Source organism: Juglans microcarpa x Juglans regia, chromosome 5D, assembly GCF_004785595.1.
Source record: "Juglans microcarpa x Juglans regia isolate MS1-56 chromosome 5D, Jm3101_v1.0, whole genome shotgun sequence".
NCBI lineage: Eukaryota > Viridiplantae > Streptophyta > Magnoliopsida > Fagales > Juglandaceae > Juglans > Juglans microcarpa x Juglans regia.
This window is the reverse complement of record NC_054602.1, coordinates 1,990,965-2,123,112: the sequence shown is the minus strand read 5'-3', so window position 1 is coordinate 2,123,112 and position 132,148 is coordinate 1,990,965. Positions and strand designations below refer to the sequence as shown.

General features: G+C 35.6%; 17 protein-coding genes, 1 long non-coding RNA gene and 1 other non-coding gene across 29 annotated transcripts; 10 read left to right on the top strand and 9 right to left on the bottom strand.

The window, feature by feature from the left end:
- The first annotated feature begins 4,822 nt into the window (after positions 1-4,822).
- Positions 4,823-9,185, top strand: LOC121265581 (myosin-binding protein 7-like). 2 transcript variants are annotated; one of them, XR_005940699.1, is made up of 5 exons: positions 4,823-5,293; positions 5,594-7,167; positions 7,926-7,972; positions 8,598-8,838; positions 8,914-9,185. XR_005940699.1 is itself a non-coding variant. In XM_041169257.1 (4 exons), exons 2-4 carry the CDS (start codon positions 5,815-5,817, stop codon positions 8,698-8,700), a joined length of 1,503 nt encoding a protein of 500 aa, XP_041025191.1. In that variant the 5' UTR covers positions 4,823-5,293; positions 5,594-5,814; the 3' UTR covers positions 8,701-9,185. The 2 variants fall into 2 exon arrangements, 1 of the variants encoding a protein (XP_041025191.1); XM_041169257.1 differs by having other exon boundaries at positions 8,598-9,185.
- Positions 9,186-14,457: 5,272 nt separating this feature from the next.
- LOC121264747 (protein MKS1-like) lies at positions 14,458-14,919 on the bottom strand. Its single transcript, XM_041168050.1, has one exon. It carries the CDS (start codon positions 14,917-14,919, stop codon positions 14,458-14,460), a length of 462 nt encoding a protein of 153 aa, XP_041023984.1.
- A 3,194-nt stretch (positions 14,920-18,113) lies between these two features.
- On the top strand, positions 18,114-24,181 carry LOC121266434 (calcium-dependent protein kinase 20-like). Its single transcript, XM_041170248.1, is given in 8 exon segments — positions 18,114-19,749; positions 20,352-20,495; positions 20,596-20,748; positions 21,628-21,743; positions 22,270-22,437; positions 23,497-23,721; positions 23,813-23,858; positions 23,861-24,181. Coding segments are annotated over 8 exon segments (1,908 nt in total). The 5' UTR covers positions 18,114-18,740; the 3' UTR covers positions 23,908-24,181.
- Positions 24,182-24,838: 657 nt separating this feature from the next.
- LOC121264746 (probable LRR receptor-like serine/threonine-protein kinase At4g36180) lies at positions 24,839-26,074 on the top strand. The gene has a single exon (XM_041168049.1). It carries the CDS (start codon positions 24,839-24,841, stop codon positions 26,072-26,074), a length of 1,236 nt encoding a protein of 411 aa, XP_041023983.1.
- A 7,846-nt stretch (positions 26,075-33,920) lies between these two features.
- LOC121266036 (ABC transporter G family member 22) lies at positions 33,921-41,561 on the top strand. Its single transcript, XM_041169730.1, is given in 12 exon segments — positions 33,921-33,993; positions 34,715-35,065; positions 36,981-37,054; positions 37,640-37,872; positions 38,304-38,459; positions 38,597-38,780; positions 38,896-39,204; positions 39,860-40,127; positions 40,130-40,146; positions 40,291-40,575; positions 40,658-40,765; positions 41,043-41,561. Coding segments are annotated over 11 exon segments (2,199 nt in total). The 5' UTR covers positions 33,921-33,993; positions 34,715-34,722; the 3' UTR covers positions 41,265-41,561.
- A 294-nt stretch (positions 41,562-41,855) lies between these two features.
- Positions 41,856-45,848, bottom strand: LOC121265602 (prolycopene isomerase, chloroplastic). The gene is given in 14 exon segments (XM_041169283.1): positions 41,856-42,270; positions 42,506-42,614; positions 42,708-42,818; positions 43,134-43,247; positions 43,379-43,504; positions 43,506-43,514; positions 43,639-43,787; positions 43,927-44,005; positions 44,115-44,267; positions 44,535-44,591; positions 44,712-44,794; positions 45,153-45,252; positions 45,377-45,583; positions 45,792-45,848. Coding segments are annotated over 14 exon segments (1,428 nt in total). The 3' UTR covers positions 41,856-42,196.
- A 1,893-nt stretch (positions 45,849-47,741) lies between these two features.
- Positions 47,742-47,813, bottom strand: TRNAC-GCA. Its single transcript has one exon. It is a non-coding gene; the product is annotated as a tRNA-Cys (tRNA).
- Positions 47,814-56,985: 9,172 nt separating this feature from the next.
- On the top strand, positions 56,986-57,751 carry LOC121264429. The gene is made up of 2 exons (XR_005940496.1): positions 56,986-57,062; positions 57,468-57,751. It is a non-coding gene; the product is annotated as an uncharacterized LOC121264429 (long non-coding RNA).
- Positions 57,752-61,625: 3,874 nt separating this feature from the next.
- LOC121264745 lies at positions 61,626-64,738 on the top strand. The gene is made up of 3 exons (XM_041168048.1): positions 61,626-61,762; positions 64,244-64,349; positions 64,439-64,738. Exons 1-3 carry the CDS (start codon positions 61,626-61,628, stop codon positions 64,736-64,738), a joined length of 543 nt encoding a protein of 180 aa, XP_041023982.1.
- A 3,673-nt stretch (positions 64,739-68,411) lies between these two features.
- On the top strand, positions 68,412-72,995 carry LOC121265216 (E3 ubiquitin-protein ligase RHF2A-like). The gene is made up of 9 exons (XM_041168751.1): positions 68,412-68,671; positions 69,584-69,721; positions 69,860-69,906; positions 70,899-70,961; positions 71,052-71,160; positions 71,269-71,648; positions 71,807-71,914; positions 72,025-72,392; positions 72,697-72,995. Exons 1-8 carry the CDS (start codon positions 68,666-68,668, stop codon positions 72,335-72,337), a joined length of 1,164 nt encoding a protein of 387 aa, XP_041024685.1. The 5' UTR covers positions 68,412-68,665; the 3' UTR covers positions 72,338-72,392; positions 72,697-72,995.
- A 2,209-nt stretch (positions 72,996-75,204) lies between these two features.
- On the top strand, positions 75,205-78,723 carry LOC121265204 (fasciclin-like arabinogalactan protein 17). Its single transcript, XM_041168725.1, has 3 exons — positions 75,205-76,702; positions 78,189-78,327; positions 78,426-78,723. The coding sequence occupies exons 1-2, from the start codon at positions 75,379-75,381 to the stop codon at positions 78,257-78,259; spliced, it is 1,395 nt and encodes a 464-aa protein (XP_041024659.1). The 5' UTR covers positions 75,205-75,378; the 3' UTR covers positions 78,260-78,327; positions 78,426-78,723.
- A 5,250-nt stretch (positions 78,724-83,973) lies between these two features.
- Positions 83,974-88,071, bottom strand: LOC121265248 (protein WVD2-like 4). Of its 5 annotated transcripts, none has more exons than XM_041168800.1 (9): positions 87,475-88,071; positions 86,559-86,832; positions 86,125-86,445; positions 85,968-86,032; positions 85,786-85,863; positions 85,553-85,646; positions 85,407-85,478; positions 85,172-85,279; positions 83,974-84,696 (listed from the first exon to the last, which is right to left on the bottom strand). In XM_041168800.1, exons 2-9 carry the CDS (start codon positions 86,793-86,795, stop codon positions 84,142-84,144), a joined length of 1,530 nt encoding a protein of 509 aa, XP_041024734.1. In that variant the 5' UTR covers positions 86,796-86,832; positions 87,475-88,071; the 3' UTR covers positions 83,974-84,141. The 5 variants fall into 5 exon arrangements, with proteins under 5 accessions (XP_041024734.1, XP_041024731.1, XP_041024732.1 ...); XM_041168797.1 differs by having other exon boundaries at positions 87,753-88,071; XM_041168798.1 differs by having other exon boundaries at positions 87,857-88,071.
- Positions 88,072-91,605: 3,534 nt separating this feature from the next.
- Positions 91,606-95,814, bottom strand: LOC121266143 (calcium-dependent protein kinase 26-like). Of its 2 annotated transcripts, none has more exons than XM_041169878.1 (7): positions 94,462-95,814; positions 93,930-94,073; positions 93,647-93,799; positions 92,962-93,077; positions 92,669-92,836; positions 92,329-92,550; positions 91,606-91,815 (listed from the first exon to the last, which is right to left on the bottom strand). In XM_041169878.1, exons 1-7 carry the CDS (start codon positions 95,417-95,419, stop codon positions 91,693-91,695), a joined length of 1,884 nt encoding a protein of 627 aa, XP_041025812.1. In that variant the 5' UTR covers positions 95,420-95,814; the 3' UTR covers positions 91,606-91,692. The 2 variants fall into 2 exon arrangements, 1 of the variants encoding a protein (XP_041025812.1); XR_005940749.1 differs by having other exon boundaries at positions 91,777-92,155; positions 92,214-92,550.
- A 1,623-nt stretch (positions 95,815-97,437) lies between these two features.
- LOC121266203 (fra a 1-associated protein-like) lies at positions 97,438-100,589 on the bottom strand. Its single transcript, XM_041169963.1, has 2 exons — positions 100,352-100,589; positions 97,438-97,953 (listed from the first exon to the last, which is right to left on the bottom strand). The coding sequence occupies exons 1-2, from the start codon at positions 100,537-100,539 to the stop codon at positions 97,578-97,580; spliced, it is 564 nt and encodes a 187-aa protein (XP_041025897.1). The 5' UTR covers positions 100,540-100,589; the 3' UTR covers positions 97,438-97,577.
- Positions 100,590-102,357: 1,768 nt separating this feature from the next.
- On the top strand, positions 102,358-105,782 carry LOC121265964 (putative pentatricopeptide repeat-containing protein At5g06400, mitochondrial). The gene has a single exon (XM_041169643.1). It carries the CDS (start codon positions 102,460-102,462, stop codon positions 105,613-105,615), a length of 3,156 nt encoding a protein of 1,051 aa, XP_041025577.1. The 5' UTR covers positions 102,358-102,459; the 3' UTR covers positions 105,616-105,782.
- Positions 105,783-106,186: 404 nt separating this feature from the next.
- LOC121265965 (iron-sulfur cluster co-chaperone protein HscB homolog) lies at positions 106,187-109,739 on the bottom strand. Of its 2 annotated transcripts, none has more exons than XM_041169645.1 (6): positions 109,310-109,739; positions 108,912-109,008; positions 108,733-108,822; positions 107,636-107,701; positions 106,716-106,784; positions 106,187-106,604 (listed from the first exon to the last, which is right to left on the bottom strand). In XM_041169645.1, the coding sequence occupies exons 1-6, from the start codon at positions 109,669-109,671 to the stop codon at positions 106,587-106,589; spliced, it is 702 nt and encodes a 233-aa protein (XP_041025579.1). In that variant the 5' UTR covers positions 109,672-109,739; the 3' UTR covers positions 106,187-106,586. The 2 variants fall into 2 exon arrangements, with proteins under 2 accessions (XP_041025579.1, XP_041025578.1); XM_041169644.1 differs by having other exon boundaries at positions 106,187-106,390.
- A 483-nt stretch (positions 109,740-110,222) lies between these two features.
- Positions 110,223-115,994, bottom strand: LOC121266288. The gene is made up of 11 exons (XM_041170069.1): positions 115,617-115,994; positions 114,705-114,900; positions 114,450-114,577; positions 114,015-114,123; positions 113,837-113,876; positions 112,971-113,060; positions 112,749-112,848; positions 112,496-112,635; positions 111,955-112,057; positions 110,979-111,628; positions 110,223-110,683 (listed from the first exon to the last, which is right to left on the bottom strand). The coding sequence occupies exons 2-11, from the start codon at positions 114,841-114,843 to the stop codon at positions 110,407-110,409; spliced, it is 1,776 nt and encodes a 591-aa protein (XP_041026003.1). The 5' UTR covers positions 114,844-114,900; positions 115,617-115,994; the 3' UTR covers positions 110,223-110,406.
- A 328-nt stretch (positions 115,995-116,322) lies between these two features.
- LOC121266289 (dihydroneopterin aldolase 2-like) lies at positions 116,323-120,409 on the top strand. Of its 3 annotated transcripts, XR_005940773.1 has the most exons (5): positions 116,327-116,492; positions 117,394-117,598; positions 117,945-118,178; positions 118,985-119,185; positions 119,392-120,409. XR_005940773.1 is itself a non-coding variant. In XM_041170071.1 (4 exons), the coding sequence occupies exons 2-3, from the start codon at positions 117,402-117,404 to the stop codon at positions 118,156-118,158; spliced, it is 411 nt and encodes a 136-aa protein (XP_041026005.1). In that variant the 5' UTR covers positions 116,327-116,492; positions 117,394-117,401; the 3' UTR covers positions 118,159-118,178; positions 119,392-120,409. The 3 variants fall into 3 exon arrangements, 2 of the variants coding, with proteins under 2 accessions (XP_041026004.1, XP_041026005.1); XM_041170071.1 differs by lacking the exon at positions 118,985-119,185; XM_041170070.1 differs by lacking the exons at positions 118,985-119,185; positions 119,392-120,409 and having other exon boundaries at positions 116,323-116,492; positions 117,945-118,374.
- Positions 120,333-130,933, bottom strand: LOC121266287 (ubiquitin carboxyl-terminal hydrolase 8-like). 2 transcript variants are annotated; one of them, XM_041170068.1, is made up of 13 exons: positions 130,492-130,922; positions 129,822-130,025; positions 128,910-129,051; positions 127,046-127,105; positions 126,779-126,874; positions 125,405-125,758; positions 125,145-125,285; positions 124,877-125,047; positions 123,888-124,145; positions 123,128-123,282; positions 121,684-122,217; positions 121,172-121,445; positions 120,333-120,821 (listed from the first exon to the last, which is right to left on the bottom strand). In XM_041170068.1, the coding sequence occupies exons 1-13, from the start codon at positions 130,797-130,799 to the stop codon at positions 120,705-120,707; spliced, it is 2,814 nt and encodes a 937-aa protein (XP_041026002.1). In that variant the 5' UTR covers positions 130,800-130,922; the 3' UTR covers positions 120,333-120,704. The 2 variants fall into 2 exon arrangements, 1 of the variants encoding a protein (XP_041026002.1); XR_005940772.1 differs by lacking the exon at positions 120,333-120,821 and having other exon boundaries at positions 121,334-121,502; positions 121,580-122,217; positions 130,492-130,933.
- Positions 130,934-132,148: the final 1,215 nt, after the last annotated feature.

Here is a 132,148-nt window from a genome sequence, read left to right as displayed (position 1 = left end):
CTAATGCTTTGGACCCCATGGCTGAAATATCCAATGTTCATAGAAAATTTAGGTGACCAGAAAGATAAGATATCGACCTTTCTTTTATAAGTCACGTGTAAGTGCATGACAATGACAATGACACTGACACTGAATTTAGCTGGAAAGTTGGATGGAGATCTCTTAATTAGAGTGCATTATACATAATTTTTGAAATCCAAGCATTTGGTTAATTTTCTATATGAGGCAGCTTGAATATTCCCGTTGAATAAGCGTTTTTATAGACTTTTCGATCGAGTGGTGTTTCTGTCGTTCGAGCAAAATTTCAATCCATGAGTTCTCTCAACACCTGCTCGACAGGCAGTTCGAATGAGATGCAAATCTTAACGTTTGTTTGAGCACCACTCGACACTTCACTCAAATGAATGTTCTATTTTTTATAGAGGTATAAAAAACTGGTGAACCGGTAAATTAGATCGAACCGAACCGGCGGGTTTGGTCCAATACGGTACCGGTTTTATTTTTCTCAAAACTGGTCAAAATCAGTCCGGTTCCGATTTTCCTTTTTCTAACATTGGACCAAATTGATTCATATATATTAACTTTTTATATAATTTTGTATTATATAATAAATTGCTAGCTAATATAATATTAAATTTTAAAATCCTATATAAATAACTATATATTATCACTATAATCTATTATATTAGTAGTTATACTAATACTAATACTATATCACTATATATTATATATTATAATATATCACTATAGTCTATAATATAATTACAATATATATTATAATATACTATAATATATTATCACTATATTATTATATACTATAATGAGATTTATTATTCATAAGCACCACAAACTATACACCACAATTTCTTTTATTTTTTTATTTTATTTTATTTGGTTTTATTCTTCTTAAAATAATTGAATTTTTCTACTCATCATCCATATACTACACATTTAGTAAGAGAAAAAAATTAAAAACAAAAAACAAAAATGGTGGTGTATGAGACTTATGAATAGAACTTGTTTACTATAATATATATACTATATAATATACCCAAAAAAGGGGACTGAAATTGATAAAATCGAAAGTACCAATTTGGGGATGTAATCGTGTGGTATCGATTCTTCAAATCTAAAAAATAATATATACTGGGGTTCGGTTCTAAAATATGTCTAAAACTGGACATAACCGAACCAATCACACTCCTAATTTTTTAACTCCGTGTCATTTAAGTATAAATACAAATTGTTTCAATTGTATTTGATACTTTTGGCATTTGAGGCAGCTGTACACTTATAGTAGAGAGAGAAAAGCGTCCTCTTGTAAGAATCTCAAAGTTTATTGGGTGTATTAGGGCTTTAGGATTGAGGACTTTGTGATTGGTCTCTTGTACTCCACTTTTGTTGATAGTGAATTCATTGAGATCGACCTCGCCAATGGATATAGGCTCACATTGAGCTGAACCACTTAAATTTTTGTATTCCTTGTGTGATTGTCATATTTTTCTTTTGTTTGCTTCCACTATTATACTTCAAATTAGCCTTTGATAATCAGTTTATCCCAACAAACTGGTATCAGAGTGCCAGGTTTTGTGCGAGATCTTGAGGGATAGCTATGACAAAGTTTGAAGTGGAGAAATTTAACGGTCAGAATAGTTTCAATTTATGGCGCATCAAGATGAAGTCTTTGTTGCGACAATAAAGGTTGTCTAAGGTATTGGATGTGAAGGTGTCTGATAATTCTCCTATAGCGTCAATAGAAGAATAAGAGGAGGCACACAAGCAATAAGGTAAAACGACTTCGAACTGACAATGGTATAAAATTTTGCAGAGGTGAGTTTGATGAATTCTACAAAGATGAAGGTATTGTCAAACACTGCACAGTTAACACATACTCTACATCAAAATAGGGTAGCTGAACGGATGAATATAACTCTTTCAGAGAGAGCCTGCAATATGCTTTTGAATGTTAGCATGTCTAAAGGTTACGAATTTATAAATTGGATGATTGCCGATAATGGTTACGGATTTATAAGTGTTAGATTCTCAAATATAATTTAACATAGTACATTGTATTTACGATATAGTTATAAAATTTTATAATATAATATACCCGTTAGTTTAAAACTTTATTATAAACGGTCAAAGGTGCTAATGATCTACATGTTCGGGAGTAATACTAAATACAAGTTTTAAATAGATAATTTTTATAGGTCATTTGTAAAAAAGTGGGTGATATTAAAAAATAATAATTTTTTTATACACTTTTTAAAAGTTGGGTATATTTTTTTATAAAAACTTTTACTGAATTTACTTATTTAAAACTTGTACGAGTAATTTCTATTCCCGATATGGGATCCATGAAAAGTAGGTTGATATTGTCATCTTACCCAAATTGTAGGCTTGTGGCCCAACAAAATTCCGAATTGGTATAAAATGGTTATCCTAATCTGCCAAGCTCCATTGTGTGTACTCTTCTGCAAGCATGGTGGGCTCTGGGCATGCACTCTAGACTGGGCCTTAAACTATCCCTTTCTTACACTTGGAGTCGTTTCTTCACCTTGCAAAGACTGCTTGCCTTATCAACCCTAATCTTGGTAATAAAAGTGGATTCTGATATTTTGACGAGTTTTATTTTTTATTTTTATTGAATTATAATCATCTCTCCAACCGAATGTTTTGATAACCTTTATTCCAATCATCTCCGATTACCAATACTCACACTAAAAGTCATGAAAAATGGGACCAATCATGTCCATCAATCAAATGCATAATGATAGCTATGTCAACCACTTTTATTTTTTCGTTGTAGGGTCGACATCATATGTTTTATTTTCTTCTAATTTGTACGGTTTATAGATCCCAAAAATTCGACTTTCATTATTGGATAATCCAAACACTTCACATGTTTGCTAATTAATACTCATATAAGTCAAAATAACTGCACGAAATTTATGCCCTCTAAATTTATACAATTTAACTATAATAATTACATAAAATTTGTCTTTTGCATTTGTTTTTAATTAATAGCCTATAAAGTGATTGAGTAATGCTACGTGCCATTGTGCTATCGTTGAATGTGTAAACGTCGTACAGTTATTTTAAAAAAAGTAAGATTTATTATTAAAAAATTAATTTCTTTTTTATATAAATTCCGTATATATTTACCTTTTTTAAAATAATTATATAGTACTTACGTACTCACGTTTGCAAGTATTATTTCTCAAAGTAATTAAATGATAAAGTGGTACTGAACAATGATTAAATTTTCAACATCTTTCTTCCCTTTTTCCTCTCCCATTATTCCTTTACCCTGTCTTGACTAGAAGTACATGAAGTAACAGAGCACGTGCGACCAATAAATAAAGGAGGACCAATTCTCAAAGAAGTCTCCTAATCAGATAACAATCCCCCTACGAAAGAGGTTAGGTGGGGTTGGGGGAGGGAGGGAGGGATTTGATGGTAATTTAGGACCATGAAGTATCTAGAAGGCCTATAATTGCATTGAACCAAAAAAGGGTTTGTTCTTTTTGCATTATAACTATATGATAATTTAATATTCTAATGCATCATTTCAATAATTTTGAAGTGTAAATGTGGTGAAATGCATGATGGTTAAGAGTATGAATCTAAATTCATGGAAAGAATGCTAGGGGTGACCAGTGAAGTGAGCTCCAAAGAATGAGCTGGTTATGAGAAAAAAATCTTGAGAGCAGAGCTAAGCAATTATTGCAACTTGTTGGATTTTAGGGGCACAATCCTACTTTTATTAGTCATGACAGCACTGTTCTTATGTAAGTAGTGCCGGATAGGATTATAGCCATGAAGATACAGATTATTTAATATTTGAGTAAATCTTCATAACTTCCTCGCACTCCGTATTCTATATATATATTTTTTTAATTTTTATTAATTTTTTCTTTTATCAAATATTTATTATATGAATAATGAATAGAAAATTTGAAATAATTTAAAAAGAATAAACTCAAAAAATATGAAGTGTGGAGTGTGGTAGAGGTTGTGTAACAAAACTCTTAATATTTTAAGTTCTATTGGTAAATTACAGCCCATACATTTTGCCACTTAAACCATTTCCAGCAGTTAAGCTCGTTTTTTTAAGATATAAATTGAGATTAAAGTTAAAAAATTAAATAAAAAATTATAATAATAAAATAAAAAAGTTTCAAAATTTTAGATTTTAATCTTAAAAGTAAATCAGACTAAATGTTTTCAATTTCTACAAGATTTTTAAACAAGAAAATAAGAAAAATATTTACAATTATTAATTATGATTTAAGTTAGAGATATTTTTATAAAATAATTTGATGAAGTGCCAAATTGCAACCTGCAGAAGGAAAAAGAAAAGGTCAAAAAGTGAATTTAAAAAGTTTGCCTCGTTTGGTTATAATGGGAGTTGTTTTATTAAAAATTAAATAAAATATTATTATAATATAATTTTTTTATTTTAAAATTTTAAAAAATTAAATTATTTATTATATTTTATATAAAAATTTAAAAAAATTATAATGATTAAGTCACCAAAATTTGGGTAAAAATCCTACAGTTGCAGGAATAGCAGAACTGGACAAATCACCCATATGCATGGTGCTATTTAATACAATATTATAATAGCAGAGAGTACCAAATTAGAGAAGAGCAAAAGTGGTCAAAAATATAAATTAGGTGGAATAAATCTATTGGTGTAGGGACCAATTGCCTCGGTTCCTTATCTATCTGTTCACAACAAAAACTCCAAAAAAGCAAAAACAAAAGCCAGAAGGGAAAAAGAAAAAGTAAAAACACGCTGTTATTTGTTGTAGGCTCCGACGATTTTTCATCCACCAGATCATTATTACACACATCACAACCGTCAATCGCTCTCTCTCCCTCCTTCCCTCCTTCTCTGACTCCTCCCTTCTCCCCTCCCCTGCATATCGAGAAGATCACGAAAAGCGAGAAATAACATAGCGAATAAAACAAAACAAATCCAATTAAGGCAACAAGAAAAAAAAAAAAAAAATCTAGGGTTCCAAATTCTCTCTCCTCTTCGAATTTCTTTCCCTCCTCCAAACATCTTTCCTTCTCGGTGTTTTCCCTCTTGTTTTCTTTTGTTTCCTAAGAAAGCGGGGGAAAATCTCTCCAGGCGTTTGTTTGTTTGTTTGGCTGTTTTGCTGGTACGTCTTCACCGGATCCATTATGTAAGAAAGATATTTTCCCGGTAAAAACAATTCACCCTCCATTTTCAGCTCTTGACGACGACGAATTCCTCTGCTTTGGTTCTTCAAGCCGTTTAAAGGTATTCCCCTTCTGCATTTCTTTCTGCCGGCCTCTGTTGGTTTAATTCGGAAACTTGTTAGCGGAAAGTGGCTTTCTATGGAATGCTTGTATTTTCGTATTTTTTTTGTTTTCCCTGCGACTTAGGTGAAATTTATCTTGCCTCGTCGATTACTTTCGTGAAATAAGACGTTTTTTAATTCCTTGAATACAGGTATACTTTCCCGTGTAAATCCTCAAATATTTTTGGTTAAAGGAAGCAGAGCCTTTGGAAGTCTTCAATCGTTAGGCTTTCATATTTTTGTGTTCTTTCTTTTTTCAGGAGTATTGCATGTGAGTTTGATGGTCGAGAGGAACAAAAGCGGGCGGTTGGGGTGAAGAAGAGGAGGAATAGCTACGGAGGATTTATATTCGATAGGGAGGATTTGAGACCTCAAAAATAAGATTTTTTTCTATCTTTTAGTTTCTTGATATATTGTAATATTCCGATCGATTGTTGCGATTTTATTTGGAATTTATTTGAGGTTGAATGCGAATTGGTTTATGGATTTGGAAGCATCTTCTTCGAGAGATTTGGTCAAATGCTGTAATTGTGGGTGTAGCTGCTCGTTGATCAGTAGTTCTTCACGGGATTGGCTTCGGTCTGTAAAGCGAAAGCGTGATGAGTTTGAGGATGGTGACAGATTCTCCATTCCAGGCTTCGATTTCTTTTCAAATGCACGGGTTCAAATTGAGAACGAATGTGCTCTGCTCCGTGAGATGGTTAGTAGCCAACAAGAAACAATTCAGGATTTGCATACGGAATTGGAGGAAGAGAGGAATGCGTCCTCATCAGCTGCAAATGAGGCAATGTCAATGATATTGAGGTTGCAAAGGGAGAAGGCAGAGATCCAAATGGAGGCCCGACAATTCAAGCGTTTTGCTGAGGAGAAAATGGCACATGACCTGCAGGAGCTTGTGGCAATGGAAGATTTGTTGTATAAGAGAGAGCAGGCCATTCAGTCGTTTACTTGTGAAGTGCAGGCTTATAAGCATAGGCTGATGAGTTATGGGCTCACGGAGGATGAGGTGGAGAGGGAGAGGGGTGGGCATAGCCATAATCCAAGCATGGTGGAGTTTGATGCCCAAATTGAACTCCCCATGTATGAATACCCACCTTTGAAATGCAACCTAAACGAGACCCAAGCTCCTTTGGAGGAAGATAATGATGTTGAAGATGTCGACAAATATGCATTTGGTGAGACCCCTCGCGCTAAAGACCAGTTGAAGAATTTGGAAAATAGAATCTACCAGATGGAGAGAAGTCCCAGCAACAGTCGGCTGGATGGGGATTCCTCTGGTTCGAAGAGCATTCTAGAAAAGGTGGTAGTTGGTTACTCTCCTAGGCTGTCAAGACACTCCAGGAAATTTTCCAATGATTTTTCGGCAGAATATCTAAGGCCCATTAGCAGTTTCAATAAATCAGAGGATGTCTCACAGATAGAGGATTGCTCTAATTTGAGAAAGTTAGATAATGCATCTGAAATTGCAGATGACAACATGAGTGACAGAGTTTATACCATTGACTCTATCCATAATGGAGCACCAAATAATGGTTTTACTGATCCCAAAGCTGGAGTTGAGTTTTCTGAAGATTATGTAACCACTCCAATGTCCTTGAATCCGGCTGATTGTGCTGATCCTGATATTAAGAAGCTCTACATGAGGCTTCAGGCACTTGAGGCAGACAGAGAATCAATGAGGCAGGCAATTATTTCTATGCGTACCGACAAAGCTCAAGTGGTACTACTGAAAGAAATAGCTCAACATTTGTGCAAGGAAATGTCACCAGAAAGACGAATGACTGCGAAGAAGCCATCTCTTCTTGGAAGCTTTTCATTCTTATCAGTTTTTAAGGTAATTCCGGATACTTTTTGCCTTTGGTGTTGACCAATGAGAGTATACATTTTTTACAATAATTTCCAGCGTCTTTAACTCTTGTCTCTTTGGTTTCTCCACGCATCATTATTTTTGTGATGTTTTATTAATATTTTTCAGTTCTATATTTATGAGTAGTTTAATCATTCTGCAATCCACAATTGAACTAGATCTTGAAGTATGAAAGTCATTACCATGTGGGGGAGCTTATGACTCTTTTTCTTTAAAAGCCTGTATATTTTGGTGACTGCTTATATTTAATTCTCTTTTCTTTCTTTATCCGTCTTCACCTGTTTTTGTTTCTCTCAACTGTTTTGCCATTGTTATTATACTTACGATAAAACCTCTTAACTATTCCTTTTGTCCCAGTGAATACCATAGCTACTCTGAATTTCTGTTGAACTATATTTGCAATCGTGACAATATGGCTCTTGTTTATTCTGTTCTTCTTATTCCTTGCTGTTCATTCAGCCAATCACTTTAGGTGGTATTATCATCGATAGTTGGTAGGATTTTATTTGGTAAAGCTGAATTACCTTATCATTTTCTACGAGCTTTTCTGAACAAGCCTATCGTACCCCCCACAACTTGAAGACCTTTTTTGCTTTAGATTTGTATCTGAAACTTGTCAGAATGGCTTTGCTGTTTTATAGTTGGAAGCACGATAGCATTCTACATCATGTCTTTTATAGCTTTTGCACTTATATTTTGTTATAATTTTCTTGTATTGTGTTCAGTGGATCGTGTCATTCGTTTTCTGGAAAAAGAGATCTCGTCGAAGCAAGTGAGTACTTTTTTTTAATGGATGATGATGCTTGCTATATATGTTGCTCTAAATTACATTTTCTATTCAATTATATGAAAATTTAGCTGCAAACCCCCACTATAAGTTGAGGTATATGTTACATGATAGCCCTTAAAATAAATTCAGGGGAAAATTTAAACTAAAAGTAAATAAAAAAAAAAACCCCGAGAAGGGAGAAAACAATTCTTTGTGGTAAAAGATCACTGTCTATTTAGAGGTTAACAATTTGGTGATTATCCTGGGAAAAACATATTTTTTCACCCATGGGCACGAGCTATGGAAGGAGAAACGATCAAAGCTTTAAGGACAAGGAACGCTAGTTGGAGGAACTTAGATCTATCTTCTTCAACACATTATTCTTATGGGCATTAGTTATTGATTTTAATGGGCATAATGTTCATGATCTCCTTGTATCCTGTTGTTTCTCTTGTAAACATCTTGTGTACTTGGACAATGCATGTACTTCGAATATTAATAAAATCTTACCTATAAAAAAAGACTTTTTTTTAACTGGAGAACTTTACCTCTTGGCTGTGGCATTTAAAGTCTGGATTCATAAAAGTGGTTTGATCTCTTATTTTTCTCATTTATAATGTAATTGCAGGTACATGGGTAGGCTGTCAAGCAGCAGTGTAGGATTGCTAATGCTCTTGGACAAGGCCCCCCGTGTAAGGCCATGGAGATGTCTTACAAGCACGCAAGTATAAAATCACGTTCCTCAACTTTTGAATCCAATGGGTGTCTATCCTTATGTTTGTGATGCATTTGATCGTGACTACTATGCTTAGATTTTGCATTCTTTTTCTCTGGATTCTTGGTTGCTGCGAGATTGGTTGAATTATGAGGTATTCTTTTGTTACATTTCTTGTGATTGGCTGTATTTTACTGGTTGAATGGTGAAACATAGATTTTTGGTGTAGGCGTGCTTGCTCAAGTATAGTTGGAATTAAGCTCTAAGACTGTCATTTGGCAGCCCCCTCCTGTATATTGCATCCTCCCGTATGATTTACCATCCAAGATATGCGGTGTATTCTTTTAGCATTCAAGCACGTTATTTTGCGTTGAGGCATATTACATTGTAAGGCTATTTTTTTTATCTGATTTGTTGAGACTTCTTCTACAGAAGATATGATGTAGATATGTTAGATTTCTTATTTTTTTCACGAAAGAGAAAAAGAAGAGGGAGTTGTCTGATAGCTGCATTTGATGTATTTCTCGTCTGGTTTCGTGCGCTTTCCTTCTCTGTCCTGCCAAAACAATGAGATAGTGAGGAAGTTTCGTCTTGAAGGACCAGTACAATTCTTTCTGACTAAGCCGAAAATTCTCAAAAGCATCCGCTTTTTTTCGTGTCCACCAAACTATTTGCTGCTGCTTCTCCTTTTTATGTTTTGGCAATGGCTCAAAAGGACGCCTACCGTGTAATGACTGAGATGGCTGACCTTTCCCCTCATCCACGAAATTAGATCTCGTGGATGATGGGGGACCGGTTTCTTATTTTCAATGGGTGAAACTTACCGTCTTGTCCTACTTAAAAGCTACGCATTATGACCTTATAAAATGAACAGAAAAGTCAGAATAAAGTGGAAAAAATGAGTATACGCTAAAAGTTTGATAGGCCGATCAATAAAACGTAGGATTCTTCATGATTTGCAAACGGCACTCCTTAACCTCGCATCCAGCATTTGAACTGTTCTATAGTCTTTTGTAAGATGTTCTGACATTTTCCATGGGGAAAAAACAAGAAAAAGGTCCAAACAAACAAATTGGCATAACTTTGCTCCCGTTGATTCGATGGATTATTATTCAGCAACTACTTCACCAGAACATGGATAGACCCCCTATTAAACTGCAATCATGGTCTATTAGTTTTGTGGTATCCTTTCTAGTTTCTGCTGCAAGTTCGGAGGAAGAGGAAGAGGAAGAGGAAGAGGCCGAGGCCGGCCAGGAGCAGTAAGCACAAGCAAATATAATTTATATAGTTTGTCTTAAAATCAAATCAGTCACTGTGCTTAATCGATGCCTCCGCGCGTCCATATTCTTATAGTACTAAACTAATTATTGGGAGCGATCCTGATCAATAAGTGTTCCACAGCTTTAAAACAGCCGAATCAGAGCCCTTATAAATTTCTTATATCTTGAACTGCCCTTGATGTATCCAGCTTATAAGAACGTCGTTTACTGCTAGAAGTCCAACAAGTTTTTTTCTTCGTTTTCAGTTTATTTCATCGTGAAATTCGACCACTTCAACCCGTAGTTCAATCAGAAACCTTGACCCCCCCTCTTCTAACATCTTAGATCCTAAATTCAAAAGATTATTCACCCAACCATAAGCCCACCACAGGCTTCCGAGATGTCTTGCATCATACCGTTTGTTATATATCATGGTTTATACGTTGCAGGAGAAATTTGTTGAATGTTTTGGACTTAATTTCTTGAAGAGGCCAAACACGTACAAAGCATGGCACCGGTATCTGGAACAAGAGAACGGGTGAATTTATATGAACAGTTTTAAGAGTACTGCTGTCGAAAGACTCGAAACTTCTTTCCCTGGAACTATAAGCAGAGGAGGAAAAAAGGCACAGCAGAAGAAAAATTTATTTTGGGATTCAATAACATATAATATATTCCAAGGTGGGTGCTTTCAAGCTAGATCTCTGCTCCAAGAGCTATATTCAACCCAACTGAGGTATGTTCCGTTACAAAACTGGAAACCCACCAAAATCAATTCGGTAAGTAGTGCTAAATAATTGTAACCGCCATCCAATAATTACAATGATTAATTTTATTAACGTCCATTCAATCTGTAAAACAATCTTGAGCGGGTGACGCAGTATTTTGGTACAGTAGACTGGTCCAAACAAACAATTAAGATCCGAGATCGAGGATAAACTCAATGCACCGGTTTAGAACTCTCAAGCAGGAAAATTTTGAAAAGAAAAATTAGTAATGATCAGAGAGAGAACCCAGATTGAGATTTTTGTAATTCCCATGCCTATATATATATCGTCCTATTACTGGATCACGTGTCTTGTTGAAAAAATAACAGATGGGATTGATTGTGGAAAAGAAATAATCTTGTTTATCTTTTAATTAATGTGAAGTATTGTATAGTTTTTTCGCTTCATGTACCATGCACCAAAATCATACAGGAGGCAGCTGAGACGAAAACAGCAACATGCAGTACTAGGTACTGCTTTGATTCCCAGTAAGCCGTTGCACTGTACTCAAAAATTCCTCTGGCCTAACGTGAATAACCTTGGGAGGTTGCAAATATATTATAACCGGTGAAGTAGTTCGACTTGGAGGTGGCTTCTTGATGATCTTTGTGGAACTTTTGCTGACTGCAAGAAGTGCAGGCGCCCCGGGACCCTGCAACTGCGTTTTTGTTTTGGAGCTCATATCATGAAGATTCTGACCAAATGAATAAGCACAAGTCTTTTTGTTTCTGAGGGGCTGATTGAGCTTGAATTGCAGGGATTATGTACGGATTTTTGGCTTTTCATCTAACCCATGCAAGAACCCCAGATGTATTTATACTGGGGAAATAGGAAGTGAATAAGAGTGGAGTTTGGTTATAGAAAAGGAAAAAGTCGATGTATCTTGGTCAGCTCTGAATTAGTCTTGGTTTTTAATGATTGATGATCTGGTAGCGTTTGCCGGCTGTTTGTCTCCAAAAGAATTTTCTTAACCAATAGTTGAACAATTACACAAAAGTAGGTACGTAGTTAGCTAGTAAGACAAAATCAGTCAAAAGTTTAAAGTACCTGTTACGTGGAGGAAAAGAACTTACTCCATGGTGTGCTTTCAAACCACCAAACTCCACACACACACACACACAAACAAACAAACAAATATATATATTAAGAAAAATGATTTCAACACAATATTTTTTATAACACTTTATACAAATATATTTTAAATTAAAGGTATTTTTATAAAACATCTTATAAAAATAACATCATTTTATCAAAATATACTCATTTTATAATATTATTGTATAATATATTGTGTGTATATTATTATTTATATATTAATTACAGGCAGATTTATTTTATTTTCTGCTTTTCTTTCTTCCATAATATATGTCAATTATAGAGGAAACAATAGAAATACTAACTAAAACACTCGATAATTATGAAAAAAAGGGTGGTTCTTATTACAGGTTATCATACGATAGAGACAATTATTTTTTTAAAAAAAATCTGCAAAAAATCCGATGGTATCCAAACTTATTTCCATTTTGCATGTTCTCGTTGGGGAGCTAACTGCAGTGCCAAATCTTTTTTTTTTTTTTTTTTCTTGCTGCATTTGGCGCTAGATGAGGAAATCATTTCCGTTTTTACTGTAAGGTGAACAGTATAAAATAATGGTGGGATCTATTCTTTTACAACTTTTTATAAATATATCTAAGCTCATCTTAACATCCAAACACATTTTAAACTCATCTTAAGTGAACCCCACCAAACTCATTTAACAATCTCAACTCACTACTATTCATAAAAAACTCAACTCATCTCAACATCCAAACACAACCTAAATTTGAATTAATGGACAGATTAGCGAGGTAAAATCTATCATGCCTGCGGGAGGTTACTGCTTAGACTAATGTTAGGTATAAGTTTTAAATAAATAAATTTTGTATAAATCACTTATATAAAAAAGTAGGTTTTATTAATAAATAATATATTTTTTAAAGTGTCATCTATTTTTTTACAAATGTTTGTGTGAGGTATTTGGGATTTACATAAATTATTTATCTATGATTAAGAGTAAAACTATACGAAACCTCATGTCAGTTGTAAAGGAAGAAAAAGGCTAGCTTTTCCGAATTTTTCTTGAATTTTAAAGAGATAGACACAAAATAAGTCTTTATAATAATTATTATTGCTTGTGAGAATTTTTTTAATAATATAAATAATTAATAAATATTTTAAACATATTTTTATATGTTCTCTCTCTTTCATTTGGTATCATCAGCATGGATAATTAAGAAGATGAGAGAACTAAGCCTATAATTAAACCAAGTAACTAAAATAATACCTATGAGATTAGACATGGGGTTGGGGTATTAACGTCTGGTTTGGATACATAAAATTATTTTATCTTATTATTATAATTTTTTAAATTTTTTATATAAAATATAATAAATAATTTAATATTTTTAAATTATAAAATAAAAATAATATTAATAATATTTTATTTAACTTTTAATAAAATATCTCTTCTCAACTTATTTGTTTAAAAATAGTTTTGATTAATACGACGTAGGATCAGATGGGTTGACGAGGTTCTAGGTGGCAAAAATACTACTTGTTGACTGGGTCGACTACTCTGCATGCAAATCGAGATTCAGGAGGCGGACATGCAGCGGTCGTCTCCGGTACTGTTGTTGTTCTAATTAGCTTTCGTGAATCATGTGGCCGACTGGCAGTACAGAAGCTAGAAGAGTGGGCGTAGCTAGATAGCTAGCCTCCTTGATCTTGTATTACTCATCGATGACTAATTTGGCAGAAAATTAAGCGCTTAATTAATTTTCACGTCTACGGACAAAAGTAATATTACTGCTTCGCAAACCTCGATCCTCTGATCAGCATCCATGCTGGCTAGGATCTCCAGTATGTGTATGTATGTATGTGTATATATATATATATATATATATATATAATTGCAGTTTATCATGTTATGCGTTCTCCCGACATTCCCTTTGGCGCTTGAATTATTCTTAACTGCAAACCTCCGGCCTACACCATCCCTGATCAGCTTCCGCAACCCTAGCTAAAGACCATGCAAGCCGGCCGTTAAGTAATCGTCGTCGACGGAGATGCCCGGGAAACGGAGATCGAAATCTTACTGCATGATGTCACATCGAGTACTGGTTTTGAACTAACGACCTTCCTTTGACTGATTTTAGCCTCACCAATTGGCTTGGTCTCCCCTTCTGCCTGTACCAGAGCCTTGGCGTCGACGGCCGGCGAAAATCACCCGAAAATGGTGAGCCTTGACCCGTTTAGATCCGCTTCGGTTGCTCTTAATTGCCTTCCTCTTTATTCTTTTTCTTTTTTCCCTCGGCCTCTTTGACTCTTTATTAGATTAATTAAGTAGCTGATTAAGTCTATAATATGCTATAAATGGCTCCGACTTGGATTCAGATCGCCTTTGCACAGTCTATATATATAACTCAAAAGGTTTTAAAAAATAAACTGCCAGGGAACAGGAGAGACACGTTGCTGCAAAGCAGAAGATGCACCAAATACTTACACATGATATATATACACACACACACACACACACATATGAGCGCGCGCGAGTGTGTAATATTCCTATATATGAATTTTGTGATTCCAATAAAACTTATATATCAAGCCTTGCATTTCGAGAATTAGGCTAAAAGAAATTACAAGAAATATGGTCTCTAACGTACTGAACAATGTCGCTAATCTAACTTTCTCTCAAAGTCACTCAACTTAGAGATCATCCAAGTTGACCGGCCAGAAAGCTTCAGAATATGCAGCAAAGTTGGAAAAAGTTGCAGATATTCCAAGAAATGGATCAACGCCATAGTACTCTACCCCACTGTTATACTGCTTCTGCTTGCTGCCATCACTCGAGATAATTCCCATGCCCATGGTTTCATCAGCCGGTCTTACACAAGAGGTGTAAGAGTAAGAAGCTGTATCATGAGAATCAGCAGCAGCAACAACAGTACTACTCGATGCTTGTTTCCCAGTAAGCCGTTGCACCATACCCATGAACTCCTCGGGTCTTACATGGATAACCTTGGGAGACTGTAAATACACTATAACAGGAGAACGGATTTTTCCAGTACCAGTACTTGGAATTGGCTTCTTTATCTTTGTGGAACTTTTGCTCACTGTAAGAGGTGCAGGCCTTGAACCCTGTAACTGCTTTCTTGTTTGGGAGCTCATACTATATCTGATTAAATATTATCACCTTAAATGAATAATTAAACTGGCAATTTAACGAGCAAAAGTTGAGTACTATATATATTGAGCACAGCTCTTTTCTTTCTGCAGTGTGATACGATTGAGTTGTACAAGCTAGTATAGAAATTTCGGTTTTGGTTTCTTATAGAAAGTAGAAACCCCGTGTATTTATATTGGAAGTAGCGTGGCAAGAGGGGCTGAGTTGGTGATTTGGGTGAGAAAAAGGCAGGAAAAATATAGAATGAAAAGAAAAGGCCAAACATGATCATGATCTGGTCTGCTTAGAATTAGTCTATCTAGCTTTTAATAATGATTATTTCTTTTCTGAGCAGGTCTTGCATGCCGGCTGTTTGTCTAGAAATAACTTTCTGTTTCCCTAAGTACGTTTGCAGTTGATCATCAGGTAAATCTTAAGTTGGATAGCAAGGAAAAGTCAGTCAACCAATTAAGAGAAAGACGAAGTCAGCCAAAGTCAAGATGATTCCAACATGGGACCAAGTTTTCTCCTCGAGTAGGTACGTTTTCTTTCGTAATTAAAAGATCAATGCTATGTACAGTATCTAAATGAAGATTACATTATAACTCTAGTTAATTTTATTTTTAATTTTTTTTAAAATTATAATAATATTCTTATCAAAATAATATTTTTTTTTTATTTAATAAAGAGCTTGCATATGCAGTCCCTATTTGAAAACTGTAAATAGAATTTTTTGAATTAAAAACTAATAGGCAGATAATATGATTGAGGCTTATTTGGATAGGTAAACGATTTCATCTTATTATTATAATTTTTTTAAATTTTTATATAAAATATAATAAATAATTTAATTTTTTCAAATTTCAAAATAATATTAAAAACTAATATTCTAATAATATTTTATTCATCTTATTTCACTATCCAAACAAGTCCAAAAAAACAAACTATAGCCTACATAGGATCAACAAAATTCGTATTGCCGGTGCGAAAAAAATTAGTTCATATTGATTACCCAAGAAAAAGAATTAATAAGCTTCATGTAACAGAGTCAAAATTCTTAAAATTATTATTCAAATTTTAAAGTCTAAATTAATAAGAAATATATGTAGACTATATCTTATAATATTTATTGAATATCTAATATTATTTAAAAAGTATAAAACTTCAGTTTTGAAGTTCACAAGCTCTATGGGCATTGGGCATATTCGACAGTATCATAAGCAAGGCCAATCAACTTATAAGGACTATAATCGCAGACAAGCGGTGGTTTTAAAAGATCAGAAAAAAGAGAATCATGTTTTAAGAAAGAAAAATTTTAAATATAAGTTTCACACTTCTGTATACCTTTTAAAAATATGTGATTTTATCTTTTTATCATCATATGAAATATAAAATATAAGGATAAAAAAATAAAATCGCATGTTTTTATATGGTGTGCAGAGTATAGAGTTTCTGTATAGCACGACTCTTTAAAAAAATAATTTTTTTTTACTTTGCAAGATAAATACTGGTAATTAAAAAGCAGACAGATACATGAGGTTCATATAACATGCTTGAAAGCATGTTAATATACAAGTTACGTAAGGGGGTCTTACCGCTATGAAAAGGTAAAATGCAGGGGGGAATGGTGGAGAAGGGTATGCTTCCTAAGAGGAAACTGCCCATTGAGCTAGACTATGAGCGCATAGATTATGGAGTCAATCAATTTTTTCTGCTGACCATGTATCAAAAGATGGTAAGATGTAGTGTATATCTCGAGCAATAGATTGCATTTCCCAGTCTATGGCTGGAGAGTCTTTTCGGATTGCATGAATTGCTTGCTTCCAATCTCCTTCTATGCGGATCTTTCTTAGGTTACGATTTCTGGCTTCTTGAATCCCCAATAGTGCTGCCATTATCTCCACAACATTTGGGTTTTTGTTAAGGATAAAACTGGTAAGTGCAAAAAGAAGTGTACCTGTTCCTGTTCTGCAGATGCTAGCAATCGTTGTGCCATTTTCCCTGACTGTTATGTCAAATTACAGTATGTATTGATCTTCAGGACGGTGGAAATGTACAACTTCCACTTCTTTAAAAAAATAAGTTAGTTTAATAGTGTTTTGACTTTCTACTTGATCGATAAAACTAATTAAATTCCTCTTGGTATCGGGTTTATGATATTCCACGAATACCAAAGACAGTGAACACAATAATACCATTGTTAGATTTCTTAAAATAATACGACATTATTCTATCCAGAATAATATAAAAGAAAATCGTTTAACACTGCCATGAAAATTCACATGTTTCTTGACTGGGAGCAGTCCTAGAGGTTCTCAAAGAATCTGGCATTTGGCCCTTCTTTATGTTTTAATTTGGAGTCAAATGGCAGGCAGGACAAATCCGGCATATACGATAGAATAGTACTGGGTCTTCTTTAGCTGTACGTGTGCTTTTCATAATTGAAAGGTTCTTCAGCGTATTTAAAAACTAAATTAATTACAAGTTTTTATAATTTATTTTGAAACTCCACTATTTTAAATAGAGGGTAGTTATTAAAAAAATTAATCTCAAATGGAAAACTAAATACAAGCTATGGCCCATGAAAGAATGATATTAGAATTTTTAAGGAGGATACGAGAAATTGTCAATTTAATAACTAAATTAAATATATCAGGGCCTTACCAAAAGCTTTTACAAGTTCTAATTTTTTTTTTTTCCTTAAAAAAAAGGATCGATTAAAACAAGCGAAATAGTTGTTTCTATTCTCTCTCTCTTTTTTTTTTTTTTATTTTTTCTCCAGAAAACACAGAATAATATATGAAAATCATTTTATTGGATGAAGGTATATAAATGAAACAGGAAATATGGTAAAATATGAATTAATGGTTGATGTAAATGACCATATTACCCGTGATTAAGTTGTGTTTTGGTAATGAGATATTCTTAAATATTTTGTGAATAATAATGAAAACATAATGATATAATATTAAATTATAGTAAATAGTAATAAAAAATATTGAATAGTAGGATAAAAAAATAATTGTAAAAAATAATAATAAAATAATAAATAATAGTAAAATATTTTAAAAATTATTAAAAAAATTAGCATGCAATTATAATTAAATAATTATATATATATTTGGAAGTACTGTTACATGCATGCTTAATGCAATGTTTAATGTCACCCATGATACGCACTACGCACTCATCGTTATCCTTCGTTCATCGTTTGCTTTTTCCTTTTAGCGTCAACCTCTCCTCTCTCTCTGCTAAACAACCTGGACATGGCGTCCCCTCCATTTTTTGAATGAAGCAAATCCATTACGGAGCATCGGATCGTTTGATCAACGTCTTCTTCGTCGTCTTCTTCTTCTTCTCCACAACGACTATGCTCCCTGCTTTCAATCCCAATAGGTCCATTTCCTGCACTTGCTCGCTTTTTTCCTCCGTTTCCTTTCTCTCCTTGAACGTATTCTCCCATTCACGCATTTTCGTAATTTATGTTTTATAACAACACTTTTTGCATTATCCCGAGCTTATCTATCGGTTTCGTACCTTTTTTCGTTCCTTTTCCCGATCATGCTTTTGTAATCATTCTGAATGCTTGATTGGATTTTCTTAATTTTTGAGAATTTGGATCTAAGACAATTGCAATTAGGGTTTCCAAATGCACGGTTTTATAGCAAAAAAGATGCCTTTTTGGGGTTGTGAATTAGTTCGAGGTTTCTGATCTGATCACACGGCTGGAGCTTGAATGCATTTAGCGCTAACGAGGAAGATCGACTAGGATGTTGGGGAATCCAGAGAGGGATTTAATAAGGACTTGAGAGATTGGTATATTTTCATGGGGAACACATGCGTAGGTCCAAATCTTAGTTCTAATGGATTCTTGCAATCTGTTTCTGCTGCGGTCTGGCGAACTCGGCCCCCAGAGGATCGTCTTCCCCCACCCATTGCCGAAACCAGCGGCAAAAGTGCGTCAAGTGCTGGTCCCGATTCCTCTAAAGGCTCTCATGCTCCTGTAGGTCACGTTTCTCCTAAAGGTTCCGATGCTCCAACGCCAGTTCAGAGCACACCGCCTGAGATGGTGAAAATTGCCAATGAGCAAGCTAAACCACAAGAACCTGAAAAACTCGTTAAGCAAGAGGTACCGGAGAAACTCGTTAAGCAAGAGGTACCGGAGAAACCCGTAAAGCAGGAGGTAGCGGAGAAGCCTGTCAAGCAGGAGGTAGCGGAGAAACCCGTCAAGCAAGAGGTGAAAGAGGGGGGAAATAAGGCTGAGGATGGCGGGAAACCCAAGAAACCTACTCATGTGAAGCGGGCTTCGAGTGTAGGACTTCAAATGGAATCTGTGTTGGGGAGGAAGACGGAGAATCTAAAGGAGAAGTATACTTTAGGCCGAAAGCTCGGGCAAGGGCAGTTTGGGACGACGTTTCTGTGCTTAGAGAAAGGAACTAATAGAGAGTTTGCTTGCAAATCTATTGCAAAGAGGAAACTGACTACGGAGGAGGATGTGGAGGATGTTAGAAGGGAGATTCAGATAATGCACCACTTGGCTGGTCACCCCAATGTGATACAAATTGGGGGTGCCTATGAGGATGCTGTTGCAGTTCATGTTATCATGGAACTTTGTGCGGGTGGGGAGCTTTTTGATAGGATTATACAGAAGGGGCATTATACAGAAAGAAAAGCAGCTGAGCTTGCAAGGATAATAGCTGGTGTCGTGGAAGCCTGCCATTCTTTGGGTGTAATGCATCGGGACTTGAAGCCAGAGAATTTTCTCTTTGTCAACCAGGAAGAGGAGTCAGCACTTAAAACAATAGACTTTGGGCTTTCGGTGTTCTTTCGGCCAGGTACACATTTTTTTATTGGTTATATGTTGTTTATCTCTATCATTCAAGTAATCGGTCAAAAATATTCTTTTATTATGTTTATCTGATGTTGTACTTGTAAAAAAAAATGTTTGCCTGGCTTTGCATAATTATACTGTGAAGGTGGCAAGTAACTTATCAAAAAAGGTGTCAAGTAATTTAAGTCCTCATTTTGGCACGCAAATAGTTAACAACAAAAGTATAGGCTGCAAACCATCAACATCTAGTTAATGAATAGACCTAATGTGATTTTTTTTTTTTTTTTTTTGTTGGGGGGGGGGGGGGGGGGGGGGGGGGGGGGGGGGGGGGGACGGGGTGTGGAACATATGCACTTGTTTTATAAGGTTTCTATTTATGTTGCCCTCTTAGGTCAGCTGAGCCTGATAGGAAGTTTTGATATCGACCAATATGTTTGAAATTTACTCAATTTCATGAGTAGTTGACCTTTCCAAGCGTTTCTTTTCCTATGATAGCATGGGATGTCGCTGAATTTAAACTTGTTGACGTTCATTGCTTTCCTCTGCACGACTTTAGATTGAGTCCCTTTCTGTGTCTGAACTTGGGAGCATAATTCATCCGTTTAGGTGAAACTTTCACTGATGTGGTTGGAAGCCCTTATTACGTGGCCCCCGAAGTGTTGCGGAAGCATTATGGTCCAGAATGTGATGTTTGGAGTGCTGGGGTGATCATTTACATCTTATTAAGTGGTGTCCCTCCTTTCTGGGATGGTGAGAATATCATGGTTCATAGCTTTTCCATATTCTATGTGCATTTAGTATGCATAGATCAATTACATCTGATTTCATTGTATTCTATGCTATATATCAGAGACGGAGCAAGGAATTTTTGAGCAAGTCCTGAAAGGAGAGCTTGACTTTATATCAGAACCATGGCCTAGTATATCAGATAGTGCAAAGGATCTGGTTCAAAGAATGCTTATAAGAGATCCCAAGAAGCGGCTGAAAGCCCACGAAGTTCTTTGTGAGTATGCATAGCTTAATGACTTGGATCTTGTTATTATGTTGTAATCAAACTTTACTGACTTTACTATCAAGTTGTTTATTACTTTGTTAGAGATGCATAATCGGTAGTCCTTCATATTTAATGAAATGGTGCGGATATACTGCATGGTATTATTTTGGATGTCATTGGAGTTGTTTGGATATATTATGTTGTTTTTGTTCCAACATGAATGGTAGAAGCAAATGTCCATCTGTTTTTACCAATTTACCAAATTTATCCTTTCAGCTGAAAATAGAAAAACTACAACTTTAGGGGGGGGGGGGGGGGGGAATGGCATCATCGTGTTATCCTGGCTGGTAATATAGGATAGTCCAAGTCTTTGTATTGATTGACTATAATTTAGGGAAGGTTTATTTGTTCTGTTCACAAAGACATCATCACTTAAAGACCAAAAAGCAAACAAAAAATTGTAAAGAAAAATCACATGCTATCTGGCTCCCATCTTTGACCATGGCAGCAACAAGGGGTTCTGTGATTGGAAAGAAAAATATATAAACTGTAAAGAATCCGTCCTCTATATTAATCACATCCCATCTGGCTTGGATAACTCATGGTGGGAAGGTGGCTCATTACTCTCCTATTTCTAAAAGTTAGGAGCATAAAGGATAATCAAAAGGCCATCTAAGATATTCTAGGTATATTATTAGAAGATTTATGACTAGCATATTTGTCAAGCAACTAAATATTACAAAAGAATACCTTGGTCATTATGCTGCCAATCTCAGCATCAGTTATATAATGATTTAAACTCTTGACACCTGACACCAATTTGTTTTGTGTATTTCTTTTATCATAAGGCATAGTAGTCCACTAAGTAGTGCTTTTGTTCCTCTGCAGGCCACCCTTGGGTTCAGGTTGATGGTGTTGCACCTGATAAGCCTCTTGATCCTGCTGTACTAACTCGCTTGAAGCAATTCTCTGCCATGAATAAGTTAAAGAAAATGGCCATCAGAGTGAGTATTTTCATCCTTCGACTCTAAAATTTAGGGATGGCACATTGTTGTAAATGCAATTTTGGAACCTTATTTCATATAAACGCCCATAGTGTATTTATCTCATGATGCATATAGTACTAGTTTGGTTGCCTGGAAATGACCCATTGTGCAAAAGTGCAAAAATATATCTTTTGTTGAATATTTATACTTTTTTTAGTAGAAACGTCTTGGTTTTTATCTTTAGGTCTCGTTTGTTTTTACAGACAAGATGAGATGAGTTGAGATAAAAGTTTAAATATGAATAAATATTGTTAGAATATATATTTTTAATATTATTTTTATTTTGGAATTTGAAAAAATTGAATTATTTATTTTATTTTATGTGAAAATTTGAAAAAATTGTAATGATAAGATGAAAATGATTACGAAAACAAACGAGGCCTTAGTTGATTTATAAAAAGGAAAAGACTTTGTAAATATTTAAATGCTGTTTAAATATTATTGTGATCTCTCTAAGGTATGACTTGTGATCTCTATTTTGTAGGTCATTGCTGAAAGCCTCTCTGAAGAGGAAATTGCCGGTCTGAAGGAAATGTTCAACATGTTAGACACAGATAAAAGTGGGCAAATCACCCTTGAGGAACTAAAAACTGGTTTGCAAAGAGTGGGATGTGATCTCAAGGATTCTGAAATTAGTGGATTAATGCAAGCGGTAAGTGCTATTTAAGTGCACATTGAGAGTTTTATTTGTGCATGTAGCATATGGTCCCTAAAAATAAGGTTGACAGTTTGTGTCGAGTGAATGGATTGGTGTCGAGTTCAGTCAAGGTCTGGTCATATATGAGTAAACCCAACCCAGTCCAGATAACTGAACATATCAGGCATATTGACATGAACTAGACTCGCTCAACACAACGTGTTTGACATCCAGGGTGAACAGGCCCTACCTGACCTGATAAGTTTTTAGCTGTTTTAGTGGTAAATGGGTCATTTGGATCAATCTGCGGATTACGTACGTGCGTCAACACAATTATCAATCGGGTTAATTCAATTGTACTATTATTTTGTGTCAAGTCCATGTTAGGTTGGCAGGTGATGTCAAAGATTGCCGACCTTACTTAGTGTAAGCATCCCCTTCTCATCTTTTTAAAAAGATTCGTTTGAAGCGTAAGATGATATGAGAATTTTATAAATAGTAATAAAATAGTTTGTAATAGTAGTTAAATAGTTTTAATTGAGTATTTTTTAGATTTTGAAAAATAAGAGAAAAAATTGAATAAAAAATATTATAAAATTAAAATATTGTTATAATATAGTTTTATAATATTATTTTTGTTTGCGGATGTTAAAAGGTTGAATTGTTTTTTATTTATTATTTGAAAGTTTAGAAAAGTTGTAATGATTAATTTGAAAATTTTGTATTTGAATTATGTTTGGAAAGGAAATAGGATGAGATGAGATGAGAATTTTGGGTTGAAATCTATTTTCAAACAAGTTGTAATGATTAGTTTAAAAAAATTATAATGATTCTATTACTTCTGGGGTTGGAAAGTGTCATTGTCCTTACTCTGTTCGTGTTGAGTTCATCTAGCTGACAATGACCCAAATTAGGGTAACTTGTCCCGGGTGTGAAGAGCATGCACTAATCATTCATACATACAAATAAACAGACTTCTTTGTTTTTGCTTTGGGTCAATGAAGTTCTTAGCGATTTTAGTGTCTTAATTTCTATTTTGTTTGATCAAACCACCTTTTTCTTGCAAAATCTCAGGCAGATATCGACAATAGTGGTACCATAGACTATGGCGAGTTCATAGCAGCAATGCTCCATCTAAACAAGGTACAGAGAGAGGATCATTTGTACGCAGCCTTTTCATACTTTGACAAAGATGGGAGTGGATACATCACTCCAGATGAACTCCAACAGGCGTGTGACCGGTTTGGCTTGGAAGATGTTCACCTAGAAGATATAATACGTGAAGTTGACCAAGATAACGTAAATGACTTTCCCTACCAATTCTGTTCTAATTTATTCTCCCCAACCCTATTGTAATTATTATAAATTTTCTTTTTGGCATTTTTTACAGGATGGGCGCATTGATTATAACGAGTTTGTGGCTATGATGCAAGACACTGTTTTGGACAGAAGGGCCCACAAAGTAACATAAGTATATCTCTTTAAGATTAATACCTAATCCCAAATGACAAACCAACAAGAGTCGGTAGGTAATATTTTTCTTTAGCTAATATTTGATCTTTCTTAACAAAATTTGAAAGGCATACTGTTGTAAAGGTCAGCCAGGCTTCGGATCGAGTGGGGAGAGACTGATTCTTTTGCTCATTTTGTAGTGTTATACCTCTTTGCATTTACTCAGTTTTCTATTGAATAGTTGAAATTTATTAATTTATTTTACCTAACCTATTAAAAAAAAAAATTATGGGAACCCTGTTGGCAACCTGCAGATCTTGATCTTATTTTCTATTTCACCACCTTCTCTTTTCTGTTACTAATGGACTCCAGGGACCTAATTACAGGGTATCCAACATTTCTTTCGTTTTATAATTCATTACAGTAATATTCCTCTTTACCTTTTCAACACTGTTAGACTCGCCTGAAACCATGCATGGTTATGCTCTCCATTTGGCTCATGGCTTACGGCCTCAGCTCACAGCATCGGCGTGAATTAAGCTTGAAATGTCAAAAGTAGGAAAAGGATAACTAATTGACATTGATTTTCTTACAGTAATTGGCTGTTTCTTGCTCTTGTTTGTGTGTTTATATCCTTTTGATATTGATTTTAACGTTTCATGTGCCATGTATATATGTTCCTTCCATTTAAAAATTGACTAGAAAAATAAAGGTAGGTTGAATTGGTGGGGGAAAAAAAAAAAAAAAAACCAAAGCACCGTAGGCCATCTTTGATCGTTCCACTGGACTATAGAAATATTCCAATGCAAGTATTCCATGTTCTTGAAATGACTATGGGATTTATTTAACAAATATTTCCCCATTCAAAGGTTGTCTGCAGCTACTTCATGCATGCATGCCAAGGTTCAAGAATAATATAAAAGGACTCTGAGAAACCAATTTCATTCCAACAATCCCTCAACTCATGGCTAGATTACTTCAATATTCCTCCTTCTCCCTTTGTTTCCATGCTATAATTGTGGCCACAGTATTAGGTTCTATCCCAAAGCTTACTCTTTCATCAACCCTATACTCTGATATCCAAGTGCTACGCACCCTGAAGCGTTCTGTTGATCCCAGCTCTATCTCCCCAACATCTTACCTTACTACTTGGGACTTCATGGTGGATCCTTGTGATAGTACTGGTAAACAGTTTCTCGGAATAGTATGCAGTATTCCTCTAGACAATGCTAGCGCTCCTAGCAGAATTATAGCAATTGATCTAGATAGCGTTGGATATGATGGGTTTCTGTCGCCGTCTATCGGGAACTTAACCGAGCTCACCACCCTCAACCTAAACAAGAACAAGTTTCGTAGAACCATACCAGAATCGATCTCCAATCTTAAAAAGCTCACTCGGCTTTCACTGGCGGACAATTGCCTCACGGGCACCATTCCTACAGAAATCACTTTATTCAAGAATCTTGAATATCTAGACATTTCAGGAAACTTGCTCACTGGCTCAATTCCAACTAATATCACCAGATTACGAAGCTTGGCCTACTTAAGTTTTTCAAGCAACTCATTCACAGGCACAATTCCTGACCTCGCAGGGTTGTGGCAACTTGAAACTCTAGATCTTTCTTCCAATCAACTCTTTGGAAATCTGCCACATTTTCCTATGAGATTGAAAACACTGTTGCTAAATAGCAATATACTTTCAGGCCACATTTCTCGTGTTAAGATGCTCAACGACCTTAGACGACTAGATCTAAGTGACAACAAGTTTTCAGGTCACATAAGCAAGGACATTGTTTCATTACCTAGGTTGGTTCACCTTAATGTTTCAATGAACCGTTTCACCGCAATAGGGACGCGCAACTTTTCTAGGGAAGAGACACAACTACAAGTGCTTGACGCAGAAAAAAACAATCTCCATGGTCGTTTGCCTATAAATTTGACCACAATTCAGAATTTAGACACCATTAATCTAGCACATAATCAATTGGCTGGGCCATTACCAAGAGAATATGGAAAAAGATTAGAGAATTCATGGAGAGTCCTGTACTTGGATCACAACTTTCTATCAGGAAATGTTTCACAAGAGTTCATTGTTCACGCACCACGGATCGTAGGCAGCCTTTCCAAAAACTGCCTTAGGTGTCCAATGTCAACAACCTTATGCCGAGGAGGGCAAAGGTCAGCTTCAGAATGCATTTAGGTACAATAATGGTAGCGAAGTACGTAGGAGTACTCGTCAGATCGATCAAAATCGTATTGCAGATCAATCATGCGGGGGGAAGTTAGTAGAAAAGTTATCTTTCATGCATTTCCAAGAAATAAATATAAAAGGAAAATGCTAAAGGTAATCGAAATTCATGTGGCTGCCAGCATGTTAAATAAAACGGTGCGGATTGAGTGAAAGAGATGGTTAAATGGAACCCAGTGCACCGACGTATAGTGCCTACCGAAGTTCTCTTATTCACTTCGCTGTGCAAAGTCGAACTGAAACCCCAAACGATTTCTTTTCGCAGCTCCTCCATTGGACCCCCAAACGAGTGAAACCCCAGACGTTCTTTCCTCTTCTCTTCGCTAAAGGTAAATCAAACTGAAACTTGTTCTTCATAACTGTAACTAGGGACGTAAGGGCTTAATCTCTCTCATTTCTTCTCTCACTTATTTTCAGTCTGGTCGAAAACCGAGGAAATCAAACGCTTCAGAAACGTGCTAAGCTAAGTGTCACCACAGTGTGACTAATAGAATAAATTATGTTATAACCGTTGTCTATATAAGAGGACCTCTTGTACTGAAGGCGTGTGTAGAAAAAGATCAATATATGAAAGGAAAATCTTCTTTATGAACTTTTCTCAAACACTTCACAAACCATTCTATTTTCTACTTTAACAAACCTCAAATAAAATTTGTAACTCTGGGAAAAAAATAATGATTTAAGGGATATAGAAAATACACTTCAACTTCTATGAGAGTTTTATAAATTCCTTTCAGGAGAGAAGAAATCAAACACCAAGACCACATACCATAGGAAAATCAAGAAACAGAGAAATTTTCAAATATAATTTTTTGAAAAAGATTGAATAAGATACAGAAAGATTGTAATTGTATGTATATCAGAAGCCGTGTTGTTCTTCTTCGTGCAACTGAAGCAGTTGCTGGATTGGAAGAAAGCTGAAGCTGTGTCGTCCTTCTTCGTGCAATCCAAAACGTTTTCTTCATCAAAATCCTTTCAATTTTTTTTTTTTAATTTACCTTCCTATGTCAGCAAGGGTGCACAAGGTGTTTGTGAAATGGACTCCCTGTGACAGAATTGTAAATAAAATCTTTGTGAAAATAGAAACCACGTAAGAATCTTTCATAAATAATGAAGTTCTGGTCGATGACATGGCCGTTAGAAGTCTCTACGTACTTGTTAAAAAAAAAAAAGTCTCTACGTACGTGCGTACAATTAGACTGTTTGAATTTCAGGGAGGGAGCGGATCCATCTGACCCGGCCAGGTGGCACTACAGTACCGTTGGTTGCATAGGGTAGATAAGGCAGTTAAAATAATGTGGATAAGCCAAAGGAAAAGTGGGAAGTCATATCATGAGGCAGAGCGCGCAAGATCAGATGGAATCGATCATGAACTTGATTAAACTCTCGGTTAAAAGCCTATTATTCCATGCATGGAGATCATCTGGGGTTTAAAGCTTTTTTAACATGATCAATGCCCCACCAGATTCGATCAGGTACTGCAGGGTCGTCACAGATCAGGCCGTGCATGGATCTGAACATGTAAATTTATTAAATTATAAAGTGACAATACTACTATTTTTTATATATTAGTTAAATAATTGCATGAATATTTACTTTTCTACCTTAAATTGATATATATATATATAAGGTGAATTTTTTTGGTCTCTCCCCTGCATGCATTCAATAATTGACCTAGGATACTTTTTTTTTAATTTCCTCACGCATCGGCCAGCTGATCCCACAGCACATGACACTCGACCTACCACACATGCAATTTAATCTTTTCCATGCCAATATACAAATTACCTTTTTTTTCAACTTTCTAAAAACCCCATCACACTAGCTAACTTCTGAATCCATCTTTCATTTTCAAGTCTCTTGTCTGAGAAATTAAGATTTCCGCTTTGTCAATTTTCACGACCTCTGCATTATGAGGACCATATTTTGTTTTTTTCACTTTCCACGCATTGAATTGTAAACTGATCATTATCGATCACAGAGGCTGGTGATGACCAGACGACCCTTAATTAATTTCCTTGACTACTGATCTCCAGGTCATCACGTACACCTCGCATCACAGCTAGCTTGCGGACACCGCTAGCGCAGATCATGCATGTATTTTTCCTAGCTGTACGTGTATTTTGATTTTCTCTTAGCTAGCTAGGACAAGTCGATTTTTAAGTACTGAACGATCATGATCATCATATCTTCTGTCTCTGATCTCTTGTGTTATGCAAAATATAATTTGTGACCGCGCGATGCATGTGTCGTTGTATGAATTGATTATGATTTGCTTCGCATTCATTTCAACTTCCAACGTGATGATTCCCAACTTTACCATGCCGAAAGGCCAAAAGAGGAGAAAAAGATTTGCTTACCGTCCTATCAGATACGTGAACATAAAGATAAAATAAGATACACGTGGAAGAAGGACATGAGTGCAGTTGTATGCAGTGGATCTCCACGTGTCGAGTCGTGTGCGGTATTGAGTCGAAGCCACCACCAACTCCATCGATCGTATGTGGTGAGTTGTCTACAGCTAGCCGTGTCTGCAGTGTAAACGTGGCGAGGGAATGACGGCTAAGTCCAACTGCCTGTCTGTCTGACCGTCTCTCACTCCCACGTCCTTGTCACGAGGCTTTTTCTCCCAATGGCGGCACCGCCCCATTTAGATTAGTATGTGAGAATTGAGATAGATCTAGAGAGTGTGTATTTCTCTCATCTGGGCTATAGCTTGTATTTATTGCATTTATAAGCTTTGTATTTGTTTATTAAGAGCGAGACAACTTTTATTTCTTTTTTTCTGTAGAAAATGCATTATTTTCTTTAAAAATGTTATTTGTTTAAAACATCTAGATTCTATATAATTTCATTATACATGTCTAGAGTTAATTGGGATAATAATTTTGGAAGCTTTTAATATAAAAATTAAGAAAATCTATGATCGAGTAGTGTTTCATGTATTTATAATTTTATTTACAAGACTTATTTTATTAATTTTTTTTAAAATTAAAATTTTATGATTTTAAATATATTAATAAGAGAAATAAATTTTTTATAAATTTTTTTAAAATATATTTAATATTTTTATTATCGATTATCAAATGCTAGCTTGGAAAAAGAAAAAGAGAAACTTGGTAGGATTATTTTAGCAGAAAGATGGTCGCTGGATGGAGTTGATTTGCCACGTGCGTTGCGAGTGGTGGTGGAACGAGAGTGACCAACCAGCCACCAGCAACAGGAGCGACAGACGGCTAATAATCGTGGGTCAGGAGCCACCAAAACTCATGTCCTAATTTTGGTGACTACTTTGTCCATTCCCTCCATCGTCAAAGCATAAATCATGTCCCTACGCCTTTAGTCTTTAAACGATCAATGGCTCCACATGTTTGGAAACAGTACTATTTTATTTTTGTCACGATCTTCTTAATTTAAATCGAAATGTTTTTATACTAAAACATGAGTCATGATATTTATAAGGATATCTTATCTAAATTATTGAAATAAATACAAACCTAAACATTTTTTATAAAGAGAAATTCTATTTATAATTTTTAAATGGGAACTGCATATATAAATCCTTCATTAAATGAAAAAAGTACTATTTTGATAAATATATTATTATTTTTAAACCATTTTTAACATGATGAGGTCTCATATATATATGCAATTTTTCAAACTCTAATAAAAATATTTCTTATGAATTAAGGATTTAATATTCAAGCCAACATTAATTCATCATTAGGAAATTTCTAGATCCTTAATTATCGGCCTTTTGTGGTGCCATATTACAGCATTAAGCCCCAATAATTAGAGTAGTGTACGTGGGCAACATGAGAGGACTAGACACTACGCGCAATATTATTAATTAAGGATATCACTCAAGATCCTCCTGATTGAAAGGGATAGCACACAACCGAAATCTTCTCCTTATTCATAAGGTCAAATAGTCAAATGTATTATAGAGGCTTGATTATAGGAATCTGTCATAGCAGTATATTAGGAATGAGTTTCCTTAACGGCAGCTAAGGTTGCCTTGTATTCCTCTTGTAATTGTTTCTATAAAAACCAACTCTCTCTATTGTTTCTTAAACGTCTCATAGAAAATATAAAATATAATAGAAATAGTATTAATTGATGGAGAAGTTCGAGAGAGAAGTCCGGAGGAAGAGATACTTTAATTTGAAGGCCAGTAACGTTTTTCTATTCTCAATTGTTATTGAATATTATCGACGACATAAAATATGTTAAAAAAATCACGGTGCTCGATACTCTTGATCTGTCTATTATATATATACCCCTTGACCCTTTTAATTCAGAGAACTGTTTACTTTTTATTTTTATTTTTTTTTTAATTTTTCAATACTAGAACAGATATCGATCATCTAGATGTCTAATTTGTTTTCAGATAATCGGAGTATAAAACAGATCTAATTAGTTCCATAAGTTTATATAACTCGAAGAGGATCTCATGATCCATCTCTGATTTTAATTAGCAAGCAAAATCCGAAAACCATGTCATAGACTCACTCGTGCACCACCGAAAGCGAGCAACTTATTTTAATAGGATCTTGGCTCCTCCTATATAAATATATATATATATATATATATATATGCATTAATAATAAGTAGCTAGTAATCTGGCCTACAACCGTTATATATGATTATATGATCAATTAATTAAAGAAGAAATCTATTATATATTTTAGCTTATATCTATAGGAGCTAGCTAGCTAGCGGACTTCAAATTATAACCATTTGATTTATGTGTTTCATTATTTTCCAAGTAAGCATACTAATACGATGATGAAACCTGTCGGCCAACATTTGATTTATAATATCATTAATTGCACGATTAATTCACGAATGAATCAGGACAATATTATTTGATATTCTCAATCAAGTACTTATAACTAAAGAGTCTACATGATGCAATGTCATGGAGTCTAGTCTCCAATGATCGATCGATGTAGACGACACAAGTGCTTCAAAATGCATGTAATGGGAGCTCCACCACATCATCATGTGAGACGACAGATATAAGTGCATGCTTCAAATCATGAGGTAAGTTTCCACTCTATTTCCCCTCTAATTTTTCCATATTTCTTCCCCCTCCATCCTTACTTTGATCTCGCCAACTGGCAAGGACATGATCTTGCATATATGTTGAAGAATGCATGCCTTGTTTTCTGTCGGATACTGCATGCTAGTTTAAGCATTAAATTTAAGAGAAAATATATTTATAATCGTAATTGTGCAATTGCCACATAATCGCTTTGAAAAAAAATGAATAAAACATTATACCCACATGAAAAAAAAATTAATTTTTTGATAGTGAACCATACTATTTTTTAAAACGATTACACAACGTTTACGTACTTCACGATTGTATATATAATTACTCTAAATTTAATATTAGACTAAAATTATAGTATTTGTGAATATTCTAATGCGCGCACACACATGATTTGAATCTTATGAATTTATTAATCTTACCATTTAAGTGATGTATATGTTGTGCTTTACATTCCAGTTTGAAAATATAATAACTATATATATATATATATATATATATATCCCAGCTCAAGGACAGCTAGCTATTAGTTTTTAGCGTACGTACGTATAATATGAAAGCCAACATGAATGTTATTGGAGAAAGTAAATAAAAACATGATATTATAGAATAACAAGATAATAACATCGATCAGAACTACTTCAATTGATAGCGGAGAACAGATGGGGTAAATTATAAATTAAGGGGAAAATTAGTGTTAGTAAGATCAGTAATAGCTAGGAAATGAAGACAGATCACCTGGCAGGCCTGTATGAAAATATTTTACTAGCAGTATTTTGACTTTAATTTGAGAAAATATATATCATGATAATCATGCATGCAGAAAGATAAATGATTTATACAAATTTTAAATAGTAATTTACGCAAATTTTTATAAAAAATTGGAGTCTACTTTAAAAAAAATGTAAAAAAAAATTCTTTTTTAGTGGAATCTACATTTTTTATAAAAGATCTACCTAGAATTTATATATTTGAGACTTATATTTAGTATAACTCCACGCCGAAACTCATCTTGATAAGTAGAAATGCAGCTAGCTAGCTAGAGGTCGTTGAGCACTTGGCCGTTTGATAATTTTAAGGCCAATACGATTAAAAAATATAAACGTACGTATTGGTTTTAATTTTCTTAGTCCCTCCTATCTGATTTTTAGCATAACCAAAAACATCATATATTATCGAATCAAGGCTTAAGTAGGAGTAAGCTTGCATGATATGTTTAGTTCGGACTTCTAAACACCATAGATTAATATTTCATGTCGTTTGGGGGAAAACGACAACCCACTAGCGTTATGCGCCTTGTGCCTCGAATAGAATATTGCGCAGACACCTTTTGTCCCACATTGGAAAGTCATGAGAAACTTTTGTAGTTTATATACGATATGAAAAGCTAACAGCTCGGCCAAGATCTCCAAATGAAACCAAATCATCCAAACCTCTCATCTGCTGACCTTGGCCAATATTTTTCTGAATTTTGGTTTTTTTTTTTTTTTAAATCAAACTTGCATATATAACCTCAACGCGGTCTGTAAACCCTAGGTATCACTGAGATCAAATCGATAGATTATGTACGAATACAAAACTTATAAAAAAAATGAACATAGAATTAATAAATAAATTAGAAGAAGATAACGATCGGTGAAGACAACAGACAACAAATTAAGTAAGATATGCCGTGACGATATAAATGTAACTAGAGGCACGCATCATGATTTCTCTATCATCCTGAAAATATAATAGGAAAAATGACAAATGTACGTGTTCCAATTCGAAAAGGAAAAACATGCAGATGAGCTCGATCACAGGAAACTCCAAAAATTTTTGGTTCCCTGCTGGAAGGGTAACCTACGATCAAACCAGAGCCTCATGTTACAGCCACGCAGGCCTCGATCGGATGTGCATGGTAAACAAATAACAAATTCCATGGCTTGCGTTGCATTGGGCTACCTAGCTAGATTAAATCAAGAGTACTCGATAGGCACACCGATCAGCCAAGCAAATAAGAGATCATTAATTTCAAATTAAAAGCGTCTTATTTAAACTCCGTTTAGATGTTGAGTTGAGTTGATTTTTTTATAAATAGTAGTTAATTGAAATAGTGGAGTGAATTTTATAAAACTCACATCTTAAATATGTTTGAATGTTAAGATGATTTTAATTAGATGTATTTATAAGAAATTAAAAAAAATTATGAGTACCGCATGTAATGAGATATTGAGTTGAAAATGTTTATGAATTCTACATATAAAAATATTTTAAATTGATAAGAATTTAATTTAAAATTATATTGAACTCAATTCAAGCTCCAAATAGGACGTTAATCGACTCTGGAAGTTGGATTTAGTCGAGGCAATGGACGTGAAACGAAATTAAACCAAGAAAATTCCAATGCAACAGAATTACGAAAAAGTCCACACACGTGTACGTCTCATGTGGCCGGATGATCTTTATCTATACATCTTTTATTCTTTTTAATTATTAGCACTGCTCATGTTATGCTGGTAGTCCAGTTCTTATCACAATTAATTAATGGGATTACGTGCACATATATTTTGTATTTTGTTGAGAACTAGGTAGCTAGGAGGGTGTTTTGGTAACTACATAGCACTGGATGCACGACGACGTACGTCGACGGTGGTGTTGTTGGAGCCTATTTTATTTATATATATATATATATATATATATATATATATATATATATATATATATATACCTTTCATGAACAAACTGCTTGTTGTTGAGAATTGAGATATTCCTGATCGCCTACACTGGTTCTCCCTGATCCCTAGCTAGCTAGTTAGCTTTTCAGTCACCCAAGGTATGGATATATAATCCTCGGACCTCATTTAATTCTGTGCCTGCAACTGTATTATATCTTCTTGATATTGTAATGTCGTTCTCTTTCATATATATTGTTTATTTAGTGCTTCTACACTGGTATGTTGACGTACGTTCGGCCTCCTATATATATACACACACATATAGATAGATATATATATATCATGGTGGTAAGGCGTCTATGGTGAAAGATGACCTCTCTGTATATCTCTCTCTCTCTCTCTCTCTCCCCCATGCCGTCTCCACCATAATTATGTATAGTAGGGAGGTTCTGAAGAAGAGTTTAGGTTTCTCATGTCTTCTAACCTCTAGCGAGATTTTATTTATATTTCAAGCTAGCATTTGGTCTGGTTTCTTAAGACATCCATGACATTTTAGCTGCTTCTTGATTATCTGATCAGTTATAAAAGCTGATGATCCGGTCATTGGGAAATATATATCGCTAGTAAAGCCTAAACTATGTAATAAGGAAGACAACTCTCGGACACGGCCACGCGCATAATGTTACATTATTTAGACGTTTCAACATGAATTGGTTTGTATGGCAGCCTGGCATTGTTAGTCTTGTAAAATTTTATCCATAGATCAGTCATTGATGAAAAGGTAAATTAATCACGAGAAGCACTTCTACAAATCCATTTTAACTAGAACTACTTTTTGTTTTTGGGTGTTTGCTATATATTTCATAGCATACCATACAGTCGTGAGCATGGAGAAAACCAATTCATCCGTATTGGCAAGGGCAAAATCGGATCAATCAGTGGTGGAGACGGTTGCAGCGGCTGCGGATAGCGGCGGAACCCTGTCGAGAAAGTCTAGTAAGCGGATGGTGCCATCACCAGGGCGAAGTAGTGGTAGCGGCAGCAGCAAAAACCCATACATTAGAAAGTGTAGGAGTGCCCAAATGAGGATAGAATTGGATGAAGTGAGCAGTGGCGCCGCTCTCAGCCGAGCCTCCAGTGCCGGCTTGGGCTTCTCATTCTCCTTCACCGGATTCACAATGCCTCCTGATGAAGTAACCGACTCCAAGCCGTTAAGCGACGATGATGGTTGTAAGTCTCTCTCTGCATATATTTATTGACTACAGTACTATAGCTAGCCCGGTGCTCCTGAGGTCACCCTGATCGAGCATGTTGGTGCTCGCAAGCAGGCCGGCCACTTGGATTCCACAAAACCTTTGTTGGGAAATACTGTTTATACCACTTGGTTTTCGCGTGCATACGTGTTTGCATCCATGTTTTTTTATCTTTCATATATAACACGTTACATCAATACATAATCTTTAGGATTTGTTGGTGCAAAACTTTTTAAGTAACTTCAAACAACAGTGTGTATGATGCACTTGGTGAGAAAGAGGAAAGAGGGACCGGAGTATTTTGGTCTTGTTGAGCATATTGTTTAAAAAACCAAATAATTATTGTATTTTGGTTATTGAGAATACTTGATATTTTCAGAATACTTCACTATTATTTATTATTTTATTATTATTTTTTACCTACTTTTTACTACTATTTAATATTCTTTCATCAATTTTTTATTATTATTTTATTACTATTTATAAAATACCCAAAAATATCTCCCAATCCAAACTTAATCTAAATCTGCGTGCGTAGAAAAAATAAATAAAATGTACGTAATTAATGTTACAGTGCTACTGATCATGGTCGTAGACTCGTATGACTTATGTTGGTTTTCGAAAGGAAACGGAAACACAACTAATAAATACACACAAACTTCTGTGGGCAGCACACAAAACGGATCAGATTTTAGTAAATAAACAATGTTGATCATGGCAAAGGGTAGTGATGACAGTGCGCCTTGATAGCGTTGAGAACGGAGAAATGATTGATGTGAGAGAGAGCAAAAAAGTGAGGCAGGGGCAGTTTACCCACTTTTATTTGACGCCACTCAATAATGAACACAAAGTGTTAGTCTATGTCTGGTCTTTATATGAAAAGAGCGTGCAGTAGTACTACTGCTAGCTTGTACTACCACTTGGACATTGGGAGTTTGGTGCGAAGTTGCCCCTCTTCCCAAAGGAACCACTTTGGCTGCATTTGGTTCAACTCGGGAACTGAAGGGGGGGAAAAAAAAGAAAAAACCTGCTTCACTCATCCTTCGTGGGTTTTTTTTCCCAGCTTCTAGCTAATAACTATACTTACTTTTTTTTTTTTTTTCATTCAAAATTAAACATCATGAAGTGATTATAGGAACCTTTGAAGAGTGTTTAGTTTAAATTAAGTGGGTAGCTAGCTTGGTCCTGTTTTATTTATATTTTGGCTTTGATCTAGCTTTCAAGGATGCATTCGAGTGTCACTCATTAACATGTGTGTAGGGTCGATCCTTCACGTCACACTCCTAATCGGTGGAGACATCACCTTTTTTTTTTTTTTTTACAAATAAAGGTGAAGGGTATCTTTCCACTCTTAGTACCAGTTAATTATAGAGATAATTGGGTCCCATGTCTTAGAATTTGCAAGTCTCATAATTCTTCAGATGCGACATTGAAAAGGATCTCACTACTCACGTCTCTTTGATGTGGGATCGTAGCTAATTAAAATCACGGAGACTTTCTTTCCTTTCTCTTTTCCTTTTCATATTTATTTCTTAATGAATTTAGAGAACCTGTACGTACGTTATGCATGATGACTCCTATATTTATTTAGAATGAGTACTCAAGGTATATTGCTGACTTTATAATCAATATATTATTTTTGAATTAATAAATTAAATTAAATGTTAGTAGTGTTATGTGTAGCATATTTCTACTACCAGTACATAGGAATGATGGATTCTGCTGTTTTCTTATTAATTACAACATTTAATCATCACATGCAATCTGTTCGTAATGATCAGTACTACTTGGCATGAATGAAATGGAAGCGCTAGAGTTTTCACTTTTCAGGCACTGATTAACGTTTCGGCTTTGTGCTCATATCTATTAATATTAGTTATACCGTGTTGCAGCCGATCAGGATCTTGAAGCTGGCACGCGTAAGCCGAAGCTGCAAACAGAACCAACCTTGCCAATTTATCTCAAGGTAACAGTGCCGGACATGCATGTTCTCCTTTACCCTTCTTTACTGTGGCTGCTCCACGTATCGGTGTTCGAACCTTGTGTGCTTTCAATGTTCCATGGATTGATGCTATACTATCTCTTTGGACAGGCCATGATAAATGGGTATTGATCACACACATATACAAATATAGCATCAACGCTACCCATAGAACATGGCCAGCAATAGCAATATTATAGTATAGCATGGACAGGTTCAGTCTTGTACAGAGATTCATTCTATATGATATTTATGTACAAGACTTCCCCTTCTTTCCAGCAGTACTAACAGCTATTGGGTTTTAGAACCAGAGGAACTAGTTCATATTCCTAACTGGTTCTGAGTACTCCTGTATTGAGGCTTGGAAATCCGAGTCAGACCTTAAGCTTAAAATAAGAGAAACATTAAAGCACAGATCTGCTGAGGAAAGAAGTGTTTTGGACGATCTGACAAGTTTTGTGAGCACTGGTATCTAAAGAACAATCATGTTTTATATGTGTTTTTTAAGTATTAGGAAGATGTGTAATCAATTTGCTCACTGAGGATGAATTCTTATTTGGGAAATCGCAGTTCACAGATGTGACATACAAGGTAACTCTCAAACGAATGAGAACAACCCAACAGAAGGATATTCTGAATGGGATTACGGGTTCAGTGAACCCTGGGGAGCTTTTGGCATTGATGGGACCTTCAGGAAGTGGAAAGACAACACTGCTAAATCTGCTCGGTGGCAGGCTTAATCAGCCCACCGTTGGATCACTTACTTACAATGACCAACCTTATTCCAAGTTCCTAAAATGCAGGTCCGAATCTAAACTCAGTTCATGGCTAAATTCACTTGCTAAATATAGGCTTTGAGTATGCACTAGAATATTGATTTTAGTAATTAGATTCACTATTTCTGAACCGTTTTAAATTTTTAGGATAAGTAGTAATTTAATTTCCAGCTCTAGATTATTCAAAGAGACAAAGGAACAGTAACACATCACTAGTGCAGTTACAGTACCAAAGATGTCAGTATTGATCATCAAAACAGTCAATCGAGGGAAGGAGCAATTACAATGAAGGATTGATTTGGTTTCCCATCAAGAATTCACTTGATCTAAGACTTCTTATGAATCTTTACCCCAGATTTGCTAGTTTTACCTAAAGGCACACTAGAATAAACATGACCTGGGATTTAATTAGAATTAAAGCCCAAATAGACATCATAATAACGTGAAACATTTGACAGGATAGGATTTGTGACTCAAGACGACGTTCTGTTTCCTCACCTTACAGTGAAGGAAACATTGACATATGCAGCCCTCCTACGACTCCCAAAGACATTGACAAGAGAGCAAAAGGAAAAACGAGCAATAGATGTCATCAATGAGCTAGGCTTGGAAAGGTAATTTGCATACCTTTTTCCCCCACTGGCTTTGACTCAGGAATATATTTAAGAAGCATTCAGCATTGTTCTGCACCCCTGAAGTTAGTCATGTTCTTGAAAGCTAATGTAGGAAGAGAAATATAATGTGCATACAGGTGCCAAGACACTATCATTGGGGGCTCCTTTGTTCGGGGAGTGTCAGGTGGAGAGAGGAAAAGAGTTTGTATTGGAAATGAGATCATTATCAACCCGTCACTTCTGTTTCTTGATGAACCAACCTCTGGTTTGGATTCTACTACTGCTTTAAGGATTGTCCAGATGTTGCAAGACATTGCAGAGGTATTTTACACTATTTTTCCTATTGGCAAGTTACACAATATGTTTCTGTGACAATATAATCTACAGAAACTAAAGATGTATTGTATGTAATAACTTTTTTCCAAATTTATGGCAGGCCGGAAAAACAGTGGTAACGACGATCCATCAGCCATCAAGCAGACTGTTCCACAAATTTGACAAGTTAATCCTTCTTGGGAAAGGGAGCTTGCTCTACTTTGGAAAAGCATCAGAAGCAATGGTGTATTTCTCATCTATAGGATGCTCTCCTCTGATTGCCATGAATCCGGCAGAGTTCTTGATAGACCTTGCAAATGGGAACCTCCATGATGTCTCAGTACCATCAGAATTAGAGGACAAAGTGCAGATGGGGAATTCAGAGGCTGAAATACGGAACAGGAAACCATCTCCTGCTGTCGTGCAAGAGGTAAACAGTGTTAATTATATAAATCTCATTTGCTTTTTTTTTTTTTTCTATTGGTTGACATGGTTGTTACGTTGAAATGTATTTAAATTATGAGCAGGAATCATGATTCAGTAATTACAAAAAAATGGCACGATGCACCAAAACAACCTTTATAGAAATATCCAGACAGAGATCTAGAATTTACATGATAAGCATGTTTTACAATCTATTGTAACAATGTGCTTCCGTTTAGCCGAAAAGAGGCCCCGGTCCCATGACCTTGTATGTCATGATCATATAGCTCAACCTTCACTGTCATGACATGCTGAAAACATATGGCCGGTTTATAGATCAAATGACCAAATCACCTTCAGTCCAATGAACATTTGTGACAGAAGAGAGGGAAGAAAATTCCTAGTAGAACCCATTAAGTGGCAGCTGTGAATGATGCCTCCAACTAGCAAACTGTTTTCCCTTGTACATAATTCAGACCATATATTTTCCCATGAATAAAAGTTAAAGCAGCAAAAACTGGTGTTTAGAGTTCCTCATCTGGAAATCAAGGTCTTCATAATTGTGATTGTTATGTCCTAAGAGCAGGTGCCACCTTACCTGATTCCTTGGGAGCATAATAAAGGCTATGGCCCTTCTTAATGAATCTCTTATTTAAAAGCAGTATCTTGTGGAGGCGTATGAGACCCGAGTTGCAAAAAATGAAAAGAAGAAACTTCTGGTTCCTATACCCCTCGATGAACGAGTAAAATTGAAGGTCTCTTCCCCAAAGAGACAGTGGGGGGCAAGCTGGTGGGAACAATATTCCATATTGTGTTGGAGAGGATTCAAAGAACGGAGGCATGACTATTTCAGCTGGTTGAGAATCACTCAAGTTCTCTCTACTGCAATTATCTTGGGATTACTGTGGTGGCAGTCTGATACTGACAGCCCAAAGGCCTGCAAGAACAGGTAAGCCAATTTCTCATCAAGATTTCATATAAGTTAATTGACCTCCAATGGTACTGACAAATCGCACATAGCTTCTGCTGACTGCTATTGTGCCTGTGCGGAAATATACTATCCAGTAGCAAACTTAACCTACCTTTATTGCAGGCAGGACTGCTTTTCTTCATCGGTGTCTTCTGGGGATTCTTCCCTGTATTCACAGCAATCTTCACATTCCCGCAAGAAAGAGCCATGCTGAGTAAAGAAAGAGCAGCCGACATGTACAGACTAAGTGCATATTTTGTGGCTAGAACTACAAGCGACCTTCCACTTGACTTGTTACTACCAGTACTATTCCTTCTTGTCGTCTATTTTATGGCAGGCTTGAGAATGAGTGCTGGTCCCTTTTTCCTAAGCCTGCTTACAGTCTTCCTCTGCATTGTGGCGGCTCAGGTATACACCTCTTATAGTGGTGATTAAGATGACATCTTAACCAAAAATAGCATATGTAATTAAATATGACTGGTTGCAATAGGGATTTGGACTAGCTATAGGAGCTACATTCATGGACTTGAAGAGGGCAACTACTCTGGCCTCAGTAGCTGTCATGACCTTCATGCTAGCTGGTGGGTTCTTTGTGAAGGTAAACATGCGAACCCCTTTTCTTTTTTCTTTTTTTCGGGGGGTTGGGAGGTGGAAGCTCGGAAGTCAATATAAGTTTTCTTCAATTGAAGTTTATGAAGAAGGGGAAAAAAAGGTTGTAAAGATGTAAGTTGATGTATGCTGTGTGACATCAAAACAAAAGGAAGAGCTCTCACTGTATATATTACAGTTCAAGATTATCCACAAAAACTTATTTTCAAAAGCTGCCACATAAATCTAAATCCAAAACTAACAATAAAGTGTCTACAACGTTGCAGAAAGTTCCGATATTCATTTCTTGGATCCGCTATCTGTCTTTCAACTACCACACATACAGGCTGCTTCTGAAGGTGCAGTATGAACACATCACACCCACCATAAATGGGATGAGAATAGACGAGGGTATAGTGGAGGTCAGTGCCCTGGTAGCCATGGTTTTTGGTTACCGTCTTCTGGCATACCTTTCTTTGCGGAGGATGAAACTCCAATCTGGAGCTTAATAAGTTTGCGATCTGCAAAGGAGCATGGATCTGGTCCCTGGACAGCTAGCTGCACAAGGAGCTGAGTGTCAAGGTGAAAAGAAATGGCAGCGAATTGATCAATGTGTAAAAACCATTCCACATAAATGGCATCCAAGGAGAATGCTACATGTTCCTAAGTCAATTTCACTGTATGCAAAATCCTCTGAGATGTCACCGGAAAATCTCAAACTCATGCGGTCTTAATGTTAAAAACGACAAACAACGGTTCTATGTTACCACATCAAATATTTATGAAGAAAATCTACTTACAAATAAGCTTATCGTCGAAATCTTACCACCAGTTAGCATAAGTATTGATGCTTTAATTTTTTTTTTAATTGTAATGGGTCCAGTGTTAGTACACCTACTAGTAAAAAGCATAGCTAAAAATATAACTAGTGGATTGAAATATGAATTTTAACAAAGATTTCATGGAGAATCATTTTTACATATTTATTGCGCATTCAACTAATGTGATTGGTTGTGTCATTTTTTTTAATATAAAATAAATATTTTAGTCAATCATATCAGTAGAGTGAGCAAAAAATATGTAAAAATAACTGAATATAACAAAACGAATTTTAATTCGCAGACAGGCGGCAGATTAGAAGATACATAAACGTCATGTAGACAACTCTTAACAGTTTTCGTTTGCATAATTTCCGCTTAGCGAATAAAAAATTACAGAGCAATCCCGTGTGCTGACATTGATTAACTACCCAGTCTGCAAACTACATCGATTTCAATGATTGTTGGCCTCTCCAAAGGGGGTAAAAATGAAAAACAAAAAATATCAAGTATGTTCATGCCTCCACCCACTGTAGATCGTGCCACTAAAGAAGCAAACTATTTGATTTTGCAGTCGGGTGGTCATGCTGAATCACGAACTTTTCTCATATGGACCTGGTAGATCATGCCAACGTCCTTAACCAACCAAGAAGTCGAAGGAGGGCTGCATCTAATACTGGTGACTTCTTCTCCAGCCCTGCAAAAAATAAAAAACCAATTGAGAAATGAGAAGTGCTCATTTACGAAGATCTTGCTAAACTTTTGTCCAGAAAAAGTGTCATCCTGTTATTATCCAAGCCTCGTTTTCTAGAGTGAGCTCTTAACAAGTCAAAACTGTGAGCTTAAATACAAGTAGCTAAGCTGTTAAAAGATCAACCGAATCATTTCAACCCGTAACAAGCTACTTTATACTTAAAGAGGCCGTAGCTCACCAATATCAGCAGCTACTCGGTGTGCACACATTACTCCTGAAAAGGCTACTGCTATAACACCTTGTCCTGGAAAGCAGCTATCACCAACACAGTAAAGACTATCTACACCCTGTAGTTTCCATTATCGGATGAGCCAAGTAAATTCAGTATGCTTATAAAACTAGTTACTGATAGACCCACCATAGCATATAACTGAACTTACTGTGGTATTGAATGGCATTCCGAGTAATCCCTTGGGAGTGCCACGTGGCATTGGTCCATAGGTACCTTTATCACGAGCCAGGTACCGCCTGTGTGTCTTTGGTGTTCCTACCTACCATGAGTCAGGACCAGAGACACTTTCAATGGGCATCGTTTTGTCAAGAGCTCAAGAAGCAGAAATTCGCATACAGTGCTATTAAACTGGGACGTGGGGATATTGGAGGGGATCAGTTTCAATATGTTTTCATTACAGCACAGAGTTAGTAGTCAGGTAGGTTTAACAAACATTCAGCATTCTGAAAACCAAAGTTTGATTTCAAACTTCAAGTACATACAGCATTCTGCAACTACAGTTCGCTTTTACCATTTTGCACATTGTCAAAGCATATTTGCAATATTGTTCAGTAGTATGACCAAAGGCCTGTACCTCCATAAAAACGATAGATGATCTCAGCCCTGGAAATAGTTTCTTCTCTAATCTCCTGATTATTTCATCTGCTACAATATCCTTCTTTGCCTCATAGTCTTTTCTAGGAAGACCCTAGAAAGTAAAGCAGCTCCTTTGTTATTTGAAATATCATAGACATTTTTTGAATTCACCTAAAATCTCGGAAGGGCAAAGTTCCAAATGAGATGTAACCTTTCTATTTAATGTTGATAGATTATACTTACCTCCCAGTCCTCCATGGCAGAAGTAGTAAAAATATGAAGAATGTGACGTCCTTCTGGAGCCAATGATGAATCAAGGACAGTTGGAATGCTTAAAAATATACTTCCATATGGCTCCTCTAATTTTTTTCCAATCATTCTTTGTTGTTTTGGAAGAGGAGGGGGGAAGCAAAGACAAAAAGATGAAGTATTAATCAAATACCACTTCAGTATAGACCCAAAAAATTGCTGCGGAAATGAAGCTATGAAATAAAACAAAGTACCTCAAGCACAAAATGGTGGCAATCCGTATCTGGTGGCAGGGCCTCCGCTTTAACCCCCATGTGAATGGAAAGAAAAGATGGAGCCTTGACATAAACTTTCTGAAAATTCTCTTCTTCCTTAGGGAGGCGTTCTCCTTTTAAGAGATTTCCTGCACAAAAGCAAAGTTTGATAAAATTAAATTATGGCTCATGAGTAAGAGAATTAAACATACCATCACATAATAAAGCTAATAAAAAAAAAGATTGTCATCCAAATGAAAATTTCAAAAATTCCTCGCCAAAACTAACCAAAAGTATCCCATCTAGTGGCATTTGATATTATGGTTTTGGCAAAGTACTCCCTTCCATCTGATAGCCTAGCTCCCACCTAAAAAATGCAAAATAAGATCAAATAAGCAACAAAAACATCCTTTTGACCCAGAGAGTGAATCATGGATAATTTGTGTTAGTTATTTCAAGACTAATATCAGGCTCACAGCTTTTCCTTGCTTGAGTATAATGCTAGTCACATTTGCCTTGTAAAGTATTTCACTGCCCTGATCAATCAGGCCTTTTGCTAAGGACTTTGCAATCCCACCAACACCACCAACAGGGTAGTTAATACCACCAAAATGCCTGTCACAAAGAACCTGGGAGAAAAAATATATGGGGAAACAGCATTAAAAATAAGAGAAATACTTTATCTACAAAGGGATTACACAAAAAAAAATCTACAAACTGATGTGATTTGATGCAGTACTTCAGATTGTAAAGTTACTTTTATTGTAAAATAGATCAAATGGATCACATGAAACCACATCATTTTGTGGTTTATTTTTGTGTACTCTCTTTGTGTATGTAGCACTTCTCTAAAAATAAATATAGAAAGAACCCAAGAAGCAAATTGAACAGCTTACCATGCTAGCATTAATCATTGGTGTCTGCAAAGCGTTGACTGTGCTCACAATGAAACACTGCAGGAACAAAATAGGCAAAACTTTTTAAGTTGAGGTCCATGGGATGAACCATATGTCCAGACTATTCGATAACTATATAAAAATTCTAATAGAATCATGAAAGTTCCTTCAACCCACCTCTGCATCTATGAAAGACAACAACTGGGGATCTTTAATGTATTTTCGAGCTATGTCTCCAGCATTTTGAGGCAAATAATAGGCTGCAGGCGCCAACATTATTTAATTCCATAAACAAGAGACCTGAGTATTGGGTATAAACTTTTGACAAATTAAACTGAAATTTTCTTTCACATATTTATATGTTTTAGCAGTAAGTACAACTGTGAAGTAATCAAAACATCCACTTTTCCTTGCTTCAACTACTTTTCATGCCACAATCACATATGACTCCCAGTACATAACGCAAGTATATGAAAACTCAGCAATTGATCAAACTATTGCCCAAAACATATCCCAACCACCACTGGTGAAATAAACCAAAGCCTGGATTATCTCTGCAATTCTGACATTGATTTACAATTCACCGCTAAATAAATAAATCCAGGCAACAATTATTACCGAGTGTCAAGCATTCAATGGGCTTCTGGAAGAACTGTCCAAAAAGGTAGATTGGCTCCTCAAGTGACTTCAATTCCAAGGAGTTCAGAGCGTTGAAAATCTACTCATTATTTACACAAGTTCCTAATGTGAGTAGTGAATAATAAGTGGAGGCAAAAATAGCCAGCGGAAGTTGTAGTCATCTTAATTAAAAAACACATTCCGCTTTAAAATTTACGACAGACCTTCCAACATTCACCGTAGAACTTGAGGATCCCTTCCTTTTCATGGGGAAATCTATCAGTAAGTTCTGCAATGAATTCGCTATATTCTCTGTGCACTCGGACAGAAAGGTTATTGGGTAAATGGAAATGGACAGTAGTTGGATCAGGTATCACTTGCATCTCACATCCAACTGCTGCCAATGCTTGGGTTATCAGATTTAGATTGCCCTGCCCAGATTTGAGGAACACATCAAATACAAATTTCGCATTTCTACAAAATCACCCTACACCATTATAATTCTTCAGAACACAAGTTATGATATGAACCAAATTTTATCTCTATCACCATAAATAAGTACATGGATATTTATATTTAAATATCATCACACCAGCTGAGTGTAACGTGGGAAAGACACAAGGAATCCACGCAAAAAACTGACCTTGTCGCTGAAACCAAACATCACAGAGGACCCAACATCAAAAGTATACCCATCCCTCTGGTAATATCCGGAGCTACCGCCAGGAATGACATACTTCTCCAAAACCAGAACCCTAGCACCCTTCACCGCCAACTGCGTCGCCGCAACTAATCCTCCAATCCCAGACCCGATAACAATTGCATCATAAGAATTCTCCCTACCCAGCCCCCTCCACTTCCCTCTCTCTCTACCGATTCATCTACACTAAGCACCGATTTGGACCTCAATTCAAATTTCTGATTGCTCCAATTGACCTCGCAAGCCCCTGAAATCCCACTACTATGCTTGAAACTTTTGGTATTCGGGATTCTCAGGGCACCACCAGACAGATTTTTGCATCCTGAACTTGTAAGTCTGGAAGTGCCCAACTGTCTGGAGCTGTAAAACCCTGAACCCATGCTAAAGAGCTGGTGATCATTGAGAGCTCGAGTTTTAATAGAGAAGGCCTTGTGTTTTCTACTACGGGGTCCGATCCTACTTGATTGTGCGGCATAACACTCATAAAAAAGTTGACAACTGTTAAACCCAGAATTAGAGTCGCAGAGATTGCAACCAAAGAAACCAATAGGTTTTACTTTTTGAGAAACGAAGGAGTTGAATTTTTGTTTTGGGTTTGTGGGTCTTATAAAACCCAATTTTGTGGGACTATGGCGATTGAGAATAAGGGTATTGTGGTTGCCAGGTAAAGAAGAAGACATAAATTCAGGCACGGGAAGTGAGTGGGCGAGGGTCATTTTTCTGAGTTTTTCCTTTCGACGAAAGAGATTGAGGTTTTTAAGCTATTGCTGGTTCTATTATATCTGTATTAGGTAATGAAGAATGAGTGGGTTGTGATTCCACTCCATGATTCCCCCAATCCTAAATGAGACGAGACAAAAGGCAATTCTTTATTTATAGAGCGAAAATGGGACAAACTGTTATTCAAAGAATGTGGATACGTTGCATTTTGGATTTAGTTGGCCACTGGATTTATTTATGGGTGGGTTTTTGTGAGATTGTTAACTGGGGATGACTGATAATATTCCCTCAGCTCTGGAATGTTATAGTGGACAGTATCGGATACACAGAAACAGCCATGATTTTTATACATGTATTTTTCTTGTTTGGGCATTCTTCCTACTTTTTCTCGGTTGTGTATGGAAAGGATCGCATCTGAGCACCATGGAAGAAGAGGAGCTGTGGCTTTTTGGCCTTGGCGAGTGCAGAATAGAGATAAACTGCCTTTCAATTTTGAAGCTAGAACAATGCAACCCATATCCCACTTCAGTGTACCTACGAACGAGTAATAAGTCAAGACTTCCTTTGCCGGACAACAATTGCAAACAAAGTCGCATAATCACAAAATGCCGGCGTTTTAGTAGTATTGGCTTAGAGAGTTCAATTTTAAATATAATAAAATCAAAATCTCATCTCATTTCATCTTATATAATCATTACAATTTTTTTAAATTTCAACACAAAATATAATAAATAATTCAATTTTTTTAAATCTTAAAATAAAAATTATATTAAAAAATTATATTATAACAATATTTTATTTAACTTTTAACAAAACATCTGATTTGAACTATAACCAAACGTGACTTAAAGTTGTCCACTTTCTTTATAGTCTTATAGGCTTTTAATTATTTTTTTTAAATTATTCTATTTGTCATTTTTATACTATACACTTATTACAGGTGTATAATTTAACAATGATGAGTAAATTTTTTTTTTTTTTTTTTCCCCTTCTCCTATTTGCATCAGCGCATATTAGTTGAAATCTAGACATTTATAGTAATGGTCTATTTTGTGGGGGAGCAAAGTAGCCAACTAGCCCAATCTTGGACGACACCGTGAGAGATTCAAGAGATTCCGTTAATAAAAAAAATTGTGTTTTGTTCTGTAAAAAAAATTATATATCACTGAAGGGCCCAACCGGGTTCGAACCGGTGACCTCTTGATCTGCAGTCAAATGCTCTACCACTGAGCTATGGACCCAACTTCTTGTAATCTCGCATTAGTATTAAAATAAAGTAGCTTTAATCGGAATGGGGTCTTGAATTTAAGATGGAGCAACCAAGGCAAGCGAAAAAATAATAATAAGAATAATATTAGATATAGTCTCTATTTAGGAACTGTAATGTAAGTTTAGGCTATTTTAATTTTAAAATTTTTTAAAATTACAAAATTATTCTTTTTAAAATGATGTTTTCTCTCATTTAATAATATGTTTGTATATGTATTCTCTACTTAGAGACTGTAAATATAATTTTTCTAATAATAATAAGGAAAAGTGACAGGAGGAGAGAGAGCGAATAAATGTATAACTAGCCCAAATAAAGAAATAATAATTTTTTTTTGTAAGAAACAATAAAACATGCAAAAATTGAAAATGAAGTGTATGGTTGGCAACGCACCACAGTGCGAACCCTCACTATACGAGAAGGAGCGGAACGTATTGGTTCCAAGTTCATTCACAATAGTTGTTTGATTTTATTTTTTAAAATATATCACTAAATTTTTTTTTTTATTTTATATATTAACTTTTATAATATATCATATATCATCTTATCTATTTTTTCTTCATATCATTTAAATCATATTTGTTATTCGTTTTAAATATTTCATTTCTACCAATAAATTTGATTTATATATTTTTTTTATATTTGCAATATATCATTATATACAATGTAATATAATTTAATCCTATACACACAAAATAAAAATATATAAGTCAAATAAAAATTAAAATTAAAATATGAAAAAATTGGATAAATAATATTTCCAATATATATTTTAGAAAAAAATAAAATAGAGGTGTTTTAAATAATAAAAAAAATTATATTGAAATGTAAAAATAAAAGGAAATGAGGGAGTAAATAAAGTATAAATAATAAAAAAAATATTTGAAAAATGAATAGCACCCACTACATGTAACGTTTATTTACATAATCGGATGAAATTCATTTTATAAACAATTTTTTAAATAATTTATATTTTTTATATTATACATAAGCCAAAATGCTCTTAATGGTCTAATTGAATTGGAAAAATTTTATTCATCATTCTTACACTACATATCACTTATATATTTTTTTATTTTTTTATTAAATATGCGATGCATAGATAATTAATAGAATAAATTAATTAATTTAAAAATATAAAATTAAAAATAATAAAATCAATTAGTTTAAAAATATAAAATTAAAAATAATAAAAATAAATATGATGTATGACATGCGGAGATGAAGAACTGTAAAAATCACTGAATTCAATTGCATTGTATAACATACAGGTGCTCTAAACCAAGGCCCCATACGTGCCATCCCCATTCATCTTTCCCACGTGGCATTTAACCACCCTTGGTTGACAGTTTGACACGTGTGCATTCCCTTCGAACTGTAAAAGAGTTTTTTAAACCAATAAGCCTTATCCAGTTCCCACTTTTAAATCCAATCCCTTACACCTCACGTCACTCCTCCCTGTCTCCCTCTCTCTGTCTCTCTCTCATTTTATTTTTGGATCTCTTTCAGCCTCTCGCAAGTCTGTTCCAATGGCTCTCCGGATCGTGTACGGGGTGGTGTTCTTGTCCTTCTCTTGCACCTGCATCAAGATCCTCCACCTCATACTCCACCCAGTCTTCTACTTCACCTCCTGAATCCACCCCCCCCCCTCGGGCGGCGGTGCGGCTCCAAACATGTTGGAAGCTGAATTTTCCTGGAAAATTCCTCGGAAAGTCGGAATGGGTTAGTCGTCCTGTTTTTCTCTTCTTTTTATAAACGTATACGCGTGATGGGTTTGTATCTGTTCACTGGTTTTTCCAGTGTAGTCTTGTGTGTTCCTTTTTCTTAGATTTAATTTCTTTTCTTTTCTTTTCTTTTTCATTTCTACCAATGTTTATTGGTCTGGGGTGACAGGATATCATGGGAGTTTTGGTTTTTTGAGGATTTCATGGGAATTGATGTACTTTGTGGCCAACAATGTTGGCTCGTGAATTTGTATTTGATATAATGCTATAATTTACTTTGTTTTCGAGACCTGATTATTTACAATGTTGAATTTGCTTTATTTTTTCCCCCTTCTCCTTCTTCTTTGGAATTTGGACTGATTATATAGTCATTATAATCTGAACCAACTGTACTTTTAGCGGAAATTAATTCTAATACGAATATATTGCAATAAATTTCTTTTCTCTTTCCACACTAAAAAAATATTCTCATATGAAAAATATCGCTCACTTAATAAAAAAAATGATATACCATTTAGAATCTAAACAAAAGGGATTCGTTGGTGCTTAAGAAGCTTGTTAGTGCCTCGTGTTTATTATTATAAATATCATAAGATATTTGAATTATTATGTACTAAGGTCAGAAGACTGAAGTTTATTATTATAATTATTATTTTCGTCACGAAGATAGCAAGATTTTCTTGTAATTTTTTCTGAATTCCAAAAGCTAAATAGGCTGAAACCGCTGATAAAAAAAAAAAAAAAAAAAGGCAAAAAAGAAAAAGAAAAAACCTATGGTTGGCCAACCAACCATGACAACTTGGGGACTTTTCAGCTTTAATCAGATCCGACAGTGGATCGAAGGGTATGGGCGGTGGCCGACTTGAATGGGTCAAATTATTCTGTCCTAGCATGCATCTTTACGTGCACGATAAGGCTGATCACAATATACCAAAAGTTCACTATCTACTGCCGAATTTAGGCGTTTATCTTTGGATATGAAATTAGATGAATTGAGATAAAAGTTAAAAATTAAATAAAATATTATTAAAATATATTTTTTAATATTATTTTTATTTTAAAATTTAAAAAAATTATAATGATTAGATAAGATGAAATGAGATAAAAAAATTTTATAAAAATGAAAAAATTCTTACTTTAAGAAAAATGGGACAGTAACAAAGGTTTTACTAAACCAAAAAAGAGATCAAGAAAAAAAGAAAAAGAAAGGAAAAGCTGAGAGTTATCAATCATTCACTTTGAAGATATCTAATTCAAATTTTAGTCAAAATCTAATGATCATATAGTTTGTCCGCAAATATTGAATAGCTTTTGCTTTCATTTAAATATTGACGTACATCTAAATCTAGTGCAAGTTTTTCTTTAAAATAAATTAAAAAAGATAGGCTAAGGTCGGCTGGGAAAAAATCAGAAAATAATATAAGCATTTGCTCTCATTTAATTTCTTAAATATTGGCGTCATTGGGTTTTTTTTTCTTCTCATCTCTCTACCAGTTAAAATAGAAAAGGAGCAGGACAAAATAGGGTTTAGAGATGAGTAACTTGAGTTATAGGGCAAGTTTAATAAGGAGAAACAAAAATAATTCAGACAAAATGGACCAAAGTTGTCAGATGAATGTTTGGATGATATTTTTCAGTCTGATTATCTTGGCCGGAATGTTATACATTCGGCCATTCCGTATATAAACTACAAGAACTTCTTTTGACTTTCCTATGTGGGACAAAAGGTGTGAGCATTCTATTCAAGGCACAAGGCGCATAACACTAGTGGGTTGTCGTTTTGCCCCAAACGACATGAAATATTCTACGGTATTTAGAATCCGAACTAAACATATGCTAGCTTACTCCTACTTGAGCCTTGACTCGATAATATATTATGTTTTTGGTTATGCTAAAAATCAGATAGGGGGGACTAAGAAAATTAATACTAATACGTACGTGTATTTTTAATCGTATTGGCCTTAAAATTATCAAACGGCCAAGTCTTTTTCTATATTTTTATTATTGATTTTTTAGATATTTTTTGTTCTTTAAACGGTCCAGAGTTCTTTTTTTTTTTTTTTTTTTTTTTTATTGGAAAGATCAATATCATTAACAAAACATTACAAAATGTTCTTCTTATCAAGCCAGATAGCTTGAGAAACAAAAGATGGTACATGATCTCACAACATTTCAGTATCTAACACCTTCCAAGCATGCCTAGTCAAGCTGTGAGCAGCTTAATTCATTCCCCTATCTGTTAACATGCGAGACTTTAAACTCTTGAAAACCATTCAACAATCTCCGAATGTCTTACATTAGAAATCCTGAAGTAGAGAAATTTTCAGACGAAGAAAGTAGTTCATTAACCAACACTAAGCAATCATTTTTCAAAATCAGATTGAGAACACTCCCATTGAGTACAAAACTACAACTCTCTTAACATTGTTATAGCTTCAATAAATTCTGGGGATGCCATCCCAATTTCCGCTTTACTACAAGTTACAAGCACCTCACTTTTATCACCTAGAAACTTGCACTGGGCACAGTTATAAATGTGGAAGGTCCTTAATCCATCAATGTCAGACCATTTATGGCTCACAAGAGATAAATGCAAGGCCAGGAAACCACACTGCATTAATGGCGCCACTACTGAGCTACACGCCATATTTATGATGCCATCGCAAAATCACGCAGCATTAAAGGATCTGACAGCAGAAATAAAAAGAAAGACACGAACTCTGTGGAGACAAAAACGATCTGCACCTCCCCCAACCCACGATATAAATAGCAAGCTCTAGGTATGAAAAAACTCTCTGATCCCTATACTCTCTCACTTATTTACAAACTTCTAAGAATATTTATTAATTTTGGCATCGGAGATTCTCCGGCCCCAATGCTACCTTCTCCTAGTTGCTTTCCCTCCTATCTTTTATAGGCCAATTTTGAAAAACTTGAGTTGTCGAATCCTGACCCAAAGATGTGCGAAACAAGACATTAACAACCCCCACACCAGCTTTTTGTTTATCATCTCTAAGCTGCAAGCCCCGTTCACATTCAGCTTCAAAAAATCAGATAGAGAAGGGTTCCAACAGCGTACTTGTTTTGCCTCCTTACTCTCACCATAAAAAAGCAGAACCACTAGAGTTCCATTTTACCATTGAAGAATCGACATTAATTGATTTAACAAATTTCTTTTACACATATATGAATTACGATATGTTAATTTTACAATTAGCACAAATTTTATTTTCTCCTTTTTATGGACCAAAGATGAAAGAAGTATGCTTTTCAACCGCAAACCATTATATCTTTTAAAATTTGAGTCTTAAACTATATACTAAAAAGTGTGATTTATCCTTTAAGCTACTATCTTGATTAATTAAGATCATAAAGTTAAAGCTATATTTGCGGAAGGAAAGTATTTTTTCTAAAAAATAATCTGGTAAATGAGAATAAAGAAAAAAATGGTCAAGTCACATGACTTGACTATTTAAGAACCAAAATCATAATTGATAAATGTAAAAAAAAAATTAAAAATATATATAAATAGCCAGCCAACTCCGCCCGTGTGTAGTAATACAAAAGAAAAAAGAAAAAAAAAAACTCCTCGTGTAACTATTTCCTTTAGGCAACACTTTTAAAACAAAAACACACCAAACTGGATGAATTATATATGAATCACACGTTGTCGTTTAAAGAAAACATAATCTCTTGTGAGAGATTTGTTGATGCTGAAAAAATCGTACAACAGGCTCACTGAGTCAATTAGGCCTTGAGCGGTATTGTTTGGAGCTCCCGGCAGTATTCCGGTGCGACTGTACGGTGGCAATGCGTACGTCCATAGAAGTGGATAGAACGTAAGTGTAGAAAAAGTAAGGAAAAATGAATACAAAAACTTACGTGATTCAGCACTAGGCCTACATTTACGAGGGTTTAGGGAGGGGAGTTTTCACTATAATATATTTGTTTACAGTCTTTCATGGTCCCCATATCTCACTGTACAAAGAAAGTTAGAGTTCTTCATATTGGAGACGCTATCTTTCTCGAGAGGTTGAGTAGAAGAAGAAGATCTGATCAAGAGCATCCTTTTGTCATTTGGCTTAAGACTTTTTATATATCTCCTTATTGCATGTGTCAGTCTGTAGTGATGGGACTTGACCCCTTTACATGTGTCAGCTTCCCTTCTCTTCATACTTTCTCTCTAACCCCTCTGACACTTGCATGCTCTTTTATGTCCCTCATTGTCTCTTTCTTGTTTACCTTATTGTCCCTAGTGGTGACATGGGCCTAACTATGGACAGTGGTATTTTATCCTTTCACAAGGTTGTTGGAACTTTCTAGAAGAATAATGCTAAATAGAAATTTAAAATGTATAAAATTGTATAAAATTATTTTTAAAAAATAAAATCCATCATTCAATTTTATTTTTTATTAAATTAGTCTCGCTTATTTTTAAAATTTGCACAAAACTTGGGCAGTCTCTGTGAACTCTTTAAATTATTTTGACGGGAGACAGATATCGTCGACTAGAAAACATTGGGCATGTTCACTCCATGATCCGTCACAGGTTTCTGGACCCAGCAACAGCAGGTGGTTAGAACGGGGGGACCTTCTAGAAGGGCCCCGTAAAATATAAGTCCCATCTCATGCGGTCGCGGCTGAGAAATATAATCAATTCCTTTGAACTTTTTGACGGTAATGCGAAATTCCGTTTGATTATTTCACAATGCCCAAATTGCCCTCGCATAATTCAACCTGGATGAATAATGTCAATCCAATTGAAATCAATTATAATAAAAAACTAGCTATTACGTAGTCCTCTGGTTTTTTTAGCAAACCTTATTGAAACCAGCCAATAGTTCCCCTCGGATGATGATCACCTTTTCTCCAAATTAAGGAAGCTGCCTCCGACCCCAATTTATGAATCCTTTTAATTCTCGTCCTTTGGTTTTTCTCTTTTCTTCGGGAAAATTTGTTTTTTGTGTTTTTTTCTCAATTCCTTGTCTGAGCCGTCCGTTCCACTTCCACGCCTATCTAATTTCCTCCTTTTTCAACTTAACATTACACCAACCGCGCGACAACAGCTTCTTCTTCTTCTTCTCCTTCCTCGCATGCATAGGCTGTTTTGCCTTTCTTTTCCTTTCCTTCCGGTGTTCTTCTTATTCTTTTAATTCTTCGTCTTCCACGCAGCTTTAATATTACTTTTCTATCTTCCGGTGCTCTTGTCCATGGATCATGACCCAATTGTTCATGATATTTAATCCCCCCCCTCCCCCAAAAAAAAAAAAAAAAGTTTTGATAGTTTACGAGACCGATCACAGGCCTAGAGAAAAATGGGCATCTCAGTGAGAGTTGGATTCATGGCAGTATTTGCGGTCTCGGGAAGCGTAGTTCTCCTTGCTCATCAAGTACATAAGCGCCTCCTCTGATTTCATGAAAAAAGTTGAATCTGAATTGGGTACTACAACTCATGTCCTGCACTCCCATGCCAAAAAGCTGAAGAAAGTGGAATCCGAATTGGGTACTATTTATTGCACTTCCATGTCATAAAGGAATTGAATGCTACGTACACTCTTTTTCCGCCAAATATATGTAGTATATATATATAGTTTCGATTTTCCCGCAAATCGAATCCCACATGCTTTATTGTTTTTCTTGGCATGTACTTGTCTGTTATGTTTCTTTCTGTTCTAATGTAGGGTCGGAGAAATATCAAGCCAAGAAGAAGGTCAGATTTGCAGACGATGTTAAAGAACCGTCATCGAATAACAAAGAATACCGTAAGCGACAGTACTTGTCGAAGCGAAAGCAAGGTCAATGAAGTATGTAGCATATGGGCGGGACAGGCCGTTGATGGTCGCAAATTGGAGCTCGCCACGGCAGCCAGACAACAGAAGACTGATCAGTTGTTTCTGCATGTTTTTTTTGTTGTTGTTCTTGTGCTGGTGGGATGGCGTTTAATCTTTCCATGTAGTGGTGTTCACGTTTTCGATCTTTTTTGTAACAAAATAGGGATACAACAGGGGGGGATCATGTTGTAAATATCACAAGTAGTACTCCCATAAACGCCTTTCTTTGCCTTTTTTGTATGTATAAAATAGTGGTGTTTGACCAAACTTAATATATATTAGTTTTGATAATTTATGATAAAAATTAAACAATGTAAAATATGATTTTGCTATTTTCTAATTTTTTTAGTTGGGCTTCCAAGTCGGGGAGAAGTACTATAGTTTGGCTTCTATCTTCGTCATATAACTTATCCCACACGAATATTTAACGTCGATCACTGCTTGATTTCTCAATATTGCACGTGTTCGTTAAAGAATGATTACGGAAAGGCCAACCCAAAAACTGCAAGGAACACAACCACCAAGAGGGGGTCATCTCTTCAAAACAAAAAAAAAAAAAAAAAACAAAAAAATACAAGAGGGGATCATCACGGAAATGGCAAAAAGCAAGAAAGAATAATCACAATCTAAACCATAACTCAAATTGACATGATTTTATATCATACATTATAAATATTTGATAATAAAAATAAATTTACAATAAAAATAAATTTACAATCTGATTTGCTACATAGAGCGGGTAACCGCCCGGATCCGATTTGGCATGCGGTTACCCGTGACCGCACTACTTAAAAAAAATTACATTAGATCATTTCAGTACCCGCTTCCAATGATTTTCTCACTCTCTCCCTTGCTCTCTCTGGCCAAAACCCTAAGGCAAAAGATGAGCCGTTTTCTCTCTCTTCAATCTCGATCGTCTCTCCCTCTCTTTAGAGTCATCAGCACAGACCCATCATGGCATCATGTCCAGATTCGTCGACGACCAACTCATAAAGATGAAGCTTGGAGGAATTCACGACTGCAATGGTTCTCAGTCAACGGATACACATCATATGGTGCCTTGAGAAATTCCTCAAAACAGAGAGGTTCAAACACTTTGTACTTCTCAAGTAACCAAATATATGGGCATTGCAGAGGTCGAGCCCCTTTGCTGCTGCTCCATGTTAAGATTCCCCACTTGTGCTCTTGGTGATTTACACGGGCTTTGTCTTCTCCCCTTTCTTTTTCCCATCTTATTTGATTTCTTTATCTTGCGCCTCTAATTTATTGTCTAGGTTTTATTTGTGCCGTCAGATTTAGTGGGTATTTCCTCTGTTTTCCATATCTTATTGTTGTTTTCCATACACCCATGTGATGAATCGCCTAATATGTTTTTTCAAAAAACATGAGTTTTAGATGTTGTTTGCCCAGATATGGGTTTTTTGTGCTCAAATCTGGGTTCTCGATAATCTTTTGGGTTCTAGATGTAGTTTGCCCATATTTAGGTTTTGTGTGCTCAGATTTGGGTTCTCGATAAATGTCTATGGGTATTTTTTCTATAAATTTCTTGCACTGAGTTATATTCAAACAATGAAACATGCTAATATTGTAATGACTTGTCTATGGTGCTCAATGATCAAATCAGACAATGAAACATGCTAATATCAAAGATGGAAAGCATATAGCAAGGTAATATTATATACTCACTGCTTGTTAGGTATTCTGTTTGGGTATTCATAAGTTGACATTAGACAAAACTTTTTATAATATCTTAAACCATGTCAAGTGATTACAAGTGCTTGCTTTAGATGTCTTTCTGTCAAATTGTTGCACAATTTACAGCTTTTAATTGCTCTTTGGACAAGTGAGAGCAAAATAAAGTTCCAGCATAATGTTTTGATATTTAAATAGAATGTTGTATTTTGTTTTCATAGTGAATTTGAGTCACTAATAAATACTATCTTTCGTCTTCAGGAACTATTGAAAGCTCCATTGGTTTTACGGTACTGGATATAAATATAAATATATATATATATATATGCTTTTGATCGAAAGAGGGCATAATGTACATCTTGTACATTCCCCTAGTCATAGATAAATTTAAATGTGTTCTTTCAGACAACCTAACAAGCTTCTTCTACAATCACTTCTACCTAGAAGCTTCAGTTGCAATCTAAATCCATACAAAATTGTATTCTTACAGAGAGATCCTTCAAACAATGGAGCTACCTCCTATCTGCAAGATGATGGCTCTGAATTATGGGAGGCATTTTGAATTTGTTCTTTGTTAAGTTGATGTTTTGCATTATGATGTAGACAACAATGTAATATGCAGTGTATTGTGAGTGTTGATATCTATTATTAATTATTATTTTTTAATAAAAATTTGAATGGACAATAAAATGTTTAAAATGCCTATAAAGATTATTCATTATATAAAAAAAGCGTATAAAAATAATAAATATAATGACCTATTAAAAAAAGCCTTTTAATAAGTGTTCAAAATATTTTCTTTTAAAGGCTTTAAAATTGTTTAAAAAATATATTTAAAAAAAATCCTTTTAAAAAGTGCCAAAAGCTTTTTATTTTTAGAAAGCGATAAAAATGTTTTTTTAAAAAACCATTTAAAAAGTGTTCAAAAAATATGCCAAAAAATCCAGATCTGGTTAAAATCCGAGTATCCAGGCTCAAATCCGATACCTGCCCGGATTTTGAATGGGCTTATCCGGAAGGATATCCGCCCGGTTTTAAAAAGCCGGATCCGGATCCGAATGCACAGCCCTAGAGACACGTAAGTTTGCAAGTTTATTTTTATGAAATTTTTTTACAAACTGATATATACATTATGTAACTAACGGGTGTTGAGTTCTAATCTATGTACACGGGTTAGTTACATCACGTATCAAAGGAAAACTTTATAGGGTGCTTTTGAACATTAAAGGGGGAACAAACTAAACTGGACAGAAACAAAATAAATAAAGAATAAGGACAATAAATCAAACTATTTGTCAAGAGTCATAGCTTCGAATGCAAATATATATACAGGAGCTAAAACAAACCCTATACCATGCACTCTCTCATACATTCAACTCTAAATGGGTTAATGGGCCGCCAAGAAACTGTTAATTTGATGACAAAATATCAGTTTACGAACTGACTGCAGGTATCACTTCATGGATGCCAATTAGATACATAGCTTATACGATAACTAAGCCCATTTATTAATAGCCAAGCCCACTTCCTATTTAATTGCAAAATATTTAAGGCGGGACAAATCGTCTTTTAAAATCGTATTCGTGTAGTAACATTCGATTATATAGATCAATTTAAATCCAATTTGTTAAGACAAACATGTCAAACATTTAAACCTTAACCCAACTCATTTATTTAGATAACGGGCCGGGTCGGGTCACCCATTTTGACTTGTTTAATAATTAATTATAAATATGTTAACAGACACAATTCATTTAAACCAATTTGTTTTATGTAAATGGATTGAACTAAAAAGTATAACTTATTTGACTAGATTAATAGAATTTTATGTAAAAATTAAAATCTATATTTATTAATAACGATAATATCTTAAAAAATATATATCAATATTTTTCAAATTTTAACATATAATAAAACCAATATTACAAATTATACAATATCAAATATGAGTACAGATCTAAAATTACAATCTCAACAATAAAAATAATAAAAATATAAGCAAACTGAGAAATATTAATATTACGACCTAACAAAAATAAAATTTTAATTTTGAAAAAATCTTAAACGGATCAAAACAAATTGGTTTCATGTGAAGTAAGTTGGTCCGTTATTGACACATTTATAAATCGTGTTTTAACAGACCAACTTGTTTTAATCCAAATCTGTTAACATCAAATCCGAGCATGTTAATTATGTATTGTGTTTATATTAAATTTATGAATCGTATCACATATTGACACCTCTAAACACACGTTGGATTTTCAATTTAAAAACTGCTAGAAAACTATACACATAAGCCCTTGCGCAATAACTTTTACAACTATTACTAAACTGGCATTCATCACTTCCTAAAAGTTTCTATCGTCTACGGGCAATCCCAACCCACCTTGTACCTTACTTGTATAAGTTCGTTCGTACAAACCATGGTCCCTGTATATAAAATGAATGAATAATCGAATTTTATTTCTCTAGTCACATGAGGGATTCTAATTTTCTTTTATACAGTTTTAGGAAATACAAATTCTGTATTTTTTTTTTTTTAAAAAAACAGAATTTATTATTAAAAATGATTTTTTTAACGTGTATTTCATATTTATTTATTTATTACATCTAATTCAAAAGCAGAACTCATGTACCGTCTAAAAATCCATGTGTGCCAATTTGATTATTTGCTGATATACACGTATCCATAATGCAAGAAGATGAATACCCAGTGGACAATAGACAGGTAAAATGAAGGTCAAAACGATATAATCATTGAATAATGATATACATACAATATATTATATAAATATATTACATAATAATATTATAAAATGATGATAATTTTATAAAATTATGTTATTTTTATAAAATATTTTATAAAAATATCATTCATTTAAATCATAATTATATAAAATATTATAAAAAATATTATGCATAAATCATTTTTCACAATCATTTGCAGTACGTCTCATGCATTTAATTAACATGTATATATATATTACATTTCATTATCATATATAGCACACGACAAAATAGATTCTATATTCATATTCATGAATCATGATCTGAAAATGATTGTGAAAGCTCAAAAAAATAAATAAATATATATATATATATATAGAGAGAGAGTTGGTCGGTGAGCTCTAGAATTCTCTCGATCGCTGCTAGCAGTTTAAATAATTAAAAGAAGTATATTAGTCGTAGCGCAATTGAACTCGTGCATGACGTGGTATCTCCTTTAATTTGGATGCATGCAAGAGATATTTGATGGTGGTCATGTAAGCGTTGATGTTATCATTTCATTCGCCTGATGGTTGGCACACGTACATGTAATACGTGTGTCCCGAAACATGTTTCACGATGCGACAATTTAAGAAATAAAATATAATTTTAGTCATCCCTAAACATGTTTAATAAACATACTTAAAGCACTCTCATTAAATTAGAAAAAGTTAAAAGATATTTTTTATAGATATAAGAGAAATTTAATTTTTAATTATTTCATTCATATAAATCTCTATATTAGAATATCTATTTTTTCATTATATAATAATAAAATAATATAAGATAAATTTGATTTTAGTTATTCACATCAAATCTCCACATTAGATTATATATTTATTCATTATATAATAATAAATAACTAATAATTTCAAAATTATTTAATTTTTTTAATTATTAATTTATTTAATTTTATCATATTTTACTATTCTACTTATTATATATTAATTAATAATCATATTCTTATTAAATTAATATATCATTAACTTAAATTAATATATCAATTGTGCTAAAAAATATGTGATAGAAAGAAAGGAAGAGAGAGATAATTAATAAAATATGTATTTGATGTATGTACAGTAACCTTCAAATTTAAAAAAAATTTTGAAAGTTACTGTAGCTAAATTCTAAATATTTAGAATTTGGCTAATCCAATGTAAGCATATTTTACTCTCTAATAGCTAAATACTCATTAGATTTAGGTTTTAGCTAATCCAATGAGAGTACTATTACATCTTAATATTTTATTTATTATCTTGTTTATAATAACAGTAAAGATTATTATTTTTTATCTTCAATTTGTCCTACATTTTATGTGATCTATTATTATTTTAATGATCTAATCACTTATATTAAAAAATATATATTCAAGATAATAACATTTATTTAAGACTATATTTAGATGTTGAGATAATATCAAAAGATTTATAATAATAAAAATAAATAAATTATTTATAAATAATAGTGATCACTTCTCAAACACAACCTTACAAATATTTTAAAACACAAGTATCATGATTAATTACCATTTTGGATTTCTCTTTAGGAAAACATTATAGACATAAATGCATCTCATACATTGATGTATTATTTCATGCCTCCCCCTCTCTCCCTCTCTCTCTCTCTCAATCGAGAGAAGAGACGTTGATGGAGGAGAGGATGTCGACGAATAGCGACAACACTAAGGGAGGTAGCAGCGATGACGATGACGGAGGCGAGGGTGAAAGGTGATGTTGGCGAGTGGTGAGGAAGGTGAGATGTGCAGCATCGACGATGTCGATGGGAGAGGAAGCTTCGACGGCACGTTGGCAAGTGGCGACGACATTGAAGGGAATAACAACGACGATGAGAGAAGTGAGGGTGAAGGGTGACATCGACGACGACACAGGGAGAAGGGGAGGATGGGAGAGGTAAGAAAATTAAAAAAAAAAACGTTGAGAAAAATGAAAAAAAAAAAAAAAAAACAAAAAGGCACATGACTTTAATATGTCACATCAATATATAAAATCTCTTTGTTGGATCTCTTTCTCTAATAGCCATCTTCTTTTTATTGGTTTATATGTAGAATTAGGCACTGATTTAATTCTGGTACGCAATAATTTTGCAGAAATTGACAAAACATCCCACGAGGAGAGCCCCCTGACATTAAACTCGTCGCAGAGTTAAAATCACCTGATCAGGAGCCCACACGAAAACACTCGGCCCCAACAAAAACATTCACATGCGGAGGTTAGCGGCTCCGTATTCCTATCCTGATCTCAATCCAGTTTGTGTCCATCAGAACTGCGAACAAAAAAACATTACAGTGTTGCCCGCACGTGGTGTCACAGTAAATGAACTATATAATACTCAAATGGAAATAGAATTATGTAAATAGTAATAAGGTATTTTTAAATAATAATAAATAATTTAAATTAAATATTGTTTAAAATTTTGAAAAAGAAGAGAAAAATAATTGAATAAAAAATATTATAAAATTAAAATATTTATAAAATATTATTTTATAATATTATTTTTATTTGAAATTTTAAAAAAATTAATTTTTTTTAAAAGTTTAAAAAATATGTAACGGTTAAATTTAAAAATATTTATATTTGAATTATATTTGAAAATAAAATAAAATAAAATAAAATAAAATAGAATAAGATGTAAATTTAAAATAGATATATTTTCAAACAAACTTTAATGGGTTAAGATTTACACGTCAGATGTGACCACATGATACGCGTCTAGATTTTTGGCGCTGAATACGTGGCAGTGCGAGTGTGTATTTAGGGGTTTTTCGCATAGATCTCTACTGTTGAATTATGTTGGTTGTTCCCGAGAAGAAAAATTTATGGTTTAAATTCATTTAGAAAATACTATTTATATTTATAATTTTATTTATATAATTATACGTATTCATGTCCTAACTATATTGAAAATGAAAAAAATTTTAAAATTAAATCTATAAAACTTTTAAATTTTAAAAAATATTGATAAAATAGAACGATGATTTTATAATATTGTATATAAAATTGTAACATATAATACTACTCTTTTTTTGTTTTTTTTAAACATAATGACTTTCCTGTAATTTGTGATCACATGCATTTTATATCTAATATCCCGATTTGTGTGACTGTGCATAAAAGGTTAATAAAGGTCGATAACTTCTTCTTTTTTTCATATCAATAAAATTCTACTCCTAAACAATTACATGAAGAATAAAAATAGGTATCATTTATAATTCTTATTATGCATTATGGAAGATGGTAGTTGTCAGTTGAGTGATGTCTAATCATTTACACCTGATTTGACAATCACGAAATATCGAGTTTGATGTTATCAAAAGCATTTTCTCTAATAAAATCTTGTGCTCATCCGAATATACTATTTTTTCATAGCAGGGTGATAGGTTTTCTCACGATTCATTTATTATTTATAGTATATTTAAAGTTTTTTTATTATTATTTTTTTAAATATATTTTTTAACATTTTTAATCATTAAAAAAATTAAAAAATATATAATTTTATTAATGATCACTTTTTTAAACATTAAGTAAAATTAAAAAATTAAAAAAAAATCAAATATAAAAGAGTAATAAATAAATAATAAGGAGTAACCTATTATTATCCTTATGAAGAATTAAAAAAAAAAAAAAAACTTTACTGGCCATGTGTGATTGTCATTTGACTGCCTCTCCTCAGCTAGCTCAAACCTTTTCAGATAGCTGCCCTTACGTATGCTCGTCTTCTAGCGTTTCACAAAATAAAAGAAATACCCCCTTGCCAATAACATTCTCCTCCTCATTCTCTTCGTCCTGCTCCTCCTTCCTTTTAGGACCCAAATCAAGCAACAATTTATAACCCCTCATATCCTCCGATATCAAATCAGATTCCCAACAGCATCCGACCCTCTCCATTGGCCTTTGTTGTGTATCACCTGAAAGGACCTCCACAGAGTCCGGTTTCCCGTGCCACTCCAGCACGGCCATCTGATATTTTCTCTGTTGGAGGTCTCCTTCAGCTTTCTTGAGATCATTTGCCGAAGGACTATCTAGTTTCTCTCCAGCTTCGTTCTCTCCCTCGTTCAGGATCCAGAGAAAGATTTTTTTTTTTTTTTCGAGTTTCTGACTCTGTGTTTCCCCAGCATCACTCCCTTGAGATTCTGAAAAAGAAACCAGGAATTTCGAGGATCGTTAAGGTTTTTTAAACCTGGTACTTATTAAAAAAAAAACATTGTTCTGGTTTCAAGACTCAGGCCCATTTCCTATCTTAGAAACCTCATCCATTTTTCCATTCAACCATACATCAAAATCCCACCCATTACCTGAAATCCCATTCTTTTCTATCGATTCCTTGAACCCATTTTTTCTTGAATCATTTATGATGATTTCTTCTTAAACCAGTCAAACAATCATGTCTAGGCAAAACATGCCACGCCCGCAATCCTCAAACCGCCGCCAACCGCTCCTACCGACCCAAGCGTCATCAGGGAAGTCCCGGCTAGCTGAGGTAGCGGGAGGCACTACCGCCGAGTGTGCCGCCGTGTGCTGCTGCTGCCCTGCGGGCTTGTGAACCTGCTGTACCTGGCCATCTACAAGGTCCCGGCGGGGCTTTGCCGCCGCGCACTGAAGAGGAAGCGGACTCGGCAGCTGGTCAAGAAGGGCCTGCTTCCGCCTCGGCGCCACCGGTACTCGTGCGGGTATGATGAGACCGGGATACAGATTCACCAGGTGGTGGCGGTTGACGGCTTGTCGCCGGAGCTAAAGTCGAAGCAGATGGAGGAGTCGGAGAAGGAGGTGATGAAGCTGGAGAAGGAAATGTGGGAGAGGTTTTACGGTACTGGGTTTTGGAGAAGTCCTTCCCAGAGGGAGTCACCCCAAACGGTAAAACAGCTATAGCAAAAAATTCAAAGATAAAACAACGTTCATTGCCCGTTTCTGTGTTGTTCCTCTTCACCTGGAAAATCTCGACTTCTCTAAGCGAATTTTGCCAATATTCTGTTCTTTTTTTACGAGTTTGCCGGAGGAAGAGGGCATTTCGATATCTTTATTGCCGTGTGTTGATCTTAGGGTGTACCAGCCTATACATAGGAGACGTTTAATGCTGTGAAATTGATTGTCGAGTGGGTATGGAAATGTGTTACATAATTCTGCTGCCTTTGATTATGGGTGTTTTGGATTTCAAAGAAAGTGGGGGGTTTTGGTTATTACATGCCAATGGACTGGCCACGTTTTGGGATGACATCATTGCGTGGAAGTTGCCTCATTGACTGTTTGTGTTTGTTGACTTTCTACTTAAGTACTCTTCAAATTAATGGGTTGAAAATGGCTGGTGCTTAGACTTGATGAGATCTATTAGCACCAAAGATTAGATTATCGAAAGATGGGGGTCATTTAGGGGCCACTTCAGATTTGTTATTGACTTTGTGTTAACACTTGATTTATTATTGTCTTGTTGGCAAAATCATATCGCAATTTTACTACCCTTTAAGCGGGATATAAAGTTATAAACTGTGATAATGGTCAAATTAATTATGTATTTCTGGGGAGAACATTCACTTTTGATTAAGAAGTGATACTGTACTTTTAATTTGGTTTGTCCTTGGACAATTTTGATCTTATGGTATGGCAGAAATATTTGTACCTTTTTTTACGACACTGTATTCATGAAGCTGGTCTAGTCCTTCTCATTCACTACGTACCTTTATCATTAATGGGGTCACTATCCATTTAACATGATCTTAACTCCCATGTGGCTTAGAACTGAACTGCAAGTGGTGTTTGTGGCTGGACATGTCAACTGTCCCTTTGTGTTGCCTCTGTGGGGGGATAGGACCCCTTAAACTGTCCTTAGAGAAGGGTAACTCGCGTTTTGGCATTCTTGCCCATTTTTCACTCCCCTCGATAATGAATTCAGAGGGGCACCCAACTCAGTCTAGGGCTGTTGTATCTTAGTGCTATCTTTTGTTTTCACGTTGACATTGTTATCTACAAAAAGAAATGCACTACCATAGAATGATTCAATCTATTGTCTTAATTATAAGGAAAAATCCCATAAAGCGTTAAAGTTGATGCTTTAGATCAGATTCCAGAATCGTTTTCTCGAGATAATGGAGCGACCACACAAACATATGTTAGATATAAGCAGTGCTCATCAATCATCATTTAATTTGGGCGAATTAAGATGTCGCAGTCCTAACTTTGACCTTTTCTTTTAATCAATTCTGGTCGTAGTTTCCCTCTTACTATGAATAGTACTTAGATCTTCCCTACTTATCACTTTAAGCTCCTTTTGCTTTGGTCTGTTGGACGCATCTACCCATTTGGAAAAGAAAGGATCTACTTGTGTATCTTTCGGCTCTGATATGTTTTGCTAATTCAAAGTTCAAACCTCCTTTTCCATTACCCAGAAAACAAAACCCTTTGTTGGATTATTTTTTAAGCAAACGGATGGACATCATTGCTTTGTTTTTACTTTTTCATATAAAAATCCAGTATTGAAACCGTGATTAGGTCATCCTGTTTGCCAGTACTTAGTTTAGAAATTTAGCTCATACACCAGTCCCAAAAAGAGGACGGGTAGCACGTATCAATAGCTAAATGCATTCTCTCTCTCTCTCTCTCTCACAAGCATAAGTTCCCACCAGCTTTGAGTAAAAACTGCAAACTTATGTGGAGGGGTTTCACATGATATGAACCACACAACCTTCTCCAATGTATACTTATGACGTAGAGAAGGATGAAGTGGAGAAAAAAGGGATAAAAACATAGGAGAAACATGTGAAAAAAAAGGAGTTATATATTAGCTAATATAGTTAGCAGTACATAGATCTAACAGTCTTATTTTATAGTAATTAGGTCGCTAGTATCACGCGGTTTTAGACGTATAAATGATTTCTCGGGTGGAAAGACAATGTCCATTGTCGTGTTGGCTGGTAGGGGGCCATGCATGCTACGAGTACGAAGGTTGGTCTTTTCTCTTGGGTCGAGCGAGAGTTCGGTCTATAAAACTCAAATTTAGGAGGCCCAACCCAACAAACGAAAAAGTGATGCAACCCAGACGTCCAAATCTGACCTTCTAGGCTCTAGCATATCGGATTCTCATCGAAACATATCGAGAGAAAATTGTTTTATGGAGAATTGTTATATTAAGGAAGTGTTAGTTAGGTACTAACCGATCATCCAACTCCAAATTAAGTGTTGTACCATTCATTTTATTGGATGCCTGTTGTCATTTCATTTTACACGTTTTTTTTTTATTCGATAGTGATAATTTAAAATTGAAAATAAGATTTACAAGTCAGTGTGAAAAATAAACATTCAACATCAATGATTCAATAATATGATAAAATTTGATTAGTAAGAGATTTCAAATTGTAAACAATTTTTTATAAATCAAATAATGTCATATTAAGACATAAAGTAGAAAAATAAAATAAAAGAATACATATTATATATATAGGGCCCCTATAATTAGTATGTGGTAGATAGTACACAAAACAAATCCTGTAGTTCAGTTGATCTGGCCTTGTATTTACTCATCAATAATCACCAATTTGAATCCCCTTAAAATTATTAAAAATTTACTTGGTCGTTAACTTTAGATCCCGTAGAATTAGTATACATACTAATAATGCAAATGATAAGTCTAGATTATTGGGTAGGATATTCTATCCGATTATACTGTCCTTTTTTTTTTTTTTTTTTTTTTTTTTGTGCAGGTTCTCTCGGACTACTTAGTTTGTGTCAACGACTTGTCAGTTGTCTCCTTGTGTTATTAAAGATTCCCCCATATAGTATTGAAAGTTGCCCCAAATGGGTCCAGTTTTTGTTGACTACTTATTCTAGATTTTTCATATTGGAAATGTAAATGATGTAATATATTTGTAAAATAATATTCTAATAATGCAAGGGACTTCCAAAAGTTTAGCAGAAAATTAAAGAGTCACTTACAATTTAGTGAGTAAATATAATATTTATCGTCTAAAAAAATTAAAATTTTAAAAACTAATAAATTCTTGAATTGGTATATCTTTCTTATCCTAGTAATTTAGGAAATGTTAGTATATTAAACCGATATTATAAAAATTGATAGACAACTTATAGAATAATATGATGCCTATTTTCAAAAAATAAAAATAAAATGATGCCTATGATTACTAATGTGAATATTTATCCAAAATTATAATAAAAGAAGTGAGAAATAAATTGAAAAGTTTTTAGGTTTGAAAATGAGAATAGATTTTAGAAAAATTATTCTCATCAATTATTATTCATTATTTTATACTCTATATTTTATACAAAATATTTATAAATTTTATGAAAAATATCTCACATCTTATAAAAAATATAAATATATAATATAAAAATAAATAATAATTAATACATAATATTTTTTTATAATTTATTTATTAAAATGAAAGAGGTTATTATTATTATTATTATTATTATCGCGAGTGGTTGGGAAGTGAGGAATCAGGATGGGGCTTTTTGAGATGCTGTAGGGATGGTGGGCTTGTTTTCCAACACACGAACCTATAAAATGACAAAAACAGAAAGAAAAAAATAATAAAACAATTAAGGCAAATTAGCAAACCCATGATTAAAGGTGAAGACGGAGGGTCTATGACTCTCTCTCCTACCCTCTCCCCTCCGTCTCTCTCCCTCTTATCATAATCATCACTGAATTTTAGGGTTTCGATTTCCCTCTATATGGATATCTAGCATTGCTTCCGGATTGGGTTGGGGAAGTCACAGCTCGATCTTCGTTTCATGGCCGTTATCTAAATCATTGACCCATTTTCGTGGAACATTTCCTATTCGTTTATGGAGGTAAACCCAATATCCTTTTGACTAAAATTCGATTAAAACTTTTTCTTTCCATTCAAAAAATCTCAAATTGGTTTATTGGATATATTACTGTTATGCGGCAGATCCATTTCCCATATTTATTTAATCTGTACTTTATAGAGGGTTTTTTTTTTTTTCCCTTCGCTCAAATATATATATATATATATTTTCTGATAGAGGGTTTTGATGTTAAAAACTATCTTCGGCGTGAAAAATGGGGATAATCCTCATTTATTCTGTTTTCTGCTTTTTGGCACAAAGAATATTACAACTAAAATTTTCCTGTATATCTAAATTTATTTATAAATTCATGAAGGAAAAATAAAAGTTCTGAAATGCCATGGGGAAATTTCTGATGCAGCTAGCATATTCCAAACATATAATAGTTTATTTATCTTCCACGACAAATGTCGAAGACAACCTGCGTTAGGTTTGATACAGAAATTAGAACATAAATAGAATTTAAGTGGTTAAGTGGTTTAATTCATTTTTTTACCGAATCTAATGCGTGCAGCATCGTGGGATATTTTGATAAGATTGAAGAACTGAAAGAAGTATATAATGGTGTCCCCTCTTAAGGAATTAAATGACTTAAATATAACATGCATTATTTCCAAGGCTAGTTAGCTTTCTCGGAGAAATTGACAATTTTCAGTCAAATTCAAAGATTTGTTAGTAATTCCAGAATATATATCCATAGTGGGGGGGTGTTTTTCTAATCAATTTCTGGAACACAGGTTTTCATCCTTGAAAATCGATTGCCTTTTCTCTCTCAGGTTTTTAATATGCTGCATTTCTTGAATGAATTTTGCAGAAAGATTGCTTATTTGGGGGAGTATTAAATTCTAGCGTGTTGATTCTGTTCTGAAATTGAAGGTTTTTTTGTCTTTAAAGGTAGTGGAGATGGAGGAGACAAACCCTGAAAGTCATATGACATCAGCTGCAGCCTTTGTGGAAGGAGGAATACAACAAGCTTATGATGATGCTTGCAGCATATGCCTTGAGGAATTTTCTGACAGTGATCCATCAACGGTAGTACATTTAATACATCTATCATAGCAGCCCTCTTGCCCCGCATTGATTTTCACTTGCAAAAGCTTGTGCATTATTTTTCTCTTGTTAGTACTGTTGAAATCTGACTTTGATTTTATCCTATTTCTTGACTTGCAGGTGACTATTTGCAAGCATGAATTTCACCTTCAGTGCATCCTTGAATGGTAACTACTTCCATTTCGTTATGGAATTGTTATGTTACTTTCTTTTCTGATATAAAGCATTCTCTTCCTCTTCTGTTAACGCCATTTTTTTTTTTTTGAGAAGAAATTATGCTCAAAACACCTAAGATGTTTGCTTTATATTCCATTTTTCCCCAGATGATAAAAATGGCTGGAATTGGATATTTTTCTTCTGCTTTTTTTTTGGGGCCAGGGGGGCGGGGCAGCGGTCCTGAATTTGTTTTGATTGGTATGTTATGCTACATGAAGCGTAACATCTCAAATCTGCTCAAATCAGCCTTCAACTGAAATGGATCAAATGATAGTTTATTTTTATAAGATGTATGAATCATATTCTGCTCCTTTATTGTGGCATGACTCCTAGTAGAATGTTCTAATTTTAAAAGTTTAAGTTGGTTTTCATATGATAGCTTTAAGGCTGGTTCCCTCCCTCCAGCTCTCTCTCTCTATCTCTCTCTCTCTCTCTCTCTCTCTCTCTCACACACACACACACACACACATGCACAAACACACATTCTGGTAGAACATGGGGTTAGTTGGCAGTTAGAATGACCGCCACATCCTTTGTTTAGAGGAGAAATTTTCTGACAAGTAACAGGTCACACACCAAAAAGCTGACTACCCGTTTCCCCTCAAAAAACCTTTGAAAAATTTGAACATGTCGTTTCTTTATTTGGGTTTAAGTTAGGGAGGTAAGTTTGGAGTGATGATTTTTTATTTTTATCTTCAAAGATAATGCATTAAAGCAATGTCTGTTCAAGAAGTTGGATTTTATAAGGTCTACAAACAATTTGGCAAAGAAAAAGTGATTTCTCATTTTTTTCTTCTCTGTTTTCTGATTAGAACTGATCATTTAGTTCATTACGGACCTATCTTGTTTTTAGAGAAGTGTACAATGAACGCAGATTTCATAGTGTACATAATTATGGATAAAGGAATAAAGTGTTGGAGCCTAACACAGATTTTGAATTTAGGTGCCAGAGAAGCTCTCAGTGTCCCATGTGTTGGCAACCTATTAGCCTGAAGGATCCCACCAGGTGCATTTTGTTTGTTTTAGTTTTTGGCATTTACTACAAAATTTCATGTAATTATTTCCATGTTGACATCTTATGTTCATATTTTGGCAGCCAAGAATTGCTCGAGGCAGTAGTACGTGAGAGGAGCTTCAGGGTTGCTCCACCAAGAAATGCCACAATATTTCATCATCCCACCCTTGGTGATTTTGAATTGCAGCATGTCCGTTTTTTATCATTACTTTGCATTTTTTCCTTTCATTGGTTTTCAAAACCCATTACATTGTGTCCATCGAGTTTTTCTTATGTTATTTTTTGAATGGTAATGCAGTTACCGGTGGGTGCTAATGATGCCGAACTTGAAGAGCGTATAATCCAGCACTTGGCAGCTGCTGCAGCAATGGGAAGGGCCCACCACATTGGTAGGAGGGAAGGTCAGAGGAGTCGACCAACTGCCCATGGTCGTCCACACTTTTTGGTATTCTCCACTCATCCTGGCGGACCGCCTGGTCCTGTTTCTGCCCCCATAGGAGACAATGAACCAGCTGCAATCAGTGGGGCTACTCCATCTACCCCACTTGCATCCGGTGGAGATGAACTATCACAGCCAGTTTCACATTTTCCTTCTGTTCATACCGATCAAGTTTCTTCCCCATCATCTGGATCCACTTTCCTCCTGACAAATCATCAGGGAATTTCATTTAACAATCGGTAATCATGATTATCTTATATTCTTCAATAAGTGCCATGGCTTTCTTTTTATAACATTTATATATTTTTATAATATATGAATTATGTGGTTTTCTTTCTACTGTGAACTTATATGCAGAGTTTTTATATTTGTTTGGAATTTTATTTATTCTGTGTAGGAGCCCTGCTAGTCATTCCTCACCGCCGAATCAAGATAGAGCAGGGCCATCAGATTTTCAGTCATTTTCTGAGTCTCTAAAATCTAAATTTAATGCCATGTCAATGAGGTACTATTCATTAAATGAATACTCATTTTCCTGGTATCCCATAATAGGAAAATTTAATATATTCTTTCATTTTCGCATTATCATCAACACTTGTTATACTTGTACTTTAGATACAAAGAATCATTTTCAAAGAGTACAAGAGGGTGGAAGGAGAGGCTTTTCTCTCGTAATAATTCCATTTCGGACATTGGATCTGAAGTTCAGAGGGAAGTGAATGAAGGAATTGCTAGTGTATCTCGAATGATGGATCGCCTTGAAACCAGAGAAAGCAGTACTGCCAGCGAAGCTTCTGTAGCAAATCATTTGGATGATTCTTCTGTCACAGAGCAGGGCAACCAGAACATTGTGGAGACTCGTGAGGAAAACCCTTTGAATGACAGCAATCAACCAGCTTCTTGTGCTGCTGGGTCGACTTCGGGTTAAATTGTTGAACATTGTTTCAGCAATTGCATCTATCCTGAGCATTTCATATTTGAAGGTAACTAGTGATGGTGGTACTGAGCATTTGCAGCTTTAAATTCAGTATTCCAGTATGGTACTGAGCATTTTGCGACATGCTTCTTCCATTATCACTTAGTATAGTGCACACTGCGATTGAGACTCAAGATCTGAGTTTAATTCTGCTTGTTTGCACCGTGTGAATCTGTTTGTATATGTCAAACACCCCCCTGCAAAAAACCAAAAGATAAAATAAAACCAAAACAAAACAAAAGTCAAGAAAAAAGAATGTGCATGTAAGTTACTGATTCAAGCTTTGATCTGAGTTTAGTTTGGATCTCCAGGTTGGCTGTTTTCTCCAGAAATGACATGCTGAGGGCCAGATGGCTTTGCAATGTACTTTAGAGGTCAATGGTCACTGTGGTTTAAATTCAAATAAAGGGAGAGAGAGAGAGAGAGAGAGAGAGAGGAAGTCTGGGAAAGAGCTTCAATCTGGACAGAGACTTATAAATGGCTATTTGTATCTGAACTTGTTTATATGTAAGTAAATGACCCAGATGTGATGCTGGATATGTATTTTACTGTCTGGATGGCTTAGTAGATTTGGGTGCTAATATTAATATAAATACATATGTTTCTGACACGTGTCAAAACTAAATGTACTCGTACAACTAGTGTATTTTTCTAACGGGTTCAGTGTTTTTACGGTGATGACGAGTTCTTGAAAGGTAAAGGTGCCCTTCTATAGCCTGTAATTCTGTGTGGAAGTTGTAAATTCAAAGACAGTCAGCCTGCTTGTTTTTTTAATATTAAATATGCATTAAAATTAAAACAGAGATACAAAAGGAATGGATGGAGTGCCGTACAGAGGGAGAGGGAGTAAAATAAAGAGAGATGAACAATGAATCATAGAATTGGATGGATCTATGTTCATTGACAAAGCCAGCCTGCGTTGCTTGGCTACTAGAAATTGAGCTTTATTTCCATCACTCTTTAATCTTGACATTGGAGGCCATGCTTTTGGGATTTCGCTGGGGATGATAATGTAGCAGAAAGCGTTGATAGGAACGCATAAATGTCTGTATGTGCCCCCACTCCAAAATAAAGCTTGAATCTCTTGACATTGTAGGTCTGCCTGTTTCCCGGCTATACCCAAACAATCCGAGCATTTCTTCTCTCCTGCTGTGTCCATCTTTGGAATCCGAGGACATGGGCCTTTGATTTATAACTCTGTAATTTTTTTTTTTAAATATTAATAAAAATATACAAATGTCAAATATTCCCACTTCCCACCATTGTGTTAATGTGATATTGTGAGATGATTGTGTTTTCATATTTTTCTCTACAAAATAACACAACACGCACTTTCAGATAACCCAAAACTTTTAAGAGAGTACATTATAATTTTAGTAAATTCGAGAGTGAGCGGTAAAGATAGAAACAGGTAAGTAAACTTTAAAACTTGTACGGTGATTTCATATTTTATTCTCCAATACGACATCGAATTATAACATTAAAATATTTTACAAATATGAAGAACTGATGGAGGTTAAAAACTAGGTGAAAACGGTTATTACCAAAATGCACCTATGTTTTGTCTGATATTTTTAAACTATTTCATTATTATTTATAAATTATTTATTATTTTTTTACTATTATCTATAAATATTCTGAGCAATAATGCTGGGCTCAGCAAGGATCTTCACTGATTTATTTATTTATTTTTATTTAGTGATTAAGAAATTATTTTTTAATAAATTTGTAATTTTTATTTTTATTTTTTTAAATGGTTAAAAGATTTAAAAAAAATGTTTAAAAAAAAAAAATTAGCTTTCTCAGTAGACACTCTCGGTAGAGATAGACGCTCTTGATGGAAAGTGTCGGTAGCATTACTCTATTATGAGATATTTTTAGTATGTAAAACAGCTTTTAATCTGCCACCTTAAAGTTTAAAACATAAAAGAAGGTTTCCTTCCAGTTTGAACTTTGAAGGCAAGTAACGGAAGGCTCTCTTCTTGCTCTTTCAACTGTTTTATAACGAGAAAAAATAAAGGATAATGGATAATGGTGATTTTTATTCTGGGTTTTGTTATCTTTAATCTTATTAAATTTACCGTTCTGTTTAAATGATTCCATCATCATCCTCAATCAACACATGTAATTGATTATCTAAAATAAATTTGCTAGAAAATAAAAATTTATCCATTTCTATTGACGGCCAGAAGAGAGAGCTGGGGCAGTGGTTGGCAGCATAGTATGTATTACTTACTTTTTATGTATGAAATTAATAAGTCAGTTGAGGGTGACAGAGTATCCACCGGCAGACAGAACGTCGCCGTTTCCAGCCACAGAAAAGCCACTTGTTCCACGCGCGCTTTAAGGGGACGGTAAGTGTTTTTTGTTTTCTCTTTTTATTAGTTCTCTTTCACAAGACACAAAGCAGCCACCGACAGCTTGCCCTTCAGCTCCATGTGCCCTTATCAAACTCGGCTTCTACTTTGGCTTTGGAGAGCTTCCCCACCTACCGTTTTTTCCTCCCTTTATTTATATTTTCTTGTTAATCCTTTTCTTCTTCATAGACTTAAATAAAAAATGTTAGACGCGGAAAATTAGCTTAAAAACTGCAGCATGAGAAAATAATCTTAGAAAACGAAATCATAGTATAGAGCCATAGCAAAAGAATATATTACTCACAAAACACTGTAATTGTACTTATTACCTACAAAAGGGCGTGCTGGCTAAAGTCTTGGCTTGGGAGTTGGAAGCCGCGCCGGTTCTGCTGTCAGTCGCATGTGGTCCCTTCATCCAGCCTGTTGGAACCCAATACACAGACTCACACAGCCCCCCACTTGCTCTTCTGCTCTTTACTCAAAAGTCTCCACTCCGTTTCTCTCTCTACTCCCTCCGTTCTCATTGCCTCTCTCTTCTCCACCCTAAGCAAACCCACACCCCCACCTTTACTGATACCAAGCTACAATACCTGACCCAGAGAGAGAGGGTTTAAGCTCTTCTGCTCTTTGAGCGCCATGGGTTCTCACATCTATGGTGTCTCCAAGCTCGTTTTCTTCTTCGCCATCTTATTATCTGCAACGCATTCCGCATTGCCACCAAACCATATTTCTAAATCTTCTTCTTCTGGGAGCTCAAGCCAAATAAACTCCAATTCGGTCCTCGTTGCCCTCCTCGACTCCCATTATACCGAGCTCGCGGAGCTTGTTGAGAAAGCCCTTCTTTTGCAGACTCTCGAAGAAGCCGTGGGGAAACACAACATCACAATCTTCGCGCCGAGAAATGAAGCTCTGGAGCGTGGGCTTGACCCCGAGTTCAAGCGCTTCCTGCTCGAACCCGGGAACCTCAAGTCCCTCCAAATCCTCTTGATGTTCCACATTCTTCCCACACGAATCGGCTCTGACGAGTGGCCCCGTAACTCCTCCGGCTCGGTTCGGCATCCAACCCTCTGGAATGGCCACGTGCATTTGAGAAGCCACGGTTCCGGAAAGAGAATCATCGACTCTGCCGAGATTGTTCGCCCGGACGACATCGTTCGCCCCGACGGCCTGATTCACGGGATCGAACGGCTGCTGATTCCACGATCCGTACAGGAGGATTTCAACCGCAGAAGGAATCTGAGGTCGATTTCTGCGGTCTTACCGGAGGGTGCACCCGAGGTGGATCCTAGGACCCACCGGTTGAAGAAACCGGCAGCACCAGCACCAGCAGGTTCCCCACCGGTTCTTCCAATCTACGACGCGCTGGCACCGGGCCCATCCCTGGCTCCGGCCCCGGCTCCAGGACCCGGAGGACCCCACGGTCACTTCAATGGAATGCGCCAGGTCAAGGATTTCATCCACACTCTTTTACATTACGGTGGATACAACGAGATGGCCGATATTTTGGTCAATCTAACCTCCCTTGCCACCGAAATGGGACGGTTGGTGTCCGAGGGATACGTTTTGACCGTCTTGGCCCCCAACGACGAGGCTATGGCTAAGCTGACGACGGACCAGTTGAGCGAGCCCGGTGCACCGGAGCAGATAATATACTACCATATCATACCAGAGTATCAGACCGAGGAGAGTATGTACAACGCAGTGAGGAGGTTCGGAAAGGTCCGGTACGATACTCTGAGGTTGCCGCACAAGGTTGTGGCTCAGGAGGCTGATGGGTCTGTGAAATTCGGGCAGGGAGATGGATCGGCATATCTGTTTGACCCCGATATTTACACGGATGGGAGAATTTCTGTGCAAGGGATTGATGGGGTCTTGTTTCCAGCGGAGGAGGAGGAGGAGCTAAAGACAGAGAAGAAAGGCGCAGTTCCAGTTGTCAAGGTTGTCACCAAGCCCAGAAGAGGTATGTTATTGTAATTATTTTCCTTCATTCCTACATTTTTCTTGATTCCTTGTTTAGTTCGTGTTCGGTTCGTTCAGATATTGGTCGCTCGCAAGTAATTAGTTTGCTCTAGTTTTATCTGGTGCTGATATTGAATACCAGGCACATTCATACGATTTTTGGGCTTAAGTTGGTAATGGAAAGACTTGGTTGACTAAAACGTTGAGTTTCGTTGGAGATTGGTTTATGTTGTGCTTGGTCTCCGACCAATTTCGGGGTTTCGGTTTAGGTATGAGCTTGTTAGTGAGGGATAACTGGTGCCGGACCCAGTTGTCGAATTTTAGCTACTGTTTTTGTTGATAATGGTTGGTGGTGGTGGTGGGATTGTTGGAATCATAGAATACGCGTTCACCATTGGGAGACGTTCGGCTTTTTGATGAGTTTTGGTAAATTGCGTGGGGTAGCAGAAGATCACACGAGGGAAACTATTTTTGTATTGCCGCAATAAGGAAACTATTACCTAGTGTAATCATTGATTGATTTGAGTGGAAGTAGTTTTCAATCATCTTTCTTTGTTCTGGTGCTTTTATTTTGGCTATCTGTTTATAAATTTTCGACCTTTTTATCGCTGGAAGAATACATACACACGAGGGAGAGAGTTTGTATTTGCCAAGTCGAGGGGTAGAGGTTTAGTTCTACGGTAAACAAGGGGTTGGGGTATTTTTGGTTGTTTTTTCACGGGTTTTTTGGGTCATTAGGAAGCTCCTAATATGGGCAAGATATTTTCTTGTATATATATATATATATATTCAGATACTTGTTACTCATTTTGATATATATATATATAGTATTTTTACTTATTAAAAAAAAAAAAAAAAGTCGAGGAGAATCAAATGTTTGTATTCGATTTTAGTGGTGATATGGAAGTAGTTTTGAGCCTGTAAATGGTAGCAGAAATTGTCGGTGGGAAGTAACCATGAAGATGATCTCTAAACTTTCTAAATAATTGAGAAAAAAATGGAAAAAGGTAATGAAGCTAAAGAAGGTTCTCTTTCAATTGTTAGAGGGGTCCATGGCCTTGCCCACCAAGGAATCCTTGTGATTAAAATAGACATGGAAAAAAAAAAAAAAAAAAAAAAAAAAAACAGAAAATCCAGGGCTGCCAAGCTGTGAACAAGATTTAAATTTTCCTTCCCCACCACACATTCAATGCCAACATTTACTGCCAACATAGTCTGTCTATATTGAATTTTGCAGACATTATAGTATTTTATTATTATATCATATACGTTAATAATCATAGATGGCATGATTTGCTCGTCTTTGACTGGTTGTTCACATTTTTTTTTAATATGGCTGACCTTGAGATCTTATATTTGTTTTGAAACTGAACAATTCAATTACTCTTTCGCATTTAATATATATATATATTGCATGTGATGAAGATGGTTTATCTTGCGTTGACTTTAAAGTTAACCTTCAGTACCTAATTGCATATGGCAAACAGGGAAATTGCTGGAAGTGGCTTGTAGGATGCTTGGAGCTTTCGGACAGGACTCTCATTTCTCTACTTGCTAGTGAATATACGCTCTCTCGACAAATCCCAGAAGAAAAAATAATCTCCCGGCCTAAAAAATTCATAAATGGTAAAATTTATTTTTAATTTTTAATTTTTAATTTTTTTGTCTTCCTCTTTGATCCTGTTCAAATGGGTTTCTTTGGCTAAGTAGTTGTCGTTATTCAGTTATAGGAGAATTCCGTGTAATGCAATGGATGCACTAATAGTTGGAGGGAGCGTTCACATTGCAGAACTTCTTTGGAAACCCAATAGAAGATAAGAAAGTTCGGTGTTTTTTTGTTTTTTGTTTTTTGGGGTTATAAATACTGTAATTACATCTCATTTTTCTTTAATTATTTTTATCTTTTATTCACAATCTCTGTATGAATAAACAAGCTCCTAAGAGTTGCAAATTCCATAACTCTCCTTGTTTATTGTTTTGTTTTGCCTGTTTGTGCATCGGTTGGTCGGGCATCATACTCAAGACATGATCAGTTCTTTATTATCATATTAATATGTGGGTGTGTGTGAAATTGGACCTACATCGATTGTGTCATTAATTGATAGTGGCTAAAAAACAAAACAACACGATAGAAAAATGGTTGTTGTCGAGTACTTGGTTAAAGAAAAAGCTTTTAATTATCTGCTGCCGCCATCATCATCATCATGTTTAGCTTCGGCTTGACGCGGCGTGGTTAATATTTATAGAATTATCCTATCCTATCCTATCCTATCCAAGTTATATTATCTCCTCCCTAACAAGCTTATTACAATTTTTGTATCTTATTTTTTGGCGAATAAAGAAATTTTAACAAATAATTTTTGTAATAATCTAATATCACAGTTTTTTTAATAATCCGGTGGAGACGAAACTATGCTTCCATTTCATGCAGCAAGGTCTCGCTGTTTCTAATGCCCTCGGTCACCATCTGCATCTACTTTTTCTGCCGACCAATCATCAACCATAATGGGTAAATCATCAATTCTTTTATTTCAACAAAAAAAAAAAAAAAAAAAAAAACAAACAGGGTATTAAAAGAAGGAAAATGTATATTTTGCTTCTTTTTTTTTTTTTTAAATAATATTAAAAAATAATAAAAAAGCATCGGTCTCGTATCAACCTCCTTCAAAGAAAGAGTCGTGCCACCTCATTCTATTTTATTATTATTTTTATCATACAAATTTACTAGTAGCTTTTGTAAATATTTAATAAATAAAGAATTAAATACACTAATATTTTAAATATTTTCACTATTATTTTTTATTTTATTATTATTATTTATCTATTATTTTATTATTTATTATTTTTATCTACTTTTTATTATTATTTAATATTTTTTATTATTTTATTATTATTTTTTTATTATTATTTACAAACATTCTCAACACATCTAAAATATAATCACTGTCCAAATCCAGATGATCAGCACAGAGGGTGACAAAGTATCAACCACCTGCCGGCAGATCCAACGTCGCCGTTTTTTTTTTATTTATTGCCACCCACCACAGAAAAGCCAGCGAGTTGCACGCACCCACGCGCACTTTCAAGCGTCGACATCTGGGTTTTCGTAAAGGGCATTTTGTCTGATTTATACGTTTCAGTAGTCTTCAGACTTCAGACACCGATAGCTTTTGCCTTGAGTTCCATGTGCTCTTCTCAGGACCTAGCTTTGCCCGTACCCAATTTTCATGCACTTGATAATTTTTTTTCAACTAAACCTTTTGCTTTTTTTTTTTCATAAAAAAAATACTTTTCATTCTTAATAATATTTTATTAATTATTATAAAATTAGTTTTAATTTTCTTTTATTTTAGGATAATAATTTTATTCTATCACATTATAAGATAAAAAAATAATTATTAGAATGATGATAAATAAAAAAACATTTTATGTTCCATATAATATTTTTCTTTTTTTCGAACTATATAAAATAAAGATATTAAGATGTGAAAACTTAGACTTAACATACAAATACGAGAGAAAAAAAGAAAGTAAGATACACTATTTAACCATTACTATAGCTTGCAACAACATGATATATATATTTGTTAGGTAATTTTTGTTCTCGGACTCTAAGTTGTTATTAGTTGAAAATACATTTATTTTTTTTAAGAAGAAGACGATACTTCAATTTTATTGAAAGGTTCTCATTTGTAGGGGAGGAAAATCGTTATTACAACTAAACACTTGAGAGATACAAATAAGCATAAACATCCAAAACTCCGGCATCAAAAATACTAAAACAACCAAACAGTACAAACCTAAAAGACATACAGGGTAAAATAGAATAAATACAAAGAAAACCAACCCAAAACAATATAAAAACCTGCAAAAAAAAAAAAAAAAAAACCCAAGCAAATGAGAATAACAAAACAAGTAAAACACGGACAACTTACCAAGAAAGACACTAAGTGCATGTTTAGGATTGTGGTGGAAAATATAGTTTAAAACTTTAGGGCTTATAACTTATAACTTAAATAATAAGCTCTATACTTCAAAAGTTATTTACTGTTTGATAAACATGTATCTAAAACACTTTTAAAGTTAGTTACGTTAATTTTTAAAAAATATACAGTTATCTACAATAACTTTTCGATAAAAGCTTCAATTTGGTGTTTTTTAAAAAAGTAGACTTTCAACTATTTTAGGTGATTAAAACATTTTTTATAAATTTATCAAACATATCATTTTTTCTTTAAAAGAGCTTTTAAATAGTTAAAAGCATTTTTTAAGCTTTCAAACTCAATCCCAAACAAGTTCTAAGAAGTCTGCAAATAAAGAAGATCAATTCTGTCCATATAAAAAGACCTCTTAAACTGATAGGTAACATGCAACTATCACCAAACATTTTTTATAAATTTATCAAACATATCATTTTTTCTTTAAAAGAGCTTTTAAATAGTTAAAAGCATTTTTTAAGCTTTCAAACTCAATCCCAAACAAGTTCTAAGAAGTCTGCAAATAAGGAAGATCAATTCTGTCCATATAAAAAGACCTCTTAAACTGATAGGTAACATGCAACTATCACCAGACCAATCCAAATTTAAACCCTCAACTCCTTGTATAGCCAGAAAATCTGCCACAATATTACCTTATCTGAAAGTATGACTTACTCTATACTTCATGCAAAGACATGCAATGTAAAAAAAAGTAAATTATAAAGTTATCTTAAAGAAGAATAAACAGCTTAATTTTAATAAATTACTAATTATAAAATAGTAGAATTTGAGAATAAACATGTCACGAAAGAATGAAAACTCAATTGGCCGTTACCCGTATTGTGCTTTCAAACCTCCAGCCTGTTGGAACACTTCATTATCTTCAAAAATAATTTTTTTTTATAGATTTAATATTTCTCACGGCAAAAGTCTTGACTACAACAAAGAATAAAGGAAATAAGTATGAGATCGCGCACACACTGTACTGTGTAGTGCATTCATGTGATACGAGATTGAGCCCAGGGAACGCAAAGCGGGGGGTTTGTGAAACATGGGCCTGGGTTTCGTCGTCGCCTGTAGTTTCTGCCTCTCCGAGGTCGCCTGACTCGCTCCCATTTCCTCACAGTGGGCGGCCTCATTTGCAAGACTCGTCACAAGGATAAGGCAAAAAGTACAAAGCAAAGCCGCCTGGCATATATCACTCTTTCTAAAAAGTTTGAATCGGCTTACCTTCGCAAGACGCAATGTCTTTTCATAACGTAAGTTTGTCATTTGCAATTACAGATTGCTGAATATGATATCAAATAAGATGATTTGATAATTAGATAAATTATCTTTAATTAAAAAAATAAAATATAATAAAAAGAAGACAGAAAAGAGAGAATAAGAAAGATAGATTTTAATTGTTACACTTATATCTTTATTATTTTCAATTGTTATTGAATAATTCTTATTTATAGAAAAATTATATTGAGATAATATAAGATAAATATATTGATCATCATGAAGTTCAAATCATGATAATATCAAATCAAAATGATTGTTATGAAAATCAAGTCAAGACAATAGCAAATCAAGTTTTTGATATAATATTATCTTCAACATTTCATTCAAATTCAACGTGGATAACTTTGAAATCTTGAGTTTGAGATTTGTATGTAGCCTTCATATCCATTAATTGGAGTTGTGACTAACAATAGGTTGTACATGGCCTTGGTCAACTACATGACCCAAATCAAAAGGTCAAAATTGGATATAGGGATTTAAACAATGTTTACAAGAGATTAAAATCCAATAAAAAATGTCTCACAGTTAATAATGATACTCCAAATGCATGAATGTGAGACGATACATAATTAAACGGCGATAAAAATCTTATAAGAGGTAAAGCTAACAAAGATTTTGTGAGAGGTAAAGTTAGTGGAGGAAGAAATATTCTATAGGATTGAGCTTGACGTTAGCCAATAGTTCTGATACTATGATAGAAAATTAAATATAATATAAATAAAGATGGAGAAGAGAGGAAGAAGATAAACTTTGAGGGCTATATATTTGTTATTTTCAATTATTATTGAATACAAGATGATGTGGATTCCTATTTATTGAGAAATTACATTGAGATAAGATAAGATAAATATTTTAATCATTATAAAAATCAAATAAAAGTGATTTGATTATTATGATAATCAAGCCAAGATAATGTCAAATGAAATTGTTCAACACACATATGGACGTGTACCGGATATTTTGAGTTGAAAAGTTCTAACCGGATTGTTCAAACTTTGTTGTTGGCTAAATAGGTGTTGGATCATGGTGCCCAAGTGAGTGTGGAAGAGTACAAGTAGGGGTGTCAAATTGCGTTAACAAGTCATGTTTGTGTCGTGTTAAAATATATATATTATACTATATGGATCAATCTGAATACGATCCGTTAAGCTTATCGTGTCAAAATCTCAAATCCTAACACGATCTATTAACATAACGGGTCGTGTCGTGTCAACCTGTTTTGACCTATTAATGAATACTACGAAATATATTAACACGATATGACCCGATCCGTTTCAACCTATTTATGTAAAGGATTGAACAAACACAAAATAAACCCGTTTAATCTAATCAAGTTTAGTATAATTTTAGATAAATGTTAAAATCACAATAGCTATAAAAAAAATATAAAACTAACTTCAAATCTAAAATTACTATCTAAACAATAAAAAAAGTGAAATTAAAATCCCAACAATTTTATTTTTAGATATAAGGGTATAATTATAATTTTAACTTTCTTAATGAGTCATAACGGGTTATCCAAAACGGGTTGACCCGTTATCAACCCGTTAAGCAATCGTGTCTTAACGGGTCAATCTGTTTTAACCCGAATCTGTTAAGACTAAAGTCAAATCTGTTATTATCGTATCGTATTCATGTTAAGTTAACGTTTTAATGGTCGTATCACATATTATCACTCCAAAATACGAGGCTATCTTATATTTTGTTCCAACAATGAGAGGCATTGCCACCTTATGTAATGTGCTGTGAGCAAGAGTCTTCACTTCTCTAACGCTAATATTGTACATCCCGAATAACTATACATTGATTTTTGCGGATGCTTCTGATATACTTCTCTCTTTTTATAATCGGAAACACTAGGGATTCGGACATCGTTTGTGTGCACATCTATCTTCAGAGTAAGAAGAACTTGCCTTCGATACCCTTCCCTAATCTATACAAAAGAAGACAACAAAGAAGTCTTCTCATTAATTGAAGATAACACTTTCATATAGCAATACTACAACAATGAAAGACAAGCATAATTACATTAACCTGTAGATAAAAATATTCGAATTACATGATTTACTGGCAACCACCATATTCACAACAACATCAAACTCTTTTCTTTTTGAAAAGTCAAATTGAACTCAAAATTTTTAAACCCATAAAAATACAAGGTCCAAGATTTATGTCTTTAACCTCCGACAGTAACTTCATGAGGCATAATCTCAAGGGTAGATGAATTAAGAACCGGTGCGTTATTCTGGGCAGTATCCATTTCAGACTCTGGGTCTATCTCATCCGAGCATTCTGAAAGACACATTGACCGATTCTGGCTTTCTTCACCTTCTCCTCTGCATTCTTTCTGGTTTTGGGTCTCTTCTCCAGGGTCCTCTGTTTTAGATTTGGCAGGCTGTCTTTCAGCTTTAGTGACTGCAATTTCCTGAGTCTGAAGCCTGGTTTGGGACTTCCTGATGGTCTTCTTTGAAGCAACAACATTTTTATCAGATTCTGCCCGTAACCCTTTGTTTGAATTACTATGTTCTCGGTTAAGATGTGGGCCACGGCAAGATGCACTAACTTCTGAAGAGTTGTTTGCAGTAACAGAATTCTTGTTCTTCTTGAACTTTGGAGATGGGTTCAGGCGTGGGCTAAGGCCAGGCCCATCACCTTCTGAAGAGTTGTTTGTCACGGTCACAGAGCCCTTTTGCCTTCCAAGCTTTGGAGATATTGCGCGTGTGGTTGGTATCTAGATCAATGAGGAAGACAAAATGTTGATATACCAAGAATGTGAGGTGCATGAAGCAGAGTGAGGAGAAGAAAGAGTACGTTTCTCTAGCTCATTTCACACCTTAAAACTCTGTTAAGCGACACGACTTTACTGTTGTTTATTACTAGGAGTCCCAGGAGCGTACTTTTTCAATTCAATTGGTGTGTTGCGTTAAAACTTAAAAGAGCTTTAAAATTGTTCTCGCCCAAACCTGCTAGAACTTCACCTGTTTGTAGTTCTTGGACAAAAAAAAATATATGTGATCATTGTAAAATTGAACCATATCTGATGTTGGCCAGGAAGATGTGTGTTCTATTTCAAGGGATGCTTGCGAAGAGAAAGAGACTGCATTAGCTGACAAGTGCCATGGAACCCAAATTCCATGAAACCCATTGTGTTTTGCAAATTATTGACTAAGACAACCCTGAAAGCTTAAAAAAAACCGATGAGTTACCTTCTTTAGTTCAGCTCTTGGAGGAGGCTCTTTGTAGAAACTGGGCATGGGTGTAGCTTTAAATGTCAGGCTTTTTCTCAGTTGCTTGATCTCTGCCTCCTGGTTTTCCTGCAAGATAGTCAGAATGTACACGGAGACGGAGTAAATAGCTGAAATGGGACAGGCAAAGCAGGAAGCTAAAAAGAGAAGAAAATATCTACCAAGTGCCAAACAAAAGAAAAAGCTATCCCAATACCTTTGATTTTGCTTGCAAGTTAGTTCTTTCCACTTCTTTTGCCTGAATCTTCTCTTCAAGTTTTGAAAAGAACTGATCAACAAAAAAATAATCAGTGGTTTTCATTGTAGATAAAAAATTTAACAGGTTGTACATGCGTCAACTACCTCCCTTCGTTTTTCAGCTCGTTCGTCCAATTTGAAGGAAAATCCCGAACCACTGCTCCTCCGATCACAAGGAGTCCCGCGAGGAGTAACACTTCTGATAATAATAAAGACAAATGCGATGTCAAAGTAGTACAAGAAGACAACAGCAAACTGAAGAGAGAGCTGAGAGACAATGAATGATTTTATTTGTAACAAATGAAAAGAAATGAAGCTGATCAAGGAAAGGATCATACGAAGTAGTGGAACGAGCCTCATCATCTTCTTTCACAAGCAGTGCTGCTTTGATAGGATTCAAATTTGGATTAACTGATCTGCAGTTACATCACATCATAGGCTGAGAATTATTCAGCAGAAAAATATAAATGCCTCTCCTGAAATCTATAACAAAATTATTCTGAAAAAGGCTGTGACTCACAGGGATTCCTCAGCAGGAGGACAGTTAATAGTTGCATTCAAAGAAGCATATTTCCCAGGCTGATACTAGCAAGAAACCAAGTTAAGCACAAAGTAGGGCAATAAAGGGAAGGAACGCAATGAACCCCCCCCCGCCAAATAAAGAGAGAAGAAATTACCACAGTGCGTCTAATGGTAGATATGGATGCTAAAGAAGTCCGCCGACCAGGTGCTCCACTCATTGTATTTGTGACTGTTCCACTTGAGGCTTGGGATTTAGTCCCTTGTCTTTGAGCGTGTTTGGCTTGATCTCTTTTCACTGGGTAAACCTCGATGCTCTTGTTCATAACATCAGAACGAACCCCTCTTGATGGGAGGGAAAGACTCTGTGTAAGGATTGATCTCTGACTGCGTGAAAATGTAGTTGTGGCTATCGGATTGGGTTTATCCTTTCCCAGTCTATTGTTCTTTGGGGAGCCACCATGCAGATTTCCGGGTTCCTGACCGCAAAAAGAAAAATCAGATGCTAAAATATTTACAAGGTGCACCCTTCATATATGCTATGATTAGTCATAAAAAATCAGCTCATATGAGAAAATTCTTTGAACAGAACCTTTATGGATTTTGAAGTTTTACTTGCAGGAACCATTGCAGAGGCTTTGACCACCACTCCAGAAGATTTAAGGCTTTTGATTTTTATGGCTGGTTCGGATTTTCCATTCATGGTGGGAACTTCGCCGTTATCACCATCCTCACCCTCTCTCTTCAAATCCACAACTGATTCTTCCACATATTTTCTCTCAATAACAGAACTCTCGTCCTTCACAGTAACCCCATTTTCAGATTCCATTACGCGACAGAGGCTTTCAGAAAGGAACGAAGACTTTCTGCAGAACCAGTCAATGCTGATTGTCAATACCTCAGTTAAGCCAAAAGACACTTGCCCAATCCAGTCAATCACATGAACTAAAATTGGAAATAGAATCAGATCATTTACAGAATACAAGCAGCATTTTTCTTCAATGATTTCTTCCTTGTTATGATCCTTACCTTATATCTTCAATTGCAAAAAGATTTACGTAAAATGTTCAAAGCTCCGTTTTGTCGCAGGGAGAAGCTATGAGTTCTAAAAAAAGGTGTTCTCTCTCGTTTTCCCATATCCACCAAACATCCAATAAAGATCTAGATTAAAAACCATCGTTTCCTTATTTCAAGCATCTACCCTCCATCAAGATAGAAAGGGTCGGGTGCGGATTTTGGTAATCATACTATCAGTCAGCTTGTCGGAAAACAAAAAGGGAACAAAAAACGCCTAAAGTTGTCAAACAAACAATAAATGAATAAACAAACAATTAACAGTTTTAGCATTTATGTTTGTGACTGCTAGCACCAGTGAAGGATCTCTCTCCATTTCAGGTCATCAGTGTTATTCACAATCAAGAACTGAACACACACACACACACACACACATCAATTAAGACAAAGAAGCATGGTCAGTATAACACGAGCTTAGTGTAATGAATCTTTACCTTTTTCCACTAAGATTTCATTTACTCAGCAAAGAAGCAGAGTATTAATAAAACCATCGTAGACTGCAATGGTTTTACAAACTGGAGCACCTCCAGCAGAGGATATGTAAAATGATATGGAAAAGAAAACACAGATACCAAATACTAAAACGCACCAATTCAACCACTAGACTCCAAAACTATGCTATATAGAGGCTAGAGCTCAAATCAACGTTGTTTTTAAAAGCCCATTAATTAAAGTCAAAGAGACGCAATGCTTGAAAAGTTTAAATATTTACCCAGGAAATTTGGGTTTTGAGTATTTGGACTCGGATTATAAATAGGAACCTCGCAGGCACAGAGAAACACTGAGAGCAAGATAAATATAAAGCATCTTCCAAACCTGAATTATGGCAGATTGAAGAAAAGACTGAAACAGAGTGGAATTTGAAGAAAGATTGATAGTGGTGTAGATTAGAAGCACTAGCGAAGTTGAAGTGCTTGAAATAGTTGAGCTCGAAAGCTACAGCGAGAGTTGGTGGCAGATACTCCTCTGGTTTAGTTCGAGAATGCGAGATAGAGGGGTAGAGAGTGCCGTGGAAAAGAACCTGAACAAGGACGAGTTTTTCAATGAAGAGAATGGATTGATAGGAGATACTAAAATGACTTAACTGCCACTCGATCTGAAAACTGTAGTCTGTAACTACTAGCGGTTCGAAATCCTTTTTTTGTTTTTTTCCGATAGTTTCGTTGATGGAATTAAAAAAAAATAAAGTAACCGTCATTTGTAAAATAAATGGACTTTACTATAAAAAAATATAAAAAAATCATTTTATTTTAGTAGCATCAACCTTTTATATAGAATTTGTACATTTATGCTTAACATTATTTTAAAAAATAATAATCAATAGAAAAATAAATTAATTTGATTTAAAAGATAAATTTTAAAATTTAAATCTTATAAATAAGATATTTTTCTTTTAAACAATGTAATAAAGTATTTCATATGACCAGCAGACATAAAGGGTATTGTAAGGAAAGAATTGTCACGTATGAACTGATTTTGAATTATTAATGAATGAAAAATGCTACTTTGTCTATTTAATTTTTTTCTTCATTTTGACATTTTATGTATTTTAATTTTTTTTATTTAATAGTTAAGTAAGTGACTATTAGTATATTTATTTTTTTCTATTTTTTAAAAATGTTTTAAAATGATAAAAAAATATGGATAAAAAAATTAAAAAAAATAAATAGATTAATTTGACCTGACGGTCAAATGGAACTATATTACTCAGACGGCAAGTACCACTGCTCTATATGAATGGAAGGTGTTCAAAAAAAAAAAATACAATAACTTTTACCTTTTTTAATGTATTTTTTTTTAAAATAGATTTAGATTGTATTTAGATGTTGAGTTGAGTTGAGTTGAGTTGAGTTGAATTGAATTGAATTGAATTGAGATGATAAGATATTTTTAGAATGTTATTTTTTAATATTATTATTATTTTAAAATTTAAAAAAATTAAATTATTTATTATATTTTATATTAAAATTTAAAAAAATTATAATAATAAATTAAGATGAATTAACGTACCTTAAAACCTAAAAAGGAAAGGCAAGAAGGTAGGTGAAAGGAGTTAACAAGGAAGTGAATTAAAATAAGAAGGGAAGGGCATGATAGTCAGTTAAGGAATGAACCAATGATTGAAACAGAACAGAAGGGACTGTTTAAGAACGTGGGTGGGGGTGGGGTGACTGTAGTTTGTTCGCAGGTGGGTGTTCCACACAGCTCATGACGTGGCACGACCGATCAACATGATTGGCTGCCCACGTTAGGCCAACCTCGACTCGACATGTGGCCCACAACACCTTACCTCGCGTGAGCTGTCACAACGTGCGGGGCTGATTATGGTGGGAAGAAAGAAACAGAGAGAGAAAGAGCCACTGGATCATACATCCTGGACAATCCTGCTCGTCCATTTTATTTTTTCTGGTTGGGCGTATGGGGGGCTCCACCGAGGTACAGAGAAATTTTATGTTTGTATTTGGGGGTCGGGATTTAGCGGATGGTACGTTGCATTCAAAAGCTGGCTTCGTAACCATCAGCCTTCATTCAAACTTTGTAAATTCCGAAAGGAAAGTTTATAAAATGATTTACGTATTTTTCATACAAACATGGCTATCACAACACCCCCCATTGGGCCCCATCCAATGCTTAACTTCTCAAACTCTTATTATTTTCCTACAAATTATATTATTATAACAAATTATGATAAATTCGTCTCCAGCAAGGCTTGGACTCGTTTGGATAAAGTTGATATTAGATGAGATGATTTTAAATGAATTGAATAAAATATTATTAGAATATTATTTTTTAATATTATTATTGTTACAAGATTTGAAAAAATTAAATTGTTTATTATATTTTATATAAAAATTTAAAAATATTATAATAATAAGATGAGATAGATTAAGAATATTTTTGTATCAAACCGACCTTAAACATTTTTTTTCCTATTTATTTGCGAATTTTTAAATATTAAATATAAATTTTTTATTTTAAACTCTTTTTTTACTTTCAATGCTTGTGAATCTTGAGGATGAATTCTTAAGATCATCCAACGTCCATAATTTTATTCACACTGTAATATTATATCTTTTTTATTACCATAGCAGGACTGTTGAAGTGGAAAATTGAGAATTTTAGAGCGAGCCCATAATATGGCCGTACAATGAGCTGTTTCCTTGCAATTTTATTAATTATTATAACGATTCCTTCAAGTATAAGGTCCACTTGCACCTCTTAAATCAACGTACCATTCAATCTTCTCAACCTCCCCGGTATTTAGGCCCAGTATAGAACCAACTCCGTTTAATTTAATTTTAAATTGAATTTAATATTTAAATATTTAACTTTTAAATTATTAAATTTATTTTAACTTAAAATCGATTTAAATTAAATTAGACTGGTATATATATTTATAATATTTTATATTATATTATATATATTATATTCTAAATTCTAATTAATATAACATAAAATTTTAATTTAAAAAAAAACTCAGTCTATTAATTTTATAACATAAAAATAATATAACATGCAATATAAACCTATATAACATATAAAAAGTCTAGAGCATATATAGGTTATAGTTAAATTTAATACTATACTCATATGTATTAATTATTATAAAATAATGTACTTATATTATAACATAAACAGACTAATAGTTTAATATATGTAAATATCATATTATTATTAAAATATATATTTCATAAAATTGAACCGGACCGAACCGAAAATGGAAAAATTAAAAATTTCAGTTTTGATAGTAAATCGGTTCTTAAATTTTTAAAACCAGTGTATAGTAGTTCAATTATAAAAAATATATAAAACCGGATCTGTTACATCCATAGTCTTTTCGGCACAGCACTCTATTGATGATTTTAATTAATTTTAATAAATTTTTAGTTAATAAAAAATTACTTTATAGGGATGTGATATATTAGACTTTTTTTTTTCCAAATAATAAATAATAAAGAGCAACAACCATTTTACCGGTGCTTATTTAGATTGATCATGAACTTAGGATCGGGCTGAACGGTGGTTGAAAAAGGACAGAAGTTGAAAATCTAGCAAATTCATGGGGATGGATAAATGCAAAGTGGGCCAATCCAATATATGTCAACAGACTGAAGCTTCATTAATAATAATAGTTTGAACGTCCCCACATAGCTATGTATGTTAATATTCATTATCCCATCCATGAATTAATTTATTGAAGTTTCGTTATCCTATTACATAATGCATCCAACCAACTGCTAATTCGACACAATAAGGTCCTATTGTTAACTGTTCCCCAGAATAAACGACTTCGCATTTACTCATCACACATGTCGTGTGTGTGTGTGTGTGTGTGTGTGTGTGAGAGAGAGAGAGAGAGAGAGAGATACAGCAAAATTTTGCTTCACATATTATACGAGACAGTATAGCCCATCAGGCACAAAATGTTTCCTTGACAGATTACATGAGAAAAATGCAGACTTTCTTGATCGTTTGCTCTATGTTCTAGGACTGTTCATCCAAATTCCGGAAGGGATCAGGCATTTACAATTTACAAGCACCTGATGTTTCTCGGACCTTACAAGGAGTTAGGAGTGGTATACTTTTCACAAAACCATTGGGAAGAAGAAGTTACATAGTAAAAAAGGATTAAAAAAAAGGCCTCAATTATATCAACAAACAGTAAGTGCCTCCCTAAATCCCATGCTAAAACCACTATGTAGATCCTTCTTACCCAAGTTGGTGTTGCCTTTTTCCATCATGGCTACAAACTCATCGTAATCTATTCTTCCGTCCTGAAAGATCATAAATATAAAAGCAAATCTTAGAATCAGCACGAAATAGAACTGAATTAAAGCCGCATTAATCATTCCCACTTCTTATCACAAGGAAGGTCAGGCCTCAACAAGAAGGCAATGACACTTCCTAATTATGATAAGAGGGTGTTTGTGGGGTTAGAAATTCTTCTATCTGATTATTTTTTTTCATCAACTATGCCAAGAAACTCTACCTAAATGACACTTCATACCCCCGACTGGAGGTTAAGGTTATAAATTCAAAAGCCACATGTGCACATGCTAATGAACATTTCACTGATCCAATATTTACTCACACTCTTATCACACACTCCTGCAATTTCTCTCGTAACTCCCCTTCTTGATTTGCATGTATATAATTATTATATTTCTTTTCTGTTTTTCACACTTATATATATGTGTACTACTCTTTATGCTATATTTGCTATTGATGAGAGGATGTATTATTCAAGTCATATTAACACTACCTAATTATGAAGAAAAAGTACTTACATTATCCTGATCTACTTCTCGAATCATTTCTTCCAAGTGGGAATCCTCGATGCCAAACTCCTCACAAGCCTGTTGAAGCTCATCTTGAGTGATATAGCCGCTGCTATCTTTATCAAAATATGAAAAAGCTGCAAATAGGTGATCCCTCTCGATTTTGTTTAGATGCAATGTTGCAGCAATGAACTCATCATAATCAATTGTGCCACTATTATCAACATCTGCCTGTAATTTCAGAACAAACATTAGGACCATTGGTAATTTCTAATGCTAATAGAGAGTTTTTGGGTTTCAAGTGCAGCATGTGAACAAATCATAATCATGATTCCGCAGCAATACTTACAGCGTGCATAAGATCGTATATTTCAGATTCATTCAGATTGGCACCAAATCTTTCCAGTCCCTGTTTGAGTTCTTCAAAAGTAATTTGACCACTATTGTCAGCGTCTATCACCTTAAACATTTCTTTTAACCCAGCAATTTCTTCTTCAGAGAGGTGCTGTGCAATAACCTGCAAATAATGGATGTAAAAGTTAATAAAAGAAAATTCTTTTCATACCAAGTTTATAAAGAATTAATTATGGATACACGTGGGATTGACTTATGCCATGAAAAAAAAAAACAGCAAGAACTTACTCTAAGAGCCATCTTCTTAAGCTTGTTCATTGCAGAAAACTGTTTTAAGCGACTCAAGACTGCAGAATCAAGAGGCTTGTCTGGAGCCACCCCATCAACCTGAATCCAAGGGTGGCCTGCAAGGAACCACAACAAACATAATCAGAAAAGGTGCTGCTTAATATTAACATAAAACTGAATTTCCATATGTTCATCAAATACACCACTAGCTCAAATGTGTATATGCAAAGTCATCTGTCTTGTCCAAAAACTTCCAAGATTCTGCTTTGCTTATGCTTTATTTCGTTTCGTTTGCTCTTGTTTTGTTTTTCTTCTTCCTTTTTTTTTTTTTTTTTTTTTTTTTTTTTTTCTGGTAGAAAACGTCTCTGTTATAGTCAAGCAACAACTGCTTGTGATGCTCGTCATCCTGAATTTCATAAATAGTACGAAGGAAACTACTCATTAAATTTGTGTATCTGACACGTAATTTAGGTGGCATCAATTAGGGCATGGACTCCTGAATATCTATCAGCTTACTTACCGAAAAGCTAAAGTTTGACTGGCTAATCTAGCATTTTCGTTCTTTCTTCATTGTCTGTTAAAATTGTAGGTGAATTTATATGATATGACATGCCCTCTGTCACAATTGTTCCCAACCATATACACAGAGAGGGAAAAAGAACGAAGAAAGAACAAAAGAACTTACACAATACTTCATGCGCAGTTATCCTCTTTCTTGGGTCTCTGACGAGCATCTTTCTAACTAAATCTTTAGCACTCTCGGAGACATTAGGCCAGGGATCTGATGAGAAGTTAAGATCACCATGCAAAACTTCTTCAAATATTTCTTTCTCCGTCTCTGCTTGGAATTGAAAGCGAGGAAAGAAAAGAACCGTACATTTGAATAGTTAGAAAGATGAAACATTTATGAAAGTGAACATAAGAACAATAAACTCATACTGTACAGTACAGCATATCAGGATTCTTACCGGCCCAAAATGGAGGCACGCCACTTAAAAGAATGTAAAGGATCACTCCAGCACTCCAAACATCTGCTTCTGGACCGTAATGCTTGCACAAAATTTCAGGGGCAACGTAATATGGACTTCCAACGACATCACTGAAAACCTCCCCTGTAATCCAGGACTGTAATTAATGAAATAGACAAAGCAAAGTTGTATTTATGGCGCTGAAAATAAATGTAACATTAAATACTGGCCAAAATAAAGCACTCAATATAATTATATTATATTGGATTTACCATGATCAAGTCCATTATTGGAATAATACTGACAGCTATATCACTACTTCTGGCCAACTAATTGCAATTGTAAAGGGCAAAGCTGAATATGTTCATGAGGAAGTTCTCAATAAAAACATTTGGAAGGTTAAGAAATTTAAAGTATTAAGTATAATGGTAGTAATTGTAAATGATATGACTAGACGGATTGAGGTGAAGGGCAAAGAAATACCAGAAAGTGTAAAATAAATGGATCTCAGCAGGGAAAAAAGAGAACAAACCTGGCTTGAAGAATACTGATAATCCAAAATCTATAGCCTTAAGAGGCGAATCCTCCTGCTCGTTGACAAAAAGAAAATTCTCAGGCTTAAGATCACAATGCATGACACCCAAAGAGTGGCAGGCTTCTACGACACCAACTATAGTCCTAGTGAGCTGTGCTGCCTTTCTTTCCGTAAAATGCCCCTGCTGAATGATCCTATCGAATAGCTCACCCCCTGTGCACAACTCCATCACAACATGAACTGCAACAGCATCCTCATAAGCCCCTCGGATGGAAACTATATTAGGCAGCCCCGCCAAATGGTGCATTATTCGAATCTCCCTCCTCACATCTTCCACGTCTTCCTTCGTCAACAACTTCCTCTTAGCGATGGATTTGCAGGCGTACTCTTTCCCGGTCACCTTATCCACGCAAAGAAAAGTCTTCCCAAACTGCCCGTGTCCAAGCTCCTTCCCCAAGTTGTAGTACTCCTTCAAATGGCCCGCCTTGGTTTGCAACACCGAGTCGGCCTGAAGCCCCGCACTCGCCATCCTCTTCACATGAAAAGGCTTATTCCTCGGCCTGGATTGCTTATCAGTAACCTCCTGCTCATCCTCCTGCTTTGATCTTGCCGGCTGTGTAGGTTTCGTACTCTCTTTCTTGTTCCTCATTGGTTCCCCTGTTTTGTTAGTATTTTCCTCCCGCTTTTCGGGTTTTGATAATTTACTCTCCTCTTCATGACTTAGCGGCTCTGCCAATTTAGTATCTCCATTGATCATCTTCACCGTTGCCGGGGGCTTGTTCTGTACAACAGGAAAATGGAATTCTGATTCGTTATGCACAGAGGAGGATCCACTGGTTATTCCTTTGTTAGAAACGATGCAGTCTGAGGTTCTAGACCACCAAACAGAAGTCGAAATCGATTGGAGGAGTCCGTAATTGGAAGAAGATCTCGATCCCACACAGTTATTTCCCATCTGATTCTATTACTACTTAATAGTACTCACAGACGATAAAAATACTAAAACCTCGTATCTTTATTCTACAAAAGGGCGTATGATTCTGACGCCAAAAACATCGAACAATGAGGCTTCTTTCACCAACCACCAACTCAGAAAGCAATTGGATATTGGGTGTAAAAACCAATTGAACAAATTAGAAGAGAACCCTTGAAAGCTATTAAACAAAACCTCAATGAACAAGACAATCGTAACGAGAAACTCAAAGAAAGAATTGATAAAAATCAACTTAACTCAAGTCGAGAAATTGTAAGAAGAAAGATTAAAGATATGAAAAAATGACCTTCAGGAAAGGAGGTAGAGACGGAATGGAGGGAGACTCGCAGGATTTTCAGTTGGAATGTTTGAAATTTCAAGGGACGCGCAGATAAATAAACTAGAAAACAGTGCCCCTCCAGGGGGGTCCCATGACTTGGTTCCATATCTATTTCCGAGTTTAGGACGTGTGGGCCCGATTTGAAACAGTAGGCTGAGATCTTGTCATTGGCGCCGGGTATTGCTTTTCATATCACCATAATGAGCTGGAGCCTGGAATTGGGTTCGGCTTATTAAGGCTGGACTCTCCGCAAGCCGGCTGCCGGCCCATGCCGGTGCATTTTCACTTTTTTTTTTTTTTCCTCTTTTTACTTTTACGGGGGCTTTTTAGTTTATCCGATTAGACTGCCTCCAAATACATGTCTTATATAGAATAAAGTGAGAACTTCTTTTAGTCACTATATAATTATAGACTAATCATCAATATATTAAATTTTTATGTAACCAACTTTAATTTAAAGTAGATTTGTACAAAAAGTTTTCTTTAAAAATGTGTGTATAATCACTCATAATTATATCGTTCAAAATTTTCTTCGAATAACATTTAAAAGTTGTACGACCAAAGATTAATGAAGTGGGCTAAAATGATAAAGCACATGACACTTGCCAGAGTGGAATTGGATGATGAGAAAATGGGAGATAGAGTTCTTCCACCCAAAAAGGAATGGTCCAAAACGATCGCTTCCAATACCAAGGGTCAACATCAACGCATAAAAATGAGAGTTGTGTGTACGATAAGACCGAGTTGAAAGAAACGTCTTTCTTTTACTTAATTTGATAGGTTACCAAGTCATGATAACCGTGTTTCACACTACGTGAGAGGAACCGGTCCTTTTTTTTTTTTTTTTTAATTTAATTTAAGTTGGGCAGTTCATGTCAAAGCGCATTTGCTTTTGCTTGTGCCAGTCTTTATCAACGAGTGGCTGGGGCTGATGGCTACTTGGGGGCTGATGGCTCGATCGGCTCCTTTCTGTTGACTTCCTATTTTTTTGGTCAAAGAATTGAATGGTGGCGTGCCACTACGCGGACAAATTGGCATTTCGTAATTCCGAAATTGCATTTGATATGCGGATAATCGATTTCTTAGAAGACTTCAACAAAGGCATGCCACTTTCCAAGTGTGCTTTTAGGGGGGTGGGGGGAAGGGGCAACTCAACACGTGGAAGGATTAGTGGAAGACCCAATAGTCAAAGCCTCGTGTTTTCTATCTTCCATCTATCGGGCTCGGGCCCTAGGCCCTTACCTTTATGCACCTTAACATACATAACTATCATTACACGATCATATCCTGGCACAGCTTGCACGTGCAGTAAAACGTGGCTGCAGTAAAGCTCCCCCCACCCCCCAAGAGTGGAGCACAATGGTAGTAGTCCATATTTATTCAAATAAAGGCAATAAGATATTGCCAAAGTGGAACTCACGCACCATGAAGCAAATGATATCCAATCATTTCATGGTATGGATAATCACTTCACGATTGCCTCGAATCATTCGCCCTGACTTTTCAAAGTTTCTAACTCATCTGTGCACATATTACGGTCCATTCAAACCCCCAAGATTCAGCAAAAAGCACCCATTTTCACAACTCAAGGCAACGTGATAATTTCAAAACCATAACTACCACCTTGAAATGACCACTCCTCTGAAAATGGCGCATACTCACTTTATAACGTACCACTCTACTATCTTTCCATACCCTTAATGTGCTAAAACAAAAAAGGGCTACAAACAAAAAGGCCACTGTACTTATTTTCTTAACAAACCATCAAGTAGCAACGTAAAGATCAACAGTTGGTATGCTTCAAACATCTTTTGCCAACCCAGAAAGATCAAAATGTCCCGAGTCTGGCTCAGTTGTTTTGGGAAAGGAATCTTTCCTTGAATGGCCTTCGCCTGGTATCCCTCGCCTCGTTGATGGTGGGGATGAAGACTCCCCATCAAACACGCGTGGAGCTCCAAAAACATTAAAGAAGCCATTCTTCATCTCTTCAGCCTCTTCAAAGAAACGGTTGATACCGCTAAGGAAGCTATGCGTCATGGCTTCAAGATCACTGCGTAACCCAGGGAAGTCATATGCCCCATGCTCTGACATCTCAAAAGAGACAGGCCCTTTAAGCACCTCGGCTGTAACATCATCTTCAGTGTATTCTTTGTTGGATGCAACCACTTCGACAGGCCTGATTAAAAATAAATCAAGTGTAAGATCAAACCTGCCAGTCAGAATATATTCCCAATCACCTCTGCTTGACCTGTTGCAACCATATTGCTACCAAAAGCACATAAATTGGAGGTTGTTATCATATATAAGAGCAACACCTAATCATGGGAATCTAGAGATACAAGGAAGTCATGAAGATTCAAGCCATTGAAATAATGTATCATATATATTATAAAATATAAACATACCAATGAGAACAATACATCCTAACTGAAGTATAGACATACATCCATGGCAAAATTACAGCAAGATGATTTCACAAACACTGTGAAAGTAAATTTTGCATCCTCAAACATATAGATATTGGACCATTGGCAGTTTTGATGCAAACTGATAAAATGGCGGTCGTTTGGGGTGAGGATTTATGGTTTTGGTGAATTTTAGAACAAATTGAAAAGACCAGTGGAAGTTTGGGGGTGCAAAATGTACTTTCTCCCAGAATTTGAGTTTGTACATACTAATTTTAGACAATGTCTTCTACAATCAAGTCAGAGAGACATATTTGGTTTAAATATTTTGTGAAAATTTTGTTAAAAATTTTTCATCTTAATCTAAAATATCTTTAATCAAGTGAGATACTGTTCTTTTCAATTCGATCTAATCATTTTCTTTGCCAAAAGATTAAACAGAAACAATTTTCACAACAAAAAAACATACAAACACACACATGCGCACCTCGAAGTTTTTCTTCCCAGATATATTTTCAATAGGTCCGATTACTTTTACAAACACATCTCATAAAATTTTTCTTCCGAACATCTTTTAAGAAAAATTTTCCATCTCAATCCAAACATCTTTTAAACGCCAAGACACTTTTTTCTCTCCCAAAACCTTTTCATCTAATCATTTTCCGTATAAAAAAAATCAAAATCATTTTCTCTAACCCCCGGGGCTGGCTCAAGTGGTAAGAGCCTTGATCTTAGTGATATGCTCTCTCTAGGTCCAAATTTCAAAACCTTAGGTGCAAACAATTTCTAGGAGCCCCGTCCCATCGGTGAGAAGCCGATGATTTGCCTGATCAATGTGATGGAGACGCAATATACAGGTCCAGAGTTTAACCGGGTAAAAAACAAGAGGGAGGCTAGGAATAAGATGTGGTGTAAAGAGGAGGTTTACACCCTCCAATGACCAAATGATACGTCACAATTCCAAAAAAATTAGAATGAAACTGGCCATAGGTAATTCACATCAATCCCTCGTCTCTCTCTCTCTCTCTCCCTCCCTCCTCAAGTGACACCCCGTCAGTCTCTCTCCCCTGAAGCCATCGCAACTTGAAACTCGTAGGGCACTTGGGCAGCAAAGGGGGATTGTCTAGCTGCAATACGGGTCAGAGATGCGTGGTGTTCAGCAATTGTTCAAGACGGAGGAATTTTGAATTCACGTCTCCAATCTAGGTGCGACCATCTAAGGCAATTGAATTGCCAGAGGAGCCACAATTGAGGAGAATTTGGTCGATACCCGTGTAAGGAGACAATGATTCAATAGAGACCATGCAACACTAAAGTAATTTGCACAGCATAATTGAGACCTGGAAGCCAAGCAGTTTGTCCTGCATCCATTTGGAGATTTATCTTCATCCAAGAATACAAGTTCACATTTGTGAAGGTTCAATCAGAGCTACTTTTTTTCAAAAAGATAATACTTTCACTGGCCTTCAAGCAGGGGTGGGTATTTCCTCTCAGAGTCTACCTACGAGTTTCGAGAATAAGGGGTGCAGCTTGAGGAGAGAGAGAGCAGAAATGTTCAGCTTAGAAGAGAGAGGGAGAAAGAGAGATTGGGGGATTGATGTGGATTGCATGTGGCAAATTCCATTCTAATTTTCTTGAGATGGTGATGTGTAGTCCGGCCATTGGAGGGTATAAATCCCCTCTTTACATTACATCCGATTTGAAGTTATTCTCAAAAAACAATGTTGCGTTTGCGGAGTCATAATAAAATATCTCTGAATCTCATATATATTCGCATTTTTAAGTCCATTCAATAAACAATTAAACTCAGAATAAACATACCACTCGTAAGTCGTAACTGAGGGCAAACAAATTCAAAAGCAGTTTAAAATGTGATTTTTTTAATTCAATTATCGTATTAAGACAAATCAATGAAAAAGGGAAATTCAGAACAACATCACAAGCACTAAATCAAATTCCGCACAGACCAGAATTTATCCTTATAATTATGGAAATGACTTATAAATTAGATAAATAGATAAAACCCCAGCAATGTACTAAAATGGATTTGTTTTAATACAAAATAATCGAGAAATCAATTAGAACGAAAAAATCAGCTCACTTTTCTACTGTTTATATTTTCTCGTCAACCAAACAAGGGTACATAAATATATAAACGAAGAAACGTACTTCCCGATGCAATCCCTGAGAAGCTGCTCGGTTTTCTCGCACTTCCTGATGAACTTCCCAGGCTCGACCTCCTCAGTTCTGCACTTCGACTTCACTGCCTTTCTGATAGAGCAATCTCCTCCCGGAATAACTCCGCCGGCGTACGAATCAAGCTCGTCTGTTTCATCGTCCTTCCACACCCACCCCATTGCAACCGCCTCGTCGGGCTTCGTATACAATCCACAGGAGTCTGAAATTCTTGTACTCGGGCGGTATATATAGTCGTGATAACCGACTAGGCCCAACCTGATGATAGTCCATGAATAAAGGCCCAAGAACTGCATTGATGGCCTAGTTATTCAGCTGTCCGAGCATTCTCAACGAATTCTTCGTCATATTTTTTAAAATATATTATTAATTTTTTATTTATTTTATATACTAATTTTTACAATATATCATATATCAATTTATCTATTTTTTTTTTATATCATTTAAATATTATATGTTATAATATTTTTTTATTCATTTTAAATATTTTTTCTAACTATCAATGATATTCTCGTATATTTTGATATTTGCAATATCTATCCATGTACAATATCATATAATTATATTTTATTTTAAATTAATCTAAATTTATAAGTTAGATCAAAATATAAATTAATTTAAAAAATAAAAAGAATAGATTATATAATAAAAATATTATCAAAATATATTATAAGAACGAGATGCTTTACCTCTGGAGGCCACTGAGAGACAAAAACGAAATAAAGTGGCTTTTGGTAGTGAAGGAAAAAAATAAAAAGAAGAGAGAGAAATGAATTAAAAATTAATACATTTGTATATAGTGTCCACTAGATATAAAGAATATACTGTAGCAAACTACAAATTGGTTATAAAATATATAATCCGTTGGATGTGTGTTTTGAGTTATTTTCTTTAAATTTTATGTTCACAATGACTTTTACATAACCTATTGAAAATGCTCTTAGGTGTTAGTTTTATTTTCTTATCATGACAAATAACGTTTTGTTTTGTTTTGTTTTATTTTATTTTATTTTTTGAAACAACAGAATGGTGTTTTCAAGTCAATAATGAAGGAATTATTACTATTATTATTATTATTATTATTATTATTATTATTTTGCGGATAAGGTATTAATTAATATATATTTTTAATTATTATACCAAGACATCAATTGACATTTTCATTTTTTGGGTAAGATATCATCGATCCATATATTTCTATTTTTTTGGATGAGTCTCAATTGATATTCTTATTTCCGTGAACAATGTATTAGTTTTTATTCCCTATCGAAATACTAAATTAATGTTTTATTTTCAGTGAAGTAGTTGTGATACATAACCATTGATTACTATATGAGCCGAGTTTATTAATATTTATATCACATTTTAGCAATTAGCCCTTAGACAATAAAAGATTACATTTCACCCCATTTTTCTCTTACAAAGATAAAATACTCCTGAAAATTTTAAAAATGACAAACACTCTTACTAAAAAATAATTATTCTTTATCAAATTTAAAATCGGGAAATAACTATAAATTGGATGGTAATTTGAGAAGGATTTGTGTATATATCTATTATATTTTTTGTCGAACAAGATAAGTAATTGAAAGTTATATTTCTTTTGAATAGGGTATTGATTGATATTTATTTGTTTTTATTAAGGTAGTAAATTATACATTTTGTTTCTGTGAGGAAGGTGTTAATTGGTATTTTCAATTTTTCTATGAGTAATTTTTAATCGATGGAAATGATATAATTTGAAGACGACGCAATTTTTTTTAAAAAAAATTATATGTGCAGTTATTTTTGTATATTTTTTATATATTTATTAATATAATTGGTTACATCATTTTTTTAATATAAAATAATTATTTTAACCAATAATCATCAATAAAATGTGTAAAAAAAAGCAAAAGTAATTGTATTAAAAGAACTGTTTTTTTTTTTTTTTTTTTTTTTTTAGTTTTTATAGTCGAGAGCCGGACATTTGGGTGACTCGTTAGAACTCTGCTCGTTGGGTCTCTGACTCTCTGCCCTCTAGTCTTCCTCCCTGAAAAAGGCTTTAGCACAGCAAGTAACAGCGTTCTAAAAGGCATGACATGAGGAACTTAATCAAGTTCCGGTTCTCGTGTCTAAATTCAAGCAACAAGCTCTTTCGTTTTCAGCTTTCGAATTTTCAGATTCGTCATTTTTCAAGCCTCTCCAAGTCATCATCTAAGCTTTCGAAGTCCAAGAAAACCGAAGACCTTTTGAAGAACCAAGCAGAAACTAGTTCGTTTGGCTTACTATTCAATGAGATCAAAGACATCTTAGGCGCTGATAACTTTAACTCCGATATCACACAATCTGGGACTTCAATACCCATAGATATCCATGTGGTGGGCACTCAGGTGAAGGAAGAACACCCACATTGGACCGAAGGTGTTTGTCGAAATGCTGAAGATGGCGTGTTACTAGGAAAGGATTATGTATCAGCTTTGGAGGATACCCCGTTGGGAAATTTGGGTGGTAACGATGTTAGCCCCGAAGTTCATAAAATTACGCAGATTGTTCGGGCGGGAAACAGTTTTGTTTCGATCGAGGAGCAGCTAGAAACGTTGAGTGTTAGGTTCGATTCAGAGGTTGTCGAGAAAGTTTTGAAAAGGTGCTTTAAAGTGCCACATTTGGCTTTGAGGTTCTTTGATTGGGTGAAGCTCAGAGATGGGTTTCGTCATACAACTAGGACTTACAATACCATGTTGTCCGTAGCCGGTGAAGCGAGAGAGTTTCAGTTGGTGGAGAAGTTGGTGGCGGAAATGGATAACAACCTATGTCAGAAGGATATTAAGACTTGGACCATTCTTATCTCCCTCTATGGGAATGCAAAATTAATTAGCCTAGCCCTGTTGGTCTTTGAGAATATGAGGAAATGTGGTTGTGAACCAGATGCTCAGGTTTACAAAAAGATGGTACGCGCACTTTGTTTTGCTGGAAAAGCTGACATTGCAATCGAATTCTACAAGGAGATGGTCCAGAAGGACATGGCGCTTGATGTGGGTCTGTATAAGATGCTAATGGTTTGCATATCCAGATCAGGAGATATTGCCGCTCTTCGTTCCATTGCAGATGATATGATAAGAGTTTTTCAGACTCCAGAACATGATGTTTATGGATATGTGCTGAAAAGTTTATGCATCTCAGGGAAAATCAGAGAAGCTTTAGAATGGATTCGTGAACTCAAAGATAAAGATGTAACACTTAACCCCGAATACTTCGAGACCTTGGTGAAAGGACTGTGTAGGGCTGACAGGATTGCAGATTCTCTGGAAATTGTTGATATTATGAAGAGAAAATATCCTTTTGACGGGAAGATTTATGGAATTATCATCAATGGATATTTGAGGAGAAATGATATTTCGAAGGCACTTGATCTGTTTCAAAGTATGAAAGAGTCTGGGCATCTGCCTCTGACTTCTACTTATACAGAGCTTATGCAGCACCTTTTCAGGTTGGATGATTATGAAAAAGGCTGCATGCTATATGAAGAGATGCTAGAAAGAGGAGTAGAGCCTGATACCGTGGCAATCACGGCAATGGTTGCAGGTCACGTCAGCCAAAACCGTATATCTGAAGCATGGAAAGTTTTTAGGAGTATGGAGGACAAAGGCATGAGGCCCACTTGGAAGTCTTATTCGGTATTCATTAAGGAGCTTTGTAAGGTTTCAAGGACAGAGGAAATTTTCAAGGTTTTGAATGAAATGCGGGCATCTAAGATAGACATTCGAGATGAAATATTTGATTGGATAATATCTTACTTGGAGAAAAAGAGAGAGCTTGATAGTATAGAAAAGATAAAGCAGATGCAGAGAATTTGGAAGCTTTACCCTCAAGGAGAGTTACCCGGTACAGATGCATCCAGAGATCAGGAGCCCAATCTGGAGTTAAACTCTAACCAATCAGAGGAAGTAAGGATGGACAGTCACTTCATGGAACCACTTCCAAAAAATTATGATGAGCGGGATGTGAAAGAAAGTTGTTGGATTTTAACATCATCAACAGATTGGTGCTTGATTCAAGAAGCTTTGGAGAAATGCAATATTCATTTCACACCAGACCTTGTTGTGGAGATTTTGCACAATTGCAATGTGCATGGGTCTGCCGCATTGCACTTCTTCTCCTGGGTAGGGAAACAAACTGGTTATAGTCACACTACCGAAACTTACAACATGGCCATCAAAATTGCTGGACGTGGAAAAGATTTCCAGCACATGAGAAACCTTTTCTACGAAATGAGAAGAAGAGGTTGCCCAATTACATCTGATACATGGACAATCATGATTATGCTGTATGGTCGTACAGGTCTGACTGAGATTGCTCTGAAAGTTTTTGGAGAGATGAAAGCTGATGGTTGTAACCCAAGTAGGGGGACCTACAAGTATTTGATTATGAATCTTTGTAGGAGGAAAGGTAGGAAGGTGGATGAAGCCATTAAATTTTTCGAGGAGATGATGAATGCTGGACATATCCCTGACAAAGAACTCGTTGAAGCTTACCTTGGTTGTTTATGTGAAGTTGGTAGGCTGTTGGAAGCTAGAAGGTGTACAGATTCACTTCCTAGAGTTGGGTTTACAGTTCCACTAAGCCACTCATTGTACATTAGGGCTCTTTGTCGCGTGGGGAGGTTGAAGGAAGCTCAAGTATTGTTTGATGAAGTTAGCGCGGAAGGATCAGCGTTGGATCAGTATACTTATGGAAGCCTTGTTCATGGACTGCTACAAAAGGGTTGCATGGAAGAGGCATTGGCCAAGGTGGATTCTATGAAGCAGGCAGGGATTAATCCGACCGTCCATGTTTATACATCCTTAATTTCCCATTTCATGAAGGAGAAGCAGATAGAAAGAGCTCACAAAGTTTTTCACGAAATGCAACGTGAAGGTTGTCAACCAACTGTTGTTACCTATTCGGAACTGATACGAGGTTACATGAACATGGGGAAGTTTGCTGATGCTTGGAATATCTTCCATCGTATGAAAGTAAAAGGGCCTCTGCCTGATTTCAAAACTTATTCAATATTCATCACTTCTCTCTGTAAGGTAGGGAAGTCTGAAGAGGCTTTGCAGCTTATATCAGAAATGCTTGATGGTGTGATTGTCCCCAGTACTGTTAATTTTCGAGAAGTTTTTTACGGGCTAAACAGAGAAGGGAAGCAAGATTTGGCCCGTACCGTATTACAACAAAAATCAGCTCTAAGATCTAAACGCAAGTTCTTAATTTGAATTTAATTTGGTTCTTTTTACTGAGTATTTTCTGTAGTTTTTCCCCATTCAAGTATCTATCTCTCTTGAAAAGCCTTGCAAGGTTGCAACGGCTCTTTTTCTTTTGGTAATAGTTTAGAATTCTGAACTGCGTACTTCATTTTTAAACCATTATTTAACGTTTTAAATGATAAAAGTGACTCATTATTCTTACATTTTTAATATGAAAAATGATTTACACGTCTTTTTTACAACACTAACACTATTATGTTTTAAAAAATGAGTGTTTGAGATTTTGCTGAAATCGTGAAATGGGGAGAGCATGAAGGCTTTGATGATTGATCGCCCAAGGACATCAAGATTCATGAAACATCTCTTCCTTAGGAATCTGATTACAAGATTATTTGGTATTTTCAATTATGTTGACAACATGATTTGCCATCCGCAAGTTGGAAATAGGGCATTAGCAAGAAACCTGATTCATTCACCTCCAAAAACCTTTATAAAGTCTTTATTTGTCAAGCGGAGGTGAAGAAATCAGTCCTAGCAAAGAAGAAAATAAAAAGAACCTGATATCTTTTCGCCTATAAGATTATTCCAAAACTCATATCCTATATTATGAAAGAATTGGCCAAAATATATGTGCCGAGTACCTATATTAGAGTTTCTTCACGATTTCTTCAGTTACACGTTCATAGTAAGTCATTCTTCGGATAGAATTTACAGCTTCTTCAAACTTCCGACATCGAAATGCAGTTGCAAAAGAGTTGGACCAATGATTCAGCTTCTCGTTCATCTGGACAAATAAAAATGTATATTGCCGATTAACACTTGAACCAGGACAGCAACCTTTCATTCTAGCAAACGGAATAAACAGAGCATTTGGAAAGGAACTTAAGGCCCACTAATCTAGCATTTGTGGACCCGACCTACACAGACCCATAATCATGCGACTTTTTTTCTTTTTCAGGTCCTTGAGTAAGCCATCAACTTCATATTTTTCTTGCAGTCTGAAAAAATATGATGGTTTAAAATATTCAAACTAGGGTACATGCAACTCTGCCATTCTGAACTGGCCACTCTATTCTCATAAAATACGTCTTAAAAGGGCTCAGATATACCTGAGACTTGATCTCATTTAACGCCAGAGGATCAGCTGCCTCTTCAACAGCTTCCCTGATTTCCAAAATCTGCAATTCAGATTCAGAATAAAAAAAAAAAAAAAAAAAAGTCTTCATCTTTTGAGGTTGGGACTGAAATATTATAATAGAGAAACATAAACGTTCACACAACCAAAAAGATTGCCTGTCAGCACATCACTAAAAACCAAATTTGGGAGGTCAAATCTGTTTTTTCAATTATAGAAGAGGTCGCTATATAAAATATAAAAAGGAGCCTTTTCTACACAGAACAAACTGGCTCCCTGCTTCCTCCACTACTGCCCACAACGTTCTGGGGCATATTTATTATTTAGGCTATTTTAAATTGATTAATTATATCGACTGTCATAGCAGGACTTAACCATCTGCTACACTAGCACCAACTGCTTCATGAAACGAATTGTGCTTTTAGTGCTCTGAAGATCGCAATTTAAGAATGCACTTGATCCTTTTTATTTTTCATAGTATTATCAAGGCTGCAAGAATTAGTTAACCATTATTCATAAGTATTATATACACGCCTGTGCAAGCGCGCCCGCACACACATATATAAGGCAAACATATATCCACTAATCATTGATTATAATCTGGAATCACAGATTTTCCAGCTGGAAGGAGTGGCAGCGGTATACAAGGAGATGACACATCAGCTCCCTAGATAGAGACATGATGTTTTCTTCACTTGGACCAAACTCATTAGACATAGATTCTTATGCATATTAGCTTACATCTGGCACAGGAAATTCAGTTTGTTCATAAATTTTATAACGTAAAGCAATGAGCAGGATGCACAGACCATGCATAGACAAGAAATTCCAAAACACCTTCAAACAAACTAAAAATATCCGATTCTGGCCACAATCCAATCAGACCAAAATTACCTCAGAAAGTAACTCCGGATCTGTAAGTGTTTCTTCTTCATCAACATCTATACCTTCAAGCCTCAGCTATAAAAGAAGTAGCAAATCTTTTGTCACAAACTTAAAAAAGAAAAAGGAAAAATTGATACCAGGAGATTTGTAATCAAAACAGGCAAAGATAGACATCCTAAATAAAAAAATCTAGTCAAAGTAGCATCATTTTCTCAGGGATATCCATATGTTCTGAAACCCAGGCCCCCATAGCTAATACATTCATGCCTAGCCACCAACATAACATTAAAGTTACAGAGGTTTAATTAATTTTAGTGAATAACCATGCAGGTTCATCACATGCCTCCATTACTACTCTTCCGAGTATTCCCATATCCACCTACTAGAAAAAAATATTTCATATGATCATTATTTTCCAACAAAGAAGATCCAGATGACTGCCACTATATCCACAAAAATCAAGTGGATTTGGCTACTATTTGCATCCATTGCAGAAAACTTGCACACAAATACATAAATGCCTGTGTGCATGTGTGTATAATGGGCACCTGAAAAGAAAAGGATATATTTACATTTCTAACAATTTGCAGGAGTCGGCCTAGGCCTAATAATGCTGTATCAGCAGAACTTTGAAAATGGACAGCCCACATAATACATTCCTAGCCTTTCAACCCAACTTCACTTAGCATAAGGATTCTAAATAAAATCTTGGATAACAGTGATTTAAAAAAGGGGAAATTACACTTTCACACAAACTATCACATGTTTTTCATTTTGCATCCTAAACTACTAGAAGTTTCATTTTGCAGCCTAAACTACCTATATTTTTCAATTTGCCATCAGTTAAAATTTGAAGTTAAAATGAACTAAATACTGGCCATATGGTAATGATCGTACTGGTTACTGGCTGAGGTACAAATTCAGAAATACAGGTAGTTTAGGCTGCAAATTGAGACTTTTGGTAATTGCATAGTAATTTGTGAGTGAAAAGGCACCATATCAAGTAGTTAAGCGTCAAAAAACAAATATATGTGCAATCCTGGAATGCATGATGCTTTTCTAAACATAATACCCTCCACAAAATCCATGGTACGAAGTACACTTACAATGTATATCGCCCTCAACAATGGCTTGCTAAGCGTGCAATACGCATCAATTACCCGAGCAGACTGGTCAGCAGCATACCCTCTTTCTCTCTATAAAAACAAGAGAAAAACTTACACAAGAATTTCCAACAAACATGTCTTTTTTTTTCGTCTCAAATTGAAGAGTTGGATATACAAACCTGAGATTTTGAGTGCACTAGATCAGGATGCAATTTTTTCTGCCAGTCTTTGTACTTACCCTCCAGATTCTGGACCTCAATATCATACTTCTTTTCTCTGTCAAAGTTAAAAACAGAAAAACAAATTAATGAATAAATAAATGAGAAGCGGCCTATAATTACTGGAAGTCCGAAAAAAAAGGCATTATTTTCCTCATTTATCTAAAAGCCCCATTTCGCAGATAATGAATAGATTAACAGATAGAAAAACTTGAATATATAATTTTGAAACGATGAGTATAATGAGGTACTGGAGAAGAGATTTTGAATTTTAAAAATCACCAGCTCTATTGGCAAACCGACAGCCCGTGTAATTCTGAATCTATTACCAGAACTGTTTTGGAGTATGGAATACTTACAGCCCGAAGATCTGGAAGTAGTCTACAGAACGATCCATGGGCTGAACGCTCCGACACGTCTCGCAGACCAGAAACGGCGCCGCTATGGCCACAGCGCCACAACTCCAGCATCTAGCGCTGGACTGCTCCTCAGCTCCCGTGGAGAAACAGAAAATTCTTACGGGAAACTTTGGATTCTGCAGAGAGTAAAAATCATAGCCTGACGAAAATGGGGAATTAGGTGAACTTGAAGGAGAAGGGGATGAGAAAAAATAAGTGGGAGACGGGAATTTGAAAGCGGAATTGGCAGGCAAATAAGAGTGTTTCGAAGGGAGGGTCCGGCGCAGAGTCGTGTAGATAGGAGTCCAGAACTTCCTCGACATTTTCTGTAAGAGCTTTGAGCTTGTGTTCCTGTTTCTCTTCTTTGTTTTGGAGAGGGTTTAACAAAAGCGTAATTATTTACATCGGTCTTAGTAGCAGCACCATGTGCTGAATTCAAAAACATAAATATATATAGATATATCATGTGAAGTGTGCGAAGAGTATAACAGATGTATAGCTACGAATTTTTTTTTTTTTTTTTAAGAGATTCTGCAATTTTTTATTTTATCTTCAATTAGCACCTAACTATCAAAATTCCAAACAATAATATCACCATCTCCAATAAAATTTGTCTATCAAAATGATAAAAAAGAATAAAAATAGTCTAACTTACTAAATTTAAACGAGAATATAAATTGCAAAATATAAAACATAAAAAAAAAAAAAAAAAAAAAAAAAGTAGCTTCTATTTATTTTCTTAGTTGGAAATATCAATTATCTGTACTACAAAACTATGTAATAAAAATGTAAAATGGTTAATATTGGCATTTGAAGAAAACCTCTTATTAATAGAACCTATTGGTGAAAAAAAGAGGGCAATTTGGAAACAAGCTGTGCTCAATGTTCCTATTTTAGACTTCAAAAATCTATATAGAACTTATTGGAAAGAGTATAACTATCATACAAGTTATTTCCAAATATGGTACAAAACCAATCATTGGTATCTGTGACGACTGAGTTGTGGTGTGACCATAATGAAACCTTTTGAGTTTTTCAAATTTTCTACTGATTCTTTTTCAACCTCGCAACCTGAAACAACATAGCCTATGCTTTTTCTGTCCGCTTGATTTCTCTTCTCCATTTAGACTACTTTCCTGGATGCTATTTGCCTCGGTGCTCATTTTCTGCTTAATATCATGTGCACTTTGGTCCAAAGCCTGTACTTCTATTGTCCCGTTCGGAGTAACCTGCGTAGCCTCATTAGGAACCGAAAGATACTGCTCCTGCTCCGTTGATGCTAGTAGAATTTTGTTATGGTTTACCTCCCTTGGGAGAGAATTTGATCGTGCATGCCTGCAAAAACAGGATTGGAAAAGCACCATTTATTAGTTGATTTGAAAGTGTGGCCTAAAATTCTGCACAGGTGAGTCGATTCCAGTAATAAGATATTAAATACAGATCCATGTATCAAATGTGGACTCTGGTGTGTGTTGTGATTGACTTAAAGGACGGAGCAAGCACTGATTGAAGTACTTTCCCTTCCAATTTGAGATTGATGAAGTCACATCAACTCAAAGCAAAAAAAAAGGGATAGGGCATGGCATTTCCCTAAACAGATTTCCAAAATTGAATGAACCATAAGAAATACCTGAAGCTGTGATTGCTAGAGCTATTCCTAGGCCGTTCAAGTGAAGTCCCATCAATGATTTCCTTTTCCAATACTTCAAGAATAACCTCATCATTGAAATTTGAGTCCTTTGTCAGAACCTCCATATTTGGAGGTTCTTTACTGGTTAATCCAGAAGAGAACCCATTTTGGGCATTAAACCCATATTCCCGAAGCACTGAGATGACCTTTTCTAATGTTCCCAGAGCTTGTTCCACCTCAGACCTGATTGATATATTTCTTTTGCCATTTACATTACACCCTTCATTGAATTCCTTGGTTGAAATGTGATCTGTGTCCTTACCATCCTCCTCAAAGTGCTTGTTTTCTTCACTCTCTTCTTCTTCAATCTCTCCAAAAGCTTTCCTGTCTGTTACTACAGCATTTTTTGGCTCAGATTCACTTGCATGGTAATCACAATGAACCTCCTGACGTATATCCACCAATTCATCCTGCTTATTCGCAATAAGATGTTCTTCAGGGAAAATACACGCATCAGTCTTGATCTTTTCTCCTTCCACAGCCCTTTCCGATATATTAGCGGAATAAAGAGCTTCACGTATTTTAGTATACAGTGGGTCCCCCAAGGCATCAATAAAATCTTTGTCAGTCTTAGACATAGAAGACACTACCTGTGGTTTTGAGGATTGGAAAGTGAGAAAAAACAATAGAACAGTAATCACATAAAGGATGCAGGAGCCACCACATAGGATGTTATTGCATGGGTCCAATCAAGAGCTGCTGAAATCCAGTGATTAAGTAGGATAAATGCAGTTAATTCTAGAAGTTATCGAATTGGATGATTCAATTAGATTCAAATGTGGTTTTAATTTCACACACAACTTATTTGAATAGTATTCCTCCTCCATGAGATGGTCTTATTGCTGAAGCAATGGACAAGAAAAATGATAACTTGAACCAAATTAGTAGTTAAGTATGACAGAATAAGGTTTATGACCTTTTGATAGAGTCTGAAACCATTGCCAATGAGCTGCCGTGAGATAAAGTTTATAAGGGATGGAGGGACAAAGTCCAACTTGAGGTCCACATTTGCTATTGTCCTACAAAATTAGAAGTTCCTAAAGATTAAAAATTGGAGGAGCACCAAACAAGGAAAGAAATCATGCAACATTACTCAAATTATCTTTAGCTACCACTGGGCAGAAATCCAATCACTTAAAAAACTTGCTTAGTTAGCAAGTTACTCCATAAATTATTTCCACTGGCGATGTAAGACAAGCTGCCCATGGCAAAGTCACTAGACTCATTTTCAAACGGACAAAATGCGTTTATAATTTATAAAGAAAGCCCTAAATCATCAATGCTCTTGCCCTTTACTGCCAAGATATAATAAACTAAATTTATGCCGAAAGGATGCATATGGGATCGGGTTGATTAAAGATCTAAATGTCCATTCCATGTCCACTGCAGTCTAGCCTCTTCAACACAATTGGATTTGCTTACAGGATCTACATGATAGCCAATTAACTACCACTCACCGAAAGTAACTTCTCTCTGAGGTCACCTTTTGCAAAGCAAAGCCTCCTACAACATCAATCCTAACAACGCCATTTGCTTCAGGGATCACCTCATTGGTGAAACCATGAGTAGATATGTCAATGCTTTCCAAATCAGAAATCTGCAAGCACAATTGTAATAAAATACTTTTACTTCAGGTTCAACCTAGATATGACAGACAGAAAAAACATTGCAACCAAGACAAAATAAGCCACTAAAGATTTCAAGGACTACCGTGTTTAGAAGGACAACAATGAGATCATCTTGAAAGTACTCAAACATAAAATAGTGCACAATGGCCTCCCTTGTTGACAGTGGCCAAGGAACCTTCATCCTTTCTTCCAAAAATTCAAAGAAAAATCAGGTTTTCAAAGTGAAATATATCTCAGAAACTGAAAAAAAAAAATTACTATCAAACAAAATTTAAGAAATACTGCAGTTTTATGCTAGACGAACCTCACTAAAGATATCTGTTCACCAATCCGCACCTTTTGCAAACATTTGCCACAGATCATTTTGAAAGTTGGAACACTAAACTGAGGCCACCTGAAATTAATAGAATGAAAAAGAAGAAAAATATTGTCAAAATTACAGTATCAATTAAGTCAAGAGAAAAGGCTGGTTTCTCTCTCTCTTCTCTCTCTCTCTCTCTCTCCCCATCTTTTACAAATAATAACGAGAATAACAATAATAATAATCACCACATATATCACTTGGATCTTCACAAACTAAAATTTTGATAACCAATAACTTCAAAAATTCAAAGACCCTTTAAAACAAGAGTACTGCTACATCCACAAAGAAATTACACAAAATAATCTCACAAACTGACATGGTTTCATCTGATCTGTTAGATCTATTTTATAATAAAAGTAACTTTACAATCTAACGAACCACATCAAACCCCATCAGTTTGTGGGATTGCTTTTGTGTAATTCATTTGTGGCTAAAATATTTCCCTTAAAACAATATATTACTAATAAGACCCTATATAATGCCAACAAGATGAAAACTGAAGGAAATAGTTTTAGGTGATAAATGTTATATTACTGTCACTGCTTCTTGATGATATTTGATTTTCTTCACTCGATATAACCCCCCCCCCCCCCCCCAAACACACACCCAAAAAAAAAAAAAAGGAAAAAAAGAATGATAAAGAAAGGAGATGAAGCTTCTTGTTTCACAACAAGATGCATGTTGATGCTCTATTATTCATGTAGAGCAAAAATGAGATTTTATACATCAGGCAATCAAACAGCTTATGCCCTTATAGGCGACAAGTAGAGAATTAAATGCGCATAGAATGAGGGAAAAATGCTTACCATTTCTTGTAGAGGGATGACTCCCATGAGGTGCATAGACCTACAATGAAGGGCAGAATTTTTCTAAAAGATTTTTTATATGATATCCAATGATATCTAACAATCTAAATGATTACATGATTATTACTCATAAATGCAAGATGAACTCAAGATGTCTGGAAATTCTTGTATAACTTACAAACATCTACAGGTCCATCTACGTAGCCTTCAACTAGTAAAGTATGAAAAGGAGTGCCTTTGGGCCCTTCACGATACATAACACGAAAGTCTTCCTTGTCTTGTTTTAACTGCCAAAAGTAGGTTGTCACAAAACTATCCCAAGACCTCCTAATAAAAATGTCATAAACAAGCCCATCCAAATGTAAAATCATATGCAACTGCATTCATTTTCACAAGTTGAAACTTTTTGACAAAGAAGTTAATCCAATGGTGAATGACGTCACTCATCAGACCGAATTATTTAAATTTTCTGAAGAAAACTTGTCTTGATAGATGAATGAAAAAGGTTCAGGGGAGATAGAGGGGGAGAGTAAACAAAGAAGATTTCAGAATACAAAAGGGCGTGAAGGAGAGGAAATGAAAGGAAGAAAACCATGCAAATCAGATGGTATACCTTCCATTCGGCACGTGATCTCTCACTGGCTTCCGATCCATCGTTATCATCTACTGAAGCACTCCTCAACATGTCAAGAAAAAATGATACTTCCGCAGTCCTATTTTCAATTATTTTCTGATTGCACCCTGCACAAACAAACATTTATAATTGGAAAGTGGTCCACAAATGCATATCATTTTCGTAACAACGCAAGGAAACATAAGCCACAGATGTCTAAAGAAGGTCAAAAGGAAAATCAGGGGAATTAAGGACCGTTAGTTTCATCTTCTGAAGAATGTAGGAGTTGATTCTTGACTAAGGTTTCAAGTGTCTCCTTATTTGCCAGATCAGGCAATGCAAGTGTCTTATCCAACCTTTCCCTGTACTGAGTGATCTTTTGTTTTTTCTCCATCTTTGCATATCCAAGAAAATCGGGAAGAGCTCTCTCTTAAACAGTCAAGCACAGAACCTGAACCACATGCCATTAGTTGATTTCAGTATCACCTGCTGGATTAGGGATTTCCTTAAAAAAATGTTACAATGAATTTTCATCAAATAAAAATGAATGACGATAATGATTAAGGGGGGACCTAAAAAAAACCAATGCCGTCCTTGCAAAATGTGTATTCAGCTGAAGCTTTCGTCTATATGCAAAGTTAAACCACAACAAGTAAAAATTATATGCGCTCAATGGAAGACAAATATATATGCATCAATTCAAGACTCTTAATGATGTCATCAGCGAAGGGTTTCATTTGATCTACACAAGATAATGAAAGATACTCAAAGTTGTTCACTTATATTTCCATCTTATAGAGCACTCGAGACTAGACGAGCTTTAAAGTTCATCGAAATCTACACCAACAAAACTCTTCATCAACGCCCAACAGAACATCACAAAGGTTAATGACTCACCGTCTAGCGTCAGACATCATGCACACAAACACAAGCACCTCTAAGCACATAAAACCAATAGAAATAAACGAGAATCATCAACACCACACCTCTAAACAGATAAACCAATGTAAATAAACGAAAGCCAGAAACACCCCAGATTACACAACATAAACAGTAAATGCAAAGTAAAGGCATACGCCAAAACATAGGAGCCCACACACGGAGATACTTTGATATTCATCAAAAGTCAATCCAAAGCAAAACCAGAACTCATAAATATCGAAGTACCCAGATGCAGACTCCTCTGGAATTCATTAAAATTCACGTCGCACGAAGCTCCCCGAGGAGCACTAGGCCGGCCTTTATGAGCTCTAAGCAGAACCCACAAACAGAACACTGAAATCCTCGCCGCTCAAACACAGATCTCCATAACAAAAATCAATTATTCATTCATTGAAAGAGGAGACAGACTCAGCTGTTGTGCGACCACCCAGACGGATATGAAACATGGGCCACTCCCCTTGGATAATACGAATTCCAGACGCGGAGTAGAATCACCCGCAAATCGACACTTGTTTCCAGAGCTAATCAAATTAAATTATGATTAATAGAAAACTTTAAATATTTTAGTTTATTCCAGAAGAGTGATGCCGCATACGCAAGTATAGCCTGTCATTTTAAAAAAAATTAATTATATAAATTCTATATTTATCATTTCTTTTCTAAAATTTACACAATGCTCATACACTCCCCACTTACTGTAAATATCATTTTCCGTTCGTTCCAGAATAAAGTAAGAGGAGTGCATTGATCTGGATATGTACTGGCAAAGTGTGTCTGGTGGGGACCACTTAAGGAAAAGTGCTAGAACGACGTCAAGTGAACAGTCAGAGGAGAACCGGCTATATGGGTCACGAGCGTCTTCGCATAAAGTTAAAAGGGCAATAAAGTTAACAAAAATTCTACTTACACCCAGACGTCTGTTGCGTAAAGTAGTCGTTGACGTCGCGAATAACCGCAGCCGCTAGGTTTTAGCGCACGCGTCGGCAATCGACATAAGGAACTACCCCTTTATTCTCCCCTTATCTCCTCTTGCCGTTCATTTGCGTCATTTCTGCCGCCGCACACCAGCCAATTTAGGACGTTCAGGGACCGGACCAACTGGTACATACTCGTCGTTTTTTCTTTTGGGGGGATTCAAGGTTTAATTTGGTGGGCTTGGTTTAGATTGAGCATTTTGTTGGTGGAGAGGAAAAGGGAGAGGTTAACTGGCTGGTTTGGATGTTGAGATAAATTGGATTGGATTGTGAATAATAGTATTTTGTGAATTTTATTGAGATGAATTTAATTTTTTTAAGTTGAGATTGATTTAATTTTTTAGGTTGAAATGTATGAAGTAAGTTGTAATATTTTTTTTTTTTTTTTTTGTTTTTGAGAAGTTCATCAATTATTGATTTGAAATGAGTCTGAGTATTCTTGATTTAGTTCACCTTTTGTATCCAAGAAATGAGAATCCCAGCCACACCACCCCAAAACCAAGTCCAGACTCCGACTCTGGCTCCAACCGATCGGAACGGAACAAGAGTTTCAGAGTCGGATTGAAGGGACGCCACCAAATTTCCGCTTGACGCTGCTACTTGTAGTGGTCGCCATGGCAGTGCACCAGTGTGTTTGCCATGCTCTACCAAACCACCCCCCTTTGCCTTCCCCTTGTTTTGTGGTTTAAGTTTCAAACATACAAGCTGCTCGTAGGCTTTTGTGAAAAAAAAAAAAAAAAAAAAAAAAAAAGGTCTCCCTACAAAAATGATTGTTTTTAGTGTGTTCTATTTTTTACAAAAGCTTGCGTGAGAATTGTGAATTTGATTTGTAGAAATCTTTTTTTTCTCCCTCTACCCAAATCGTATTTTATTCTTTATAATATTTTTTAATGATTTAACAGTCATGTCTTTTTTCCATTTTAGTAGCTGGAAACTGTGGAGTCTGTCTAATCTTACATGAAGCACATAATGTTTTCATCTTATCCTTTCTGAGTGTATGGATAATAAGTGGTGACTCTGATCATTAGGAGCGTTGATGGAAGATGATGCAATTATGAAGGGAGACAAACTTATATTGAGGGGGTTGAAGTTCCATGGATATCATGGGGTGAAGGCAGAAGAAAGGAAGCTGGGTCAGAAGTTCTTGGTGGATGTTGATGCATGGATGGACCTCCTGCCTGCTGGTAAATCTGATAATTTGTCAGATACTGTGAGTTACACTGATATTTACCGGTAAGCTATATATTTGACCCCCACAATGATCCTCTCATTTCAAGTGAAATGATGGTATCAATTTTGTGTACCGTGCTGATTTCACTTATCAACAGTACAATAACTAAAATTCATTGATACTATCTATTTCGAGTGAAAAGAAGATGCATTCCACACTAAATTAATACGTTTATAGCAATTGCAGTAAGTCTGAGGTCATGCATGATTGGTAGATATCCTGCAATTCAAACCTGCATAAAGTGTGGTTAATGGTGAATCTTTTCTTTATGTGACCAATACATATGTTCTGCATGCTCAGTTTGATATAGGAAGAATATAAACGATGGGATGAATGGGTGAAATGCAGAATAGTAAAAGAAACTGTGGAAGGGCCTGCTCAGAATCTTCTGGAGTCGGTGGCTCAACTCATTGCGTCTACCACTTTTACAAAGCATCCCCAGATATCGGCTGTTCGTGTGAAAGTTGGAAAACCTCATGTGGCTGTTCCTGGTTCTGTTGACTACTTGGGCGTTGAGATTCTCAGGCACCGAAGTGTTGACATACCAAACCGTGCTGCTTAGTCAAGATGCTTTGAAATAAGGTTTCTGAATAATTATCTGAATGTCGAACTTATGCTCGGGTGTATAAAGTAATGCTAAGTACAAGTCTCAAATAGACAAGTTTCATACAAGTCTTTTATAAAAAAGTGGGTCTCACTAATAAAGAATAATTTTTTTTAAGTGAGGTTCACTTTTTTACAAGGACTTGTATGGGACTTGTACAAGTCATTTCTCTCACACACAGACACATATGCTTGGGAACTTATGCTTGGGATATGGAGTAGGCTTCAAATTGAAATGCCAAATTACACGGCGAAAGCATGAGTTTTGCATTTGCATACCCAGGTCTGAAAAAAAAAAAAAAAAAAAAAAAATGGGGAATTAGAGAAAAAGGTGGAAAAGACTCGAAAGAGAAACTAAGAGCATGGCCTAATTTAAAGTTTTATTATAAATAATCGATTAAAATGAAAAGCAAATGGTGCCTGAGATTGAAACAAGGTTGCTCCTCCATTTCTAAAAGACAATTTCTACTGAAATGGAGGCATAGAAACTAGGAAGAGATCTCTCCACACGTGCACAAAACTTTCTATCAGGTTGTGAAACATGGGAAAGAAGCTGAGACTCATGCAGCCATGGCAGTTGGTTCACGAGCTTTGCCCCTGCTGCTATTCCAGATTGGAGTAGCGACTCTGGTATTCCGAACACATTCAAATACCAAATGTGATATATGATGTCATTAATTTCATGAACATGAGCCAGCATGTATTGTAACATAAATTGAACGGATTAAGATGATTTCAAAATGCAGTGCAAGGTCTCGTCCTTATTGGTAATTTTGAAAGTGTAGGGTTCTTCTATTACCTGATGATACTGTCCTTGCGGCTCGCTTGACTGTCATTTGCAGCGGCAACAATGCATTCGACTCGCATGCCACGATCTAATGCAGCAACCAAGTTGACCTTCGTAATCCGAAGGTCAACCTTGTAAGGAAAAACACAGATGTCTCTCCCAGCCCACCGCTTCTCCCACAAAACAGAGCCAACTGATGGTAATTGAGGCCAAAGAATTGTTAGAAATAGCCACCTAACCATGTAATTTCTGTGTCTGATTCATGTTTGCAGTTTTAACTTTAGAAGTTATGTTTAGCACTCTTATTTCAAAAGAAAATTCGATTTCAGACCATGTGTAGATTCATGTCTTGCAATAATTGATTCAATTATTATCAATTTCCTAATCACACTACTTGTTTGACAGTTGAAGTTGGCATTGGGGGCTTCAGTAATAAGTAGGTGTGCTGCAATGGCGCTTTACTCTGCAACTTGTTGTACTCTGGGAAGATATGGAAACGGTAGCCCATATCACGTCAATCAAAGTGGATGGCTTCCAGGAGGAAGTGCGAATTCATTTCGAGGGGGAGAGATTCGCAGAGTCGGGGGAACCAGACTGGGGGGAGCGATTGGCGATTTGCATTCAGAAGATAAAAAATAACCACGTTGATAATCTGTACAAGGTGTAAGGGCTTCTTATAAAATTTCTTGACGACCGAAACTCTGGAGTCTGAATATCAGAGAGTCGGAAATTGAGGCAACCTGATACACCAACGAAAGAAACCTCATGACCATAATTATTTATTGGAATTCTAATTAAACTGAAACCTTAATCGTTTAAAATTTGATTACCTAGTTTTCAAGTTTGATTCATTCTCCCATTGCTCTTTGAAAAAGTTCAACAATTACACCTTTTTCCTTGACATACCAACGAAACATCATGTGATTGTGCCACTTTTACAGAGATCACTGTAGAAATCCTTTTCCTCATTCGAAAAAGAGCTCCAAAATCAGAATCATTAGGGGCTGTTTATGCACAATCTGATCAGCCTTCCCAATCAGTGATTTTTACCAGTGAACATTCTTCAATTCAGTCTGCTGGAGGCCTCCATGGACAGATATCCCATCATATCATTGCATGACTAGCATTGATACTTATTCTTTCATGTATAATCTCCTGTGCAGCGTAATCGGGTGAATGTGTAAAGTGGCTTCAAATCTGTCAGAAAACTTCTACGAAAAAAGCCCGCTGCAGCTTCACAAGGACGACAGTTTGCTGCAACTTTTTCAAGCTTGGGGTACAGCACCAAGACTTCCATGGTCAACCTACCCTACTAAATGTTTAAACTATGATTATTCAATCAAATGGAAACAAAAATGGATAATATATCCAAATATGTAATAAATAATATGTTGTGTGAGGGTCAGTCAAGAATTATTTTGAATTTATGTACAAGTAACACAAAAAAGGTTGTAGTAACCTATCCCCATTCATTGGTGCCCACTGAAAAGCTGTACAGTATTGAATCCTCTGTTCCTTTGGTCTCTACTGCCCACTGAAAGCTGTACAACATTATATCCTTTGTTCCTTTTCTCTACGTTTAACCAAAAGTGTGTTACTCCTAGAGAAAACCTATGAAATGGTTCGAGGAAAAAAACTTTATCCATTTCATTGGCCGTATCCTTGCTGGCTGTATCCTGCTTCCAAATTGTTCGAATTAACTATACAACAATGACGGATTATACATCCGGGACTCTCCTGTAGAAAAGAACATACGCAGCTGATGTCTTTATCCTGTCTTTGGAGATAGGGAAAACCTTGTCGTCATCAAACTCAACCCACATACCATTGCCATGCTGCATACGAACAAAGAGAAATAGAAAACCCATAAAAAATCCAAAGTCATGTATTTCCAGAAAAGATGTAGAGATGTTCCTACAACCAATTTACACAAACATCTATCCATGTGTTTTTACATAATTGTGAAGAAACAAACCCGCAGCTACTCACTAATTTTTACTTTTGAGGTTATTTTATAATAACTGAGCCACTTCCATATCAAGGAAGCCACAATATCCAAGTCGGTCAAAATTGTATGGGAACATTACTACAACTAGTGTGTAGTCTCACCTTTAGGAGTAGAAGACTGGAAAAGGCACCTACCAAAAAGCAATCAAAAAAATTTCTATAACGAGATGCCACTTACATGAACAGTTGCAGTATAGTGACCGCCACCCAAACCTCCATAATGATTACTAATGGCATACAGCATGTAGCGATTGGACAACTGGCTATTCTTGTGGGCAATGAAGGTTGAGAAATCCAGATCATCAACTGGGAAGTTGACATATGTTTCTAGCTTGTTCTTAAAATATCGTCCATATGAGAACCTCTTCAAATGAATAACAAGAATCTCGGGCAATCTCCAGAGATCTAACTTTTTGATGGCTTGCCGAGGATTCTTACAGCTAGGGCAGTACCTGCAGTTTGATGTAGCTGCAAAGTAATTATAAGAGAAATAAAGGAATAACAACTTGAATTGAATATCTTAAATATTAGTCAAGCATGTTTGTTGATGTATAAGAATCACAACCAATCTCAGCTTCTTAAAGACCATTTTTTTCAGTTCTTGCTCACAAAATTAGGTCAAGAATGGCTATCAACAAGAACAAAAATCTTCCAATGCCAGAATGAAGAATGAGAACACGCTACACTAACCACATGTCTTCTGGTCCTAATGGCTCTTCCTTTAAGAAGGCTTCAAGGCATTTGTATAGAGAAACAGAATCTTGAGTCCTATTTATGGACCTCTGGGGCTTAAAGACCTCCGGCAGTGAGCTGAGAAGGCATGTATCATACGTCTCAATCATCTTATCTGACCATAGAACAATCACCTCCAACTCCTTGATCGACCCCGAGACCAGTACTGGCTCATTCATCTCTATCTCAGAAAACTCTGGTCCTCTGTAGAACTGGAAGTCAGTATCCAACTGTGTCTCGTCCAGTCTACCACCATCTGACCCAGCACCTGCATCCAAAACAGTAGGGCTGGTGGCATCCTCCATTTCAGAATCTTCCTTACCAGAATTTCCTGCACCCTCATCGTAATTATATAATCCATCTTCGTTGGGCATTAAAAATGGACTGAGTATTTTCAAAAACCCTTTACGAATATCAGATCCATTAGAAGTATCAGACAACCTTGCTACAAGTGGAATGCCAAATGTCTTCCTTTTTGGGGTAATGCCATAACTGCAATGCCAGAAAACTCATAATAGAGTAATGATAAAATCCAAATTTAAACAAGTACAACAAAAATTGCATCATTTCTTCAAGAGATCACAAAGGATCTGAGGAAATTATTGACAAAATTCAAGTCATAATAGATTCATTTTCAATACAAATATTTTTTACGTTATATTTGCTTTATCAAGAGCGAATTTTTTTGCAATTTTCAAAATGTTTGACAAGCATTTATTAGCATGTTATAGGTGGCCTTCAGCTTAGTTTTGTTTCTTAAAGTTTTGTTGTTACCTAATTATACTCCTACTGTAATTTATTTATAGGTCTATGGAACGCATGGGTACTTAGTGTGCTTCTTTCTTTTTCATGCAATTCATTTTTCAGCTTCATTTGCCTCTTTGCAACTCCAAGTCGAACTCTTACCCTATTGAAACCCTAAAACATCCACATACTTTCTCTAATCATTAGCCACAAAATAACTACTTACGCAAGCCTTAAAGCCCCATTATCAAGTGTTGTCATCCATCACTTTTGTTTTCAGAAATAGCTTACATAGCTAAACAATCCCACCTCCTGCAAGCATTCAATCTAGAAACCCCAAACCCATTGTCAATCATAAGAACTAAGAGCATACGTTCTCAAATCTAAAGCCCTAAAGCCCACCACAAAAGCAATACTAGGCAGGTTTTCGGAATCTGTCATACATCATACTCTAAAATATTTAATTCCTTGCAAGATGTTTCTGTGGTCACGCACAAGTTCTCTGATGTTTCTCATTGAGTTATAACAATAGCTGCAATTCAGACACATGGATGAGAAAGGGAAAAAGAAATGCAGTGGCAACCCAGAAGTGAAATCACCAAATAAAAGTCACAGTATAAAGCCGAAACAAACTCAATAAGGAAATACTCAAACTTACTTTTCCACCTGTTGATGCTTGAAAACCACTAAGGGTGATTTCTCACTGTCTTTTGGTAACCGATAGGCAACAACTTTGTCCTCATCCCTGATCAAGGCTATAGCACCAGATGGCTCAAGCCAATTCAGAATGCTTTTTATAGCATTTATGACTACCTACAAATTGCTCCACATGGTCAGTGCTCAACATGGAATCCACAAACACTCGGGAAAAAAGAGAACAGTCCCTTTGACATGGGGATCCCAAATGATATACATGCATATATATATATGGAAGGATGGAGATAAAATAACCTAATGATTATAAATCATCTCATCCCACATAGTTACTTTACATTATTTCAACTACTTTACCAAATTATCTAAATAATTATTTTGATAAGTAAATTATCTAAATAATTAGTAATAGATCTTACACTGTTATGGTAATATGATAGTGCCACAGATGACAGAACAGAGTGGTGGCCAAAATGTTTTGCATTTTTTATTGGTGGGTATGAGACTTCAACTCATGATGTCACCCACAAGCCACTCTTATGGGAGATGGAATCATCATTTGAACCATAGGTCATTGGCATGGTGGTAACCAAAATATGATTGCATACAATGCAATGATTCCTGAAACATAGTTATACAATAGAAAAGTTCCTATTACTATGCTAGAGGATAAAAGTAGCCACCCAAGTATAGAAGGCCACCAAGATCAAAGATCAAAAAGTGTTTAGAAGCTCAGTGATATTTGAAAAAACACAGCAACATACCTCAGCTACTAACAGGGTTTCATCATCTCTTAAAGAACATTGAGTGCTTAAGGCATCAATAAGATCTGTGAGCCTCCCACTATTTGGAACAATTACGTTATACACAGCTGGCAATGTAGTCCCATCAGTGCTCACTACTGTCAACGTCATTGTCCGCATTGTTGTTGAAGGTAATGGAAGCGATAGGTACATAAATGGGTCAAATGTGACAGAAACCTTCTTGCAAAGAGGGCAAACCAGCGTTGATCGATACTGACCCTAGAAAGTAAGGAAAACAGTACCCAATTAATTTTAAACAAATGGTTTATCTGATAATTGTAGATGCCAGTCCCATAGCAGCCTACAAAATTATTTAAAGCCCTAATCATATTAGCCATCAGAAGGCATTATTCATAGCAGCATCAAAGACTTCCAACAAGAAAGTAGGAGTCCTTAGTTTTATTGAATTGTAACGTCCCAATGGAAGGCCCAAACCACATGTCCTATATTCCAAAAAGACTAGTTAATGATACAATTGGAGCATCATTGGAACCTTATAAAGAGCAAGAACTTCTCCTTCCCAAGCAATATGAAATTTCATACACCACGTACCCTTATCCTTATCATATGGGATATTACAATCTCCCCCTCTTAAATTCCTAACGTCCTCGTCGGGCCAAACCATCGTAGGTGGTATGGCTCAAGTCCCACATTTTTTGTTAGGATAGGCTCTGATACCATTTATAACGCCAATGAAAGGCCAAAACTACATGGCATACACTCCAAAAGGACTAGTTAATGATATAATTGGAACCCCATTAGAACCTTATATAAAGCAAGAACTTCTCATTCCCAAGCAATGTGGGATCTCATATACCACCTATCCATATACTTATCATATGGGATATCACATGAACACAGCATCACATGTAAAAAGTAAAGTCTTGTATACAACTAGATGTCAAAATTTTCTATTCCATGCAAAATGGCAACCACCTAATACAACTCACTTGGCATGCATCAACAACTATGGAGTCATTGCGAGCAAGGTGATTCTTCCAATATTCTTCTGCTACTTCTTCATCCGGATGACCTTCAACATCCTTGGCTTCAATATACGGCTTGCACTTAACACGATTTAAATCTTCATGGAGTCCATCCAACAAGAATGCAAGAAACTCCTAGATCAAAGACAGTTTAACATATTCATGAGATTACTCCTCTCACGTCTTAAAATGAAATTGAGTGGTACTCATAAACAAAAATAACTTCACTAACTTGGGAATCATGTTGGTTATAGCCACTAAATTGAGGAGCAAAATCTGCAAGTTTTTTCTTGAACAGTCTCGGAGCCACAGGCCTCACTCCTGGAGCCCATAGCCTCCTTAGTAAATCTCCAAATGCTAAAGCAAGCTCCCCCTGAAAGCATGAATGAACATATTTAACTAGAGATAAGAGGTATGGAATAAGCAAATATGCTACATTTGGGCAAGACCACTCGATAAAAAAAGCAGATATAACATAAACATGAATCATACTTTCATCCCCAATGGGTTATCATAATTTATCTCCTTCTGGTAGTCTCCAAGGAAATAATCAACAAGCTTTGTAGTATGCACCAAGCACTGGATGGAACTGTTCATGAAACAAGTGTTCCCAAGATTCAGTAATCCTGTCAAGCCCAAGGAACCAGCTCCTTGATAGCTACCACCACTTCGTGATGAGTTAGTTAAATTTAAAAAACAGTCCACTCTGTCAGTGCTCCCATTCATCTTAAAAAAGCCACTGCAAAAGGGATCTTCCACCTTGGACTGTATAGCCATCTCACCATTCCTCTCATCTCTGCCCCTTGGAGCATCAGAAAATCCATAGACTTGCAATTCAAGAAGAATCTGCAAGGCCAACATGCAAACAATGAGCAAATAAATCGACTAAACGTGTGGTCAAACTCAAGTTGCTGCATATTTTTTATGGAAAAAACTACTTTGCCTCCCCACTTTGAGCACTCCATTTGACCGCTGGTCAAAAAATTTTTTTTTTTTACTTAGTGATTAAGGAAGTGATTTTAAGTGTATTGGTGTATTGTTTTTATTTTTTAAAAATATTTAAATGTATTAAAAAAATGTGAAAAGAAAAAAGGAAAAAAAAAAAAAACAGCCCCACTCTATTTTTATTGTTACAATTATGAAAGTGAATCATGAAGTATATTCCAATTACTGAGTATTTGGGCAATTTCACAATCTTGCTAATGGAATAGAATTATAGAAAGCTCAACAGCATAAGATAAGTAGACCATAATCAGAATGATCTCTCCAACAATTTTTATAAAAAACAACAGTTTTAATGAGAGAAAATTAAAAATATCTCTAGATTGTTTCCTCACAAGGTAGTCCTCCAGGGCCATAATGACATCAAGGAGCAAAAAAGGTGCCGCCACAACTTATTGAGTCCATCCAATATTGGTTGTGTTCACATTTTATCTTGGTTAATATTTTAGAAGCAGGAAGAGGCAAAAGATGCCAAGTGATAATTTAACAAAATGACTCCTGCGAGGAATCTGCTTCTCAGATGACCAACTACTAAAATTAAAGGGACAAGTTCCCCTCAAGGGCAACTTGAAAACCTCTACAGGATCAGAAAGTTATCCTCTAAACGGATAGATCTTAGCAATATTCTAGCCCCAATATCAGTTTTTGACTCACAAAAAAGATCCATTACCTCCTGAAAATCCCTTCTTCACTGATTATAAGTAAAAAGACTAAGACTCTTTATTTTCTTTACAACAGGTATGTGGGAGAGAAAGAAGCAAAAGGGATGCTTGATTGAAGAGTATTATTCCCAAGCAACTTTGTACACAGACAAAGAACGGGGAATATAACAAAATGATAGCAGTCAGACAATTATGTACTTACCTCTTTCCCCAGTTGTGCAGGAGTATCTTTACTCATATTTATTCTGTCATAAAAAAAAAATTGTGTTGTCTGGCCTGAGAAGTCCCAAATGCTTAACTGTCCAATCAAATAACATAGCAAATAAATATCATTGGAAAAAAAATGAAGAAGCCACTATATCAGAGATTTTTTGGAATGAGATAGTATTATCTTAGCTAAACCATCATCCCCAAAAGAGAGACTTTGAGAGACAGAAACATCACAGAGAGAGAGAGAGATGGAACTCACAGGTTCAGATTCAGAACCGAAAATATTGCGGGCTCTCTTGTAAGAATTATGCACATTGTCCTGAAAAATGCAGCCAAATGTCAAATGAAGTAGTAAAGCAACTCAATCCAAAATACCAGATGGTTTCAAAAAGTTATACACACAATGAATGGTATATCAATTCTAATACTGGGTAACCTGTAAAGTGCATTTTGCTCTTTTAACCAAACTTTTTTATATATATATGAGTAAGAATAAAGCTCTTCCAACCAACTTCATGGCACTTTGACACCATATACAATATTAAGGATCAATATATTACTCATCATCGCTACTAAAACTCATGCAACCAACATCAAAGCTTGCAAGATTGGGTGATTCGAAGGAGATGGGTAGAAAACAGAACAATGTCTAACGACAAGCAAAATGTGTGGTACTGGGGTAGCTCAGTCCTGGGAGAGAGACTAGGATACGGTCCTATCCTTCAGCAGTTTTTGCATCAAATGAATAGTCTCAAAATTTGAATCCATGCACTTGGACTCAGAAGCTTAGACTTCATCGTTGCACTGAATGATGGAGTCTGCTACAGAGAACTTTAGTGTCAACCAACCAACTAAATGAACATCTTCAACCCGTCTGCCAATGGTAAGGTCAGCTTTAGATTGCTCTATAAATGGTATCTGTCCAAGGAAATATATTTAAGTAAATATAAGAATTCTAGAAAGCCTACTCCAATTCTTTCCTAAACATGCAGTCCTCCTTCGTATGGCGCCCATGTCCATAGCAACAATTCTAAAGAAAGCAGGGAGGAAGATGGAATGAGGGATAGAGAGATCACCTAAAGTGCTGGAAGACATTAAAAATCACCCATTCTTAGCAAAATACCCACCTTTGTACATTTCTTTATATAAGTTTAAAACTAAAAGCAACATTCCATCCCTAACATTGCTCATAGAGAATCAGCATTGTTTATAGATAGTTTTGGTACAACCCATACATTATAACCACGAAGCTTAAGATCTACTTGGTGTTACTCTCTTCTCTTACGTTGCTTCCTTTCAGAAGTATGTGCTCTGCTGCCTGCAACACTACCCTCCACCATTCACTTCTATGAAAAATTATCCGACAATCCTGTTCCAAAATGCTCTTCTAGTATACCTCCCAATGTCATACTATAGTACTAGATACCGCATCATAAGGCTGGAATCTTCGGCTGTGTTTGGTTGCTGAGGTGATCTTAGATGATCTGTGAATAGTAGTGTTTTGTGGATCCCATTGAGATGTGTTTGAATGTATGAAGTAGACTGAGATACGTGTTTGAATGTATGGAGTAGGTTAAGATATGTTTAACTTTTTATAGGAAATTGAAAAAGTAGTGAGTCCCATCAATGATTGGTTTGAGATAGGCTAGGATGAGCTCAGCACCCAAACATAGCCTTAAAAAAATTCAATCACAACTCCTTTGAGAAGCATTTCAAAACCAAGTTTGTATCTTCTGTCAACACCAAAGAGCATTAAATTTTTGCCTAGCTCTCATTGAATCACATTGCTTCTAAAATCATTCAAAACTACTTATAAAAAAAAAAACAAAAAGCATTTAAAAAACAAGCTTGTATCTTCTGTCAACACCAAAGGGTAGAGGCCTTTTTTTCCTAGTTCTTTCTTTCTCAAATAATTCCATGTTTCCGATGGCGATGGAAACTATATTAATAAACAACAGCTGATATGTGAAGCTCTGAAAAAAAAGAAAAAGATTTATCCAACTTTAGGAAAACATCCGACCATTCATCAGCCAAATCCAAAATGCAGGTATAACAGTACTAAAAGCCTGTCATGGTTGACAATCAGTGGAAACAAGGATAGAAGATTATATCCCAAAACTGACCTTTTGGCTAACTTTTACCACTAAGGAATTTGTTTCCCACAAAACAAAAAGCCTAATTTGTATGGGAAACACATCCTGCAAAGAATCTCCAGCACCATAGAGACTTCCAATATCCTTCTCTGCTGCATTAAGATCATAATGCCTACAGAAAGCGAAGAAGAATTCAATTCCAAATATATTATCCCCTTACGAAAAAAATGCCAAACATACAATGCAGATTTTTGTGATGCATTAATATAAAAATGAGGAGAAAGTTCTAGATTTTTGGATTAGCTTTCAAATGACACCAGTCCTATCTCAATAGGATTCTCAAGTCGACAGTCATCGGCAAAACGCTAAGACATGCGCAAATCTAACTCTAAATCTGATATTAGATCAAATCTGGCATTTACCATATGAAAATCAGCCTGAAATCCAAGACAGATAATCTGATCCGTTTCCATACGAAATTTCCATATTATCTTTGGGTTTCAAGGGCTACAAAAGAAAGGAGACCTGGACAAGGGAGACCAGAGAGAGCCGATTGAATGGAGAGAAATAAGAGAAAAGGACTAAATTAATATAGGAAAACATAAAGCACGGCCTGAATAAGAAGAAGAAGACCTACTGCAAAGGAGGATTTGCTTCTAATTTATACCATTGAGATTAAATCTAGGAAAAAATGGTAAGGTTCAGATTTTTTTTTTTTTTTTTTTAAGTAAAAATATAAATGGTAAGGTTCAGATTAAAACTGAAATAAGTAGTTTCGTCATGTATGTCATTCAATAAGAACCAGGAACTGATTAAAAAGAGCCGTCAGGCATTATGCTTTTCAGACTAACAAGATGATGAGTTCTCACAATGAATAACCTCTTATGAGTTCTCATTAGCAAAAAGAAGGAACATATTTCAAGCAAATGTATGTCTGCTCACCGTTTGAGGGCCCGCAACCACAACGCTTCAGGAAGCAAGGCATATTCACGGCCTGAAAATCCTTCTTTTGCCTTGTTACTCTTTCCAGAATCGACCTTCTTCAAATCCAGAACGATTTCGGAGTCGGTGTCATCATTCACTGATACAGAGTATAAAACACCTCCCGTTTCGTCATCATGATCACGCTGCGACTCCTTCCACCACCTGAAATTCAATGCAAAAATAGCGAGACCATTTAAAAAGTCGTTTTTTCTTCTCGAATGCGTTGCCTGAATTCAAACCACAGACTATTTCTACGTTCACGAAGTACACCTCGTTTAAAAAAAAAAGTTATCGGCACCGGGCGTCCAATAAGAAAGTCTCAACTAATCCCGGGGTGAACAGGCGCTCAGGAAGTTCCCCAGTCCGATGGCCCGCAAGTGCACCTCGTTTACAAGAATTTGGAGCAATAAAAGAACGGTGACGGGTCCAATTGTCTCCGTTTTAAAAATTGTTCCAAAAATCACGAGCTTACAGTAAAATTGTCCATAAAAACAATCGACACATCACGACGTTGGAACCCAAATCCAACATTGCTTAGACGAAGACCTAAAATCCTTTGGTTTTCATAGCTTTCCCGGCAATCAAACAGACAAAAAACGATAAGAAGAAGTGGCGGATTGGAAGATACCTATAGGGAACCAAGTAAACCTTGTCAATGGAGTTGTCAGCGCCGTCGTCGTAATCGTCGCCGAGGAGGCGACGTTGGGGGCGGAAGCGGTATCTGGAGTCGATGTCCCAGAGGTCGTCTTCGATGGCGGAGGAGGAGAAGAGGTCGTCCATGGTGAAGAAAGCTAGGGTTTTGGAGGCGATGGCGCGTGCGAGGGACTTGCAGAGGTGGAGCGTGGAGAGGGAGAGGCGAACGAGCTTTTGCGAGAGGAACTTGGTGGGTCTGACGAGGAGGAGGTGCAGAGGGAGCTTCTCGGACAGACGGCTCATTGGCCTCAATTAATACGGCTTCCCACTCCTTTACTCTCATTTTTCTTCCAGCAACACACTTCCCTTTTTCTTTTCAATTAATTTTTCCCCCCAAGTCTTTTGTCTTTTTTTTTATTGGTCCGTGAGATTTGGAGAACCCACGACAGAGGTCGGCGGCGGATTCTCGTGGCGGTGGTGGGGGGACAGTAGGATAGTGCTTTACACGCGCTTGGAATGAGAGTGGGAGGTGTGAGGAGTGGTCTAGATGGTTCTCGCTAGGTCGGATGCATGCTTTTCGAATGTGTTTTGCAGGCGTCGATTATAGACACGTGGTATATGGGTCCCAAAACTTATCGTTGAGTGAGCGTGGCCCCCGCCCCCCCCCCCCCCCCCCCCCCCCCCCCACCTTTTGCCAATTTCATTCTGGGCTAAGCAACGCTTTTTACTCTTTTTTTCTTTTCCTTTAAAATTATTAATTTTCATTGTCTTTATCTTAACTCTTAATTTTCATTGTATATTATTATTTTCAAAAAAAATTTATTCATCATTTTCATATTGTACAAGACACATAAATTTTTTCTTTTATATTTTTTTCTTTTATAAAATACATAATATATAAATGATGAGTAAAAAATTTTAATTAATTCAAAAATAATAAAATAAAAAAATAAAAATTAATATGATGTGTGAAAATAATAACTAACAAAACTTTTATTTTTATCATAATAATATGTTAAAATCTCAAGCCTTCAATATACGATTAAAGAAAAAAAATTAATGATTGAATGAATAAACTCCATCCTCATTCGTTATTTTTCTGCTGTTACCCATAAATCCTGACCCTCTGGTAGCTTTATAAACTCTCTTGCTTTCCTTTGCCTTTTCTTTTTTTTTTTTTTTTTTTTTTTGCTGCCTTAATGGTTAAGTCAGAATATATCCTTACGTCTAAGGATCTTGGCTGAATATGGGCCCAAAACAGGTAGAGTCATCCCAGAGAGAGAAAGGACCTGATGACAGAAGAAGCTGATCTCAGTCCAAATAGTCGTGGCTCTGCAGTCTGCAGTCTGCATTACATAGAGTTGGGCCGTTGATGGTTCAAAATGCTAAATGCTGCTTCAGTTTCTAGAGCAGGCCGGGCCCAAGTGTAACGATCTGCCTCCCAAGAAACAAAATTATTAGGAATGTTAACAAGTCCTGACAAAAATAATTGGATCCTCCCTGTTAAAGCCTTGAATTACAAAGTTAGACAAAAATAATAATGAACCGAATGACTGGTAATTTAACATGATATTCAACAGTAATTTGAGTTCAAATCAAGTTGCTTTAAGATTGAGTAGGTACAGTGGGAAGTAGAAGTAGTTATTTTTCTA

Excerpts from the sequence above, each read along its gene's own strand:
- LOC121266287 (XM_041170068.1), bottom strand. The coding sequence starts at position 130,799 with ATGAGCCGTCTGTCCGAGAAGCTCCCTCTGCACCTCCTCCTCGTCAGA. Across the intron at positions 125,759-126,778 it reads CTGCACAACTGGGGAAAGAG|ATTCTTCTTGAATTGCAAGT; the intron begins GTAAGTACATAA and ends TTGGCCTTGCAG. Across the intron at positions 121,446-121,683 it reads TTAGGACCAGAAGACATGTG|GTACTGCCCTAGCTGTAAGA; the intron begins GTTAGTGTAGCG and ends ATCAAACTGCAG.
- LOC121264745 (XM_041168048.1), top strand. The coding sequence starts at position 61,626 with ATGTCGATGGGAGAGGAAGCTTCGACGGCACGTTGGCAAGTGGCGACG. Across the intron at positions 61,763-64,243 it reads AGAAGGGGAGGATGGGAGAG|TCAAACAATCATGTCTAGGC; the intron begins GTAAGAAAATTA and ends TTCTTAAACCAG. Across the intron at positions 64,350-64,438 it reads GGAAGTCCCGGCTAGCTGAG|GTCCCGGCGGGGCTTTGCCG; the intron begins GTAGCGGGAGGC and ends GCCATCTACAAG.
- LOC121266289 (XM_041170071.1), top strand. The coding sequence starts at position 117,402 with ATGGAAGATGATGCAATTATGAAGGGAGACAAACTTATATTGAGGGGG. Across the intron at positions 117,599-117,944 it reads AGTTACACTGATATTTACCG|AATAGTAAAAGAAACTGTGG; the intron begins GTAAGCTATATA and ends GGTGAAATGCAG.
- LOC121265204 (XM_041168725.1), top strand. The coding sequence starts at position 75,379 with ATGGGTTCTCACATCTATGGTGTCTCCAAGCTCGTTTTCTTCTTCGCC. Across the intron at positions 76,703-78,188 it reads TGTCACCAAGCCCAGAAGAG|GGAAATTGCTGGAAGTGGCT; the intron begins GTATGTTATTGT and ends TATGGCAAACAG.
- LOC121266203 (XM_041169963.1), bottom strand. The coding sequence starts at position 100,539 with ATGGGGTGGGTGTGGAAGGACGATGAAACAGACGAGCTTGATTCGTAC. Across the intron at positions 97,954-100,351 it reads CTCAGGGATTGCATCGGGAA|GCCTGTCGAAGTGGTTGCAT; the intron begins GTACGTTTCTTC and ends ATTTTTAATCAG.
- LOC121266288 (XM_041170069.1), bottom strand. The coding sequence starts at position 114,843 with ATGGAGAAAAAACAAAAGATCACTCAGTACAGGGAAAGGTTGGATAAG. Across the intron at positions 114,578-114,704 it reads TTCAGAAGATGAAACTAACG|GGTGCAATCAGAAAATAATT; the intron begins GTCCTTAATTCC and ends TTGTTTGTGCAG. Across the intron at positions 113,877-114,014 it reads AGATGGACCTGTAGATGTTT|GTCTATGCACCTCATGGGAG; the intron begins GTAAGTTATACA and ends CCTTCATTGTAG.
- LOC121265965 (XM_041169644.1), bottom strand. The coding sequence starts at position 109,671 with ATGTCGAGGAAGTTCTGGACTCCTATCTACACGACTCTGCGCCGGACC. Across the intron at positions 109,009-109,309 it reads TACTTCCAGATCTTCGGGCT|AGAAAAGAAGTATGATATTG; the intron begins GTAAGTATTCCA and ends TAACTTTGACAG. Across the intron at positions 106,785-107,635 it reads ATCCGGAGTTACTTTCTGAG|ATTTTGGAAATCAGGGAAGC; the intron begins GTAATTTTGGTC and ends TCTGAATTGCAG.
- LOC121264747 (XM_041168050.1), bottom strand. The coding sequence starts at position 14,919 with ATGAGCTCCCAAACAAGAAAGCAGTTACAGGGTTCAAGGCCTGCACCT.
- LOC121265216 (XM_041168751.1), top strand. Across the intron at positions 71,161-71,268 it reads GTGATTTTGAATTGCAGCAT|TTACCGGTGGGTGCTAATGA; the intron begins GTCCGTTTTTTA and ends ATGGTAATGCAG. Across the intron at positions 71,915-72,024 it reads TTTAATGCCATGTCAATGAG|ATACAAAGAATCATTTTCAA; the intron begins GTACTATTCATT and ends CTTGTACTTTAG.
- LOC121266143 (XM_041169878.1), bottom strand. The coding sequence starts at position 95,419 with ATGGGAAATAACTGTGTGGGATCGAGATCTTCTTCCAATTACGGACTC. Across the intron at positions 93,800-93,929 it reads CGTGCCTCCATTTTGGGCCG|AGACGGAGAAAGAAATATTT; the intron begins GTAAGAATCCTG and ends AATTCCAAGCAG. Across the intron at positions 92,837-92,961 it reads TTAAGAAGATGGCTCTTAGA|GTTATTGCACAGCACCTCTC; the intron begins GTAAGTTCTTGC and ends CATTATTTGCAG.
- LOC121265581 (XM_041169257.1), top strand. The coding sequence starts at position 5,815 with ATGGATTTGGAAGCATCTTCTTCGAGAGATTTGGTCAAATGCTGTAAT. Across the intron at positions 7,168-7,925 it reads CATTCTTATCAGTTTTTAAG|TGGATCGTGTCATTCGTTTT; the intron begins GTAATTCCGGAT and ends TATTGTGTTCAG. Across the intron at positions 7,973-8,597 it reads AAGAGATCTCGTCGAAGCAA|GTACATGGGTAGGCTGTCAA; the intron begins GTGAGTACTTTT and ends ATGTAATTGCAG.
- LOC121265248 (XM_041168800.1), bottom strand. The coding sequence starts at position 86,795 with ATGGAATCTGAAAATGGGGTTACTGTGAAGGACGAGAGTTCTGTTATT. Across the intron at positions 85,864-85,967 it reads CCTCCTGCTGAGGAATCCCT|ATCAGTTAATCCAAATTTGA; the intron begins GTGAGTCACAGC and ends ATGTAACTGCAG. Across the intron at positions 84,697-85,171 it reads CAAGAGCTGAACTAAAGAAG|ATACCAACCACACGCGCAAT; the intron begins GTAACTCATCGG and ends TCATTGATCTAG.
- LOC121265964 (XM_041169643.1), top strand. The coding sequence starts at position 102,460 with ATGAGGAACTTAATCAAGTTCCGGTTCTCGTGTCTAAATTCAAGCAAC.
- LOC121264746 (XM_041168049.1), top strand. The coding sequence starts at position 24,839 with ATGGCTAGATTACTTCAATATTCCTCCTTCTCCCTTTGTTTCCATGCT.